Source organism: Balearica regulorum, chromosome 1 (assembly GCF_011004875.1).
Source record: "Balearica regulorum gibbericeps isolate bBalReg1 chromosome 1, bBalReg1.pri, whole genome shotgun sequence".
Classification (NCBI taxonomy): domain Eukaryota; kingdom Metazoa; phylum Chordata; class Aves; order Gruiformes; family Gruidae; genus Balearica; species Balearica regulorum.
The window spans coordinates 120,970,834-121,113,562 of NC_046184.1; the positions used below are offsets into that span (position 1 = coordinate 120,970,834).

At 43.5% G+C, this 142,729-nt stretch overlaps 4 protein-coding genes across 14 annotated transcripts; 2 read left to right on the forward strand and 2 right to left on the reverse strand.

Annotated features, from left to right (window-relative positions):
- Positions 1 to 732: 732 nt before the first annotated feature.
- On the reverse strand, positions 733 to 20,499 carry WDR4 (WDR4 tRNA N7-guanosine methyltransferase non-catalytic subunit). Its single transcript, XM_075772884.1, has 11 exons — positions 20,214 to 20,499; positions 19,132 to 19,194; positions 18,252 to 18,398; positions 16,237 to 16,393; positions 15,510 to 15,622; positions 12,299 to 12,359; positions 10,865 to 10,963; positions 7,081 to 7,145; positions 5,376 to 5,559; positions 4,391 to 4,460; positions 733 to 1,874 (listed from the first exon to the last, which is right to left on the reverse strand). Exons 1-11 carry the CDS (start codon positions 20,336 to 20,338, stop codon positions 1,696 to 1,698), a joined length of 1,263 nt encoding a protein of 420 aa, XP_075628999.1. The 5' UTR covers positions 20,339 to 20,499; the 3' UTR covers positions 733 to 1,695.
- On the forward strand, positions 20,461 to 30,936 carry NDUFV3 (NADH:ubiquinone oxidoreductase subunit V3). 3 transcript variants are annotated; one of them, XM_075772851.1, is made up of 5 exons: positions 20,691 to 20,867; positions 21,160 to 21,250; positions 23,213 to 23,335; positions 24,707 to 25,660; positions 29,878 to 30,161. In XM_075772851.1, the coding sequence occupies exons 1-5, from the start codon at positions 20,820 to 20,822 to the stop codon at positions 30,042 to 30,044; spliced, it is 1,383 nt and encodes a 460-aa protein (XP_075628966.1). In that variant the 5' UTR covers positions 20,691 to 20,819; the 3' UTR covers positions 30,045 to 30,161. The 3 variants fall into 3 exon arrangements, with proteins under 3 accessions (XP_075628987.1, XP_075628976.1, XP_075628966.1); XM_075772861.1 differs by lacking the exon at positions 23,213 to 23,335 and having other exon boundaries at positions 20,516 to 20,867; positions 29,878 to 30,936; XM_075772872.1 differs by lacking the exons at positions 23,213 to 23,335; positions 24,707 to 25,660 and having other exon boundaries at positions 20,461 to 20,867.
- A 6,157-nt stretch (positions 30,937 to 37,093) lies between these two features.
- On the forward strand, positions 37,094 to 99,485 carry PKNOX1 (PBX/knotted 1 homeobox 1). 9 transcript variants are annotated; one of them, XM_075772922.1, is made up of 13 exons: positions 47,803 to 47,937; positions 59,305 to 59,388; positions 62,359 to 62,505; positions 64,040 to 64,141; positions 66,826 to 66,953; positions 68,113 to 68,284; positions 82,315 to 82,485; positions 83,961 to 84,060; positions 85,697 to 85,794; positions 88,179 to 88,307; positions 89,306 to 89,382; positions 91,009 to 91,181; positions 92,137 to 99,485. In XM_075772922.1, the coding sequence occupies exons 4-13, from the start codon at positions 64,091 to 64,093 to the stop codon at positions 92,346 to 92,348; spliced, it is 1,311 nt and encodes a 436-aa protein (XP_075629037.1). In that variant the 5' UTR covers positions 47,803 to 47,937; positions 59,305 to 59,388; positions 62,359 to 62,505; positions 64,040 to 64,090; the 3' UTR covers positions 92,349 to 99,485. The 9 variants fall into 9 exon arrangements, with proteins under 9 accessions (XP_075629051.1, XP_075629037.1, XP_075629013.1 ...); XM_075772915.1 differs by lacking the exon at positions 62,359 to 62,505 and adding an exon at positions 56,964 to 57,036 and having other exon boundaries at positions 47,836 to 47,937; XM_075772906.1 differs by lacking the exons at positions 47,803 to 47,937; positions 62,359 to 62,505 and adding exons at positions 48,478 to 53,492; positions 56,964 to 57,036.
- A 12,198-nt stretch (positions 99,486 to 111,683) lies between these two features.
- Positions 111,684 to 136,059, reverse strand: LOC104638744 (cystathionine beta-synthase). The gene is made up of 16 exons (XM_010306617.2): positions 136,024 to 136,059; positions 134,120 to 134,274; positions 130,142 to 130,248; positions 127,580 to 127,714; positions 126,076 to 126,155; positions 124,710 to 124,841; positions 123,400 to 123,469; positions 122,031 to 122,122; positions 120,794 to 120,919; positions 119,676 to 119,760; positions 117,941 to 118,046; positions 117,282 to 117,353; positions 115,922 to 116,056; positions 115,254 to 115,362; positions 114,415 to 114,499; positions 111,684 to 111,978 (listed from the first exon to the last, which is right to left on the reverse strand). Exons 1-16 carry the CDS (start codon positions 136,033 to 136,035, stop codon positions 111,881 to 111,883), a joined length of 1,599 nt encoding a protein of 532 aa, XP_010304919.2. The 5' UTR covers positions 136,036 to 136,059; the 3' UTR covers positions 111,684 to 111,880.
- Positions 136,060 to 142,729: the final 6,670 nt, after the last annotated feature.

Sequence of the window (142,729 nt, forward strand, 5' to 3'; positions counted from 1 at the left end):
TTATTGTACTTGATGGGGTAAAACTCCTTGTCAAGCCCAAACATACCTATCACCTTCTCCTTTGTCCAAGACCCAGCTTAATCCAGGAGCACTCAGTTGATTTGGTGATACCCAAACAAGATGCTTCAGATCCCTGGTATGTGGATATGGGACAGAGGGGGCTGAATTGCTACACAAGACCATAATCTTTGTGGGCATGACACTGCATTCTTACGTCATGTAACTGTCATGTAATAGAAACTACTTCACATTTTACTCGCACCAAGAAACCTTCTGCCAGAATTGAGACTTTTAACCAGAACAGACAATACCACTCTTGACACTTCACAATTTTTGTCCAAAGAGACCTTTGCTAAGGCAGAAGGTTCTTTACTCAAAAGGAATCACCAAAAGAAATCAGACCCTGGAGGTGAAGGACTGGCTCTGTACTAATGCACTCAATGCTCTATCCTTAAGGAGGCACTTCCAAACAGAAGAGATATGATAATCCATGTGACATCCTACAGCACGAGAAAGACTCGTGGCCTCTGGGACACACAATAAGGACAAGACTGCAATTTTGAGCAGACATAAGCAGCAAGTTCTGCTTCACTGCTGAACATCTCATATTCTCAAAACAAGTTACATCTCAACAATGTCTCGCACATTAGTGTAACTAAAATTTGAGTGCAAAATTTTTAAGTGTCCAGATACTCCAGAGTGGACAGCTATACAAAGAGAACTAGAGAACTATTCGTGGGTATCACAGGGTAATTCTGAATACTTTTAATGGATTGTACAGACTTCTACACCTGGTTTTATGAAGTACATTATATTCCATATAGACATGATGCCATCTGGTAGGTGAACGCATATCTTCTGCTCCGCGATGAAGCGACAAGTGATCCTGTAAGGCTCTTACTGATAACTTTTCAAAAAGATGCAATTGCAACATGAAAGAGTTCTTGTCAAAAAAGCAGAATGCACTCTAGGTTTTCCTCACAGGCCTCTCAAATAATTTTCACGGACACACTAGGATCATACTGCAATAGAAGGATCTTCCAATAACACAAAGTTGACAGACACATTTTACTTTTACTTTCCAATGTATAAAACGTATTTTTGTACTTCTTCCTATAGAAATATGCTACAAGTAAGAAGCAATGGATTAGAAGGTAGGCAGAATCCCTACCATATAAACTGAAGGGAAAGGGTAAAAACAGAGATAGCAAAGTCTCAGTGAAAACCTTTCACATACAGCAAGAATTTTGCTACATTCCCTTTCCCATAGCCAGATACACTGACTTAGTTACATTAGCTAACAGACCCTTTAAAAAGTTAAAAAAAAAAGAAACAAACAAACAAAAAAAATCACATCAACTTTAATCAGTGCACTTCCACCTGAAGAAAGCCTGAACACAGTAGGCAAAAAGAAAATCCTGTTTCAAGGAACACACCATCTGCAATGTACATGTATCACACATCAGAGACTCCTGGGACTGAACCGCTAACACCTGTATACTGCTAGAAGCTTCAGCATATTGTAAACGCATTATCTGCTGCAAGCAGGATATTGTCATATCAGGCTACCTGAAAACCTGAATCTGAATAAAAGTTTAAACCAGTCTTCTTCCATAATTCATTTTACATTTAAAACCAGTCTGCTGCTGGATCAGTTCCTTTCAGCAAGGCAAAAGTTACAAACTAACAAGACCATCATAGCGATGACTCTTCAGTCTTGATCTTTTTTGTTTGTCCATTCGAACCATGTTGCAGATCCTGCCTTTTCTTTTTCTGCTGCTGTAACCTTTCCTCCTTCTTCTGTAGGTAGGCAGCCATGTTATCAAATGAAGCCTTGTAGAGACTGCTATAGTGGCTCTCTGCACCAACAAAACCTGCAATTGGGCAAAGGAAGAGCACAAGACAAGTGTTAATTCCCTTAGTGGTCTCATCAATTATTTTCTGTGCTGTAATTCTAGACAGTGGAATTTCAACTCATTACTGTGGTCCTATCCACTTTATTAAATATCAGCATTTACACCGTGTAAGCCTGATTTCTGTTGATAAGCATCTGTTCAGCATTCACGCAGCCAAGCATAGCCTCCATTTTTAGGCTAGAAAAATTTGTACAGAGGCAAACACCTGACATTGAAGGAAAGAGAGCATGCATCTCTCCTTACACATTGGACGCTTGCAGAGTTCAAGGCTTGTTTTTAAAATGACTGCTGTCACTACTTCTTGTTAGACATCCCATTGGAGTTGTTCACCAAGATCTAAGCATTGGGAAGGGCGTATACTACCTAACTGTGCTTAGCTGACTTGTCTTCTACAGTATTAACGTAAAAGAAGCCCAAAGATGTAGACTTTAAATAGTGATGTCCTACAGCACATACACATTTCTAGGCATTCGCTCCTATGGTTTTGTTACATCTTCTGTGAATTCAGCCTAATATTCATCACACCATCTCCAAGACGGTAAGTTTAGAATAGTATAATAGGGAACTAACTGCTATCCAAAAGAACCCAATCAGATAGTTTCTGTAGAGAATACAGAATGAGACTAGCTGGCTAGGTCCACATTTCTAAAAATTGTTAGAGTGGTACCTGACAAAGCCAGTTACCTCTAGTTCTCTTTGTATTCCTACCTTTTCCCACTTCCAAAAAATCTTGATCTTAAAGGGCAAATGCAAGGAAATCCAGTATTTGCTAGGGTTTGGTCCTGAAGCAGTGTGCTACTCCACAGTAACATATGTACAGCATCCCCTTGTTTCTTGGTAGACAAGCAAAGCAACTTTCCCTGCTGGTACTCAGCAAAGCACATCCTTTTACTTTCAAGGGTCTTGTACTCACATAGTAACCAATTTACTGGCCTTTGGTGCTGGGAGAAATTGCATGCTGTCAGCTTGAATATCCACGCAAACTCTCTACTTGATCAGTCTGCACTAAATCTTGCTCTGTCTTTTTCTGGGATCAGTTACAACAGAATGTTGAACTGTTCAACACGTACTTCAAGATTGAGCTACGTGTCTTAAATCCTACAGAATCAGCAATCAGGTGAAACAAGTTTATAAAAGGATGATATGCAGGCATTGAGACAGGGTTTAAACAATATAATGATCGCCTTTTTTAAAAGAAGTAACTACCTTTTCAAGCACTAATTATGCACTGGCGTAAGTGCTTGTCAAGTGAGCCTCCCCTTACTAATTAACAATAATAGACCCTGTCATCTAAGCAGTCCTCCTCTCCCAGCTGCAGATGCAGCCAGCTACCATGTATCACAGTAATTTGCTACAGTGGCTAATTACACTCAGAACCTCTTCCCCTGGTTGCTTTTTTTACTTCTCTGTTGCTCATTTTCACTCAGACCTCATACTTCTAATTATCTGCCTGGCTGCAACTATCACGTCTGCAACGTCTACATGTAAACACTCTCCCTTCAAGGGAATATCTGATTTCCTCTTAGATTTCAAAGACTATACCAACTTAATGACAGCTACACCCTAACCCATACAATACCAGACATTAAGGAGACCTTACATTAGACTGCACATTCCTGGAACTCTCTCACCTTTACGTAAGACGACCAAGAACAGACCAAAAGACCGGTGGGGACTGTAACACCTTTTTTAAGGAACGCTCCCTGTCTCCCAGCAAAGTACACCCTTCTCTACCCTGCAGCCACCACTGTCATAATTTCAGCTTCCAAATAAAGTTGGGTGGTTTTTAAATACAAGAAATCCTGGAAACGTAGGGTGCTTCTGAACTAGTAAACCATATATTATTTTTCTGCCAGAGACTCGGGGTGGAGCAGAAATCAAGAACACAATGAACCAACGCTGATACCAAACAATTTCATCGGTGATACCGTCCAGGGTCACACCCTCTGGCCCCAGCAAGCTCCACATAACCTGCCTTGCCAAGGCAGACCCGAATGGCCCATCTTTACAGCGAAGCTGCTCCTCCCATGGCTATTCCTTTCTTACTATCTCCACTGTACTTCTGATAAAGTGTCACGCCCAGGTAAGAGACAAGATAACAAACAACAGTATTTGATATCACAGCAGTAAGGCAGCCTCCAGCAGCTCTGCCATAGGATGTTTAGATACATCCCTGTGATAAAGTGTCTATGAAAAACAGTTACAACACTGTAATTCCAGATCTAAATACCTACATCATTCTGTGATAACAGTAACCTGAACACACTTCATGTTCTGCACTAACTTGCATACCAGATGGAGTGATGAAATTGAGAAACTTGAAAGATTAAGCAATTTCAGCAGTCAGTTGAAGGAACCTGAACTCTAATATTGCTCCCAAATCTAATGCTTTAGCTGTAAAAATTGCATTTCCTAAATCTTATGCTTTAGCTGTAAAAATTGCATTTCCTGGGTCTTTAGGCCAAATTTCTCACCTTCAAACACTGTCCAGTTGTCTTGAAGATATTTTGACATCGTCTGCAATCCTTTGTCTTCAGTTACAGCCTGGGAAAAGAAGGAACAATGCATGATATTTTGGGAATAATAAATAATCTCACGTTTCACAGCACACTGAAAAATGCAACAGCTCTCAGATGAGCACAGTGAAAGGAGAGCAAGTATAAGCCCTCCATGATCTATTTTAGGGTCTTTTTTTCCAGCACTTCTATAGAAACCTGGCCTGAGATCATGTGTTCTGCTGGGGAAACTTTGCAGCTTGAAGGAAAAGAAAATGGATTCCCCCTTACTAATCTGTGAGGAAAACGAGTATCACAAGCAACACATATGAGTCAAACAACATACTCAGAAGTTTCATTTAAAACCACTTCACAACTATACCATAATTAGCCGAGGATTTACAAGGATAACAAGCTAGTTTCCAGTTGTTTAATAGGCTATTACAAAGAACTTGATAGCACATCCCTCCAATTTGACTCCCTGTTCTCAGTGGGGGGGGGGGGGGGGATGATCCCCTCAATGCTCACAGAATGCCTTTTTCCCCAAAGGATCCCTTGGAGGCAGGCACAAGGAAAGCTGTGTGGAAAGCATTCCTGAGCAAACTACAAATGGATTTTGTTGTTTTGTGGGGGTTTTTTAAATAATCAAGTGTAGCACACAGAAAGCACAGGCAAGGCAGCTTTAAAGTAGTGAGTACAAGAGCTGACAAGCACTCTGCTTGACCCTGCTATGCCAGATGTTAGCTTTACCAGAGACGAGACTGGTATTCTTAATAAGCTCTCAGCAGCTTTGCATTACATGCAGCTGAGAAGTAGAATGAGATGTGCATCTATTACTTTTACTCTCTCTCAAAACAGAAACAGAGAAGCGTGCTATTTAGCTTTCATGTAGTCTACTCCATTTTTGTTATGGGCTCAGGACAACACAAAACATTCAGGATGTTCACATAACAAAAGTACCTACCTTCCACTGCCCATCACATTGTCTGTACAACTGAAGAGGAGCTTCACTGTCTTCCTGCAAAATCCATAGATCTCCTGTTTCCTCAAATGCAATGTCCCAACCTTTATGTTTCAAAGAGATTTGCTCTCTGTAAACTAGCTGCTGGGCAACGCCATCAAGCTGGAAGATGTAGACTGTGGGAATACTTTTGAGAGGAAAAACTTAATTACCATTATTACCAAATCCACCTACAGCCATCACTTGCACAGCAAACTAAAAACACCCACTCTAATTCCAAACAGAGCCAAAGCAAAGTCATTAGGAATTGCAAAAAATACTCTTAACACTTCAAGTGCGGTTTGCTTACATGATCTGAAGCAGAAGCTGTAAATACGTAACACATCCAATGGCTTTTCAAGTGTTATAGGAAAGAAAAAGCAGTCAATGCTGCCTTTTCTTTAAAAGAAAAGGTAGTAAAGGGAATTTCATAAGGATTACTAAGGATTTATACACAGAGTGTTGTATCATAGCACACTGGCCAACAGGGCTTCACTTGAAAAAGTATGTAGCTGAGCACCAGTCAAAATAAAACAGGAGGGAATTACATGCCACGGAGAGGAGGAGGGAATGAGCAAAACCTTGACACAGCTGAAGAACAGGACTCAGGCACGGCGCCCATCTCCACCTCTCCCATCAGCACTCACTCCTCTAACAGCCACAGCCCATATGTGCAGAGCTTCCTAACCTCCCTCCGACAGGTCCCCAGCATGCCAGGCAGGACATCTCGGCTCCCTCCTGAGCGGCAGACCAGGTCTACATGTCAGCGCTGTTCAGAAACACTGGGCTGCAGAGCTGGAAATAAAAGCCTGACGCAGAGCACGGCACGGCCCCTGGGCTAAGTGACACAGGCACAGCCCTTGGCTGACATGGCTTCCCCTTTCAAGGCTAGTTTGGATGCCCATGCAGAAGGCATGATGGGAAGCAGCTAAGGATCCTTGCTCTGGTGAAGAGCAAGTCCACCGAAGGGACAGATTGCCAATTTCAGTGTACAGGCAGCTCTGGCAATCTCTCCCTTTCCTGTTGGCAAGCTTTTGTAGGTAGAACATCTTCCTTGGCAGGCTTAAGGTGCTCTGGAAAGACGGGGAAGAGGGCTTGTCCATCCCTGCAAGACATTTCCCTGCCAGTTGGATTTATAAGGTTCCTCAGTGCTTAGGCCCTTCAGCTCCCAAGCACTCTCTCCTTATGCAAACACATACATTTGAATCCAAAAGTCAGCGTGGCCCCTCCGCAGTTTTACACTGAAGCAACACGGTGGTTTTGAACAGAATGGCCAAACCCATTTACAGGAGCAGAATACGGCAACCCAAGTACGGCCACTCCATCGCCACAACATCCTGAACAAAACGCGACCCAAATCACGCAGGTCGGACGCAGCAATTTAGGGAGACATCCTGAGAACCGAGCAGGGCTCTCGTGCACCCTAGCCTTGTGTTTCCTCCCGTGAGGGAAAAGCATCACAAAGTCTGCAAAATTTAATTACGCCGGGTAAGCCTCGCACTCACCTCTGCGCTCAAACCAAGTACAATAAGGACTCAGAGGCTCCCTGTGGGAGATCCACAGTACTGAGTCCTGCAGGCTAGGGAAAAGCTAGGACAGCCAACAGGGAAAGCTGCTCTGGCCTTTGCAGGAGCTGTGATGATTTTAACCATTGTTCATTTATTCTTACCAGTCACATAGAACGGCAATGTAACCACCTTGACAGCAGTAAGTGATTCTTGACACAGGGTATTTCTATCAGGAAAAGAAAAAGAAACATCTTTGTAAGTTAAGACCCTTTATGGGCAGAAAATTCACATGCCATTGCATGTCTTAGCCTTTAAAATTTAACAATGTCTTAATTTACAGCAAGCTAAGCAACATAATTACCTTTAAACTGCAGTCAAGTATATTTTTGTACCAGTGTTTGCTGTTTTATGAAGTTTTCCACACTTCTCCCTTCACAGCCAGCCAAACAGAGATCAAATGCAAAGGTTTTAGTGAACTACTCTTAATAGGGAAACTAAGATGAAGGAAAAGTACACCACCTTCAAACATTCTCTCCTGCAATGCTAATGGCAAAACCCATCAACATTAAGCCTCCTCAGCCAGGATATCAAACTAGCAGCTTAGAGACTATAAACACAAGCCATTAGCTGCTGCTATGTTTGTTAAAAAAAGAAGATAGTGATGCATAACCAGTATCTTTGCTGCATTGTGTCTGTTTTCAACCTGTGTCTGGGTGAAGCCATACTGCTTAACAGAAAGTGTGTTCTGAAGAACAAGGCAAGACTGCCTGAGGCCATTTCCCTCATTAAAAAACAAACAACAAAAAAAACCCCACACCCAACAACAAAAAATCCACGCCACACTCCTAATTTACAAGCTATATAGTTTTCTCTGGGAGAGAATCAGAGAAATACCTTTGCTGCACAAACCATACAACTTGAAATATATAACAACTGTTTTGAGGCTCCTTGAGTGGGAAGTAAGAACTTGGGAGGAACAAAGAAACTGCAAAAGCATGCCCTACGGTGCTTTTTCAAAAGTATCTGTTATGTAATGTGAAAGACAAAACTGCAAAGGCAAAAGGCTGGTTCTCAGGTATATTTTACAAGTAGTGATAACACCAGCACTTCTGATTAATAACATCTTCCTACTACAGTTGTGAGTTATTCCCTTTAGAGCAGGGAAAATACATCTTCTTGACACTGCTGGCAGAATTCAGATGCATCCTCAAGTCCTCTTTCTTTTCACCTCTTTCCCTAACATGACACTGGTCACTAGACAGAACCTCTGGTTCACCAGGTTAAGCTGAATTTGGGAGTAACCACAGGATTTTACCCTTTGAGCTACCAGCTGATGTATAGGCATTGTCAGGAGTGCCTGTTTTGGAATTTTGCAATCAACGTAGGAAAGCAAAACAAGCTGTACAGCTTCCAAACATTCAAGTCAGCAAGTTTAATACCAGAAGCTAACTATTTCATCAACAGTACATGATGCAACTACTGAAAGATAAACCAACTGCGGGAAACAGAGTTAATTAATGGTATAAATATAGCTGTAAACCAGGGTTACACAGTTCATGTCCAGCACATGAGAAAAAAAATAAAATCCATTGTGTGATACAATCTCATGGGGAGGAAGCAAGAACAACAGCACGCACACACTTTTCACTCACATGCTCCACTGCCTGTTTGGACAGAAGAGGAGCACTTTAACATTATCAAAAGGATGGTATGTTTCAGAGCTCTTGGGGAACAGATGGGACTAATCTCTTCCTACTCTGCAGAAATACTACGTTGTTAGTCCATGTTTAGCACTGGGACCCAGGATCCCTGTTTAACAGGGACATAAAACATGATTATGGTTTCAAATACCAGGTAGGATGAGTGGGCTGAATCAGAAAGGTTCTCTGTAGCTAATACGTCTAAATGTAGTAATTACAGTATGGAGCCATTTACACCACAGCTTTGCAGAAGAACTGACAGCTCCTATTGTAAACCACCGGTGTGGTCTTTAGACATTTAGGGGAACAAGCCAAGAGAGATATATATATATACACACACATAAAAAAAAACCCCAAACTTGTGATATTTACTTGTAATCACAAAGCTCTGTCTCTCTACCTGTCTCACGACAAACATGCTGGGCAAGTGCAGCGATGGGAAGCGCTCACCTACACAGCTGAGTGCTTTGTCAGAGAGACAAAGGGTTCTGTGAACTTGAAGTATGCAGCAGCTCTGCCCCAACCTCACTGGGGGAGAGTGGAGGAGGCTTTTTTGATTTGAACCAAGTGTTACTCACAGCTGGACAGAGACAAGAAAATACATCTTCCTTGCAAGCTCTTTCATTTCCATGTAAGTGGGTAAGTTAACAATCAGCAAAGTGAATGCAAGCCCCAGAGTCGTATCTTGTTCAAGGACAAGCCTATGAAATCAGTTAAAGAAGAGCTACAAGAGCGGACTGCAATAAACAGATGCTCACTTCATACTCTCTGAACTTATTCAGCGTTTATATGATACTGTTATCAGCCTGCCAACACCTTAAAATTAACTTTTGATGTCATCTGTGAGGAGAGGTGACCCTATGAAAAATTAATGTACTGGAGCACTGGGGTATAGTTGTGCAATTCATGTTTTGGACTTTAAACAAGCTTCTGCTGTCAAGAGGATCAGATGAGGTGAAAGCTCCAAAGCAGCAAAAAATATTTATAAAGCACTATGAAATTAGAGAATTACTGCCATTCTAGTGGGAAAATGAACTGAGGATCTGCAACCCATCAGCTGAAACCAATGCTATGCTGCTCAAAACCACTTCTACATTCCCAAATTAGACACATATTCATCATCTGCCAAGAAAAATAAGCCCATATTTATGTGCTCACATGACCCACCATTACTGATGATTCCATTATCATTGTGCTTCAAGTTGTGTTTCAAGCTTCAGTGCGTTGACAGTGATTACCAATGATAAAAACGAAATGCAACGTGAAAGAAAAGAAAAAAACACTTATATGCCCATCTGATCTTTGGCTACCAGAGTCATTTGCAGTGTGCTAGTTACAACTTACAAAGTGCTGACTCAAAAGATTGTTCTCTTAAATTCAGACTATAAATATCACACTAGGTTGTGAGGATGATCTTTGATACACCTGGATGCACAGCATGACTAAATAATAACACCAGACGTCACCTCTGGCATTTCTAGTGCTATAATGCCAGCAAAACACAAGCCTCCCTTCCCCTTTGGTCCTGCTGGCCATCGAGACAGTAATTGTTCTGAAAAAAGTACATACTGACAGCTGTGTAGCAATGCAGCAAAAAGGTGGCAAAGCACTGCAGCAAGGTTTAAATCTGTCATTTATCTGTCTGTAATGACTGGGACATCACAGTTCCAAGTATGCATGAACTCTGGAAGTCAACCGTATCTTCTGCACCCCTCAAGCACTGTGCAAATTTAGTGTCAATAGAGACAGATTTTAAAATGACCGTATGAGTGGGCAGTAAGCTGAATTTCACAGATTCAAGGAACAGGCCAGCCTGAGGCTTCAGAGAGCACCGTTAGGAGACCCATACGGCACTGGATAGACCAACTGTAAAACAATGAATTTTTAGATCTTTCCACTGTTACAAGGTATTTTCTGGCTAAGAGACCAAGGCATCTGTGTTTTTGGAAAAAAATTTCAAGTGAAGGTTTTGTCCAGTGTGCATAACTTATATTTGGGAAGAATTACAAACAGCTTCTTTTGGTCACTACTTGCCACTTTTCAGAAATGCACACAAGACACAGGAATGGATTTCATGGACTTTCTTCCTCTCCTGAAATCCCAGGCTATTGTAATAGTTTCTAGGTCTCACATAACTTCCAAATCCACCAACAAAAGGGAGGCACTCCTAACAAAATGCAACAAACACCTTTGGGAGTCACAAGGATCAGGAGGATAGCAAAAGCACTGACACACATGGGCGTACCTGATCAGTTTTGGTTGTCTCAGGCCCACAGATGCTACTTAGATGACAGCAGTACACTTCTTCCCCGCTTTTGTACTCCCAAAGTCGCAGAGTCGAGTCCTGGACAGATGGAAGCAGACACAAGGCTATTACTAACAGCACCTCAGGCAAAGAGAGGCCACTCGTGGCCTTCAGCTAAATCCTATTTCCCTGAAGAGCTTCCCACAGAAGCTGCTAAATAGTCACTTAGTTAAGACCTCAAATTGCAGATAAAGCATTTTAATTAACATATTTTTTCCCTCCATTCTAAATTATTCAATCATGCTAACTTTAATTCTCCTTTCGAAGTGGAAATTGGGTAGCTGGAGGAGTGTATCAAGTCTGTATCAAATAGCACAGTAATACTCGTGCTCAGCATTTTAACGGCAATTCTTTCAGGTTGCCCTTCTCCGCCCCTACTCTTGTTATCACCCAAATTTTCATTCGATTTAGTAACCTCCTGGAGAGAAGCTAAACACCTCTCCGGAAAAGCAAACGCTCTTTGATGATTCTGTTAAGAGTGAAATACAGCCGCACAGAGCACTAATGGTGCAGTTGCTTAAAGCATTAGAGGAACAAGACACAAGAGTCCTTGGGAAGCAAGAGCAGCAGCTGAAATCAAATGGTAAGAATTACTATGATCTTCACAGAAAACATTATTTGTTTCCTAGGCAGTTTTGGTAGTCTGGGAAACAAAGAATATTGTTTCCCTTCTTTTAGACCAACTCCATCTACTCACTCTGTACAGGTCTGGCATGACAGCAGGATGCCATCAATTTAAGAAAAGGGCTGGGGGGAGGGAAAGGAGGGAACACTCACTTCTTCAGTCCTCATCCAAACATTGTGTAGCACTGCAATGCAATAGCTACAAAACATGCACTGGACGTACTATGAGGACATATGGATAATGACATAATTCAGAACTTGTCTCACAGGGGGAAGCAAGTGGGAGGGTGTAGAAGGAACAATTTTCTCATCTTAAAAGCTCTAAAACAAAATCTGTGATTCTAAGTCCATTCATTCTCAAGACACTCATTATCATTGCAGGCTGGCATAATACCCATTTGCTTCACAGTTGTTTAATAGTCCAATGATTAAAGTTTATCTGTGCTCCAAAAGAAGAGTTGATGATGAAGAAATACTGAGGACTGTGATTTCTCCACACTTTTAATAAGAAGCGAGCCTTGCTATAAACACAGCAAACAGCTCTTGTATGATCTAGCAATAGAATGGCTGAACTCTGAACAGAAAGCTGAGAAAGGGGAGGGAAAGGAGGGAGAGAGAGAGTATGCTGTAAACCATGAGGAATTATTCCAAGTATCCCAAGTTCCTTGGGATACTCACAAACAAACAATGGTTTTAAAGTCTAAATTTTCAAGAAAAATACTTTTTTTTTGAAGAAATTGCAATACTTACCCCAGAAGCAGACAACAACAGATCAGGGTAGTTGGGTATTACAAGTATTTTGCTTACAAACCTAAAGGGAAAGTAGTCAAAAGTTGAACTCTTTTGCATGACAGTCTGGTCTTTAAACATACACAGTAAGAGAAACCACCAATTTTAACGAGAACCTTACAATAAACAAACATTCTCCACATCAAGTTAATCAGGAAGAAGAAAAAATACATCTACAGTACTTAATATAGTATATGTACTGCACAAACTACTGACGTTCTACTTAGTAGAAAAAAAAATATTTCCCTATCTGCACTGAAGGAATTTTACTGACTTCCTCCCAACTGAGAACATTGCCATTTAGATCAAAAAATGCCAGTGGAGACAGATGTACTTGGGTAGCATGTTCCCCTTTCTCAATTCATGATGCGCATTAAAAACATGAATCAACAGATGCTTTTAAAACACAACAGTGATGACAGCTTTCAGAGTACCACATCTCTCCCATCACAGTTGGAGACCAGTCAAAAGCAATCTTTACAAAATTTTTAAACAAGCATGTAGCAATTTACCACCAGTGTTTACATTCAGCCAGAAAACCTTTTTTTTTCAGAAGTATGTAATACTGGTGTGTCTACCATGACTTGTCTTTGCTGAGTAATGAGGACCTGAACTTCTGGAGATCGTTATTATCTTAGAGCTTAGCAACTTAAAACAGAGTGACCTGAGTAGAACATGACCTGAGTGGGACAGTCTTGCTTTTGAAAATGAGCATAATTAAGGCCAATAAAATAAGAAAGAGGAAAAAAAAATAAAAGGAAGAGATTTGGTCACTGTAATACAAACTTTCATGACAAAGCAGTAATGGCAGGTGCATGCAAGCATAACAGATCCAGCAAGAATCACCATGCACCCCACTGAAAGAAGAAAATCCAGGAGTGTGAAACAAGACAACAATTAGAGCTGCTTTATGTAATCCTTTGTTTATTCATTCCTAATCTGAATATTGAATTTTTTAAATATATTTGAATCAATATACACTGAGTGCTTTTCCACTCTGCAGCCAGTAATGAACTCTTCGTGCAGATACAACAGCCCCCATTTAAACATGTCTTTCTGACCATCATGTTCTATTCATTAGAAAGTACGACTGCGTACACAGTAGGTAGAAACATCAGATATGGCTGTGTAAATCTGCTATAGAAACTGACCTGATCAAAAACTACTCAGATCTCTAACAAGAGTAGTCTCTTGCTTTTATACTACGCCAATTCTACACAGGTTAGACTACCAAATGATGTTATTAAGATCAGACTGACACTCCAAATTAATGTGTCCCAAATGCTCTATTAAAACACCTTGGTGGGCAAGTTTAGATAGGTTGCTATCCATATCTCAAGTTCCCCAGTCACACCATCTTCAACTCTTGTTTCTGATATAGTGAGTTGACTGCAATATGTTGCATCAACTTACAGAAGAATATGCCTGGAAGGGTGGTGTTATCTGCAAGTAACTCAGTGGCCAGACAAGCAGAATTATGTGCCCTATGCAGGATCATGTCTTCTCTGCTACCTTGTCACCATGGACTTCAAAATGTAGCAGTGGCCACATTAAAAAAACCCCAAACCTTGCACAACGTCCCTACCCTACTCAAAAACCCTACTAACCAACAACAATAAAAAACTCCAAAAAGCCCACAAAACCATGTAGAAGTGGAAGGCAAAGTCAAGAGACTTTGAAAATACCACAACTCATAGACATTTTAAACAGCAAAACACAGGGGGAAAAGTCTTTTAAAAGTCTATTTGTCATTTCAGTCTTCTTCATGGGAAAAGGACTACTGAGAAGAAAAGGGAAAGTCTCTCCTGTAGGCTGAAAAGGAAATCCTGATAAAACTGGCTAGAAGACAACTCCTATTTCTATACCAAAAGAATTACAGGTCTCCTAGCAAGTCAGAGCACATGTAAATGACATCAGTATAGTCAGCAGGTTGTTTTGCTGCCTTCCACTCTTCAGATCACTGTAATTAGCAGGACCTTCACTTCAGGATGGAGGAGAAAGGAAAGGAAGGGAAGGGAAAGATCATCCTTCCTGTTTTTATGCAAAATGAACCCTACATTTTACCAGACTTAGTAACACAGCAGCACATCGTCTTTCTACAGGGATATTCCCTATGATCCACCTTCCACAGATCCTTCTACTTGCCTAAGTGTTCCTGCCCACAGCAATAGAACCAAATCTCAAGAAAAACACCGAGTCCCTTTTCTCAGCTACTAGAAAGCCCAGGTAACTAAGAATCATGATTCCTTGAATCTATTTTATGGGACCATTCTGCAACCTCTAGCTCACTGCAGTCTAATTTCCAGGCAGAAAAAGCGTTCTATCCTTCCTATTGATAAAGCTGTTTTCTTTTTTGTGTTACCACAGAACCTCCAATTCTGAGATCTGGATTAAGATGCCATGAGATTAGCATCTGTTCAAACCACCAATACTTCCTAAGACTAAGGTAGGCTCCATCCCGAACTACCAATCTCCAGGCTCTGGAGTCTCTTGTGGCCAGCAGGTCAAGGGAGGTGATTCTGCCCCTCTACTCCGCTCTCGTGAGACCCCACCTGGAGTACTGCGTCCAGATCTGGGGTCCCCAGCACAGGAAAGACATGGAGCTGTTGGAGTGGGTCCAGAGGAGGCCATGAAGATGGTCAGAGGGCTGGAGCACCTCTCCTGTGAAGACAGGCTGAAAGAGTTGGCATTGTTCAGCCTGGAGAAGAGAATACTCCGGGGAAATCTTATTGCAGCCCTTCAATACTTAAAAGGAGCTTATAAGAAAGATGGGCACAGGCTTTTTAATAGGGCCTGTTGTGATAGGACAAGGCATAATGGTTTTAAACTAAAAGAGGGTAGGTTCTGACTAGATATAAGGAAGAAATTTTACTATGAGGGTGGCAAAACACCGGAACAGGTTTGCCCAGAGAGGTGGTAGAAGCCCCATCCCTGGAAACATGCAAGGTCAGGTTAGATGAGGCTCTGAGCAACCTGATCTAGTTGAAGATGTCCTTGCTCATTGCAGGAGAGATGGATTAGATGATTTTTAAAGGTCCCTTCAACCCAAACCATTTTATGATTCTAACACAGATCTAGCTGTCGTTTAATATGATTTGAGGAGACAATCATTTCATCCACTGAGGCACAATGAAGAGCTGCACAGAATAACTTTTGCACACAACGAACTTACTCTTTGTGTCCCAGACAGTAGGATACAATATTATAAGGAGCCTTTGCCAAGCTGACTCTGATCTTCTCATCTCTGTCTGCAGTTAAGATGTATCGGTCATCAGGACTCAGTGCCTGTTGGTAAAGGGAGTTTTAGTGCCCAGTAGTTCAATGCTTGCTTTAACATAATTCTTCCTAACCAGGAGAAAAAAAGATAAGCAGTAAACTGTTTCTCCTGACTCTGAATGGCAGGTGCAAACATTAAGCCATGCTTTTCCACCGACAATGGAAGCATAAATCTTTATGACAGTGACTTTCTTGCTCACTGAGACAAGCAACACTGACTGCTGGGTCCAGTGAAAGCCACTGAGCTCCAACAATACAGGTGGAAGTCCCACTGCATCTTAAAAAAAAAACCCAAAGCCAAAACAAAACCACCTTATTACATCGAAGAGCTCAACTGATATGACAAACTGGGTGAATTCCCATATCAATTCCATCACCAAGTCTTCAGTGACTGTGACATTAAGACTTTTTGAACACTCACACTCCCAGAATAGATAACCTTTTGGTAAGCTTGTTTCCTTACCAAACTCTGCAGACACAAACTCAGTAGGAAGAAATCCAGACCACATACTTCGCTTATATAAAAAAGAACTCCCCAACTTGTGACAAGAGCAACAATGAAAGACCCAAACGCAAGCAGGAATGCAGGTCTGTACACTAACTACACAAAGCCACATACTTACCACATCCAGTAGCAGAGACAAGTGACCCAGCTCAAGTTTTCCACCTGCTTGGGGTTCTGTGATTGAGTAAGAATACACATCACCAGACTTGTCTGCAACCAGAATCTTATCCTCTGCAGCTGTAATTATCAGGGAAGTGCATCTTCTGTTCACAGACCTGAAAGAAAAATGGCATAGTTTGAACAGGTCTGGATGGCAGCTTCAGCAAGTCTGGACGCAGACCCAGTTAAACAGACCAAGAGACTGGACAAAAAGCTCTCAGTGCAACATTCTTGAAATAGCAGCAATGAGAATAACGTTAAGGGAGGATATGGGGCCAAAATAGCACTTTTTTAGACCTAATAAATGACTAAACTATGTAATAGCAAACACCTTGGAGGGGTGGGAAGGGAAAAAAAGGGCAGACCATTAAACCTGCATGCCTGCATTTTGCTTAGGTACTTTCTCAACTGAGCATTTTGTCTAGGCAGCCTGCCGGTACTCTAAAGAAAGTTGGTAGATTCTCTTGCACTCTCCATAATAAAGAGACAAGTTAAACACATAGAAAAGAGAAGACAAGGTAGGAATTCTCCTAGTAAAAGTCCTTTGCAGCAAGACATCTAAAAACTGTGTTGAAACTACTTCTCCAGTTGCCACTTCGTACTGTAAAAGTGGTACTTACACTTTTTTACTTTACACGTACTATTCACTTACTCTGAAACTCAGTGACTGTCTGAAGACAATAGAACAATACACTGTACTTCAGGTAAGAAGACAGAAAATCTAATACTTTTTAATGACTGTTTAAAGGAACACCATAACAATGGCAAAACGTATAGTAGGCATTCTTTTCCTAACACATTGCCAGCTAGAGCAGCACAGTTTCAAAACAGGTTACCTTGCCAACAAGAAAAAGTCTTTCTTCAAGTTCATTGTACTGCCTTTGATCTTAAACACAAAGATTCAAAAGTTCCCCTTGTCCAAAATGAGTTGACTACAAAAACTAGCATCACATGAAACCTTTCATACAGCTTGCCACAAACACAAGTTTGTGGCTCAACTTTGGCATTTTTCTTCACGTAGAGACCCTTTTGCCTGCATTCCCAGTTTCATAATAGGAGGTAGTGATGTTCTCAAAAAATCCAGCTGTGGCCCTGTTGATCTTTTAGCAGAAAACTTAAAACATCCAACAATTATCCAATGGCATACTACAGGCAAGACATACAGGGCAGGGCAGCAGGGAAGAGAGAACACAGAAAGAACAGAATTTGCCATTTCTGGTTTTGTTGGTGATTACTTACTCACTACAACATTGGTTAACCCACCAAAGGTCCATTATGTACCCTACAGACACAGCTGCCAGAGACTCCATTTTGTTTTGCAACCAGGGCCTCACATTCATCAGAGACCACCAGAAGCAGAGACATCACATGCTGAGAGGTACTTAGGAAGTCCTTCATGGTCCTCTTTTTTACAGACAATTGACACAAGCAGCAGCAACAGGAGAAAACTTGTAACTGGAGGACCTCTGGTGGACAGCTACAGATTGTTTTCTCGAGAGGATCATACTACAGAAGGGAAACAGTCGGCAGCATCTCTAAAGATATGCTTTTAAGAGAGTTCACAAACTCCCCAAAACATCTCCTCCAAATCAACAGAAACAGACAGTGCACTCATTAAACTGCTCAGTATTGCTCTTAGCGATCCAGCCTTACCGCTCACCAGGAGCGGGTAAAGTTTCAGTTCTTAAAGATGCAAATACTATCTTTTGGAATAAAAGAGATTGTCTTCTTCTTGGCCAATTATATAAACATCTGCACTCCCATCCTTGGTGTGGCGCACACAACACACCACTTGTTGACAAATATGTTTGAATTCCCAAGAACATCAAATTTGTTTGAGCGAGGGAAAAAAAAAAAAAAAGAGGAAGCTTAGTGATAACAAAGGGCAACATCCCAAGTACTACTATTTTATAACTCTAAATTAATCAGTCATAACGCCGTAACAAAGTGACACGCAACATCCTGCTTCCTTACCTGATGCTTACACATTCCCAGGAAGGCTTTGTATGGAACAGAATGAGACGTTTGCTGTCATCTGTCAAGGCAAAATAATCTCCTGAGGGGGAGAAGGCAAAAGCTAGGATATGATCACTTCCTTTATCTGTTGGTTTTCCATCCTGCCTAACAGAGAGAAGAGAAACAACAGGTCACAACCTGAGAGTTACTGAAATCCTTAAGAGACAAGGTTGTTCTCACACCACCAAAGAGGAGCACACAGAACAAAGTACAACAACGGAAGTTTTATTTGTGCTTAAAATGTTGAGCCAACTTAAACATTAATGCAAAGAAAAATGCCAAGAAAAAGGAAACTGATATAAGGTCTAAGCCTGTATCATTCATTATCTGCTAAAAATAAATAAATAAAAAAGCTAGGGTTTGTGTTAGCAGATCTTGATACAAATTTAGGGGAAAACAGAAAACTGGTGAAAAAACGTCTGGTGGTTGAATTTAAAAAGACTTTTCTGGGTTTTGAAATCTCATGACTTAGAGAACAGAACCGAGGGAGAAGTTATGTAACTCATTTATGGGTTTTTTTTTCTAACTGTCTTAGATGGTCTAATAAAAAATGCAGCATTTTTCCATAAATGTCTTGACCAAGAAGAGTCACACAGAATCACTGATTACACTACTGCTGTTTCTCTACAAAAGAAGGTATACGGTCTCCCCTCTGGGATGAAACAGAAACAAAAAAATACATACATATATATCCGTCAGGGTTAGCAAAATCAACCTAGCCGTCACCTGATCAAGGAGTCATCTCATGACCTTCTTTTATTATCTTCACTGCCACGTAACCTCAGGAGGAGAGGCACCCTCTAGGAAAACAGCAGATTGCCTAAGCAGATTTTCTCACCCTTTATTGCCCAAGGTTGTCTTCTCCGCATTGATGCAATCATACACAAAGAGACTATCATCACTGCAAATAAAAAACAAAAGACTAAAAACACTAGAACTAGAATAACCATGAGCTTAACTATGAAGAGTGTCCACTCTTTTGTAACATGCTAGTATTATGAGGTTATTTGTGCAACCGACCCCTATCTCAAGGAACCACCCCTGTGAAATGGGCTCCCAAAGCACGACAGATGTGGTAGAAGTTTAAAACCTTGGGCTGTACACACATTAAAAAAAAAATAAAATTGTCATCTGTTGGCAAAGTAACTGTGATATTTTACTTTTGTCAGGCTTAACATATTTGTCACAAGCATTTACCCTGTTGATCACATACCAGCGACATAATCACAGATTGGTGGGGGTTGGAAGGGACCTCTGGAGATCATCTAGCCCAACCCCCCTGCTAAAGCAGGATCTCCAAGAGCAGGTTGCACAGGATGGCGCCCGGGAGGGTTTTGAATCTCTCCAGAGAAGGAGACTCCACAACCTCTCTGGGCAGCCTGTCCCAGTGCTCGGTCACCCTCACAGTGAAGTAGTTTTTCCTCATATTGAGAGGGAACTTCCTGTGCTCCAGTTTGCGGCCGTTGCCCCTTGTCCTGTCACTGGGCACCACTGAAAAGAGTCCGGCTGCGACGTGCATCTCGTGGTGCACGAAATCGTGCCCGAAAACCCTTAAGCCTAACAAGCTTTACGGCGATAGCCAGTAACAGAAAACGCGCACGAGGAACGCCCCAAGGCCTGCGCGCGGCTGCGCAGGGCTCTCCCGAAAAGCAGGGGCAGGGGCAGGGGCAGGCAGAGCCTCCTGCGCGCTCCCGCCACCTCCGCCCGGCTGCCCGCTGCGCGGCCCCGGCAGGAAGGCCCCGCCGCTCGCTGCAAAAGCCGCGGGGGACAGGCGGCCAGGCCGGCGAGCCCCCGCGGGGCAGCTCCCGGCAGCAAGCAGCGGGGAAGGCCTCCGCCGCTCGGATCCGCGGTCCCGCGAGCCCCGGCCCGCCAGCGGGACGGGCCCCACCGCGCAGCCGCCCCGCCCCGCCCAGCACTGACCCGGGCTCCTTGTACCGCGCCGCCAGGAGCCTGGAGCCGCCGCTGGCGGCCATCAGCGCCCCGCGGAGAGCCAGCGCCGGCCCGGAACCGGGGCTGCGCCCCCCACCACCGCTGCCACCCTCCATGCGTCAACACCGCCACGTGCACACCACAGCGGGCGCAGAGCCTAGGCGTCACCGCACGAAGCAATGACGTACAGGCAGTATGGCGCCTGCGCCGTGCGCGAGGCCGTGGGGGCGACCCTATGAAAGAGCGTTTGTCCCGGTGCGGGTCACGGCGGGTGTCCGGAAACACCCCCGCGCCTCCGGAAGGGGCCCGGCACCCCGCCTGCCCGCCCGCCCGCCCGCCCGTGTGGAGGTGGCGGCGGCCTTCTCCGAGGCTGGGGGGGCTGTCCTAGTCAGAGCGTTCAGAAGACGGAAACTTGCCTATCTCATTTCTAACCCCAGTGACATCTAACTACTCAACACCCCGCTAACACAACCCCCACCCCTCAGTACCGGCGGCTACGACCGGGCAGGGGTGGAGCCTCATCGCTTAGGCCCCGCCCGTAGGAAGGGCCTGACACCGCCCCAAGGTCCGCGCAGCACCGTCCGGGTTCACGCCAAAATGGCGGCTCCCTCGCTGCTGGGTTGTGGCCGGGCGGCGACCCGCAAGGTAAGGGGAAGGGTGGGCGCCAGGCGTGAGGAGAGGGGCAAGGAAGAGCTCCTTGAGGCCGCCCCTACTCCTCCGCGGTTGCTCGCTTCATTTCGGTGGCACATACCCTCCCTCGGTCACCGTCTTTCTTCCCGGGCCCGTTGCGCAGGTGCCGGCCGCCTCGCCGGCGAGGCGGCCGGCACCTGCGCAACGGGCCCGGGAAGAAGAAAGGTGCGTATGCGCCGGGTTCTTTGTGCAGAGGAGATCACTATTGTCCCACTTCGTTTATTTTATTTTATACGGTGCCTTGCAGGTGTTGCGGCTGGAGGCCTCGGGGTTGCGAGGGGCGGTCCCCTCCGCGGCGCTCTGCACCAGGCCGGTGGGCTCCGGGACGCCGCCAACGAGTAAGATGTTTGTTTTGTTCTCAGCGGCGTGTAAATAAAAACTAAACGACGGTACAGCTGTTTGTAGGAGAGTCTCCTTTTGTGGTGCTAAACTAGCAAGGTAGCTAATGGCCTTCCCCTACTGTCTGCCAGCCTCCAGAGCCTTCTGCACCCTGTGACGGTGCCCAGATCGTAAATGTTTATGTGCCCCTTGCACCGGGGATTGCCTGACTGAAGTTCAGGTCCCTTTGGTTGTCATTAAGGCAAGAAGAGCTTAGAAATGCTCGTGGCCACATCTTTGAACAGCAGTAAGCCAAGAAAGTGAAAGGTCATTACCATGTAAACAGGGATTTCTGTTCAAATGTACTGCAGAGTAAGAAAACTAAAATCTGGTAGGATTGAGTCTGCTAGGGTTATGTTTATAGGCCGTGCTATGAGCTTGACACTTCTTTCCTGTTTACCTTCACCTTAATGTGGTAGCTGCTATGATGCTTCACCAGACTTAAGAAGAGCTACTGTTATGTTTGTCCCAATATAATGCAGCTTTGCAGTTTGCCTGAAATTCGATGGAAATGAGTGTAGCAAGTTAGTTTTTTTTAATGAGGTGCAAAATCTGGTTTTGAACTTAAGACGTTCCGCCTTGCCTTTTGAAATGTTTGGATTATGAGGGTTAAAAAGCATCCTATTTTGCAGAAAGAAGGACTTGCAAGATCTGAATTTCTGCTCCAGGAAGCAGAAGCTGCAGAAAACTGCCGTGACCCTGTTGTGCTAAATTTAGGTATAATGCTTCTCACCTCATAGGTTTGCAAGCCAGGTAAAACATGGCCTGGATTTGGATGCTGCTATGCATTCGACATTCAGAGGTGTTTGAACCTGTTCTATCCCTGAGCAAAGTCAAAACATGAATTGAAATTTTGAAGAGGGACACCTTGTTCAAAATGCTGTTTGTAAATAGAGACTCACTGATTCAGTGAGTAGGATTCCAATCCCAAATTAGAGATCGAGGTGCTTAAGCAGCTAAGCTCCATGGGACCATATGTAGGAGTAATCAGACTTGTTGACTGCTGCTGAAAAGATCACTGAAAGAGTAGTTGAATTGCAGACTTGTGGCTTCTAATGTTAGCTTCCTAAATGTGAAGGCAAATAAAAGCTTGGCTGTTCCATTAAGAAAGCCTTTGCTGCATAGATGGATATAAGCTTGATTAGACAACAAATCACTTGTTATTATAGGGGGTTTTTTCCATTATTTTAAGTGTGTTTGAGATGTACTTTAGCATTGGTTTCTAGATTTGTTTTCCTGCAGCTCTCATTTCAGAAGGTGTCAGGAGATCTCTTAGGCCACCTCTTTCAGTCAGTTGCTTCCCCTGCAAATGGTTAAGATTAGTTAAGATGTATAGGATGCAGCTGTCTGTTTCAGATCCTAGCTGAAACAGGGTGTGCAAGTTTGCTTTGATAAAATGGTCATGTTTACTTAAGTCAGTGATGGGGAATAGGCCTGTAATTTCTGCATGCCACCTTTTTCAGCGTGAACATGTTTTTAACACATTCCAGCAATGATAGTGATGTTACAAGCATCAGTAAAGAACGCATTTGGGAATAATATTCTTATTACAGATTTGGATGTGGTGGTCTTTTGGCAGAGTGATACAAATACAGATCAGGTGGTACGAAGTTTGAAGCACCTTAATTAAAGTGTCTATACCAGTTGTATCAGACTTTGATTAAAAGCTGAAATGTATCTTTTCCCCATGTCCAAATATTACTGTTTAAAGTATTTTTCCAGTAACACCTACTGTTAATAGTCATGTTGAATGTTACCTGCCTTCTTGGTTTCTTAGGATGTCTTAGCATTAATACTTCTTCAGCTGTTGCTCAGCTTTCACTTGTCTGTCATCCCTTTAGTCATTCTTGTGTTAGTTTGACCTTCCTGTACGCTTCTTTGAATAACTCTTCAACCTTGAGTGATGTTTCCTTGCATATTAGTTTCCACAGATGCTGTTTGGCTGTGTAGTCTGTGCAGGGAGTCAGGCTTCTTTCAAAGGTGGCTGCCCATCCTCCTACTTCCCCTTGCCCTCCCTCCCCGCACCTACCATCCAGCAGAGAGAAGTATGTGTCTGAAATTGTTCCACAGTATTACCTGTATAGTAAACTGATATTTTTTTCATTTGTACTTCTGTTAAGAACTCTGGTTTTTTTTTCTCAAGTGCTTTGCTTTTAACTTCATATGTCCATTAATTCTGCGGTGTTTTCATGTGGACACTGCTAAAGACTTGCTTCTACTCAGAACTAATTATAGTAACTTCTTGGATCATATGAAGTATTACTGTAAAATACTAGTAAGGGGGAAAACTACTTCTAGTTGATGGTCTTGTAAAGTAGATCTGGGTTTCCAAACCGTGCAGATAAATCTGCAGAATAGACTGGAAATCCGTTGACTTACACTGCTGGTCGGAAGTGGTGTAACTCATGATGGAGTTGGCTTTGCTATAGCAAATTTCAGCAGTAGTGTATTTTCTTAATGTGCTCCCAGTCCTCTTTGTCCTCCTGTTTTCTGTAATCACAGCAGTATTTGCTGTTGACCAGCCTCTTGAGGATATCATTGACACAGTCATCCAAGGGGTATTTGGTAGTCTCTGAAAGGGCCTGAAAGCTGCTGGATTCTCTTCAACTGTTGGCTCCTTGTCTGGAGAATTTAGCGTAATGAAAGCATCCATGAGGGAGAGGAAATAGAGGCAGGCTAATGTGAAGCATTAGGAGACCTTCTAAGACCTTTTTTTTACAAAGAGGTCCCAAACCAAAAATAGGAAGTGGAGATAGTAAAGACTGGAGATAAGGTCTTGGGGAAATCGTGTTAAACTGTCAGACACAATTCAGTTGGCCTACCATATGACCTATCATATGGACACATGAATAAGTAATACTTTCATGTATGGCCTCAGGTATCTCTTATTCTGCTACTTTGTCTCTTGGGAGTCATCCCTCCGTACTGCTTTAAAGATAACTATTGCAAGAGACTGATTTGCTATGTCTGTTTACTCTGTCTTCTGCTTTGCTGGCTTGTTCATAGATAAATATTATCTCTGTAGCAGCATATTTGAAGAGCTCAGCTAACAAGCTATCTTAATGTTCATCTGAGATAGGAAGGTGTCTGTAAACCATGTCCAGTGATGTAGAATTGAAGCACAGAAAAACAGCTCTTGTGAGGAGTCTGACAAGGCGAGGAGTAAAAGGCATTATTTCATGAGTTTCAGCATCGCAGCAGCAAAAACTGTTCAGTGCTAACTAGAACTCTAGCTTCTTTAACATAAAGTGTCTTAAAACTTTCTGCTTCGTAATCCTTGTATTTAGTATAATAACTTCTTTCAATTTGCGTTTTGTACCAGATTATCTTAGAAAGTTAAAATTGTATGACTGAGATCGCTAATTAACAGCAGTGTTGGATATAATGATGATAATCCTCTTTATGCCGTTTCCTAGATGTAGTGGCACCTCAGGGAAGCACCAAGCTACTAGCCATCAAGGCACCAGTTGAATTTCCTAAAATGTTGTCTTCTAGCTCTCTCTTAGCATCTGCAAACAAAGGTGAGAGCATATCTAGTACTAACCTCGAGGAAGCTTCAAAACCAGCTGAAGACATGAGGACCTTCATGTCAAGAAAAACTGTGGTTGCATTTCCTCAGCGCATAGTTGTTTCCTCCCTTGAGGAAGAAAACCTCATTACAGCTGCAACAGAAGGAGGCTTGAGGAAAGAGTTAGTTGAGGAAGAAACTTCATCTTCATCCAGCTCAGATTCTAGCTCAGATTCTGAGGAAGAAGATGATGATTCAGAAGTTGCCATTAAAACCAAAGTTGAGTTTCCTAGACGAGATTCCATCTTTTCTGAGAACATAGTGGTAAAGGCATCAATGCTAGCAAAAGAGAACTTGTCCCAGAAATCCCACAAAGAATATGTAGCTAAGAAGTCACACAAAACAGAAACCGATGTGTCTCCTATCAAGCACATCGCATTTTCTAAAACATCAGTCAACCATGAAACATCAAAATCCAAAGCAAGGGACCCCAAAGTAAAATCAACTCCAAAAGAAGCAGATCGGCAGAAGCTGGTCATAGAACCACACATGGTTGAAAGCCGAGACCTGACCGATGTTGCTCATAAATCTGATTATTTAGAGGAAAAGTCCATTGGAACCCAACTAGCAGCTATTCAGCTGAAAGCTTCATCAGTGACTCAGGAAGACAAAAAGCAAAAACTGGTATCCAGAGGAGAAGAAAAAAAGGTGAAGGAAGCACAGGAGTCAGAAGCAAAAGTAGTAACTGCTCCTAAACTAGAAGAGATTTCTGAAAGCACAGTGATGGTGATGGGCACTACAGCAAAGGAGGAGACCATTCAGGAAGCAGGAGTCCAGACTGGAGAAAGAAGCACAACAGAGGGTACACCTTTAAATTGTTTGAACTGTATTGATTCATCTGGGCTAGGGTTTAACTTTTTTTAAAGGCTTTCCAAATTGCTTGTTCATGATTCACTGATCTTTATACTGAAGCTAAGTGTGTAGCAGTGACTTTCTGGAAGATAAATTCTTGTTCGTTGCTTATTGTTGTAAGAGCTCAGTAATACTCAGTTTCCAGTTATGTTGTGAAAGGAAGCAGTCTTCATTTCACTGTATTTATAGTTTCATAAACCAGTTACTTATGAAATGAAAACAAGATTGTTTCCACTGTGAGCAAAATCATGTGTGTTATATGACAAAACTTGTTTTCCCTCTTCTCTTTTCTTGGAAGGATTTGGTAGCTGCCTTTCTCCTCAGACAGATTTGATGCCATCTGATTTTTGTTTAAATCCTGCTATCTTTCTCTCTTTTTTTATTCTAATCTTGCAGTGTTTCAGATTTCAGTAGACTTTGAGAAATCATAGTATAATTCCGAAAATGCTGATTCTGAGACTGGTAGGCTGTGAGTCATTGAAGTAGCAGAGTTGACCTTATAACCCATTTTTTGTAGTGAGTTGGGGATGAGACAGTGATATGTTTTAGGAAAGAGCATCAGGCACTATATAGTAATCTCCTTAGCTATATTTGCCTGTCTAACTTACCCTTCTTATTTACTACCAGTCCTGTTAGCTTACTGACTGATCCCATTCTGTGTATTTCAGTAGCAAATGTCCCTCTGTCATGATCTGTGTTGGCTTACCATTCTTGCCTTTCAATTTAGGCGGCATACAATTAAGACTCCCCTTCTGGTTGGTGCTTTGAATTAAAAAATTCGCCTACTTGGAAGTAAAAGCAGCATAATTGTAAAGCTGCTTGGATATCATCCTTCAAGTGATATCCTTGCAGAAAAGGCCCTGGGAGTCCAGGTGGACAGCAAGTTGAATGTGAGCCAGCAATGTGCCCTTGCAGCAAAGACCACCAATGGTAACCTGGGCTGCATTCAGAGGAGTGTTGCGAGGTGATCCTTCCTTGGTGAGATGCAGCTGGAGTGCTGTGTTCAGTTCTGGGCTCCCCAGCACAAGAGAGATGTGGAGCTACTGGAGAGAGTCCAGTGAAGGACCACTAAGACAACGAAGGGACTGGAGCATCTCTCCTGTGAAGAAAGGCTGAGGGAGCTGGGACTCTTCAGCCTGGAAAAGAGAAGGCTAAGGAGGGATCTCATCAATGTATGTAAATACATGAAGGGAGAGTGCAAAGAAGGTAGAGGTGAGACTTTTCAGTGGTCCCCAGTGACAGAACAAGAGGCAGGTAGTACAAACTGAAACACAGGGTTTTGCCTGAACATCAAGAAACACTTTTTTTGTTACTGTGATAGTGATAGAGCACTGGCACAGGTTTCCCAGAGAGGTGGTGTAGTCTCCATTATGGGAGATGTTCAAAAGCCAGGACATGGTCCTGGGCAGCCTGCTATGGCTAAGCCTGCTTGAGCGTTTGGGGTTGGACCAGATGACCTCCAGAGGTGTCTTCCAACCTCAACCTTTCTGTGACTCTGTGAAGTTACAAATACTCACTTAACACTTTGATAAGTGAAAAAGAATTGCTTTTGTACATTGATTTCCAGGATACAGTGCTGAGTAAAAGATCTGCTTTCTCTCTTAAGGGGCTAGTTGGCTTATAATTTGATCAGTTTTAGGAATTGGAAGCTAAGCTTACCTTCTTCCCTGACTGCAACTCAAATGGTAAAATGCAGCACTGTTTGCAAATGACATTTTCATTTACTTTTTCTTCCTTGTAGTCAGCTGCAGGAGCTTTAAAAAAAAATTGGGAAAGCCTATTTGTAGTTATCTATAGATGATGCTTTTCTCCCCATTTATCCATAGTGGAGTTCTGGATGTTCAAGTGTTACGTTTTTCCCCACATTGAAGCTGATATGAAGATCTGAAAAATTAGGTCAGTTAACTTCAAGTTTGAGAGGGAGGACTTGGTCTTAAAATGTGCTAATGAATCAAGGTGAAGATTATGATACATCCAAGATGTATGAAACAGCCTCCCCTATTCTGATGCTGTAAATCCAGAACAAGGTTGAGACCATGTTACAAAATTTTCCTGCAGATCTGTATCGATGGGGCACTAGTACCACTGTGCCTCTGACTCATCATCATCATGACCACACCAGCAAAACCCTTTTGGGTAGGACTGGGCTTTGCTGAAAACGGCACTTTTGCTGTTGAGCTCCTCTTGCTCTGTGCAGGTGGTAAGGCTGTGACAGCAGGAAAGTTTCTGCTGCACTCCCACTAGAGGACTCTGCTGCAGTGGCTGTCGGAGAGGTGGGGGTTAGTACAGGCAAGCTCACACCCCTTTCCTGATGAAGTGTCTTTGGGTGCCAGGGGGTAGCAAAGAGTCAAACATGGCTACGCCATATCTCCAGGCGTATCTTGTCCTCCCTTCCTTTTGAAGCCTTCTTTGAGAACAGCTACTGCTTTTCTGTGTTTAATGTTCACAGTTAATGATAATACCTTCTGTGATACTTCTGTCCTGTTCCTGTGTTCTTTTGTTCATCTGCAGACCCTGCAGCAGGCACGCTGAAGACGTAAAAGCAATTTTTCCCATTACAAACCTGGATGTTGAGGTGATGTCATCCACTTTGTAGGGCAGGCATGCTAAGCAGTTAGCAAAAACTGCTGACTTTAACTGCTAAGGAAGTAGCAAAATAGTAGCATGGGAACTCAGAAATACATCTCTGATTCATTTAGGAAGAACATCCTGTTAAATGCTTGCTCTTTAAGAGAGAAAGCATAGATGAATTCTGAAGTATGGGGAGGATGAACTCAGAGATAAATTTTTCCTTCGAGAAGCCAAGTACAGTGTATTTGGGCAGGAAAAATGAGACTCCATCTGCTTTTCATCCTGAGCATCTGTCTCAATTTGGAATGTCTCTTGCAGGTTGAATGTACACTTGCCTACACTTGCCTGTTCTTGGGGCTATTTGCAGCAAAGACTGCATCATCTGGTTTTTATATCTGTAGTGTTGTCTCCTGTGAGTTGTCACAGTAGGAACTGAGCAGTAGGCACAGGGATATTTCCTTTCATAGGTTGTGTGTGGTGTTTTGCTGAAACCATGGCTTACTACATTGCGTTTTATAAGCCAGCCTTGCTAAACATTATGGATATGTGCTCTTAAACTGATAGCATTTAATTGCAACAATTATGTCATAATTAAAGGGAAATTCTTGTGTTCAGTTGCTTGAGTTCTTGTATTTTTATTGTAGATGGTTGTATTACAAAAAAAAAAAAGCTTAATATGATCTAACCTAAACCACTACATACAAATTTACATGGCGAAGCTTTTCACTAGATTATGCTTATGTCTTTCCTATACCCTAAAATTCTGGGTATACAAGAATAAATTAATATTGGGAGTAAAGTTTTATTTTTTGCAATTTCCTTGGTTGTAAAATCAGCCCGTAACAGGAACCTTTTGATGTACATGGTACTGCCTAAATTTGCGTAGTATTCTAAAAGTATAAGAATTAATATTGGCTTTAATGTGAAGTCTGAATAACTTCATTAGGTTATTCTTTTAGGAAGAAGAGCTGATACAAAGTTTAGAAGATTATATTTAGAAGAAAGGAAACTTACATCAAAGGCTTTTGATACATTACTGTTCAGTATAACCGTATTTGAAATTAAACTGTGGAGATCTCTATAATTCCATCACTTCTCCCCATGGAGAAAAAATTCAGTCTGTAAAGTAGTTCTAATAGCTGTATCTCATGGTCTGACATGGTGATATATCATTTGTACTGCTGCTTTGCCTCTCCTGGCTTGCAAAGAATGTCACCTACTGTTCTGGCTGGAGTGAAAACCAAGGCAACTATGAAAAAGCCAGGAAATGCAGACATATGTCTTCAAAATATAAATGAACTGTTCTGCCCTATCCTCCCCCAGCATTAGGTGGTAGTTGGGATCTTAAAACCTATGCTGTGTTAGATGACTTGCACTGGGTCCTGTTCCCCTACTGTACACTAATGTGCTGCTTTAGGACCAGACAGTGTACCAGCAGAACTTTGTAAACTTACCCTTTGTTATAGTTGCTGATTTATTTTTTTTAATGATGACTGGATGAGAGATCTGACAGTGTATGAAGGCTGGCTCAGTAATTAGGAATCTTGCCTTCGGTGTGGCATCCTTATAGTGACCAGTTACTGTTTGTTTTCACAGAGCCCACAGCAGCTGCTGAGCCTGCTCCAGAAGAATTCGATAATTCTACCTACAAGAACCTTCAGCATCACGAATATAACATTTATACCTTTGTTGATTCTGTGGTGGTTCTCTCAAAATTCAGGCAGCCTCAACCATCTTCTGGAAGACCATCACCAAGGCACTGAAAGAACCGCATTTAAAACAAATGCCCAGGCAGAATGATAAATTGTTCTATTTAGCACTATTGCTTCATCAGTATTATAAATCAGGTAATAAATAATAAATAAATGCATGATAACTTATGCTTGTGCTTTTGAACAGTTCTTGGTTCTTAGAGTCCCTCTCTTCTTGACTTCTATGAATGAGCTGCAAATGAATCATCACTGAATAAAAATAGTTTTTCTGCCTTTCAGCATATATTCTTTAGTGATAGTGTAAAAATATCCTGACTTTTCAGTGTCTCCAAACTTTTAATACTGACCGTTCTTTCAGTACCATGTCAAAGAATGTAACGGCCCTTGTATCAGTGTCTGCTCAGTATGTGCCATGATTTTAGTAGGTGGTGTTATTGCTGTAATGCAGTGAGCTCTTGCACACAAACATGTTCCCAGCTCTGAAGAGGTTATGTTTACTCTGGATTTAAGTTAAAATCATTGGCTGCAAACAGCATAAGAAGTGTTTGTCTCCTGTGGCAAGATGTATGTTTTGTGTTAGTAGAGGAATGTAAGTTTATGTAATGTGATTGAAACATCTCAAAACCTCTGCTGTTGTAAAGGGAGAACATGCAACTTCGTTTAATCTTCTATTGGGGGTTTTAGCATCCAGGTTCTGCAGTAATTGAAATAATTTAAAATGCAAGAGAATCCCAGTGGGCAGTTCCTAATGAACTACAGCACATTGATGAGACTCTGAGAAATAACATATTTTAGTGGGTAGAATCACTTGAATGTTATCTTTAAATGTGATGAAATTAGCATTGTGGTAAAATCAGCTCCTGGTACTAATTTTTCAGTGGGACTGCGTTTCAGTTCCCACTTTTTTTTTCCCCATCACAATAAAGGTTAAGATTGCTGTCCAGCTTTGCTCTTGCTCTGCAGAAAATGTGTGAAATGAGGCACTTCTCAATATATGTTATCAGGGCTTACAGTTGGTCTCAGTAAATTTTGTATTTCCATCCTATTAGTAACAGTCTTCTGCCCACTGGGAAAACTGCCTTGATGACCACCAGCTGTTGTGGGTTTAGTGCCATTTTGGCTTCTTGTTCATTTTGGGTTTTTTGGTGTTAATTGGTCTTTGAGCAGTTGTCCTTGCAATAGCTCCAGCATTTTCCATCACCTGTCTGTATTCTTTCAAGCAACAGAATACACAAGATCAAAGGGAAAAGAGAGTCAGCTTTAGTAGTCTATCTCGGTATTGGATACAAATCCCTGGGTGCAATTAGTAGAACAGCTATTTTATACTCTAACTTGGCAAAAATGTGGTAAGAAGGATCAAGAGGCCTACATCAATCTGCTGTGTGGAATTTTAAGTCAGAAACTTCTGGCAAGCAGTTTTATTGTCCTGTAAAAATGAAAAAGCATATTACTGACTCTAACTATGAAATTTAAAAATCAGTGAATGTATAAATCCATGTGCTTAGGAATAAAGAGCAGAAAGTCACTTTGAGGCAACAGTGGTACCATGTACTCTGTACTTGTAAAAGGGAAAGAAATTTGCTGTTAACATTAAAAACATGAAAGAATAAGGAAAAGGGTCTTCCTTTCTTAAGGGCCCACCGGAGGGCCCCAGTAAAGCTGTGGTGTTTTGTTATTAACTGAGACTCTGTGTAGTAACATGAACCCTGCGGCTTAGACCTGTGTTGGTGCTGAGCTCTGTTCCTAACTTTTTGGTTAGTGATTACAGAAGGAGGCTGCAAATTGTTGGATAGAATCGGAACAGTAAAATGTAGTCCATTAATGCATTTAGATATTTACTGAATCTGCCTGCAATAGCTGTGACTGTTAGCTGTTTGGAGTCAGACTTGTTCACCTAGTGGCCTTTTTATTTCTAAGGAGGGTTGGTGTTATAAACACTGACTTAATCAGCTAAGGAGGAGTGGGCTGAAGCAGAAGTGTGTCTTGCTTTCAGTCAACTCTTACACTCCCCTTAGCTGCATTTCTAGCTAAGGAGATTCTGACCTGTATTTAGGCTAGGCATTTTGCTACCCTTGTGTCAAGATTACAGCAAAAATTAATGGTGAATGCCCTTCCTATCTGTGTAATCCTGTCTCACTGTCTTCTGGTGATCTTTTCTGCACCTCTAAAATCAAGCTGGAAGTTAAGTAACTTCATAACTCCTCTGGTACATACAGTGCATGTCATGTTTGTTCAGCTCAGTGAACCAGTCTGCTCCGGGAAGGGCAGATAATGTGAGGAAGGGCACCAAGACTTTTTCCCACTGGTGTGTTTTCCTGGACTTCAATGAAAAAGGCTTCATTTTTTTTGTACTTGGCTATTATCAGATGTTATTGTGTTTGAGTCATATGCTAGCATTTAAATTTGAAGCAGGATGTGATACAATATGCTCAAACTCTGTAACGTTAGTGAGTAACTTTGCCTTGCTGTGCTCGGCACTTGTCAGATACAGTCAGGGACCTTGTTTTAAAGAATGTATAATCCAGGATATTAACATAATTCCTGGAAAACCTCAAATGTGAAAGAAAGTAAGTCTCAGTTTTTGGGAAGACCAGCTCTTCAGAACCAGCATAAACTTCAGGTGTTACTGTTGGAGTACATGAGAATCTGGAAAGTGGAATTCACTAACTTTTCATTAAAAAGATGAAACAACTACTTTCCTTGTCAAAGGGGGTTTGAGTTTTCAAACTTTAGGTCCTTCGATTTATTTATTTATTTATTTTTAGTGTAGCGAACTGCTAGTAAAATTGCTTTTCAGAATTTCCTTCTACGTAGGTCCTTCAAAAGTAACTTAGGAGCCCAGAAGGTTCTGGACAGCAGTCAAAAACTAATCCAAGGTCCAGAAGCAGTAATGCAAGCAGAGTTTGTGGTGATCACTTTAGTTATTACAAGGTCAAGATTTTTTTGGTCCTCCTGGTGCCTCCTTTGGCATCTAGTTATGGTAAGCACTGCAATCTATAAGGCTATCTTCAAGATTTATTTTAAATTTGGGAAATGAGACTTTTAACTGAGTGCACTTACAGATCTTTCACAGTATGTCCCCAGCTTTCAACAATCAAAACGCATTCAGTGCATCTCACTCTGGTTTCCTGTAAACTCGTAAGCTATAAAAACCTGCCCGTAGTCTTTTTTCCCACCACAAGAGATGCCATTATCTAAGCTACTTGTACAGTTGTCCTGAGTCTGCTCTTAATGTGATGAAAAATGGTGAGAAGTGTTAAGGCTGTCTCAGGATGATGTGCAGTTCCTCCTTCAGTTGCTTATGGTAATGAGAACATTAGCTGAGAAATCACCAGACTGTGCAAGTCTGCTGAAGATCCGCAGAAGAACAGGACTTCCCAGCTTTATGCTGATCAGAATCCCACAGCTCACAGCGCTTTGGGGAGATTTTGTGATCTTGTGGCATTTGGGAAGAAGAGTAGGAGAAGCTGGGGAGAGCAGCCGCTTGTTTCTTCCAAACAGTTTTGATTCCTGGTGGGCCAAATCAGTGACTATCGTGCAGTGAGTGCGTAGAAAGCATGCTCACGGTATCCTGTAGCACCATAACGGTAGAACCATGCAAATTGAGGCTGGAAGGGAAGTCTTGAGATGATCAATCCTCTGCTCTGTAGCAGGTGCAATTAGATGAGGTTGTCCTGGACCTTGTCCAGTTGAGTTTTGAGTATCTCCAAGGATGGAGATCCTGCAGTCTCTCTGGCCTCCTTCTCCAGCATTTGAACACCCTCATGATTTAAAAAACAAATGAACAAAAACCCCAGCAAACAAAACCTTTACCTGTTATCTAATTGGAATTTTTGAGTTTCTGACAGTGATCCTTACTACATGCTTCTGACAAGCCTGGCTTTGTCATTTCTGTACCCTCCAAGGAGGTAGTTGAAGGTAGCAATAAGGTCCTCCTCATTCTTTTCTTCAGACCAGATAACCTCTGTACCTTCAGGCTCATCTCGTGTGACATACTCCAGGCCCATTTGCATTTTTGTGTGGTCACAGTGTGCCCTCGGCGCATCCCACTCTGTTCTGTAGCAACACACGTTGCCTAAGCAGTCCCTGGCTGTCTTCCTCCCTGTAGCTTATGCTCTAAGGTATAACGTGCGAAAAGGGGGTTTATGTTAATTTTCCTCATTTTTTAGTGGGGAATCTTCCATAGTAAATGGGAAGGGACCTGGGAGGCTGCTGTTCCTCAAGATGCTATGTGGCGACAGTAGTGAGGGGCAGGCTCAGGTCCCCACTGGGTCCTGCTGTAAAAACAAAGAAAAAATTTTGGAATCGTTCTTGGCCCAAGTATTTGCTATCTGCCTGTGATTTACAACCCTCCTATGCTATTCTGTATTGTATGCTGTTGTTTGTCCACAGAGTTAGACAAAAGGAGCTAACACAATAAGGGTAATACAGGCACTGTAGTAAAAGTCCTTTGAACATTTGAGTGCCTGACCTTACAACCGTGGTGTTCTTGTATTGTGGCTTTGTTTGGTTTAATTTTATCCTTTGAGAGAAACTCTTCTAAGCTCTGGGTGATTTTAATTAAACTCTTAGAACTCTAAACAAAATATCCTGTCAAAGTTCCAGATCATCCTTCTCCTCTCATGTGGTTGTATTTCATGGAATTATAAATACTTACCTATCTTTTCTATGATTCTATGGTTTTGGTTGTTACATATTATTCTTAGTGTTTATCTCAGCATGATACCACTCCCAATACAATCTGCACATATTTTTTAGCGCCTTTTTTTTTTTTTTTGCCTACACCCATTCAATTACATTTGGAAATTCATACCCACCTCTGAAAGTCTTAGGATATGTGGCAGCTTTGGGATAGAAAAGACCGTGTTAATGCATAGTTAGGAAGTTAAGTTTAAGCATGTGTTTATGATAATAAAATATCCCACAAACTTTGGGTCAGTGTTTAGAGTTGATGGGTCAGCTCTGAAAACTTATTTTGGTCTCCTCTGCACGATGAACAAACTTTTAACTGCAAAATAGATTAACAGGGACATGGTTTTGTAAATCTGTAGTATCACAGAATACAGCCTGTATGCACGTTAACTTCTAATACTCACAGAACCCAGGCCATGTGTCTTAGTTAAAATTAATGCCTAAAATTCTTAGCAGCAGTCACGTCATCTTTGTTTCTCCAGTCTGACATGCAGTTCAAATGGCAGTACCCCTTTCCAAATCTGGGTGTTTTATCAAGTCTGGATAGATAGTTCTTAAAGCAGTTAATATCCAGTAATGTAAAAAATGAGCTAATTAAGATTATTTATGTTCTCTTTTGTTGTTGTTGGTTGAGTTTTTGATTTGTTTTCAGTTTCTGTCTTACCTGTCCCCATGATAATGAGGTGCTCGTGGCATTCTGTTTGGCTGTTTGCACAGTGGAGATACACTTGGTTTCTAAAATCTGTGACAGCATCTAATGAGCCCTGGGCAGGGAAGGTGCAAGCCACCTTGCACTAGGCAAATGCTAATGTCTTGTGTCAAAGAGGGAGTTACTTTTCCCTGGAGGCTTGGAAAGGGACTTGAAAGAACCACCCCTTCACATTTTCATTTCTCATTTTTATGCACTTCTTTTCCAAACAGCATCTCCTATGCTTAATATAGTTTAAAATCATGCCAGACTAGGCCATTCTAAACTGTATTGATGTTTCCCAAACTCTCCTGGGGTATCCCTAAAAGAGCGCTATATTCTATTGTTTGAGGACTGGGAGAAATGTGAGGGGACCTGGAAAGAAATTCAGAATATAGAAAACAGAAGGATAATGTGGGAGCTGAGAGTGAGGATGGTCCTTATGAGTCAGGTATTGGACTGGCTCTGGATCATTTGTGAAACCCTCGGCTGCCTGTGTAACTGTTGGCAAGTCGCATAATTTCTTGGGTTCTCATCCTTGCTTTATAGGTGAGCAGTTAGCGGTCCCAACTTTCTCTTTATCCATCACATCTATTTACTGAGCAACACAGAATAAAAACTAGTAAAAAATTAGAAAGATGTTTTTCTTACATCTTCTCTGTCAAGCATGCACATCATTTAGAAACTCTGAGCTAGCTGAGGTTCTCCCAGGAGACGCAACGGTTATTAACAGCATGACAAAAATACATTTCAGATAGCCTGTGCAGAAATGCCAGCAATTTTGAAATAGTATTCAGGCAATGGCAAGGCCGTTTAGATACAAAAAAAGCTTTACAACTGTTCCAAATACTTACTAGTGGAAGACTGTTAACAGACGGGGGAAAAAATGGGGAGGTGTCCAAAACCAGCAATCCACCCTGGTGAGAAATCCAGCTGCTGGGAAGCGGAATGGTGCTGGAATTCATACCAGGTTGTTGTCTCTGGACACCAGTCAATGGTCTCCATCTTTTATATCACCCTCCCATTAGCCATAAGGATTCGGTGTTTTTCAACTCCTTTTCTCTTGGCGGCTGGATAAGGAGAAGGAGCTTTTTCTCTCAATTCCTCGCTGAAGAACCGTTTCAGAGCTGTTGTCTGGGGGAGGAACATCATTACTCTACCCTGCTCCTGCCTCCTGAAGGTCACCGTTGGGCAGAGAAAAATCGACTTGTCTACCCTTCCTCCAGCTGCTTAGCTCCTGCTGTATGGTTGTTTACTGCTGGGCCCTGAGCTGCTTATCTTCATAGTCTTCCTCCCCTCTGATTAACTTTAGGATTTACCTCTAGAATCAATAAGTGCTTTCTTCGGCACAGTGTTGGGAAACCAGCATGTTTGAAAATCTTGAGAAAGACGCCCCATTCCCCCCTCCCCTGCAAATTTGAGATGACTATAAAAAGAGAGAACTAAAGAAAAAAATAATTGGGAATTCTTTTCCTTGATGTTAGTAGTACTTTTATGATTGTGTTTTTTGAGATTTTCCACATAGCCTCAAGGAATGGGGAAGCTGTTTTTTTGGACGTTAAGATTTCAGGTAACAGCTACAAGATTCCAGCTGCTCGGGCCTCGGGCTTCATGATACTCACCGATTTATATGCGCTAATGTTAAGAGATTTGGCAGCACTTCAAGCAACCGAGTGAAAACAACGTGTTTATTCTAAGCTTCGCTCTTGCCCTTTGACTCGATAGCGGCTGTGCGACTGGCCTGGCTGCTCAGCTCCGCTCTGCCAGAGCATGGGAAAAGTAGGAGCAGCAGCAAAGAGACAGCTGGCTGGCTGCTGACTTAGAAAGACATCATTGCGTCATGCCACGCTTGGTAAGTTATCTTTGCAATCAGAAGGGCCAGGATTTTCCCCCTTTTATAAAGTGGGAGGTAGGTGCTGCACAAATTGACCATGGGGATTCGGCCGTGTTGATTAAAGGGTCCCGTTGGTCAGTGGCAAGGTGGTTTTTCAGCTCTGAAATGTAATGCTTTTCTGACCCTTAAAAAAAAAGGTCTCTGCTGGACACCTTTAGAATCCCCTTTAAATGAACTGTTTGTAACCTTATTAGGATTTTTTCATTTTTAATATGTGGATTGTTTGAATGGAAATATTAAAGCCAGCACAAGCAATAAAGATGGGATTGCCAGTAAAATAAACAGTTTGGCCTCTGACTGCACAGAGGAAGCAGATCAAGTCGAGAAAACATTTCCTAAAAGTCACTTCTCTTAACTGTAAGACTATTCTAATAGCTGCTGCTTATTTAAAACCTGCACTATTTTGTAGCTTACTAATCCAAGCATTTAACTCAATGTGGAAGTGCAAATTAATTGACACTGCTTCCAAAGCAATACTGATATTATGAAGGGCACTAAACTGATACATGAAATACAGAGTAAAAGTCAATGGGAAGCAAAAGAGTTGTATTTCTGAGACTCCAAAAAGAGTTTGCAAATGGTAGGTAATGAACAAATGAATGAAATAGTATTTACATGCCGATGGGTTGCTAGGAAAATTCTGGCTCTGCGTGAATCTTATGGAAAAGTTATGATAGATTTGTCCCATGCCAGACTTTTGCCTTGTCTCTTTAAAACTCTTATGGTGAAACTCATAGGGAGGTATGTCTTGCCCAGTTCGCGTTTACTGTTGTAAAAGTATACATATGTAGAAGACTCAACTGGTAGGGAATCACATATGGGACTCCATCCTTGAAGTCACTAAGCCGGTGAGTGTATTTTACACCTATTTATGTTGAGCAGGCTCAGCAACTTGCATGAGGAATGTAATGTCCTGAAGGGCTGACTTCATAATTTGTGGCTGTGTATATATTTCCTTCATGAAACCACATTTATGTTTCTTTATTATCATCATTATTTTAAAGGTTTTTAACTACTCACAACTCCCGTTTCTTTTTCCATATGCCCTGCTACCCTGTCTTCAGCATTCTGACTTTTTAGATTTCAAATCTTGGCTAATGGTGTTGAGGATCAGGTTGCCGGCTGTGGACATCTGGATGAGTTTGAGATCTGTGCATACTGTAATCAAATCTCTTAACTATACATTTTGGGGTCCATGTTTTCATTCTTCCTCTGCATTTCTCATTGTTTTGTATCCTCTCTATTTGTATGAGTGTATGCAGACTCATGCAATTGCATAAAAATGGTTTCCTTATGTATGGTATGAATTTTTATAGCTTTACATTCACTTTCTTTCTTTCTTTCTTTCCATCATCCCATTTTGTGTTTAAATAGGTAGAATAAGTTAGGTAATATGTACACAGGGACTGCTCCACCATGGACTGGAGCTCTAAGTATCTCTGTTAACACATGCTGTAGCCAAAGAAGTTTACAGCATGCAGAGGGAAAAGGTTATTGTTAGTGTAACTGAATAAGTATTAGGGTTAATATATAATGTATAGGTCTATGTAATGGATAGTTTTTATTCATCATAAAATGTTCAAATGACTTGCAGATGTATGACTGCTGCAGCTGTTGCAGACCTTGTAATGGCATTAGGCTCTGACTCAGAAAGCAGCTTGTTTGCCAAGAGATTCTGGCAGCGGCTACGGCTGTGATATTCCCATTGAAAAAAGTATTGTCAGCAGCAGAGGTGGTGATACAAAACTGAACTGGAGTATGAGAAAAGGGCAAGGCTGGGTCTAGGTACAACAGGAAAATAAGGGTTCTGAAAGCTTTCACTTGTTTGACGTTTAATTGTATCAGCAGCATCCTACCACTGCGGGGTCTGCTAGGGGAGAAGCTGGAATTTATAGTCACCACAGGTTCTGGCTACACGCAGCTTATGTTGTACTAATTGGGGAAAAACACAAAGCACCAAACCTTTGATAAGGTAAAACTTTGCTCCTGAGTTTTAAAAAGAAAGAGCAAGCTACAGTACCTACAAGTAGATAGAATTGAATCTCACTGTGCAAACACAGTTTGTCGTGCAAACTGTGCTGCAGCTTTCTGCCTTTCGAGGCTGTAGAGTCAGGGAATATGCTTCCTTAGCAGGTAAAGGAAGGCCATCATCCTATGGATGCATACAGTACTCTGAAATAGCACTGAGGAATAAAATAAAAAAATTAAAAAATCCCCTGCATGTTTTGTGATTGTTTTCCTAGCTCTGATTGAAGTAAAGAAAATAATGAAGACTGACATCCAAAATAGGCACACATTTTATACGTGGGATGTCATACTGAGATAAACATGCTGGATTTGATACAGCTTTTTGATTTCTGTGTGACTGGAAAAGCAGAAGCATGATGATTTTTAGAAGAGAATTGGAGAAGGCAGTGCAAAAGAAAAGCACAATTTTGACAGGCTTCGGTAGTGATACTCAGAAAGCAGGCCTGAGGGAAGCAAACGCAAACCCTAGACACAGCTGAACTGTAAATCTCTGAAATGGTGAGGGAGCATAACAAAAGTCACCTCTTAATGAAAAGCGGGTTTTGTCACTGCCTTTTCTGATGCTTTAAACTACTTACGGAGTGTATGGGTTAGTTATGAAATGGACTGCAACGCCGACTCTTGCTTTCTACGAACAGTTACAAAGCCATAAGCAGTATTGTTTCTGGCACTTTGAAAGGCCTCTGCTGATTCCAGTGTGTTCTTTCTGACCCTGTTCAATGCCATATTTATGAAAGTAAAGCTACCAAAATATACAGATTATTAGGAAAGAGATGCAATCTACATGACCTTCACTGATTAGATTTAAAAAACAAAAACTCCAACCCTTAATGATGTGACTTATGCCTTACGTGAGTAAAAGGGAATAGATTGCTAATAGCCCTCTTCTCTGGGGTTCAAAATTCCTTGGATAAGAAAGAAAAAGCCAGCCAGCATGACTGCATTGGCTGTTGGCTGGGGCTGTGAGCTGGGACCGAGGTCTCCCCTCTCCCTGGTAAGCGTGTTGCTCACTAGACCAGGGTTACTCCTTTAGTCTGGATGAGTCTTGGAGAACTCTACCAAGGTCCCATCAGCGGGGAGCAGTGTGCGCACTGTTGAGCACACCAAGCGATTCACCCTGCCTCAGGGGCTGCACTTCAGGTCCTTCCTAAGAGCACCAAGTGAGGCATGGGGCTTTCTGATGGATGCAGGACTCGGCTTGGACATAGAGCACGAGAGCAATCAGGGCATGGTACAGGGAAAATTTCAGTATTGCTGCTAGCATAGTGCTCGCTCTCAAGCTAATTTGCCTTGTCTCTCATCCCACAAACTAACCTGGGCACAGCATGAGGCTGGTATCACTTCTACTGCTTCCAGATCCAAAGCTGTTTCACACAGAGCCAGTATCTGGATCTCTGTACCTTATTGCTCTGCAAGCTGTTGACATATCCTTTCTTTCCTAGAATGTTTTCTCATCAATAAATGTTAGAAAAAATTGTACAGAAAGTCTCCTGTATCTCCTCTTTCTTGTAAGGAAAGACTGACTTAGGTAATCTGACTCCAGGAGAGACTCACTGGCTGGCAAAAGGACATTATAGAATTGCAGTCTGTAAATGGGTTCAAAAAAGGGAATAGAGAAATTAATGGAGGAGAAGTCTGCCAGTGGCCATTGAATACAATGGTCTGATTGCAACTTCTGATTCAGAAAGGTGCTAACCTATCAACCCCAGGAGCTCCTAAGATACACCAGAGGAAGGCTGACCCAGTTGTTCTTATGTTTCTTACACTCTTTCTTCACTAAGCACGTACTACTGGCCACTGTTGGACTAAAGGTAGTTTGACCCACACATATATGAAGAAGGAAGGAGGGAGGGAGGGAAGGGAGGAAGGAAGGAAGGAAGGAAGGACGGACTGCCCTGCAATTAAGAATTGGGTGCCAGCTAGGTCCATCCAGGCTGTCATGCATGCTTGTATTATCCTTGTACTCGGGTGACAACAGTCCTCCATGTTGAGGAAGAGCCCAAAGGTGTTAATGGGAAAGCTGCCCCAAACATCAACCATCGGCTGATCCAGAGCCTGGTCCAGGTGTGTGACTGCTCCAAAGAGGAAGGGCTTCAGCTAGATGTGGTGGTAGGAGTGTGTGTCACACCTGGAATGACTGGACAGATGTGGGACTGCAGGTTGTGGTGTGAGTACTGCAGTGTGGACCATCAGAGACAGGCTTGCCTACTTTCAGCCCAGGGCTGGGTGTGCATGATAGTTTCCACAAATCCCAACTCGGCAGAGACGAGAAGGGGAATTTTTGTGGAACACTTCTGCCCTTGGCACTTCCTATTTGCTTTTAGCTCAGCGCAGACGTTTGTGTGTAGCTCAGCTTTTCTTTTGCTTTGTGCTAGGAGCTCAGGTGCCTGGCTAGACAGTTGCATTAGGCAGCAAAGTACCTAATCCTCTCTGAAGGCCACCTAATCCTCTCAGCTTAATGGCCTTCTACTCCTTCACATACTCCCTTCTTTATTTTTTCTCTATTTGCTCAGCAATTGAATTCTTTCCTCTTCCATTCGCAAAACAGTGTCGGGAGCAGGTTGGCTGGCCGGCCATTCTCGTTCCCTGTTACCAACGCCTCTCAGTTCTTCTAGGCTCCAAAATGCAGAAACACATAAAAGCAGCTGGAAGTAAATGAGTAATGGAGAGGAAAGACAGGTCTCTATGGACTGAAGAAAGTGGTCTGTAGACCAGTGTTTGAGAACCTCTCATTAATGCTTCCTGGTTATTTTTTCTTCATTTCACTTTGCCAAATCCAAATACTGCTCAAGCCGGTGGGAATTGTTCCACTGACTTCTGTGAGAGCTGGATCTAGCCCCTGGTCTGGAAGGTAAAACTAGTCTCACTGTTTTTCTTTTATTTCAGTTGGTTTCACTTTCTGCTTCTCAACTCCTAGAAGAACATGAATGCATTCATAGTCCTCCATGGTGGGATTCATACAAAATATTCTCTTTATGTTTTTCATAACATAAAAATCAAGATGTGTATTAGCAATTCCACTTCTGTCCTTCTGACTCTGCTTTTCTGCCCCTCTGCCCTGTTTTTTGCTCCCCTTCTCCCGCACGCTCTTCAACAATGAGGTAAATGAAAAGGTCTTTTTAAGTATAGCACATTTTTGAAGAAATTTTGCAGTCAAACAAGATGCTCTCAACTTTTGGCATCATTAAAAGCAGGCAGTTTGCCCTCAGAAGGTAATCTGTTTATAGTATCACCAGTGGAAAAAAGATAGGTTGGGTTGTGAAAGATGTTTGTTCCATCACCATGGAACTCCTCGCGCAGTTCCCAGGGCAAGGCATTGCACATGGGGAGGTGACAGTGGATTTCTACATCACAGCTCAGTCTTCAGCTTCTAAGTGGAAGCTGTACTTTTGTGATAAGCTCTTCTTCCTAAAATAGCAGTTTGTTCAAATTAAGATCTCCGATAGCAGAAAGCGAGCGATGTAGAGTGTGGTACTACAGAACATACAGAAGGGAACATTATCTTATAGAGCTTTGGGGTTTTATCCTCCAGATCGCCTAAAATTCTTTCCAAGTAATGTGTTAAGATATTGGTAATGCAGTGACTCAACCATATAAACAGATGGAGTGAGTAGTATGCAGCCAGTGATTCAGCTAACATACAGCTCTGGAAATTCAAATTTGATTTAACAAGAGGAGAAATGTTGAATAAGACATTTATAATTTTTCCTTTTTTGAAGGAGGCTTTAAGTACCTTGTTTTTTCTACTGAACAGAGGGGGTGGAACAGCACAGGACAATAATTGCTCATCAAAAGGATGGCACCTCAATCTCTACACAGAAACTCCTTGCAGTAGTACTGCACAGCAGTGCCAGCTCCTGGTCTGAGCCCAAGTGCGGCTGCGGGACATCAGCTCTTAATTTCTCCAGAGAGAGTGTTCCCGGCTGACTTACACAGATCTCCATGATCTAGTTCAAGCAAAACTTGACATTTATTTAGACTGAGTTAACTCATTAATTTCAGCTTTAAAATCTTAAAAGCCATATCCATTATAAAATGTCACACATTGTTCCCAGGCTCCTCCTATACCACATAAAGTTGTGGCTGCAGATGTGAATGTGCTGCGCCTGCAAACAGGGTGCACAGAGGTTGCTTTCTGGAGCGCTCTCCAAACAGCCAGAGGACATCGAAGTCGTTGACATGTCTTATTATATACATTTTTCCCTTGGAGTGACGAAAGAAGAAACTGGTTTGCTGCAGAAGCCTCCCATTGTTCAGAGATCAGCACTTAAAAACTCACCTGATTTTTATGGAAATCTGGGGAAAACCCTGCTCTGTTTAGATTATTCAAGTCTTATCACTGCAATTATAGTTTTTATTCAACAAGTTAGAAGTACAGATTGCTGCCACCTGCGTGGAAGCCCATCCCTTCACCTCTATGTAAATGTTTCCTTTGAAAGCTTAATTATGAAAGAGTTGCAATGTACACAGTCAAGAGCCATGAGAAGTCTCCTTTTTCTGAATAGGTTAAATGCGTATGAATGTTACATTATGCGCACAGTTCTAATCTTTAGAATTTGGATATTACTAAAGGACGTCAGAGTAAGCCTAATTCGTCCAGCAACTGCATATAGGATACGGTTTTGCCCTCCAATACATTTGTGCAATCCTACTATCACTAAATTGCAACTGAAAGTGCTTTGCTGGTTTGGTGAGACGGGACCTTCACAGCTTCGTGTTTGCAAATATTTGTTCCAACTGTGAGGAATGCTCTTATACATCCAGGACTGTTCTCAGTAAGCAAGTAAGGTCCTGACCCTACAAACATATCTGTGCATGCTTTAAGTAATGACCTGTGCTTAATGAGCATGCTTAATATGTACAATGTGAAGAAAAGTAACAGAAGTTCGAGAATCTGAGTATTCTGTTATTTGCAGTTACAAGCCTAAATATTACAGAACCTCATTTTTATGTACTTGTCATTTGCGATTACAAAATATTGAAATGGCATTTCACTCACCCTGGCATGTGGCTTTTGCTTTTTTAGAAGAAAAACAACCCTCTCACCATTGCATTTAAGTGAGTACACCCATACCAATGGAAATTCATAGCATAGAACTGCATCAGGTGTGTAATAAACCTTATAAAATGGGTAGTATGGAGAATTTCCTCACGATTGCTGCCTCCCATCCTGTGTATTGGACCTTTGTCCTTTTGCAGAACTGGTGAGGGACAACACAGTTTGTTTGGACAATTAGAAAAAAAAAAAGAAAGAAAAGGGTACCTATCCTTTCCCTTTTTGTTTCTTTTTTTTCTTTGTTTGTTTGCCTTTGGATCATGTATCTCAGTTACTTCTTCATTCTTTTCCCTTGCTGCACCTCTCCTCCCAGCTCCTTCTATTTTCCAATGTTTCTCAAAAGCCTTGTAATTTTTAGTGCTTTTCTTAAATCTTCATATACTGGAGTCATTTCAGCTGAGATGATATTTTTAAAATTAAGCTTAGCTTTTGAGCCTGCAGAGGCTGTATCAGAGAGAGCTGAAGATAAAATGAAAAGCAGGGACCTCTCGACAGTGATTGGGAACAGTGCATTCAGGGAGCTTAGAGATGGGCAGATGGAAGGCACAGGTTAGATCAAGGGTGATTTTTACATTACTTTTTTATGGGAATGAAGTTTATATGGTCACGTCATGTAGGTACAGGTATATTTGGAGGCGTACCCATGTCATTTAATGACATTTGAACCCAGCAACTGACTCCAGCACTGTAGGAGATAGGATTAAAGCTGTCAGAATAATTTAGTTCCTGTAACTTTCATGAAAATAAGTTGTGGAGCAGGGAAGATGTATCATGTACTTCCTGAATGACGGAAAGTCTGGAGCAGGAGCTTTTAGGCTACAGCATCCACTGACTAAAGAGAGGCCTTGTGTACACCGCAACTTTGGAAGAGATGTCAGTCAAAGCTTGCACCTTAGACCCTAAAGTTAATAAACCACGATGCACAAATGTGTGGGGAACCAGGCTTTCTTAATTCTGGTGCTTGCGGAGTCACGTCCTTTAAGATCGAGGGAGTTAGAACATTTATTACTATCATGAAAAGCATAAGAGGCTGAGGAGAGTAAAGGATGGAGTAACCTTAATTACAAAGGAGACCAAGAGATGAGGTTACTAGGGTGAGGGGAAGACAGTAGATGAGGAATTTCTACACCTGTCGTGTGTGAGGAGGGAGTTGGGGAAGAGCAAGCGGCAGGCAGGAAGGGAAGGAAAAGCAAAGGGAATCAGGAGGAGAAAGGAAAATTCAAGGTGGGAAAGGCATCAAGAAAGGCTTTGAAGATCACTGGGAGAAGAGATTAAACAGAAACTAAATTAGTTTTAATTTAATCTGTACTTTCTCAGAAGAAATCGGTGAACTCCTATTCAAAGAAGTGCAGGCAAGGCAGAAGGAGAACAAAGGGTTTGCAAGGAGAATCACATTTGAAGAAGAGGCAGGTCTGGGCATGGGAACCAGTTAATTTTAAGCACTGTTTAGTGAATGTGTCACTAATGAATGTGTCAGGGATAATGAGAGATGAAACTTGTGGTAGAAGAAGCCAGCCTGGCCACAGGAACTCTATTAGAGGTGTCGTTACACAGCACAAGAGCTGAAACAGAGAAAGAGGCTCTTGTGAGTAAGACAAACTAAGATTTGATTGGTTTTTGGTTCTTTGGGTTTTTTTCTTCAAATCTTGTTTATATAAGTCATTGACATGAACTTTGAGACCTGATTCACACATCTGAGCACTCTGGATCAGCATAGTTTATTTTCTTTCCCACTCTCTCTGTTAGGTGTACAAGTTGTTTCTCTGTTCACAAGCCCGACATCCATCTGGTTCTGACTGTATGGGGAAAAATGGCTCGAAAATGAACTCCTGTAAAGGCTCCAGGCGGTATACCAAGAGGATGAAACAACGGTTTTGTTAGTGGACAAATGGTGGCAGTGTGCACAGAGTGACTAGATTCCTGAAGACCCAGAGCGAGTGTGTTGGCTAAGCAGGGTGCAGTTATGCTCAGAGGACTGAAGGCAGACCTGGCTTGCAGGAGCATTTAAGTTGCCATTTCTATTGCCAGTTTATTAGCCAGATCTTCTTTAAGTGGCCTGGCCCAGGAAAATGATATATAAAACAAACTAGGTGGCTTGCTACTGTTAAACCAACAGGAAGAGTAGCATGGACCTGAAAAACTGTAAGGCTTTCCCAGTTTACAGGGGTACAGGATAATCAAGTAGATTCCCAGCTGCTGTTCTGCAGAGGGACTGCAAAACCTGAAACTAAACCTGCTTTGGTTTTAAGCTAGGCTTTCTATGATGAGATTTGCTCTCTGTGTATCAGCTTCTTCCCCCCTGCCCTGATAACTTTTGCCCTCGAAGAGAGAGGGAGAGGTTACTGAGATGATTTTTCAGATGTCGTAAGAATAAGGAGCAAGATAGAGAGGAGAGATCGTCTCAGTGACCTGACTGAAACGTGCACATTCAAGCCCTTTTGCACAGCAGAGAATCTACAAGAGTGAAACTTTTAAAATATCCCAACAGCAAAAAAAGCTAAGCCATAAAGCAGGCATCTGTCAGAAACCACATTTCCCTGATTCTCCTGCTCCGTCCGTATTTAAGAACAGTTTAGGGCAAGAGGGAGTATTTAACAGTGGTAGAATGGGAGGGAAAAGCTGTGATAGTGCTCTTTCCTTCCAAGTGGAGAAAGGAAGCGGAGTTTCAAAGACAAGGCAGCTCTACCCAGCACCTTTATTTCGGGTGATGGCGGGATCCTCAGGTCCTGAGGAGATGCTGGTTGTAGTGCAGGGTCCCCCCTCGCTCAGATCCTGCAGTGGGACCAGGGTTTGGAGGAAGGTGTGAGCAGCTTTTGGGGAGGATGTGTCACAGCACTGCAAAGGATCTGCCGAGCAGTTTCACCAGTGCACCACGCACACAGGGCGGCGGCGAAGTTCCCCGCTAAGTTTCTGGGACACGGGCCTGTATGGCCTTCGGGGAGGCCTCCATTGAGATCCTTGGCTGCCTCCACCGAAGCTCCCAAACTCGGGGCTTCTCAGGGGCGGGACGTGACTCCCTGCCAGCCCCAGGCGCCCTGACGAGGCGCCTGAGCACCCCTCGACCCCTACCCCCAGGCTCTGAGGCGGCCGCAGCGAGGGCATCGGGCCTTGCCTGAGGAGAGGCGGCCGGTGGCAGCTCCCGCCTCACAGCTGCCGCCCTCGCCCCGTGTAGCGGAGCCACTTGGTATCTCCCTTCCTCCCCCTCCGCTCCCCCGAGGAGGTGGTTTCACCTCCCCCCTCCTCCGAGCCGGGGGAGAGGCGTGGCCGGGCCTGCTCGTTTTCTCCGCCCCTTCGTCCATATTCATGAGCGCGAGCCGGGAGGCGCCGGTGTAGGGAGGTGGTGCGCTGTTGCCCCGCCCCGCCGCTGTGGCGGCGGGGCGGGGCGACAGCGCGCCACCTCCCTACACCGGCGCGTGCCCCGCCCCCCACGGTGAATATTGATGAGGCGTGATGCGCGGCGTGGTGTCGTCTCGGGCGGCGCGGTCGGTGATTGGCCGGGTGCGTGTGTGCGTGGTGACGCGTGTCGCGGCGGTGCGGGTCCCGATTGCTGCAGCCGCTTGTCAGTGTGACGAAGATTGGCACCCAGGTAAGCGCTGTCACTCAAACCCGCTCCCAGCCAGCCAGCCAGCCATCCATCACGGCGCACCCGCCGCCGCTGCCGCCGGCCGGGCCTAGGCGTACCACCAGACCGGGGGGGTGGTTGGGGAAGGAGCGGGGGGGGCGAACCCGGCACACGGAACAGCGGGGAGGGGGTACCCGCACTCCGCAACTCGCCCAGAGGGGGGTTAGGGGCGGTGGCGGGCAGGCGCGGGGGGGGAGGGGGGGGGAAGAGAGAGCGAGGAAATTTCTGGAACGGCCGCCGTGTAACCGTTGTCTCTTGTGGGCGCGCGCCGGCGGGGGCGCGCAGGCGCCGCGGGCGCGCGCGCGCGGGGAGACGGGGCGAGAGGGAGCGCGAGCCGCTGCTCGGAGCCGCGCGGAGGGGACGCGGCGGCGGCGGCGGCGGCCGGAGGAGCGGGGAGGAGGGGGGGGGGAGAAGGAGGAGGGAGAGGGGGCGACGGGAGCGGGGAGGCGACGTGATACTTAAAGAGCCAGTGCCGTGTTGGCAGGCGTTCCTTGGGGGAGGGGGGGGAGGGCAAGGCAGAGCGGAGCGCCCGGCAGGGGCTCTCCGGGGTTCTCCTCGCCCCCGCCTCTCCTCGCTGCCGTGCCAGGCCCCGCCGACCCGACTCGACCCAGCCCAGCCCAGCTCGGGGAGCCCTCGTCTGTGGCGGGGATCAAGCCGCCGCGGCAGCTGACTCTCCCCGCACCTGCCCCGGCCCGGCCGGGTGCGGCCCCGCGGGGGGGAGGAAGGGGGCTGCCGGCGGCAGTTGCCCGCGCGTAGCCCCCGTACCGGCGCCGTGGGGTGCCAGCGGGGGTAGGGTGGTGACCCCCCGGCCCTGCTGCCGCTTCGTTGGCGGAGCCCGGCCCGGTCCCCGGGAGAGCTGGGGCTGGTGTGTCTTTGGCTGTGCTGCCCCCCCGCCGTCTCCCCTCTTATTCATAGAAAGCAGATTTTGTTAGCGGCTGGCACTTGGGGCTGTGTGTGCAGTTCTGGCGTGAGGTGGTTTCTTCCTTTTTTTTTTTTTAATTTATTTTTGATGTGACCTCATTGTCTCTTGGCTCGGTTACGAGTAGAGGCTTCTTGACACCTAGACCGAGTCTTCCTGAATGTTTACACAGCCGCAATTAGGAGCTGAAACTTGACATTGCCCAGAGGCCCTGCTTATGATGTGTGTAAACAATAATAAATCAAGTGCTGGTTTTATCCTGAAATATTGCTTCAATTAGCCACATGTCCCGGGTCTCTGTGGAGCAGTCGATAGCTTTTCCTCATTCCCACAACCCCAGCTGTATGGCCCAGAGTTCATCAGTTTACAATAGAAGTAGTTAACGCATCCGTGTGATGCTTCTCTGTATAGCTTATCATGATCTTTTTTTTATTAATTCTTAAATATTTTCTGTTGTCCTAAATGGGAATATAAAATGTAATTTTAGAGACACTGTCATGTGCTTTTTTTCTTGTTTTGTTTTTTTTTTTAATCTGCTGCTGGGTTTGTGACCCCTCTTATCAGTTTTATCTAAGTAAATGACTAGTATGGTTTTCAGAGGGAGAATGAAACTCTAGATCTGGTACAATACCCTTATAAGTGAATTTTTATGCCATGCAATGAATTTTTTTTTGGTCACATGCAGATAAGAGCTGTCAAGGCAAGATTAATTTTTGTCCTTGCCCCTATTCGGAATATGATGTGTGCATTCCATTCAACAGATCACAGGAATAGGGAGCATGGACAGTATGTTCTGATCTCTGGATGCTGGAAAACACTTGAGCCAGCATCCTATGCAGGAGGGTGTAGATAGTTTTCAATGTATGCTAAAAGTCTCATCTAATTGTTGAAAAATTCTTTCTTAGTCTTTACAAAAACGTGCACATATAGTTAGTTCATAATACTGTTCATAATTTTATTCTAGAGCATGCTCTGCATGAAGTTTCGCCAGTGTAGATTGTTTGATTAGGGGAACTGTAACAACTACAGCTTTAGAAATTTATGCACCTTGCTGTTCTCTGTAGTGTGAATACACTTATTCCCTTTGCTCTACGGGATATAAACCGTTTACGGTCTACCTGTGCTATGGGGTTATATCCCTTTAGTTATATATGTGTAGTTAAAGTGAGACAGCTTCTGCAGCTGAGTAAGTGCTGAATTCTTGTTTAAGAATGAGTCCTGGTTAGTCCCTGTTAGCTGCATGTACAAATTTTATGGATTATACTTAACCAGGAAGCAAATTGTTGTGATTGTATCAGAAATCTTTCTATGTATTTCCAGACCTTGTAATTGCTAGAGTATCAAGCAACAGCAAATGCATTTTGAGTGCATTTTCTAAATAGCTGTGTAAAACAAAATTGCGGAATTATCCTTTTCTGAGTGTGTGTTTGTAGCCCTATATAATCATTACATGTAAGTTTTCAAAAACCTGTGAGGGGAAAAAACCCCAAAATGTTTCACATTTATTTAGTCTCAAGAAACAGTTTCATGCTTCTTGGTATATCATTGTTTTTAAGCTGTCCAAAATAATTTTTGGATAAACTATTTTTTATTTATTTTATTTATATTTATAAATGATTTTTTAAATGTGTGTTCTATCTTCAGTTTATTTTATGAAGCGTATAGTATATTTTTGTATAGTATATTTTTATTGTTGACTGTTACCACTTTACATATTTTCTTGTCATCTTATGATTAAAGTATCCGCAGGAAAACTTCAGTGTAGGTTTCAGTATGTTTTCTTTACGTAACCTTCAGTTAAGTGGTGAAAGGCATAGCTCCATTTACTTAGTTTGCAGGGTAAAGATAGGTAGTGCAGAGGCTATTGCACTGCACTGAGACCTTGAAGACTGATACTGTTCATTCTCATTGATCTCCTGAGTGATTTGAGGGCATTTTTAATCTGTGCCTGTGTCTCCTCTAAGTAAATTGAATACTAATACCTGTCTCCTGTCTGAAGTGGGTCTTGTGTAGTTAAATTGCTTTGTTGGACTGGAATTTATCTTGTTGCTATTTCCTATGTGCTAATAGGAAAACCGAGAATTCTTCAAATTTTATGTATGTTGTTGTTACGGTTGGTTGGGGGTTTTTTTGTATTTGGAAATTTCACTTTGGCATGTAAAAAGTTAGTCTGATGTTAAGTAACTTACAGCCTTGACTTGTACTCTTTCTTAATCTAAATACAATTTTAAAGATTTGGATTAAATTTGAATATAAAAATAACATTTTAAAACTAAGCCTTTACAGTCTCCCATTGGAGCAACTGAAAGTAGTTTGCAATGCATTAAATATACATGTTTATTCTAAATACTTCAGTCTTATAAAGTGGGTATGCCTTCTAGAAGTTGTACTTTCTTTTTCAGAATTTTGCTTTCTGGCTGTATTTTTCTCATACCTTTCCCTGTACTGTAAATGCTGTGCTGTAATAAAGTCATAATAATTCTAATTGCTACCACAGCAAGTTTAGAAGTGTTTAGGAGCGGTTCAATTTCCTGGAAAAGAATAACTCTTTTGCTGTTATTAAGCCCTGTACTAACGGCCAAGGGTGAATGATCCTCAGACCCACTACTGCGATAGTGGAACTGCTTGTTCTAATGGCTCTGTTAATGTCCTGAATGAAGAGAGATATAGTCCAAATTGTATTGTAGAGTATTATGTGGTGGTCTGGGAGCCAAATGTTACCTCTGCAAAACTGGAACACATGTGGAAGCTTACAATAAAGCAGATTAATATTTTTATTTTGGTGTAAGTAAGACTGAATTATTTTTTTGTGTGAAATTTAAAATTCCACAAATGTTACTTCTCTCTTGCAGCAGCTGGTTGCTTCAGTCTCACTTGTTAAAAGAGTCTGTAGGTTTACAAATGATAAGTCTCTGGGGGGGGGGGTATTTTACTACAGCTGAACACTGTACAAAATATAAAACAACTTACTGCACTCCTAAGCAAGAGGATACCAAGAGCAAGGAAAAAAGCTGCTGATAGAGTTCTTTCCTTTGCTAACTTGCTGCCAGATGTTACCAAAGTATTTTACTGGGACCATTATAGCTCTCCCTAAGATAACTGAATGCTGAAGTAATTCGTGTTTGTTAGCAGGTTCTTCACTTTGTTCAGTAAGATTGTTTCATGTTGTAACTGTAGAACATGGATGTCATCAAATGGAACTAGGGATAGGGTGGAAAATGAAGTGGCAACATCAAGAATCTGGAAATGCCAATCTTTGTTAATGGAGGACTGGCATGCTTTTATGAAGCAGCATGGGTATACCAAGTCACATATGTTACTGAAGGACAAAAAGGAAGTTGCTGTTAGAAATGGAAACAAATCTTAGATCTGCTTGTCATCACATGCTTGCTTATCATTCTTTATATGAACACACTTGTCTTTAATATAGCAACTACTCCAGGCCATGTTGTTCTCACTGATGTGTATAAAAGAGCTATTTGCTGTTAAACAGGGTGGCTGTTTAAGTACTTGGACAGTGAAAAGGTGATTTTTGAAAATGGGAGCAAACTGGCTGTGATAATCGTGTACTGTCCCTTAGCCTGCTATACCTGTGGGTCTGTAACTGTCATCTTCTGCAGCTGACAGTAAATTTAGACAAAGAATATGGTAGCTTACTGCTGATGTACTAAAAGAAGAATCCATTTTTTAAAAACCACCAATTCCAACTGATATTTTATATGTGAGCTTTTGGAATTGCCTGTGTTTTTTCTTGAGGACAGAGGAAGCTAGGGAATGTGGCTATACTTCACTTCCTGCTTAGTGTTTTTCAAATTACATAGCAAACAAAACAAAGGGAAAAGGATACTATAATACTTATTACTGAAAAATAAAGTTCAAGTCTTTCATATTCAAAGGAAACAAAGGCAATTATGAAACAGAAATTGAAATGTGAAACATGTTTAACATACCTAGAGAATATGGGAATGAAAACGTGTGTGTGATGTTGTATGTTTTGTAGCTAAAGAACTTCCAGGTCAGTCTATGATCACTTAATTTATATGTGTTCTGTCCCATTTGTGTGTGTTGTAGGCCATGATAGCAGCGATGCCAGGAGTAAGGTTACTTCATTATTTTTTTTTTTTTTATTTTGAGATGTTTTCAGTAGCTTATTTCTTACTCATACTGAAATTTGCCATGATGAGTATGTTTGAGCAGGGTTATTCTGGAAACTTTAAGTGAACATGACTCAGCATTTTGAGAATTGCTTTAAAAGAAATTAAATATGTTAATTTAAAAGGGGGGGAAATGCTTTGGCTTATTTAAGAGCATATTAACACTTCAGTTCTGCAAGTTAGCATTGTAGAGGAGAGAGGGGAAGAGAGCGTAAACGTTGACACGGAGAGTATGGCTGTACCTTGAGAAACTTCAACAAATCGTAAGCTCTTGAAAAACTGTTTCATGCATGTTACTCAGCAAATATTTATTAACTAGGCTATCTGAAAATTCCATGTAACACCAGTATCTCCCTGTCTGTTGGTCCTTGCATGTCACCTGACTGTGCAGTCATCATCTGGACCAAGTAGTTAAGCACGATGCATCCCACAGCAGTAGGTGATGGGTAAGTTTAATCCTAAATAGTCTTTATGTGTACTTCTCCCCCACCCCCAGAATTCTTAGGTAGCAGTCATACTCATGGAGGGATGAAGACTGGTGTTTGGAGAGAGGTGGGGAACAGAGATTGAAGCTTGGTGGAAATGCAGTAGGCCCAGGAACCTGGAAAGGGTGGTACTAGCAAAATTACAGATGATCAGAAGTGGAGGGAATGAGAGAGGGCAAGAGGTGAAAAGAGGACAAGTTGTATGTTGGTGTGGAAGGGTAGTACGGGGCTGAAGAGCAGATAGAACATGGATAGGAAAGTAAGGGAGCATGAGGAGAGCAGGAACAGAAGAGGCTAAAGCACAACATGTCTCCTTTGCAAAAACTAGTTGAACTGCTTGCTTCTGGTTCACCGTTGCTAAAGAGTTGTGGACAAAGTGGAGCAGGAAAGAGACAATTTTTATTCACCACTTTGAAAAGAAAGTAACAGTTCATTTTAGGGCCTACACTTATCAGGAAAACAAAGTTGTTCATGTTTGACCAAATGTTAGAGTCAAAAGAGGGAAGATTCTGGAAAAGTTACTGACCGATTGGAACTGGATTTGACAGAGTTGCAAAATGAGGATTTTGTGTCACTTTTATTCAGCTAGTCCAAGTTAATGCTTGGTTCCTTGACAGGCTCATTATTGTTGAAATCTTAAAGGACATAAAAATAACTGGCACATCTTAATTTTGATGAACTGTTTAAATGCCAAAAATGTGTAGAGGGGATTTTCTTACACATTCAACATCTTAAGTCCCTTTTAAATGCAGTTATTAGTTAAATAAAACTCTTCTTCATCCTTTAAGTGTACTTTAGTAGCATTAAGAATTCAGTTTTTCATAGAATCATTAGAAACTTTTATGGTTTTATAATAAAAATGTTGGAAAACCTACATATGCTTACATAAACTGCTTGCTAACATTGTATTCAATAGCAATAAAGGCGTAGCGAGATTGGTGGTTATTCTGTGTCTTCTTTATGAAACTGCAAAGTATAAACACAAAACAAGATTAATTTCAGTCATAGTTTATTGGGTGCTGATACAAATCACGATTAAAATAGGATTTCCCGTTGCTTTGGCTTAGTTTGCCTGGAAGGATGTGATAAAATGAGTGGCTTCAGAAGACAGACATTCACTACACACTTGTGTGGGCGTTCCCAAGGCTTCAATGGCAAAGGAATGAGATTATGTGCTAGACACATGCAAACCTGTTGTTCATCCATGTGGGGAATGCTGGGGAAATGTGGAGGGTGGAGTTCTGTATTTTTGTTGGTGTGGGGTTTTTTGGGGTTGGTTTTTTTAAATGAAATTGTGTTTGAAAAAGTAATTAAATACCATTAAATAGGAAAGTTGTACCAGAATCATTTCCAGCTGTGAAATTGCTGATACATGCCCTCTGGTATGTGAGGGGGTTTTGGTAGTCTTTCTAATGCAGTCCTCTTACCATGGTAACAGCAAGGCAGATATTACACTAACTTCTTGATTTTTTTTTTTTATTTTTTTTAGTCTAAAATGTTATGATGACAGCACACTGGGTAAATACTGAGGGGGAAAAAGTATTTCTCTGGATTGTGACAAGGAGATATGTATGAGGAATCATGATGTGTAAGCTAGGATGCACAAACAAAAACTAGAAAAAGTCCTTCAGTTTACAGTCTTAAGAATACAGGAAAAAAAACCCTAGAGGAATCTTTGTTTACTGTGTGAATATTGGAGGTGAATGAGGGAGTGATGGGAAATACTTTTGCTCCCTCATACCCTAACCCCTTGAGAGTCTTGGAGCAAATAAAGAAGGGAGGTTTCCTTTCTGCCAAGTTTTGTTTTCCTTTTACCAAAATTTCTGTTTAGTACCCTTAATTCCTTCCTATTACTTTATAGACCTAATAAAGCAGGGTCAAATTACAGTGTGAAATGGGTAGAAGAAGCTGAGATGCTGCAGGAAGTTTCTTGAATTTGAGAATCTTTTAATAGTTAGAAGAATGAGGTTTTCATTGTGCAGAAGGTAGGAGAGCAACCTGAGGATTTCCTTCTGCAATGCCAAGAGCTACCTGGAGGCAAGATACGTAGCACAGTGAGGTGACATTCATTTTATCACTAGATTGGATAGGGTTTCTCATCTTTCTCTTCCTTGTTGTTAAGAAGCACTGTGGTAAATTGGCAGTTACATGAACCATGATTATGCATGTTTGCCAAGAAATATGCTGGTGTAAACTCAAAGCATGTATGTGGAATTAATGAAGTTCTTCAAAAGACCCAGATGCCCTTAATTCTGCTTTTGTTTGTTGTGCCTTGAGAAATTTATATTATCTTATGGATATTAAGGATGCATTTTAGCAGTTACTGCATATGTAATTTTAGCTTGTAAAGTGGCACGTCTTTATAATCCTTCTTTTTTTTTTTCATGTTTGGTACCTGCAAATAGAATTTCCAGAATTCCTTTAAAATACCAAAAGCAGCGTTTACACAGAGGGTGAATTGCTAAAGGGATACAGATCTTTTCATGAGATGGTTTGCTGTTTGTCATGCTGTGTGACAGTGCGCGGTGGTGCTTGGAAGATAGTCTGGGATATAAATACTTAGTATGGCTTATTAAGTTCTGAAATTGGATGATATGAAAAGAGAATGTTGTGAAAGATTAATGGGACAACAATGCAGTATATGTAGTGTTGGAGAGGTCTTGCTGAATAAAGTCACTCTTACATAGTATAAATGTTCAAAATCCTACAGGCAGAGAAAGGTTGATGATAGCTTGTAGCATAGCCTGTATTTCTGAAGAAGTTTAACCTTAGTGGTGAATTTTAATTTATTTTTAATCAGGTTCTTAAAGTATAATATGCATTCAGTTTTTTAATGTAATCTCATATTCCTTAAGATTAATATATAAATAACTTTATTGCATCACTAAATGATAGAGGGGGAAAAAAATGACACAAAGTAAATCTCATTTTACTGCAGCCAAAAATTGGGTTTGTGCCTTTTTCGGGCTTGTCTCCCAGGGAAATAGACAGCATAGCTGTTGTGTAATAACTGTTTAGCTGCATCTGTGTAGTGCAGCTCCCTGAGGCTGGTATTATATTCCTGAACAGGAATATAATCTTTCTAAAAGTATAATATTCTAAATAATGACTGTGCTTTGTAAGTACATAAGATAGAGGAAATGGAAGCCACCTTGCTGCGGAATGAGGAGGACGTTCTCATTGAGCACAGTTTTAATAAACTTGTATGCATCAACTTCATATTGATTTGTTTGTCTTAATTTTACTGAATGCCTCTGTGTAGGCAGGTTGATGGAGATAGGTAACCACTGCAGCAAAGGTAGAATGAATCCCTGATGGCATGTTGTCATATATACTCTACATATTGCTTCATTATTATTATTTGAATCTATAAAATAGAACTTATCTTGATCTTAATGTCTGCTAATTTTTAATATGTGAATGTATGCACAGGTCTTTGTTTCTTACTAGCTGACAAGCAGAATGGGAGAATGAACAGAGGGTCTTCTATGCTTGAATGAACAAGGTCATATTTTACTTTGTAGTAAAAACTTCAATCACGATACGCTTTTTAACTGACAAAGCAAGTTGCCCTTGGTTTTGCTTTCATAGTTAAGTATATTTTTTATTATGATAGCATGACTCCAAAGCTCTTCTGCAAGAGGAATAAAAGGAAAAAACGAATTGGCAATAGCAATTCCAAGTTTGGGCTCCGCAGTGCCTTGGTATTGTCTCTGTCCTTTAACTGGTGTATCTGCTCCCTGTTCTTGCCCCCATTGGGGTACATGAGAGGACATGTATCATGCAAGCTCAGGTCTCTCTTGTTTTCTTGTCTGATATGTTTTAGGGTAGACTCTCGTTTTAATTGCTATCAAGTGTCTCTTGGAAGAAGGCAATATGACTGCAATGTCCTCTGGCTTCTTCTCAGTCAAACCTCTTCCTCTGCAGCCTCTTTCACATGAGCCTGCATTTCTTCAGTACCTCATTCTTTTTTGCCCTTGATACCTCATACGCTTTCTAGAAACTTGCCCATTTCCAGAGTTTCACTTGAGGGCTTTGCAGGCAAGGGCTACTTCTTCATACATGAAATACTTCTGACTGACCAGATTTGGCAGCAATGGCACTATTGTTTCTTTGCTGCAGTTGTTTCTGAATGAAGGGAGCAGGGTTTTCAGCTTTGCAGTGGTGAAGTAGTTCTTCTTTATGTCTGAGCAGAGACAAGGACTAAATAATCTCAATTTATCTGGCAGCGATCTACATTCAGAAGATGCTATGAATAGTGAGAAATCCTCTATTTGAAAATAGCCCAGTAAATTGAGGTGGGTGAAAATGAGTACCAAAATTATAGAAGATAAATAGCATGCAAAGAAGGGAGTAAGAGAGTATATTGTCTTCTCAGAACAGACTTAAGAAGTTGCAAAAATGAGAGAAGCCCATTCTTTGGGGATGTTGGTCTTTGACAGTTTAAGAGAAAATGGTAAGAACTTCTAATATGTCATCTGCCCCTTGAGGCTTCAAAACCAGATGTATGGATTTGGATTGAAACTCCTTCTAGCTCAGTATTTTGTTTCTAACCGATGACTGAATCTTATACCGCCTTCTAACTCCTCAGTGTATCTTCTGTGCTCTTTTAGAGCTAAGTTTCATGAACCAGAGATGGCATCTATATTGAGTGGCCCACAGCATTTTGTTTTTCTGTGAACTTGTCTGCAAAACATTACTTCTACACTTCACACGGATAAATTTTGGTTCTCAAATCCAAATACAACTTCATTTCACTTTCAATGTTGGAGTTACTTGCATTCCAGTTCTTATGCAGTTGGCAAAACTGAGGACACAGGAACTTTGTCCATGTGAGAAACGGAGATAATCCCAATTCAAGATTTCAGCTCTATGTTTTAGCCATCATATAATTTCAGATGGCCTTTGTGCAACATTAGTGTCTGGAACTTCCCCTGAGATAGTTTTGAAGGCTTTTTTAATGCTTTTCAGCAGTTGTGTTTTCTAAATACATTTTCACAGTCTTTGCTACTTTGCTTTCACAATCATTACTACTCTTTAAAAGTAGCTTTAATAGATCAAACAGATGGTATTAAATTAAATATAATTAAAGTAATTTTCAGTGGTAATTTTTGGAAAGCTTTTTAAAATTGCAGAATAATCCTGTAGCAGAACCTGTCTTCATGGAACACGTGATTCTAATAATGGCTTGCGCCCCTCCCTATAGTCTGTTAATTTTTATCATGTAGTAGATTGCTTGATTATAGCCATCATTAGAATACATTCCATGGTAAAATCAAAGCATGACTATGAAGGAGATTTAAATTTAAAAAAAGTCTTTCACTGTTCTTGGTTTCATGCTTAATTTTTACAACACTGATGAGTTATTCCTATTTGCATTTTGTAGTTTTATTTTTGGGATGTGTCTTGTCTAGTCTAAGCAGACAGACGCTGAGCCAGAGAGTAAAATATAAAAGTTGAACACCAAGCAAGTTAGCAGTCCAAATGTAGCCTTCTGTTAGAGGTATCAGCAAAGACAAAGATAAGTATAGAGAATGAATGGAATAAGATGAGGGAAAGTTCAAGTAATAGCATGGAATAGTGGGTGTGATCACAGGTTATTAAAAATGAGGAAAAAAAAAAATTGCAAAACATGGAAAAAAAAACCCCCAACCTGTCAGTTTAAATATTTTGGTTTATTATGTAGTTCCCTCCCTAAGTTTGTTTAATCATATCGTCTCAGAACATATATTCTATGTTGTTGCCTCCTGAATATTTCTCTGTTGGCTTTTAGGTTTCTGTCCTCTACATTGTACATCAGTGGGAATTACTCCGTTGGAACAAAATAATGTCGTCTTCAACCCATTGAAGGAAAGGGGTGAGCAGCTTTCTCACGGCCAATATTTTATCTCCTTTAGAAAGTGGTGTGCCCTGGAAGCAAATACCATTATGTATTTTGATGAAAAGTGAAGCCAGCTAAGTGTTTTTCATGTGTCAGATGGGCTTGCTGTTTTGATTTTTGTTTCTTTTTAACTTTGTAAGTGAATATAAGGGTCTATGTTATAGAGCAAATGCCAGGACTAAAGTCATATAAGAATGAACAAATAGCCATGTTGAATCTGCCAATTGTCCATTTCTCCCTGAAGGACTTCAAAGGAACGTGTACAGGGGAAAATTAGAAGGAACGATTACTTGTTAACAAGTCTGTTGGGTACTTTCTTCACAACCCTAAGACAGTTAGTGGTTAGTTTATACCCTGAAGAATAACTATTTATATCTCTTACAAACATCTGTTGTAGCTTGTATATGTTAGAAATGATATTACTGAACTCCAATAGCTTACTCGCACCTTATGTTAACGTTACTGGGTGGTCCCTTTGCTCTTAATTATGAAGGAGTAAGTAGAGCAAGTGAAGAGTGATGTATGTTAAGTGCTCACTTTGTGTACATGTTTCAGCTCACCTTTAATCTCTTCTCTTAGATACTCCTTAACTTGCACAAAGGCTCCACACTTCTAATTACGATCATCCCTCTTAATTTAGCTTCCTTTCTACTCTACATTTCACCTTCATACTTATTTTATTAAAGGCTTGAATTTTTTTTCCTTTTGCTTTGTTTTGCAGAACACAATGCTTTTATGAATTCCCTTTCACCACAGATATCAATGGAGTTTCTGATTGCTGTTCATGCATCAGCTTCCAGTTTACATGACCTTAAACATTTCCTTGGGTTTTCCTCACACTTTGTTTTCAAAATAAATAGAATGAGAGTTAATTCTGTTCTGCATGAAGCAGACTGACTCTCTCAGCCTTGGGTTATTTGTTTTAATTTGTAACTCTTTGAGTATAATACAAATGCATAGTTTTCTTCTACTCTCGATTTCTTTAACAAAGAATAATGGGCATTTTAAAGCTAAGTTGTCAAAGTCATGTGTTGTTAGGCCCACTTCAGATACCTTAGGCCATAGAGTATTGGGTATAGCTGTGCTGGTTAAAGATGGTCCTGCTGTGAGTTGGTAATCGCCACACATGAGCCAGAAATTACCACACTAATAGGTCAGCCAAGAGCAGGGGTTGTATGAGTGCACAGCAATGTGCTTCAGACAAAGTCAACTGTTTTACATCATAGCCACCTTTAACAGTGGGTTGAACTAGCCTAGCTGACTTTATGTAAAAGGATCAGAAATCATTCACGTGTTCTGTGGTCTCAGTGGTAGAGCTGTGGAAGTAATTAGCTCTGGCAGGGTGGCAGTGATAAACATCTGGGAGCGATACCAGCTTCATCTAGCATCGTCGTTTGCAGAATGAACATCTGCGTAGGCTGTGTATCTGCTAACTAGAACTGGATGCTGTACCCTAAATTTGGTTATAAAAGCCAAATGTATAAACACCTTTTCAGTTACTTTTCTTAAAGTTTAATATACTTTGTCTCTTACCACTACTGGGTAATGAGAAGATGTTTCTCTTTAGTGAACCAAAGTAATTCCTCAGTTAATTGCCTCAATTTAAGTGTGCGATTAGCTCAATTTGTTCTTCTTGATTTGCAGTAGTTGTCTTCACTAAATCTCATCAGTTGCTATCTTGCCTAATAGCTTAATCTTCTACTGTAATTATAAGTCAGAGGGGAAGCTCTTACGGGAAATAAAGGATATACACATGTAGAATTCTTTCCAGCCATTCCCCTGGGAGAGAATAGGGGGGTTGGAACTAGAGAATCTTTAAGGTCCCTTCCAACCCAAACCATTCTATGATTCTGTGAAAGAAGTCCTTCGTGATGAAATAATCTATGGATCTAGCTCAAAGCTGTGCACCTCTTTCTTCCTTCGTGTGGCCTGAGGGATTTCCACATGTGAAATGTCTCTTCCTTATGGAAATCTGGAAGGAAGGGTTGGCCCAGCTTGTCTGATTCTCCAGAAATTCTTGCCATGTCCCATTATCTTCACCAGTTTACAGGTGTTATCTTTGTTGCTTCCCTCTCCATTTTGTTGTGTCACTAATGTGATCTCTCATCCTTGCTTAGCTCTAAGACATTCTTCCTCTTCTATGACTGTTTTACCTCCCCTTACTTCCTCCTTTTTGACGAAGAACTTCATCTTTCTCCCACAGCCAAACAACTTCTTTGACAGCATTTTGTGAGGAACTTCTTCAGCTTGTAAAACAATCACTGAGTAGTGTTTACTCTTTCTTTGTTGATCTGTTCAACTGTTCTACTTTTATTTTGAGGGTAGTCTGGTCTGTGCTTTGAATATCACAGTCAGATCTTAAATGTGTGCCTTTTGAGAAGGAAGAAAAACAGCGTTTTGTTCGTGCCCTTTAACTCTATAAATACAGAAAGACACTAATGCCCCAGTTGTAAGCTACCATTTTTGAAAGAAAATAAATGTTTAAATGTAAGGCAAATGCTTATAGGGCTGATGTTTTAGAATATGTCCTCTTACAGTATTTTGAAAGATACCTCACTTTGCTATTGTGGCAAATGCTGATTTATCTTTAACATTAAATGATTCATAACTATAAAAAAACTTCAAAATATGAAATACTTCTATCAGTGAGTGCATTTACGTCATGTGTGTCATCCCTTTTTTTTTTTTGGTGGAGAAATCAGTAAATTTTTTTAGTTTCAAAAAAAGAGATTCTGATGTTGTTTAAAGACAGATAGACAAACTAAAGCCAGAAAATATTTTAATTAAAGCTATTAGAAAAACTCTAAATGCAGTCTTTACTCTTTTTGTCCATAAATTGCATTCTTAAGAAAAGTGTACTTCAGCATAGGAGTTCCCAAACTGTAGCCTACTTTTTAGCCAGTATTCCACAAGCTACTTAAGATGATATGTGCATGTTGTCCACAGATAGAAACTTGTTCAGCTCTGCAAGCGCATGAGCCAAAGCCAGAACCAAGATCTGCTCTGTCTGCTCGTATTTGTGGTTCTCAAGATGTTTTTGTGTGCGTAAAATGGCATAGACTCCCAAAGAGTAACAGCTCTTTTTAAGCATGAGTGAGTGAAAGTCTCAATAACCTCATTTGTAAATGAAATCATGCTTACAGCATCCTGGTGAACTTATCTGGTTTTTAAAGCTGTTTAAAAAAAGAAAAGGGGGGGAGGGGAATGCAGTAATGCTTAGGAATTGCACTTTGGGTAGAACTTGATGTAAAGTAAGGCTTGAGGTATGTCCTTAGAAGTTAGGTTTGTCTCTGTGCCTGAAACTGTTAAGTAAACAAAGAAGGGAATCTTGAAATTTGTCCTGTGTTTCCTAAATGAAACATTTACTTGAGACTATTATAATCTGTAGGGGAAGATATCCAGGAATGTAGAAATTGCCTTTCGAAATGGTCATACGCTGTAGTAGTATACAGTGGTGAAGGAAAGATTTAAAAATAGTTGAAAAATTTGGAGTGATCGAACACATTATTGCAAAGAAAAAAGTTTTTGTTTCACATCTTAAACTGGTGAAAATTCTAATACGTAGTTCTGTGATGCTGACATAGGTGGAAGAGAGCAGAAAACCTAGAATTAATACCTGGATGTAATCTTTTTCAAGGCATGAGCTCTGTTGTCTTTTTTTAATATGAATATTTTTTTATAGTAGCTAAGCATTAAGACTCCTATGTGTCAAGGAAAATTGAGTTCTATGTAATATTTAATGGTAATAGCTTAATGAATTATGTGATTTCAGTTGTAATGGTTGCTAATCTGACAAGAAAATGAAATGTAAATTAGTAATTTGATGGATAAACTATCTGGTGGTGGTGCTATGCTAATTTTTTCTTTTTTTAATTACTGAATGTCAAACTTTTTTTTTAACTCATCTGGGCACCAAAGTACAGCTAATGCTTAGAGGGAATAACATACATAAATTTAATTGTGTTATAAATCCTACTAAAATTAATATTTCCCAAAGTATCAAATGTCCATGAAAATGAGATTCCTGAAGTTCTAGGCCTCTTTTGAAACTATATAATCGCATAGGTCTAATTGTTTAAAAGTTGTTAGGTACTGTTCCATTCTTTGTTGAGCCTTAAACGACTTGGTAGTTTCCTGATGTCAGAAGTGATTTGAGACTTCGGTTTCTAAAAGTAATGTCAGGCCCTAACTTTAGAAGATGGGATTCATACTCATAAGTAACCAGGGTATTCCTTAACGCTTCTTACGTTTGGTTTATCAGCTATAGACTTCTGTTATTTCAGTTTCAGTAATGCTCGGTGTGTTGTTAGCCTTTTCAAAACACAGAAACATAAATCTTTGTTCGTTTCTTGATCTTACGTATTACCTTAGAATAAGTTAGTAAAGTAGTGCAAAAATAAAAAGTTTACTTGAAGTTTGTGAATGTAAAAGAACCTGAGCCTCTTATTAAAAATCTTATGTTAAATTATAAAATGATACAATGAACTTTTTGCTGATGAAACCTGTTGCATTTTCCAACTTGATTTTTTTTTTTTTTAAATGCACTTAACTATCATGGTCAATTTTCATCTTTTAGAACTGGATTCTAGGTGGTCACTTTTGTAACTGACTCTTTTTCTTTTTCAAGAATATTTGTTCATACTTATGATGATTTGACATAATTAACGTTTTATTAACCATGATGGCAACACAGACATTAAGTATAGACAACTATCAAGATGGACAACAGGTAGGTGTCGTTTTCTTTCTCTATGAACTAATACCGTTAGCAAGAGAAAAAAGGTTGTGACTTTCTCCTTAGTGCCTGCTGTGGCATTGTTTTAAGTATCTGTTCTTGTTTGTAAAACAAAATTTTTAAAGTGATAAGCTGCTATTCTTTAATACTTGGATACTTATTAAAGGCTTAGCTAATCTTTGCATGACTTTGCTTACCTTCTGGAAGTATGGTTAGATAAGGGGTTTTCTTCTGAATCTGCTCTAGATTATTTGTTTGCCGTAATTTAGGAAGGTCACTGGGCATCCACAATACTTTGTGTATATGATACTTCAGTGTTCTTATGTGTCTGTGGTTACAATAGATGATTACACAGTCATAGACTTGTTGATCTTGAGCAAGTGTAGGATACATTTAGTTATCTAGAGTGATGTGCTACTTTTAACTACATTTAAGTTGATGCAATTATGCTCCAAGCTGAAAACCAGTAAAATACTTAAATTCATTATAATGAGGTTATTGATAAGAATTGCTAATTAGAAAGCTGGTCAGTGGGCTTCCAGTTTCTTACTTCTGTTAACAAACAGCTAGAATACTGAAACATACTCAGATATGTCTGGTCACAATGTTTCTTTTTTGTACAACAGGCTGTATATTGCAACAATTTGAATTGCTAAATTAAAATACTGTTAACTGGAGACAAGTCATGCTGGTGGCCTGTACTCTGAAGACCCATTTTTACGTTACTATGTGTCAGCCCTCAGCAGTAAATACAAGTACTTCTGTCAGCAGATGGCAACAGTGGTGAACAGTCAGAAGACAACCAGCAACTTTTCCCATCTCTTACAAAAAAATGTTTATCTGAATGCAATTTGGGATTATTGGTTGTTGTTGTTTGCTTCTTTTTATTGCAATTCTAATTTCTCTCTCTCCTGTCACCTACCTTACATCTTTTACTGTATTCCCACCAGCAAATACCATGACATCCTGTGACACGTCAGTGAAAGTAATACATCTTTTTGTAAAGAATGGATTGGGAGAGAGCATTTTCTTTCTATATGTTTTGTATTTTAAGCTCTCAGTGACCAAGATAGACAGGTAATGTGGGTGCCTGCTGCTTTTGTAATTTGGAAATGGCCCACAGAAAATAGGTTGCAGTTTTAAGTAAGCTATTTCCTCCTTCTAGTGACAGAGAGCCCTAACTGAACGTGCTCTCTCCCTTTGAACTCTGCAGATGTGTGGCTCAACATTTATAATCACTTGTATGAGTCGTCCTCTTTATTTTGCTCCTCCTTCTTGTCATTAGCCAAGAAATGAGTCCATTAGTTGCATCTCTTTTGCAAGCATTCTGGCTTAAAAATCATCTATGCTTGCTGAGGAAGCGTTTTGCGAGTCAGGCTGCTCTGTTGGTAGGATACGCTGGCATTTTCTCAGTTTCTGATTTTGCTAGGAGATGGCTTGGCCCCAACAGGTAATAAAGCACAAACCTTTTGGTTCTCCCAGACTTCTTTCTTGTTGGGAATAATATAAATTCCTTTTGCTTATGTTGTGTGGAAATAGGTTCAATTCAGTCAGAGTCAGGTTCTCTAATAGTTTCTGGAGGCCAGCTCTCCTCTTAGAGGGTTCCTGTGAGTGATGCGATACATACATGTCATGGGAAAAGAGGTCAGAGGATTGCATTCTGTACACTTGCTTTTTGCAGGTGTCAGTTCTGGCTACCTGGTGATGTGTAGAACAGTATCTGTCCTCTACTCAAAACTTGTTAGGGTTAAAGTAGGAAAAAAAGATTGCAGTGATTTTGTCTTTGTACAGGTGTTCCCAGTGCTCAAACAGGAGAAAACCAAGGAGTTTGCGGGGGGGAAGCTATGACTTTCAGAGATCAGGTTCTTTTAAGACCTTTAATCTGAATGATATTTAGCTGGACGTGATGGAAAAGCCACTTCTAATGCCTTCAGAGCACCTCAAAGGTGTTACCAGGCTCTAGTGCAATTTAGAGGTGCTGGGTAGAAGCTGTGGTTCTATGTTGTTTTTCCAGTGGTGGCAGATTGTGTAACGGTGTGATAAGTGGAGTTGTAGAAGCAGTTACTGCTGTTTTCTCCAGTAGTTTCATATTCCTAAAATAATTTGTTATTATAATATGTAAATTTGAGGGGTAAAGGTCGGGGAGGTTATGCTCTTCATAGTTGAAAGATTGGAGGGACACAGAATATTTCAGTTCTTTGTAAGAAAATGTGCATTTTAATGGACAAGAAAAACTTCAGGATCTCTTTTCTTTAGTATCTTGATATAATATACAGTAAGAAAGAAAACTTAAGAGTAGAAACTTTCCTTTTTGTTGTTTCCATCCTAAAATTTCCATTTTATGCAGAAATACTGATAAATTTTTTTTGAGCAAAAAAAATTCCTATTTTTTGCTAACCTACTTCAAAAATAGGCACTTGAGAGACAAAATGCTTTAATTTACTAATATCTGTCATTCCCATTTTAAAGCTGAGGTCTGAAAATTGAAGTGACCTTTACTCATCAAAAAGTGTCAAGGACTGAAAGAGGGCTTTTGTTAACTGCTATGGCTTTTTGTGTAACTGCCAAGTCATACCAACCTTCTGGCAATTAAGTAGCCCTTTGCATTGCTATTTCCTTAGAAAACAGTACACTTATAAGTAAAGCTTGACGTAAAATAGCTTTCTTTTTTCCTACAGATGCAAGTAGTAACAGAGTTAAAAACTGAACAAGATCCCAACTGCTCTGAAACTGATGCAGAAGGGGTGAGTCCTGCCCCTGTAGAATCTCAAACTCCAATGGATGCAGACAAGCAGGCCATTTACAGGTAGTAATGGACTTGTGTTCGGTCTTTTGAAGGGTAAAGGATAGAGGAACATTTTTTAATTAATAATAAATAGTTTAAAATCAGATGATCTCTTGGCTAACTGTCTCAGTTTGCAGGGAAAGAGTAAGATCAAATTAGCTTCACTGTCAGTCTTCAGCCAAGAAAAAAAAAACCACTTCCCTTGATTGTGGGATTCTTCAGTTTCAGCATAGTTTTAAAGGATATTCTAAATGTGGCTGCCTTTAAAGCACAAGTGAAATTTAGCAAGCCTACTCAGACTGTTGAACTATGGTCGCTATTTGTTATACTGTAGTTTTTATCTTTAATGTGAGATTTTATTTTTATTGTAATTAGATCCATCTTTACTCCTATTTCTTTAGGGATAACAATCTGTTGCCCAGTAATTAGCTCAAACTGGATTAAATGTTGATGTATAAACACACTAATCTGAGATTTTTCCAGTGTTAAGTGCTGTGCTAAACAGTATGCTTGGTTTTGATGAGGTTAAGTGTTCTTTTACTTTAAGTGCTTTATAAAGACATAATTACTACCAGTTTGCAGATTAAAAAAAACCCAAACAAACAAACCAAAAACCTGAAGCAGAAAGATGTATCTGCTCATTTACAGGCTTGTGCTAACAAAATCATCTGCTCTGATCATGATTTCATAGGAGGCCTCTGAGTATAGCTTGGATACTATTCTCAATTCTGTAAAGTTATTTATGATGTATAAATAAGGCTCTCATTGAAGAATAAATGTGTTTTATCAGACTTTATTTCATGATTTAAATCTGCATTCATCCTATTTGTAAATACTAATCCTCATTTTTAATGCACTGTATCAATGTATCTCTTGCCACTCAATTACAGTGAATTAAACAGTATGTCCTAGCTTTTTAGGTTGTGATTGTTCTTTGTATTTAAATATACGTATTTTACTGCTTTACTTGCCTCTAGATTATGTGGTAAATCAAAATGAAAAAAACCCAAAACTTTCATCATGTTTTGCTATAGCCAGTGGTGTTATATGTAGTCACTTCTAAGACTTGTCTGTCTTTTTCTTACGTGGGTGACTTACCTCACAAGAGCTGGATGTCTTACTTTCAGTGGTGTACATATAAGTGAAAATACTTATTCATGTATTTTAACTTCTATTCTAGGCACCCGCTATTTCCCTTGTTAGCACTATTATTTGAAAAATGTGAACAATCTACACAAGGCTCAGAAGGCACAACTTCTGCTAGTTTTGATGTAGATATTGAAAATTTTGTAAGGAAGCAGGAGAAAGAAGGAAAACCCTTTTTCTGTGAAGATCCAGAAACCGATAATTTGGTAAGTATGAGCTGTTTCTTTTACTTCTGAAACAATCATCATATTTGCCTCTTCTTCCTAATTTCTGATCTCAACTGGTGTTTATAGTTTCTCCTCATATTTTTCTTCCTACCAGAGATTCTTCTTTATGTTAATGCTGAGAAACATTTTTTAAAAAATTCTTCTGACTCCTTCTTTCCCTCTTATCTGACATTGGGCCCTTCACAGTTGTTTCTCATTCTAAACTGGCTGCGATTAGTATATTAGAGATGAACAGAAACATATGCTTGCCATATCCAGGTTGACTCTGCAAATCAATTTTCAAGTGTCAACACATATATTTATCAAAAACGTGTAATCAACGAAAGTTTTTTCCAACTGTTTGTTTTAACGAGGATTCATCTAGTTAATGTGGGAGACAAGCTGTTACAAGATGAGCTTAGAAACTGTAACATACACAAATTTTTTCTTACATGTCATTGTCTCCCTTAGGCTTTCTGGAAGTCCTTCCTATAATGAAGCTGTGATTTCCCCAGGCCCTTAGTCTCCCTCTTGAATCACATCTCTAGAGAGCACCTCTCTTGACATGCTAGTTCCTAAACTCTCTACCTGCCTTCGTCTCTTTAGAGTCATGTTGCAACTGGATTTTTATCTTATTCAAGTGTGTTAGAATTATAGGGGTCAAGTGCTTTGTTTCATTTTTGAAAACCTGTTCCTTTAAGGGGGCTATGTAATAAACCAAGTCTTCATCCTTGAGTCTACCTCATAGGAGAAAAGGCTACTTAAAATATTGAAGTTCACAAGCTAAACTAAATTGATGGGAGGCTGTAAACAACAGAAATGGTAATGTTTTAAAGTTGATATATAAGAAGATTTGTGTGGGCAAATAATATCCTGCATAGGGGCTTAAGGTAATGTACCTGGAGAAAACTCTTAAACAAAAGCAGGACTTAAACAAGAAATAAATCTGACATGCTGTTTAGAATTGGCAGGAGTGTTGCAGTGAATAGTGTGTTAGGAAGAGCATGTATTGTTGCAAAAAAGAGGTCAATCTTGGCTGCTTTTGCAAGCAGCCTAAATAGTCATTTTGCATAACTTGACTTCTTTCCAAGCACTTCATGACCAATTGTTAGTGTACTTAAGTTCTGAGAAGGTAGTACTTAAATAGTATCATGGAAAATAAAGCTACAAGAGTCTCTATGTACGATTAGACCAGTGTGAGAGTAAAGGCGGCAGAAGAGACTATGTTCTAGAGTGAGGCAAGCTTTTACAGCTCTAGCTAGAGAGACATAAAAAGTTACCTTCTCAGTTACTTGTTATATCCTTTTAACTGTAGGTTACAGTGCCCAGGATTGAAATATCTTAATACATTGCGTCAATGATCTTAGTCTATGTGAATATAAAGTCACCTTAGATTAAATCTTCTTCAAGGATGAATCAAGTTCGTTTTGCCCTAATCCACCTGCAAGAGTGCTTTCAAAAAGTTCTCTTACAGCTATGGCTGAGGAGCTGTTGTCTCACAGAAGCTTTTATTTTCAGTTTGGAAACATTCTGAGGCTCAGATAACGTTTTTGTGTTAGAAGGTGACCCAAAACAATGCCCTTCAGAATGATGGGAAACAGCTAAAGGAGGATGCATAATATGGTACATAATCATACTCTCAGTATTAATGTAAAGATTCTCAGTTTATAAATGAAGAACTGAAGAACAGGCATTGGCCACTTTAGTCAAAGTTACAACTAGAACAGAATTGGACCCCCAAAATCTCTATGTAATATCTTAATCATTTATCATTGTGGGCAAATTGTGATGCATCTCACCTGAGAAATACTTATTGATACAGACAGTGACTTAGTTTTCTAAGTAGAAAGAAGCATTGACATATCTACTAAAACAGTTCCATGAATAAACCCTGTAGTAGAATGACTGTTGTCATTGTAGGAATTAAAAATAGAATATGAAAGAAGAAAAATAAAGGCATGGGGAAATAAATGATAATTCTGCTCTTTAGTTACTGCCCTAGTGTGAGCAGTAGTGGTGTGGGGTGCTTTGGGTTTTTTTTTTATTTGAAATGTGAGTGGTGTCATATTACATTTATGAAATATTTGTGGCACAATATAATGATTGTCTTATGTTTGTAAGCCAAAATAAGTACTTCAAAATGGTTATAATGAGGTGGTATATCTGTGAAGAGTATGGCTGTTCCATCTGGCTGCAGAAAGCCTTGGAGATTGAGGGCCACTGGTACCATAATTTTAGATCTTTCTTGAACAGGAAAGCACTCAGGCAAATTTGGGGGGGAAAGAAAGAGCATTATTGAGAGAGAAGGAGATAAATGGTTTAAAGAGCCATTAGTTTCTGAGGAAGACTAAATCTAGGCTAAAAACTGCGGTTCATCACAGATGCTAATTGGGACACGCACAAAGTCCTGTGTGGCTTTTGGTTGTTAAAGAATGAATTGCACAAAGAATTCCTGAAATAACATGCCAGTTTCAGGATCTTGTGGTTTGGCCCTGGTATCTAGAAATTTGACTATTGGGAATGGTTATACTTTTGGAATCACTTCTTTATCTCTTTCACTCTATAATATGTCCGGGTTTTTGTTACTGCTATCAGTGACACCTCCAGAGTGCTGGCCCATCAGCTGTGAATTTGAAGACGCCAATAAAATTTTCCATGGCTCTTTCTTCAAAGACTTTCTTGAATATACTTGCCTCCAATACTTTACTCAAAAATGAGAGTTAGTTCTGTTCTGCATGAAGCAGGTCTTCTGACTTGCTAAGCCTCAAGTTATTTTCTTCATTTATAACTCTGAATTCAATACAAATATACTGTTTTCTCTTATCTTTCTAATCCCAATTTCTTTTCAGAAGCACATCTGAAATCTAATAGTCGGAAGGTAGTAGTTCTGGCTCAGTGGATGAGGAAAGAGCAATGGATACAGTTTATCTTGGCTTTAGTAAGGCTTTTGACACTGTCTCCAATAATGTTCTCATAGGTAAACTGATAAAATATGGACTAGAAAAATGAGCAGTGAGATGAACTGAAAACTGACTGAACTGCTGTGCTCAAAGGATTTTAGTCAGCAGCATGAAGTCACAGAATCACAGAATGGTAGGGATTGGAAGAGACCTCTGGAGATCATCTAGCCCTGCTAAAGCAGGATCACCTAGAGCAGGTTGCACAGGATCACATCCAGGTGGGTTTTGAATCTCTCCAGAGAAGAGACTCCACGACCTCTCTGGGCAGCCTGTTCCAGTGCTCGGTCACCCTCAAAGTGAAGAAGTTTTTCCTCATGTTGAGATGGAACTTCCTGTGTTCCAGTTTGTGCCCGTTGCCCCTTGTTCTGTCACTGGACACCACTGAAAAGAGCCTGGCCCCATCCTCTTGACACCTACCCTTTAGATATTTAAAAGCATTGATGAGATCCCCTCTTAGTCTTCTCTTTTCCAGGCTAAACAGACCCTGCTCTCAGCCTTTCCTCATAAGAGAGAGATGCTCCAGTCCCTTAATCATCTTTGTAGCCCTCCGCTGGACTCTCTCCAGTAGTTTCCTGTCTTTCTTGAACTGGGGAGCCAGATGTGGCCTCACCAGAGCAGAGTAGAGGGGGAGGATAACCTCCTTTGACCTGCTGGCCACACTTCTTAATGCACCCCAGGACACCATTGGCCTTCTTGGCCACAAGGGCACATTGCTGGCTCATGGATAACTAGTTGTCCACCAGGACTCCCAGGTCCTTCTCCGCAGAGCTGCTTCCCAGCAGGTCATCCCCTAACCTGTACTGGTGCATGGGCTTGTTCCTCCCTAGGTGCAGGATCCTATACTTGTCTTCGTTGAACTTCATTAGGTTCCTCTCTACCCAACTCTCCAGCTTGTCCAAGTCTTGCTGAATAGCAGCACAGCTTTCTGGTGTATCAGCCACTCCTCCTAATTTAGTATTGTCAGCAAACTTGCTGAGGGTACACTCTGTCACCTCATCCAGGTCATTGATGATAATGTTGAACAGGACTGGACCCCGTACTGACCCCGGGGCATACTGCCAGCTGCAGGCCTCCAAGCAGACTCTGTGCCACTTATCACAACCCTCTGAGCTCTGCCATTCAGCCAGCTCTCAATCCACCTCACTCTTCCACTCATTTAACCCACACTTCTTAAGCTTGCCTATGAGGATGTTATGGGAGACACTGGCAAAAGCCTTACTGAAGTCAAGGTAGACAACATCATCTGCTCTCCCCTCATCCATCCAGCCAGTTGTGCCTTCATAGAAGTCTATCAGATTGGTCAAGCGTGATTTCCCCTTGATGAATCCATGCTGACCACTCCAGATAACCTTCTTTTCTTCCACAACCTCAGAGATGACCCCCAGAATGAGCTGTTCCATCACCTTTCCAGGGATGGAGGTAGGGCTGACTGGCCTGTAGTTTTCTGGGTCCTCCTTCTTGCCCTTTTTGAAGATCAGAGTGATACTGGCTTTTCTGCAGTCCTCAGGCACCTCTCCTATTCTCCATGACCTTTCAGAGAGTGGCTTAGCAATAACATATGCCAGCCCCCTCAGCATTCTGTCAGGGCCCATGGATTTTGGGGTGTTGAGTTTGCCTAAATGATCTCTAACCTGATCCTCCTCAACCAAGGGAAAGTCTTCCTTTCTCCAGACTTTCTCTCTTACCTCTAGGGTCTGGGATTCCTGAGGGTCAGCCTTAGCAGTAAAGACAAGCAAAGAAGGCATTCAGTAACTCTGCCTTCTCTGTATCCTCTGTCACCCGGGTACCTCGTTCAGCAGCGGGCCCACATTTTCCATAGTCTTCTTTTTGCTGCTGATGTACTTGAAGAAGCCCTTCTGTTGTCCTTGACAGCCCTTGCCAGATTTAATTCCGAGTGGGCCCTAGCCTTCGTTGTTGCATCCCTGCATACTCTGACAATGTTCTTATATTCCTTCCAAGTGGCCAGTCCCTTTTCCCACATTCTGTTAACTTCTTTCTTCCCTTTGAATTGTTCCAGGAGCTCCTTGCTCATCCATGCAGATCTCCTGCCTCCTTTGCTTGATTTCTTACTCTTCGGGATGCACTGATCTTGAGCTTGGAGGAAGTGGTGCTTGAATATTAACCAGCTCTCTTGGACCACCCTACGTTCTAGAGTCCTAACCCATGGAATTCTCCCCAGCAGGTCTTTGAAGAAGCCAAAGTTAGCTCTCCTGAAGTTCAGGGTTATAATCCTACTTATTGCCCTTCTTCCACTCAGGATCTTGAACTCCACCATCTCATGGTCATTGCAGCCAAGGCTGCTCCCAGTCTCCACATCCCCAACCAGTCCTTTGTTTGTTAGTACAAAGTCCAGCAGCACCCCTCTCCTCGTGGGCTCCTCCACCACCTGTATCAAAAAGTTATCATCAATACTCTACAGGAACCTCCTGGACTGTGTTGCCTTTCCAGCAAATATCAGGGTCTTCAACCATCAGGGACTTCAACCAAGTCCCCCATGACAACCAGGGCCTGCAATTGTGAGGCTACTTCCAGCTGTCTGTGAGCCTCTTTGACTTCCTCTTCCTGATCAGGTGGCCTGTAGTAAACACCCACAACAGTGTCACCCATATTAGCCTGCCCCTTAAGTCTTACCCATAAGCTCTTGACTCATTCTTCATCCACCCCTAGGCAGAACTCAATACATTCCAGTTGCTCTCTCACATAAAGACCAGCTGAAGGTTGGTCATTAGTGGTGTACTCCAGGGATTGATACTGGAACCAATACTGTTTAACATCTTCATTAATGACCTGGATGGTGGGGCAAAGCGTACCCTTGGCATGTTTGCAGATGTTGCAAAACCAGAAGGAGTGGCTAATGACCACATGGCTGTGCCACCATTCACAGGTACTTCGTCACTTCTGGAGAAATAGGCAAATAGGAATCTCATGGAGTTTAGCAAAGGGAAATGCTAAGTCCTGTGCCTGGGGAGGAATAACGCCATGCACTGGTACACACTGGGGGCCAAACAGCTGGAAAGCAGCTTTGTGGAAAAGGACCTGACAGTCCTGGTGCACATCAGGTCAAATATGAAATAGCAATGCATCCTTGCAGCAAAGAAATTCAATATGCTTGGGCTGTTAGGAAGAACGTTGTCAGCAGGTCAAGGGATGTGATACTTTCCCTCTGCTTGGCACTGGTGAGACACGTCTGGAGGGCTGGGTGCAGTTCTGGGCTTCCCACTACTAGACATAGACAGACTAGAGTGACTCCAGCAAAGGACCATGAAGGTGATTAAGGGACTAGAGCATCTCTCATGTGAAGAGAGGCTCAGAGAGCTGGAATTATTTAGTCTGCAGCAGTGAAGGTTTGGGGGGATATTATCAGTGTATTTAAATACCTAATGGGGGAGTAAAGAAGACAGACTCTCAGTGGTGCCCAGTGAAAAGGCAGGAGGAAATGGACATAAATTGAAACACAGGAAGTTCCATTAAAACATAAGAAAAACCATCTTTACTGTAAGGGTGACTGAATACTGGCACAGGTTTCCCAGAGAGGTTGTGAAATCTCCATCCCTGGAGATAGTCAAAACCCAACTGGATGTGGCCCTGAGCAACCTGCCCTAGCTGACCTTGCTTTGAGCAGGGGGGTTGGATTAAACAATCTCGTGGGATCCCTTCCAGCCTCAACTATTCTGTGGTTTCTGTGAGCCTTCAGAGATTTGTTTCTCGAAGATCCTACATGCCTTGGCCTGCTTCACATGCTTTTTGGTTGTACCCAAACATTCTCTCAGATCTAGCTTGCGTTGGTTATAGATGGGTCTGCTGTGTTCAAGTAGTCCTTCCTGCTGATTGACCTGTTTGTGATTTTAGTGGTGACAAAGTCTCTTGGTTTGTGCAGTATTCACCTTCGTTGATGGGCTGCACAAATGTGGCTGATTTTGTCTGAGATAGATGAGGGAGTATTTGTTTATGTCTTGTATTCAGTGGCTGCTGAGGTCAGTACTATCTTAAATTGGAACCACGTTGCAAAATCAAAAATCTTTGGCATTGAACTCCTGTTCTGTAGTCATATTGTTAGCCATGACTTTCTATTACTAGATACCAGAAGAAATCTGAGTGCAACTTGTCCTCTGCCTGTCCTGAAGGCTGCGGACTCTGAACAGCTGACATTCTGACAAGCTGTTTATTTTGTCAGGGGTAATGAGCAGAAGAGCTTCTGTCAAGTTGTGAAATAGCTAGTATAATTTTCAGTCTCTTCTTCAGCTTGTAATATTGGTGCTTGCATAGAGAAGGCTGTAGTTGGGCAGTTTTTTCTGCCGTGTGTCACATAAATGTATACGTTTTTATATAGATGAAAAATCTCTTTTTAGTAGAGAGGGATTCTAATATTGCACACCTTTGTAATGTCTTCTGTTCTTGCTGTCCCTCCCTTTTTAACTTCAATATTACATCAACCACTCACTTGAAAGGAGAAGCCAGTGAAGACTGCTAATTAGAACAAGCCAGAAGGGTGGAGCAGGTAGGCCAGACAACTACTTGCTTTCCACCTATACTTTTATCTGACCCTGGCAGAGTCAAACAAATAAGGTGTAAATGTCTGCTCTGTAGCAATCCTTTAACTTGGAGCCAGAGCTAAAGTGAGATGAATTGAACATTATAGTACTACAAAGAGCCAAATTCAAGTCCTTTCCAAAAAGTCACAGGCCTGCCTACAGTAAGGAAATTGGCTGCTAATTCAGCTGTTTCAGATTTTTTCCCTTTACTTCTTTTGGAAGTGGCACGTAGAACTCAACTACACTGCACAGTTTTTGTGACGGAGCTTAAACTAATGGCTCCAAAACAGCAGAGTATCATTTCAGACTCCATACTGCCTATAGGCTAATCGACTAGATAACAGAAATTGTGAAGGGCCACAGATACTGATTGTAGGGCCTCTTACAATCCTGGCAATGCTTCACATTGCACACTCATTTGAAATACCTTGAATATTCCAAAGTAAAAGTTTGGTTTTCATCCAGAGAAAATACAGAATGTTAATCTGGACGGCATAGGCATTAGATCAGTGTGACCAGAAAGGGAGTTCATCAAGAGCAGTGTAAGGTTGTTCTAACTTGAGTAGCTCTTAGGAAGCTATAGTCTAGATTACCTTGTTACTTTGAAACATATTATGTTTCCTATTCTAAATTAATTGGTGATTTTCTGTATTAGTAGTATAAAGGATTTCAGCAGTGGGAAATACAGGTAGCATCCACCTGAAACTTAACTTTAAGGATATCCATATATTGCTAAACCTGGCCTGTAAACCAAGTTTCAATAATTTTTTATTATCTAGATGGAAGGGTTCTTTCTGGTTAACCACTCCAACAGCATCAGTTGGTGATCTTGAAGCAGCACGGCAAAGGGTCAACACAGAAATAGTGTTACTAGGCCTTTTACTTTTGCAGTGTCTTTCCCAAGCCTGACTTTGTCAGGCACATTGTCAAAATAGAGTGTTTGAGTGAAATGGATGGGAACATTTCTATAAATGTTGATGGCTTCTGGATCAAATCAGAGCTTTGGTATTAGGCTTCAGCATATTTAGAGAAGAGCAAGAATTTCTCAGAATAGATTGTAAGAATTTGGAAAGAGGTGAAAAAATTGGCACTTTCTTGTGGAAGGGTTTTTTTTTTTTTTCTTTAAATGAATGTTTAATGTACTCTGTGAAATTACCTGGATTGAGCATATTTTATTTGATTTATTGCTATGTTCCTATTCTTTTTCTATACGTGCATTCATCTAAAAGAGTCAGCAATGGTTTGTGTTCAAAACCTGCAGCACTTAAACCCACAAAACTGTGTTATGGCTTTCCTAAAGCGTGAAGTTTCAGTTGTTGTCTCTTCCTTTTTCTGAGGTGTATAAGATGCCTCTTCCTTCCAAGGAAGGGCATGTCACAGGAGTTCAGTTCTAAGATCTGTTGAAAGAAAACTGATAAGCTTCAGTGCTAGCTCCTAGACAGATTTTTATCAGCTTGCCCTGAGAATGTAGCAAGTCTTGAGATTCTTTACTTTTAACGCAGATTCATCTTCCAGTCAGAAGAGGTAGTTGTCTTTGGATTGAAGTTACAGTCCATCCCTAATAAATACACAAAGAAAGTGGCTTTTCTGTGGTAGTTACATGTTTGCTCTTCAAGAACTGTTGGCCACAAACAGAACTTTGAAACTTTTCCCTTCCAACTTCCCTGGCTCTGACCATACAGGTTAGACTATTCAGGGAGGTAAAACAGAGAGGTAAAAGTTTATGATTTTTTTGCAGTAAATGTTTAGGTCTTGTAGATATGCATGGCACAGCATATTATCAGAGCCAGAATTATCCTCTATCTTGGACTGTCTTCTACAGAGACCTTCTGATTTTCAACAATTTTGTTCTCTTTTCTGATTCTTAGTCACCCATGCTCTCCATGTCTGCACTGATCTTCTTTGAACTTGATGTTAAGTGCTGATTAGCTGCAAGACATGCTGCAGACCTCCCTTTCTTCAAATCCTAGTCCCTGTGGGAAGGAAGTGGAAGCTGAAGGTTGTGCTCATTTTACTTACTAGACGGGAAGTGTACTTTCTTTCCCAGAGCTTTAACTTCCTCCTTATCTTTTTGAATTGTTACTTTGCATCCACCTTAGTCCTTATATTAAGCATCAGTACCAGAAGAGATGTTTGCTGTTAAGAACCAGATCTTGGTGGTCTGTATTGCTAGCCAGAGGTTCCCAGGTGCACACGCTTCTTTCTGGAAGCATGCTCAGCTGTATCGCCGTAACATGGAGTACCATCTGTTGGAACCTCTTACCCCTTTGACATGTCCATCTCATTTTCACAGATAAAACAGATTTGGAATGAACCAATGAACCAGCTTCTCTTTGTTGTCTATTAGTATCCTTTTGTGCTTAGGACTTAGGATCCTCCATGTCTTAGAAGTTGTTCAGCATGAGTGTTTGCAGATAATTTTTAGAGCTTTCATAGATTACATTATGTTTTAAGACATTCAGTACTTAACACTTCTTTGTTGCTTACTGTTAACCCAGCCACTGTGGAATCATTGTTTGCCTCAGGATGGTTCCTACCTCTTGTATAGCTTCTGTTCAGAGTAAACTTTTCTCATATATGGGTGGCTTTTTTAATATCCGTGCATTCATAGGACCATAGGATGATTTAGGTTGGATTACAAGCTCAAGAGGTCTGTAGTACAACCTCCTGCACAAAGTACGGTCAGCTGTGAAGTCAGAGCAGGTTACTTACGACTTTATCAAGTCTAGAAGCAATACAAAACATGGGGTGTTAAATATACTCTCACTTTTGTATTTGAACAGGACACTGCCTTTTTTGAAGACCCCCGAGTTTTTTGTTTCATTTGTGGTAAGGATTTTTGGTTCAGTACCCTCTTCTCAAAGACTATCCTATTGAATTTTTAGTTGTGTTAGGAAAAGTTACAGTGGTGGTGAAGCCAGCTGATGTCATTTAAATATTCTCAAGTGAGCAAGCCATGCTTTTGCATTTCTGAAAATTGTTCTTAGTAGTGTGATGTGCAGAACTGTCTCATAAACCTCTAGTCATACCTTTCCTAGCTATATCTCATAGCTGGGGACTCAAAGTAGGGAAGAGAGGCTATCAAATCAAAACAAATGAAAATAAAACCCCCCTCTCCCACAGTTTGTGTTCTTCCCCTGAAGACCTAAATTGCCCCAGAAAGATTTGCTCAGGAAGGTAGGTGAGCTGTGAATGTACATATTTTAATTGTTTTCTTGCAAATGAGAAGAGTCATTTGAGTAAGAAGATTACTTGTCAGTATATGGTGATTCTTGCATATATGTTGTCTGCGTATGTATTTGCTATATGCTTATGTTATGTGCACTGAAATCCATAAAAAACCAAAGGTGAGCTGGGGATTGTGACTAAGGTGGTGCGTAGTGTGTTCAGCGCCCTTTGCACCATGTGCTTGAGGCACGGAAAAGACAGGACACAGGCACAATCTAAAGCATTTTTAGGGCTAAAGATGTCTCAGAATTTAATATATGACATATTTATATGTGAATATGCTCTGGGTAGCAGCTTTAGCAGGAACTGGAAGTTTTTCAATAATCTTTCTCTGCTTAATAGTTACTGTTACCCTTATTTACAAGTGTTTCAACAATATACATATATCTCATGGTTACTTCTGTCTGTGCATTTCTCTGAAATGATGCACCAGGTTTATTTCTACAGCTGACAAGGCTGAATCAAGTGGGTTATAAAAATTAATTATTCTGTGGCATATTCTACTCAGTAGCACTAAATAACAAAAACATGGTTGTTACAGATTTTTAACGTGTACCTTTTAAGAACATAGGAATGAAATATTACTGCTACTGTGATCTGTCTGGAAACATTTCTTTGTGTTACCTTTGTTCAACATGGGTGATTTTTATCAGGAGTTTTTAGCTTTTTTTTTTTAAGGGGTGGGGTTTTATTTGGGGTGGGGTTTTTTGTGTGGTTTTTTGTGGGGTTTTTTTGGGTTTGGTTTGGTTTGGGTTTTTTTTTTAGTTTCAAGGAAAAAGCAAACTTCTGCCAACAAATTCAAGTTTGGTCCACCCATGGTGCAAGAGACCAGGAGCCATATGGCCACAGTTAGTGTAGTTGTAAATGAGTAAATAAGTCCTGGTGACAGGCATGGCATATTTACAAAGTTTTGTTTGCCTTCCCAACCACAGTAGCGCAGCTTCCTGTAAGAGAAGTGTGACTGTGTGTGGCTCTGCAGAAACCTGGATAGTGTTACTAATTCTTGGTTTGTGGTTAATTTTGACTTGAATTCAATTTTCACTTCAGCCATCAATTTGAAACTAAAATTAAGCTGAAGAAAGGACTTTTGTTTTTCCTCCAAACAAATGCTGATAAATAAATAATATAAATAATGGGTAATGGTTTAAGAAAAAAAACCCTCCTACGTGAGGAAAGCTAATCGCTAATATGGTCAAATATTATCTGCCCAAAGGCATATTTTTGTTACTTCAGTTCTAGCCAAATGTTTAAGGCATTCACTAATATATGTGCTCTGTGTTGGTCTGCCACATGTGAAGAATTTTATAATTAAACTTTTTTGTCTCTGAAACTCTTTGGCTGTTGCAGTATTACAGAACAGTCATTAATACTGAAAGGAGCAGAATATCTTTAAACATAGATGACCTTTGTTTTTTATTAAAATCTAGTTAAATTAGCAGAGTTTAACTTGGTTCTGTTTAAAGGTACTTTAAACACAGTTTAAACAGCAACCACTGCTGAGGGCTGTTTTAGAAGATTGCTCTTTTATATACCTTAGTGCTGAGCCATTGCACTTACTATTTCAAAGGCTTTTGATGTCATAGGTCATAAGAGTTACCAGATTTTAATTTGGATCAACTGTCTCAAGTCTACAGCTCAGATTTTTCTGCAGCTGTGCTTTTAAAGATGTATGATTTGGCTTTTTTCTTTTTAGCCCTGAGAAGGGATAAGTTTTCCTTTTTTGTTATCACTTCAGTTTTTTTCTCTTGTTTAACATACAATTTTCTACACTAGGTGAGTGTCATACAACTGAAAAAACAGGGAAAAGATCTGTCACAATGAAAGCTAAAGTCATCATGGGGGAGAAGGGAGTACACACAGAGGTTTGCCTGCCTTGATCTCCTTCAGGTGCTTTGAACAAAGGCAACTTCAGCTCCCCGTTCGCTTCTTTAGTTTGAAGTAGTAAGTGGATTACTTAGCTATCATTTCTGGTCCTTGGATTCAGTGCTCTGGCCAGGTACATGACTCTTCATATAGGAAGGTTTTTTCCAAATAGTGCTAAAATCAAGCTCTGCACTTAGTTTCAAAATTATAATCTATTCAGTTTCATAAAACTGACAGCTATTTTTCTTGGAGATCTAGCATAGCAAGTAAATGTTGGGGATGGCACACTGTATGAAGAGTAAAGTAATTACTTTGCCAGTGTGTTATGTACATATTTGAATGTCCTGGATTTCCTACTGCTTCATGGAAATTTAGACCATCTGGATTTGGTTTTAGCTTTTGATCTTCTGCCATGACCCCTACAATCACCTAAGCTATTTTTATGCCGTAGGTAATACCATTAGCTATCCAAGCTCGTAAGTATCTTTCTTGCAGTAAGCATGATAAGTATTTTCATCACGTACTTATCTCCTATATTTCAGTTTTTGTTTAAACATGGCTTTCTTATTGGGTCTAGTGCTTTGTATTTAATGGTTTGTATTTCAGAAAGTCTTCTCACCTGAAAGCTTTTACAAGGTTTTACCTCAGAGTTATTAATCTTTGACATACAGTTACAGAGAAACTTCAAAGCTCTAGGAAACTGTTTGATTTCTTTAAGCTTTGTTGAACAATGTGACAAACTTTGGGACCTCTTTATTCTAATTTTATAGAAAACTAAAGGTGAGATGGCAGGCCATTTCCAGTACCTTTCACCCTCCCTAGCAATTTATGTGACAAATTTATGCTAAGTCACAGAAGGGTCTTCTCAGTGTATCTCAAATTCATCTGTACACTTTTAGTTTTCCTGGGACAGGGTGTAATGTGGAAATGAACCTGAAGTTTCTGATATGTAGCTCAAGACGCCTAGTGCTTACCAAGCCTGTTCCAACCACGCTTTCCAAATAATATGCGTGGTTGCGATTACTTTCCTTCACTTTTCGGTCTTGTGTGGTGTATGATCCAGAGTTGTATGATGAGGATAAAAGATCATGTGGACATGCAGGCTCATTCTGTGCTCCGTGTACACCTTAACACCTCTGTCTTCCTAATATGTCACATGTGACAGAGACAACGATTATATTGTTGTCATGTTTTGTTTCCCCTGTATGGTAGTTTACTTGTGCAGTGGAAGGATATAGGTATTTTATGTAAACATGTTCCTTTCACATTTCAGGAGCATAATGGTCAGAACTAGAGAACTCTAGTCAGCACTCAGCAAATAGTAACTCTGCTTTAATTGGATGATCTTTGTTACTGGAAAGTAGTGTTTGCTTAAATCTCAGATTAATTTTTAAAAAAAAATAACAGTTATTTTGTTTCTAATTTTTTTTTCCAATTCTCTCCCTAGATGGTAAAAGCAATCCAAGTTCTACGTATCCATCTGCTTGAGCTAGAAAAAGTTAATGAACTCTGCAAGGATTTCTGTAGTCGTTACATTGCTTGCCTGAAGACAAAAATGAACAGTGAAACTCTATTAAGTGGAGAGCCTGGAAGCCCTTATTCACCTGTGCAATCACAGGTATGTTTCAAGTACAGTTAACTGTATTTTTGCTTATTTCCTTAGGAAATTGTAACTACACTTCTATTGCTATTAGTTTGCAAACAGAGTTTCTGCAGTTTCTTTCACTTTCTCGAAATTGGTGATTAAGAGTAGAAAGAGCTGTATTTTTTTTTTTGTGCACACCTGTGTGCCACTGCCTGATGGACAAATTTGTTCAAATGTGCCAGAACAGAGAGTCACCTTTTTTGTCTGTCTTCCTTTTATGATTTTCTCTTAGTTCAGCAAATGGAGATACTCAGAATAGCCTAGATTTGCTATTTTGTTGGAAGGAGGCTAGGAAACAGAATAAACAAAGGAGAAGAAAAAAAAATCCTTGTTAAGAAGCTCTCTTTAGTCTTGTCTGCTTGATTAAAATACTGACATGGTGGCTACTTTTTATACACCATCTGTATTCTGGAACAAACAGACAATGTCTGATGGATTGTAGTTGCAATATTTGAGACGTATGTCACCTGGGGTAACTGTAGTTATGAATGATACCCATTTCTATACATATGAACCTCAGTTTATATATTGTTGACATTACGTAAATGCAATAACCAATTGCTTTTTTTTAGTAAGTCAACAACAGTTAATTAACAACAGTTAGTACATTATGGTTGATGCTTCTGCTGTTAGATGCTGGAAAGTGAGCCCTGCCATCCGAGTACCTGCTAGATATCTAGTCTTAGGGGATGGTCCTTCTCTGACTTATGAATGTATTTGGTGCTATGTATTCTGAAAAGTCTCAATGACTTTTAACCTTCACCATCTGGACTCCTTACTTAGGCTTTGCTGTCTGGAAATGTGGAAAGGAGAGTCTAAAATCAGACAGAAACAACTTCTAAAATATGGGGCTTCTTTGTTTGTTACAGTCTTCTGTAGAGACAGGAGGGACTGAATTTTGTATTGGGTAACAATAATTATTCATACATATTAAAGAATATGTAAGAGTTTGCATCGTCAGGGTTGAATAAGAACTATCCTGGGCACAATAAAACATATTGGGCATCTTGAATACTGAATACGTTATTTTGAAATTGAAGGAATTAAGGTAATAACTAAAATTCTAAATCTTTGATGCTTGTAATAAGAGCATGAAGGGTCCATTCCATCTATCCTTTATCTCTTGTGCCTTTGGAAACTGTTTCTCTTAGTATTTATATACCTAGAATCAGTTCAGTCCTAAAATTTCTCAAGATAGTTTTATGTTTTTTCTAACAGTTGCTTTCATGAGGGTTTTCAAAGGTAATGCTTGGTGATAATGAGAAAGTTAACGTAGGTAATGATGAAATTCTAATGAAGTTTCTTTCTCTTTGAAGTTAATCCTGTGATTAAGCTCCAAATGTATTTTATATACATCTACACAAGCATGCTTTATCTCCTTAAAAAAAAATCTAAAACTTTAAAAAACTTTAAAAAAATGCAATCAACTAATTGTTTTATTTTTCTAGCAAATTCCAAGTGCCATTGCAGGCACACTCAGTCCCCAAGGGATTATGGTGCCAGCATCAGCATTGCAGCAGGGAAATGTAACTATGGCAACAGTAGCAGGTATGACATAGTGAAGTAAAACTGGCACCTTGTTCTTCATTTTAGTTTCTCTTATAGTTGTTACAAAAATATAGAAATACTTTTAAAAATATGTTTTAACTCTACTACTTGAAAAGCTGTTACAGTATGGTTGAGTGCCTTACTGGTTTCTGAATGTTCGTTTAATTTATATGTGTACCCAAGTATCCATTTGTGAGTGGAGGTTACATACATAATATTAAGAGATCTTTCTGAGCAATGCTACTTTTGTTAAAAGACGTTTCAGAGACGTCTTTTTTTTCCCCTTCCTTCAAAAAAAGAATTCTGTTTGACAGAAAAAAATCCACCATGCAATACCTAAAATACTGCACTTGCTAGCTGTCTCATGCTCTACAGAGTTTGGAACGACACCTACAAATCTGTGAAATCCTTGATGTCCAAGTCGTTCTTCTATTGTCTGGAGATGGCATTTGAACTGAAATGTTTTATCTTGCTTCTAAGCAAGGTTTTCAAACAAACAAAGAAGAAAAACCTTGACTACAAATGCAACAAAGCAATGCAGTGTGCTACTACAGCATATACTTGCAGAGAGGTTATCCCGAGACACAATATGTGCCTTAAGGCTTTGGTGCCCAGGACCCCAATATGCATTCACCAAAATTCTGTCACCTTAGTTGACCCAAGCATCTAAGTGTTACGCATCTGACTGCCCTAACCACTTGACACACATAGGTGTGGTTTTGGAGTTGTGACCCTTGCCGGCTGAAGAGTTAGCTCAGTTAAAACAAAATTATGAACTATTTTATAGCCTGATAGTTGTGGCATTTTCCTTTGAAAATAGATTTAGAATGCCTAAAATACAGAGAAACATAATCGAATTTCATACAGATTATTGTGGATGGCAAAAATTTTAGTGTAGCAAAGAGCACATCTTACATGCTTACTAGAAGGAATAGTTGATATGTGACCAGCAGGTTGAGGGAGGTGCTTCTGCCCCTCTACTCCGCTCTTGTGAGACCCCACCTGGAGTACTGTGTCCAGCTCTGGGGGCCCCAGTACAGGAGAGACATGGATCTGTTGGAGCGAGTCCAGAGGAGGGCCACGAAGCTGATCGGAGGGCTGGAGCACCTCTCCTGTGAGGACAGGCTGAGAGAGTTGGGGCTGTTCAGCCTGGAGAAGAGAAGGCTCCGGGGAGACCTAATTGTGGCTTACCAGTACCTGAAGGGGCCTACAGGAAAGGTGGTGAGGGGCTGTTTATCAGGGAGTGTAGTGACCGGACAAGGGGTAATGGGTTTAAGCTGAAGGAGGGTCGATTTAGATTAGATGTTAGAAAGAAATTCTTTACTGTGAAGGTGGTGAGGCGCTGGAACAGGTTGCCCAGAGAGGTTGTGGCTGCCCCATCCCTGGAAGTGTTCAAGGCCAGGTTGGATGGGGCTTTGGGCAACGTGGTCTAGTGGAGGGTGTCCCTGCCCGTGGCAGGGGGGTTGGAACTAGATGGTCTTTAAGGTCCCTTCCAACCCAAACCATTCTATGATTCTATGATATATTATCAAAACTGTTGTATTGTCTGCAGTGCTGATGTGTTTGTGTGTTTAAAGAGAATAATATTTGAAGGACTTTTACTTACCTATAATTTTTGTTGCTGTTTTGTTTTAAGGGGGGACAGTGTATCAGCCAGTCACTGTGGTCACTCCACAAGGTCAAGTGGTGACCCAAGCACTGTCACCTGGGACTATTCGGATCCAGAACTCTCAGGTTTGTTTCATGGGCTTCACAGAATAGTATTCTGGGTTCAAATAAATCTGCTTGGTTTTAAGCATTTCAGTTTGTTTGACACACTGTCAGAATATGTACACAGACATAGTAACTAATGTGAAATTGGTGCGAGCACTGTTATGGGAGTTACAAATTATATAACATGGCATAAGGTCCCAGACAGATCTCCTTTGCCACAACAAGTCTTCATAGTTCCTACCTGTTAAATATCTTTTTTTACTGATGGCAGAAAAGTATAGGTACATGGATTTAAAATAAAATGAACTGAAAAAACCACCCTCCCCCCACCCCCGCAAAAAAATCCCAAAACCCACTCACCAAAACAAAAACCCCTGTGAATTCAATAGACACTTTTTCAATGATTAAACATCTTCTAATTGTTGAACTAGGTTTATGGCTGGATAAATATACTATATTGCATTATGGTGCCACACTGCTGTTGTCAGAAATTTAACTTTTTATTGTGATAGCAACCACTAGTACTGTGAAACTGTATGTATGTCAGAATTTACGTATGTTGAGAAGCATTTTGCCATAAAACCTTCAAAATACTCAGCTGAGACTATGGGAGATCCTCACATTGGGCTCATTATATCATACCCTAAAAGATAAGGGCCAGTACTCTTTTTTGGGGAGGCTTTTAAGAGTTGGATCTGGAGAGCTCAAAGAAACAACTAAGGAAAAGGAAACACGAAAACTAGACCATCTTCAGTTACGAAAAACCTTGCTAGCTTTCTCTTGGAGCAGGAAGTGGTAAATCAAATCTTCCAGGAATCCAGAGACAATTAAAAATGTGAATGAGGAGCTACAATCTCCACAGCATAAAATCTGTTGGTAATCACTGACTCACTGTCTTCTCTTCTTCCTTCTTCTGACCTTCCAACTGAAAAAGTATGCTTAGTGTATTCTTACCTTCTTTTTATTGACAGTAGCATATATGTACTTGCCCATATTCTTCCCTAGAATGCATACCGTTCTGTCCTCAGATACCTTTCAGAAAGAAATGTGCAAAATTACTCTCCTAGACTGAAGTGTTTTTGAAGAAAAATGCTTTTTATACCTCTGATGGAAAAAAATAAAATACTGAGTGGAAAATAATGCCTACAGCCTATAAACAAAAAAAAGACTTGGCCTTCTGTATATATATCTGTGACTACTCTTGATGTTAGTAGGTATCTCCAAACACACGTATACATAGGTTTGGACATGTGTTCCTTGTCAGCCATAGGAAATCCTTCTTACAATTCTTCTTTTTCAGTGTTTCAGAATGCTGTGGAGGTAGGGGAAAAATACTGGGGGAGAGCTTATAAATTATATTTTATTATTATAAATTATAAAGCCTCCATATACAAGCAGTTTATTTAGAATGTAAAACATTACTTTGGAAAAAAAAATTGCTCCAAATATATATTTGGTTTAATTTGATAGCTTATACGTAATTTAAAACTTGTTTCATACAGGACATAATGACTGGCTTAAAGAAAATGCTCCATATTGTCTGAAAAAACTGATTTAGAATTATTTCAGTTATAATTGTGTGAAATATAGTCTCATATGCAATTTACATGCTGTTTCTTCTTATCTCTGCATAAGCATTTAAGAACATATTCCCTAATGCTCAGGTAACTGATGTGCAAATGATTTGATGTATCCATAGGAAGTGAAAAAGAAATATGAACCTTTAGGAAAATAGTACGAGTGTTGTAAAGTGAATAAGAGTTCTACCATGTGTATCATCTTGTTCTTTGAGAATTTAGATGCATTTAATTAGCTGGACCATTAGCATCTTCATTCACAACTCTAGCATAATAATTAATTTCACTTTTAAGTTCTTCCTTTAAGTCTTAAATCAGTACTATTTTACAGCTTCCATAGTTGTTTCTGTTTGCACACAGCGAGTATATTCAGCATTGTGCTTTTCAGTTGCTCTTCACATGTGCAAATGACTGTACAGCATGACAGGGCAATCAGATCCCTAGGGCAGTGTAGATTAGTACAAAGGATCATTAACCTGACATGTACTACATAGGTGGATTTTATTCTAAATTACAATAAATCAGCATTTGGCTATTGTCCCAAGATCACATACACAGCTGTAATTCTTAAAACAGAAGTTACATGAAATGTGAAAACTATAGAAATCTGATACAGCATTTTCCCTGGATAAAGACATTTTGGAATGCTATTGTAAGAGAGTTGCTATTTTAAGTTTTCCCTAGCAAATAAAAGTAGCTTTTTATAATCAGCATGCCTCCAGCCTAATTTCTTTTCATTCCCTCTATAAATGAGTTATTCATACACTGATACAGAATACTGGTATTACTATGTTAACTGCCCTATTTCTTCTAAAATTATATGTGCAGCTTCAGTTGCAATTAAACCAAGATCTAGGCATCTTGCATCAAGATGATGGCTCATCGAAAAATAAAAGAGGAGTTCTTCCCAAGCACGCTACAAATGTGATGAGATCTTGGCTTTTTCAGCACATAGGGGTAAGGACTGAACATGACCAGGAGTCACAAGTTTTTATGTAACTCTTTTATGTGGTCTCTTATGATTTTGCTTTATAAAGGAGGTGAATTGATTCAGTTGTCATATGTCTAGTCTCAGTTTAGTTTTCCCTGAAGTCATTTGGAGTAGTTCCGCAGTCTAATGTCAGTTGTTTTTATTATTATTTTAATAAGTATGTTACATTTGTACCTCATTATCTCAATAAACATTGTTAAAAGGGATCTTTTTTCATTTCATTGTGTTGAGAACTTAATGATCTCGACACCCTGGTTCATGGCACAAGGAAAAATAGTTCCATCTGTGTTTTTTGGGGTTTTCTTTGTAGAGGAGAATTTCAAATTTTCTGGCTTTATCTCCTTTCCAACAATCCTTCTAACATGTACCCAATGTGTTACTATCCACTTGTGCTTTCAGTAGAATGTCTTTCCTTTGCATAAATACTTATCCTGAAAGGATAAATGGGTATCAAGTTATATCACAATGTTTTGTCTTTTACAACTATTTTACAACAGACAAATGATACAGGGAAACCGCGTGTACGCTTCTTGTGTTATGTACGTTCTCTTCATCTGTTTAGTTCAGAGTAGCTTTATTTAACTAGAAAATGCTTGTCAGTACTCTCATGTGACTTTGCCTTTAGACAGCATAACTAATCAGATCTTATCACATGCTGTGTTGCCTGGAGATCACGCTGTTTATTAATAAAGACTGTCAGCCGTGAGAAGCTTTTTCTTCTGAATTACACATCAGCAGTTTAATGGTATCATATACACTTTCAAGGATAAAATAATTTTTGTGTAGTAAAGCACTCTTTGTTAAATGATTTTTATCTATAAAAGGTTGTGAGGTTTATAAAGTTTGTTTTTTAACGAGTCAGATGGTCTTAATCTAGCAGCTTTAATCAGTTGTAATAAAGGAGTCCTTATTTTTGATGAGGAGGTGAAACAAACTTAGGCCTTTTTTGTTTTTTCCTGTTTAGCATCCATATCCAACAGAGGATGAGAAGAAACAGATTGCAGCACAAACAAATCTGACACTACTCCAGGTTAACAATTGGTAAGAACAAAAACTCTTTCTTAATGTGTGTCGTTGTCTCCACATGCTTACAACATAGAGAAATAGTTAAGAGTATAACTTGGACATCTGGAGTTGAACTTACTGTTCTACATACGTTATGAAATATGTATAAAAATACAAGAATTATACACTGATACACAAGCATATTATTTTTATAGTAAAGTATAATAATACTTGTGCCATTTAAATTATATAAGGACTCCAGAAAACTTTGCAACATTAAGGAATTACATTCTGTTCTATTGCTGAAAGAGATGGAAGTACTCTCACGTCTCTTCTGCAACTAAAGAAATTGAAATTTAAAGGTGTTGAGTGACCTGAAGCTCTGGAAAGTGTTCTCTCGTGATCATGGTTGCAAATGTTTAAGAAGGTACTGTCAACAGATATCCATTCTGCTCTTGTACCAAAGGATGCTATCCCCTGAGCAGTGATGTCCGAATGGAGAGTGTCAGTACCTCAACTACTTTAGTTCACGGTTCAACATATTTTAGCGTGTCTTATCTTCACTAGAGGTTTAAGATAATACACCTGCCCCTGCAGAAGAGAGGAGTGAGGGTGTTGACATGCATCCTATTCTGCTTGTGGTATTGGTTCCTAAAATTATTGCAGCTAAGTCCCACAGGGATCTTCCTCAGATTTCAAAGATGACGCTGGCTGCATGGCTGCACAGGGGTCCAGTGGGGAAATACTCAAGATAGTGGCAGTACACTGGTTCCAAAAGTGGAACAGTGTAACTATGCCTGCGTGACACAGTAGTAATGGAGCTCTATGGTACTGGGATCCGACTAATGTCTCTGCAAAGCATTGCATTACACCATGTGGACCTGCCAGCTGCACCCAACTTCCTTCCATTGCAGGTAAAGATGGGTCCTGGATGTGTTTTGTCAGATTTAGCAAGGGATGCTGTCCTCAGTCACAACTCCTTGCCACAGATGGCTACGTTGAAATTGATTCAGTTAACTGCTGATAGCTAAGTGAGACGTGGGTTAAGTAATTTCTTGTTCACTAGCAGAAAGGGGAAGGGCAGCAATTAGTATGCTAAAGTAAATGAGTAAAAATCACAGAACAGAAAGGAATTGAGAAAGATCGGAAAAATGTGTTTGCTATTGTCTCCTGGATCAGGAGCCAGACCTTGGAAAGCCTGGGAGCCTATAAAATAAGTAATGTGGGAGCTTAAGGAAGTAAATGAAACCAGACCAAACAAACTAGGTTAGGCAGGGGCTAGATTTTAGGTGAACCCTAATGAGAGGGAGTATCAGCTTTCCGAGCTGTGCTGTCAGCAAGTTTTCTGGTGCTCAGTTTTTAATAAGATCTTGAAATGTACATCTGTCATGCTGTCTGGAGAATTCCCCCCTCTGAGATGGGGAAAAAAATGCTGCTAGCAGCAGAATGATAGTACTTTCTTAGCTAGTTTGCCAAAATCAAAGGATGCCAGTGTTCTAGCAGCAGTTTCACACATTAAAAAGAATGTCCAGCCAAGCTGGTAGAGTGAAGATTTTATAGTCCTTCCCCCCCCCCCCCCCCCAAAGCATACTTTGTGGATCTGAGAGAGAGAATTTACAGCCAACTGGTCATAAGTACTTCTTGCCTTTTGATTGCATTTAGGTTTATCAATGCTAGAAGGCGAATTCTTCAGCCAATGCTGGATTCCAGTTGTTCTGAAACTCCAAAAACAAAGAAGAAAACAGCTCAAAACCGACCAGTTCAGAGGTTCTGGCCTGACTCCATTGCCTCAGGAGTTGCTCAGCAGCAATCTAATGAGCTCACGATGTCAGATGGTAAGGAGTACTGGCTAAAACACAGATAAAAAAATTAATTCCTTTGTAACAGGGAAATGAAGGGTTTGATACCTTTGAGGGGAACCTCTTGATATTTCGATATGAATGTGGTTTTAATCTGGAAAACATAACAGAAATGTGTCATCATTTCCCTCTTTAAAAATTTTTTGTATTTTGGGGGTGTATTTTATTAGAATTTATGTTGAGAGACTGTTGCTTTTGTTTCAGAAGTTACGAAACAACGGAACAAACGTTAGATGTGCAACTAAGCTCTCTCAGTATGTGTATGCGCATCAGTAGCGTTCTGTTTGATTAGCAGTATTGGACTGCAATTTCAGTTACCCATCCTGTTCACATTCCTTTCGCTATTGCTGGAGGGACTGAGCATCTGCAATTCTATATATGCCTCATGTTTCAAGTTGAACATTGAGAAGCAGAGAAATGTAATAGAGCCTCCAAAGACTTTGAGTGAAATAACTTCCTTAGCATCAGATCAAACAAATAGACTCAATTTAAGAAAGATCTCAGGACCATCCTTTCTGTTCTGCCACCTGCTGGTTTATTCCTTTCCGGTTTGTAGCAACTTTTCCCTCTGCCTCTGCTGGATCTGACAACAGTTTTGTCCATTTTAAGTCATCTTGAATCTCTGTGAGCACTCCCATTTTTCTGCAGTGAATTAAGCTAGGATATTTTGCAGAAAAGGTCTTGTGATGACTTGATTGGAGAATTGCTGTAATGGGTGTCCATAACACATCTAAGTTTAAGATTCCTGGCCAACTTCATTCTGGCATTTCCTGGTATTTAAGTGTTTGACAACCTATATAGCTTTTATTTTAATTTAGTTTCTTAGGTTTTCTTCCTGTTGGTTAGAAACAAGCTGTCATATATAAATATGTATTACTTCAATTTAGAAAACAAGAAAGGATGCTAAAGTGCTACGATTGTGCTTCTCCAGGTGCTGTTGTAACAATTACAGCTCCAGTCAACATGAATGTAGACAGTCTCCAGTCTTTGTCATCTGATGGTGCTACTTTGGCTGTTCAGCAAGTTATGATGGCAGGGCAAAGTGAGGATGAATCTGTAGACAGCGGTGAAGATGATGGAGGAGATCTCTCAACAACAAATATCAGTGGGCTGGTCTTGGATAACAGCGATTCTCTGCAGTAGGAAGCAAGAGGGTGTGACAAAATGTTTAGGAAAAAGAATGAACTGACTGACTGTTTTTATAGTTTGCACAGCAAACATTTTACACAAGTTTTATTTCTAATATGTTTTATATGTAGATATAGAAGGGTGCACTTTTTTGTATTTCATAGTAAGCTTAAAGAGTGTTTTTGCAGGTGCAGCAACTTCTTTCAAATGTGCTTTTCTCATTTCTTTTCCTTATTTCAGAAAATTATATCTACTAATATAAAGAACCACATAAGCACCTCTTTGTTCTATGAATTGGAAGTGCTGCAATTTCTGAAGAATTACGCAGTTTCGATTAGTGCTGTTATTTAACACAGCTCTTGATGGGCAGGTGATGTAAATTTAAAGCATGTGACACTAGTGTGTGGAACTTGATCATTAAGTTAGATGCATATATTTGAAAGATGCTTCTGCACCTTAAAAACTGCTAGTCTGAGGTGGACAGCAACACACATAAAAAGAAAAATGTTGATGTGTGATTCAGTAGCGAATGTATGGCAATTTAAATAAGTTTAGTTTCTCTCATAGTCCGTGAGCCTGTTTATCATTTGCTATAAAAACTCCTATTTTTACCTTGCCGGGGTTATTGGATAAAAAAATATTTTTATAAATTCACTAGGAATTGGGATGACGACTGTATTAAGCAGGAGGGGAAAAAAAAAAAAAAAGAATTTCCAGAGGGGAAAAATAAATGTTTAGTATTCCTATTTGGAAGGTCTGAAAACTGACCAAATTTAATAAACAAGCCTATGCTAGCATTCTATGATTCTCAGCTATCCCACAGTGATATACTATATTTGATAATGCATAAGAAGGGCCCACTGTTTGATGGGATTTTGATATTGTCAAACATTGATTTATATTATGTGTAAACTAATATTCAAATTACATTAACTCTGTATCTAGACTTGTATCTGAAGATATTTGCTAAATGAGTATTCAGGTAAGTAAATTCAAATACCCACAACTTTTCCAGTTACTAGAGAAATTTAACAGTTTATAGTTTGTACAACTGAATCTGAAAAATGAAAAGTTGCCTACTAGACAGTCATGAATTCTGCTATCACTCTGCTATTTTATTGCATTTGAAATATTTTCCCCTAATACAAAAAGAAATATAACTTATGGATTTATATAAAATTTCTTCAAATCTGAAGGTTACTACTAGAACATACAGCAGGCTTTATTAGAGTAGAAAATCCTTGTGTGTCATTTAAAAACTAAGAGCTAGTGCTGAGAATGCTTCTTTTTGTGGTAATAGTTAATTTCTTTTTTTTTCCCAAAGTTTGAAGTCTGTGTCTGTCTATCCATGAACACTTACTTTTGGAACTTTGTATTTCCCGTTGTTAAGTGCAAATAACAGACTCCGAGAGTCTCATGGTATGATCAATGTCCTCTTTTCCACCTGTCCTTTTGTCACAATGTTGGGTTAGATCAAAGCCAGAACTTCCTTCTGATTTAGACCAAATCTAGTTGCATTTCTAACGTGACAGGGAAAAAGATGTTAGCTTTTAGAATCTGTAGACATTGTATTTGAACAAAGCCCTTTGACAGATGCAGGTTTTTAACTGAAAACTTAATTTCCGCTTCACAAAACACTCAGGCATGTGCTTAAGTCCCATTGATTTCAGTAGGATTAACGCATGTATTTTTTGACATGCTTACGTGGTTGAAAGCTGGTCTTTAAAGATTGTCTTTCAAGGCAATTATAAGTTGGTGTGAAGAAAAACTTCAGAAAGAAATGTCAGCAGCATTGGCATACATACATGGAGAATACTAGTTTTCAATGGCTAGTAGCTATTTAGAAAAATTGGCGTTGGGTTTTACTCAACACAAGTGATGTTTCTGCTATGGCTTTTGCTTATTCCTGGCTGAGGATCTTGCTGCATAGTTCAAATGCTGGAATGATCTGCCTCTGCTGGAGTGGTAATTTCTAAAGAATTTGTTTTCTTCTAACTTCTCTGCTTTGCCACTAATGTGCCATGTTTGTTAATGAGTGTAGTAAATGAATAATGAAAGATTTAATTAGGAAGGCTTTGACATAGCATAACTATCTCAAAGGTGATTGTCAAATCCAGTTTGACCCCAAAACATTTAAAAAGACATATCATGTACAAATCATACTCCTTTGGAAACATTCAACCTACTGCTCCTACAAAGGATACCTGAGATGACTAGAACTGAGAGACAGATTCTGTATTTTTCTTTTCAGTTGTTCTTGATTTTCCTCCAGAAGTGCTTCATCACCCCCACAGTTTCCATTGTATAGTAGATTATATTTGTTGGTTTGTTTGTGGTTGTTGAATATTCAACTACCCTTGTTCATATTTAATAGTGCATTAATCCTCATACTTCTAGCACGTAGGCAGATGAATAGTCTGCTGCTCAGTGTGTACAGGCCCATGGACAAATACATGTTTTTCCAAATCGTCCTCTGCTGGAGGAACAGGCCATTTCTCACTGTCTCCTTTCCCTCCCTGACCAGTTGTTGCTGCCTCAGATCTACCAGCAGAGCTTTCCCCAGCCTGCTGTGAGGCAGCCTAGGAAGCAGCTCAGACAGCAGATCTGTTGGGGTAGCAAGTAGCCAGCAGCGAAGGGAAGGGTAAACCAAAATGGGCAAAACTTCTGTGGTTTGGACATAATGTGGCAATGGGCATTTGCCCACACTTCAAAACTGTGAGAACTGAGATCTTAAAAAAGAGAGAGGGAACTAAAACAATTCGTTATCTATACAGCAGGCTGGAAGAGGGTTCAGGAATATGTAGTTTGTGTGCCACTTGGAACTCTTGGAAACAACCAGGCATCAGGGTTTGCAAACTCCTGAAAGTTTATTTTTCAGAAAGAAACCATTATCTGGTTAGCCATTTTATTCCTCCGACCTTACACGCAGCAGAAGTTTTATTCTTCCGAAACATTTCTGACCTTGTATCAGCTAATTTATCAATACCTGGAAACAGAGTTGACAGAATTTACTGTGAAAGGGGGAATATGGAATAGTTTTACTGTCTAATTAGAAATGTAAACACATAGGGATATGAATCCCTAAAACTGAAAAGGCTTTACCAGTGTAATCAAAGGTATTGCTTAATATAAGGAACTCAAACCTTTTCCTTTAATTCAGTGAGAATTCCGTAGTGTGTTATCAATTGCACAGAAGTGCTTGTTCTTTTCACAACTGAAAAAAAAAAATAGTAGTGTCTTTCCTTGTTTGCTGTGTAAGAAAGATTGCTGATTTAAGCAAAGCATCACTATTCAGGAAAGGTACATGTTTACATTAGTTTAAAAGTCTTGATAGGGGACCTAACTTTAAACTCATGTATAATTCCGTGCCCAATTAAAGTCATATTCATATGTAATAGAACTAATTTGTTTTTAAAATCGACTTAATTCTTCTGCAATTATGATTATTGAAACTTTTAGATTTTTTCCAACATAATCTAGATGGTGAACCCCAAACATGGTTCAGTCCAGTTTTTGCAAGATTTCTGTAATAGGCAAGGCCATTTCCTGTTGTTCTTTAACTTTAGAAAAATTGCATTTTAGTAAATCAATTCCAGATTGATCAGGATATATTTTTAAACGACTGTTCCAAAGAAATAATCACGTTGGAAAACATTTAGAATCGACAGGCATGCTCTGGCTCTGCGGAGAGTTTCCTAGATCTGGATATTGGGTCAAAGTGGAGTCCTGCTGACCTCAGGGAAACTCCATGAAGCTGCATGTTGGGCTGCATTTACCTGCAAGAGAATTGGTTCCTTGGTCTGGTCCCCGATCACTATTGGGAACCTTTTGGAGAGCCCACCAACATCATCTTGGCTGCATACCCGAGTTTTGTTCCGGTGGAGACCAGGGGATGGACAAAAGGCTTAGAAGGGCAGAAATTCGTGTTGATCTGGTGTGTACCACGTACCATTTTGATGTTCAAAATATGGCCTGAAGGCAGACCTACGCTGAGGAATTAGAGTTCCCAGTTCCTGTACTTTAAAAGTAGCTTTGGGTTTATGGATATTCTAGTGGAGTAGGGCCACAAAGACTTAATGCATGAATAATGTATCTATTTGTTTCTCTAATCACATGGAAATAGAATTTGAAGGCAGTTCAGCTTCCTGACTTTATGAACTCAACAGCCCAAAGGATGAAACAAAGTCTTTCCAAGGGATGATAGTTTAATAAAACCATTAGACTTGTAGCACGTAAGCAAACAAAACCCCAAAACACCCTGGTATTTTGAAAAATTGGAACACATGCATTTAATTGTAATTAAAGTTGATTTAAGATTTGTTTTCTGAAGCTGAGTTGTCTTGGGAGAAAAAAATGAATAAGCATTTGTCTATGCAAGACATAAATGTCAAAAATGTGTGAATTACCCATTTTTAGGTGCTGTATTGTTATTGTCTTTCTGACTTCTGTTACTTTGATTAGTCTTTTAAACCTTTTGGCCTTATATTCAGCTTAATTTTTAGAGTTGAATAGGCGAAATGTAGTTTTGAAATCCTGTTGGAAATGTAACTAACCTTCTTTCCCTCATGAAAATATTGCATGTTAAACAATTAAGTGAAATGTTTTGGTTTCCTAATAATATATTCAAACTCTCACCACCTCCTAAAACTGGAGCATACCTATGAAAATGCAGGTTTAATTGCAGTGTGCGTATGATCAAATCATCAGCCTTGTGCTGAGTACACTTTGCTCTTTACTGTTCAGTGTAGCCGAATAGTAAAGCAGTTTGGTTTTGCCAAACTCAAACTCAGTGTGGATTCCTTCCCCTCCACCCCCAACCCTTGGCTTGCTAAGCTCCTTCAGATAAGTTTTGGGTTGTTTAAGTCCTAGAGTGACTTGATCATCCAGCATAAAGTGTAGTGAAATTGGCACTAACGCGCTTTTAAGTGTTTGCCCAAATCACGTTGTTCATTCATGCTTGTCAGCTGGAAATAGCAAATCTGGGTTTTTTCTGTGAGTTAGTTCTTTAGGACCTGCTGAGTGATCACAGCTGGTTTTGCCAGAGAAAAGCAAGGTGCAAGAAAGCAGTGAAATGCCTTACCAACCCTGTAGACTACTATAAAGATACTGACTTCATAGAGTCCAGTGTTTTCAGGTTGTGACGGAAGTCACCCATAAATCTTTCCATGAGTTAGCAACATTTGGTCTGTACAGTCGACAGTCTTCAAAATGTGAACCCTGTAACTTTTTTTCCCTTGGTGGTTAAGGGATTTTGAAGCAACTGATCTCAAGGGATAAAATTAAAAATCAGAATATGCTTCCTGGATGATTTGTTTTTACACTACTGTTCTCCGTGAACGGAAAAGCACATTTTTAAAGCAAAGCATTTGCATTACTTTAACATTAACAGTGTTGTTTGGCAGAAAGACAAATATGTTTGCAAGAAATCTTGAGCATAGTTTCAAAATAGTTAACCAGTTCTTGGCCAGGGAAGGTCCTCGGCCTTTTTATTTGTTTGGGGTTTCTTGTTTATTCAAATGAAGAAAAATGTTTACTAGTTCTTACCAATATGGGGATTTTTATTACCCTTTTGTAATGCAAGAGCATCTGTGAAAGAAAGAATTAGCAGGTAAATAGTTCATAATGGGTGTGACTTTGGGGGTTTTTTGTTGTTGTTTCAAAATTGTTAATTAAAATAGCATGGAAATCAAACTTTCAGTAATGGTTCCAAGCATATATGGTAGCGACTTACTTGAAAAGACTTCCCCTGTACAAGTCCCATACGTTAACTCATTTGGCCAGATAGACTGTGATGCCTTTGTAAAATTACCATGTTCTCCTAGATCAGAAATCCACAGGAAACGAGGAGCCTTTTTGTTACGAGATAGCCATTCCTCTCTAGCAAGAAACTCAAACTCCTTTCATCCAGTGTGTGTGAGTCTTCCTCAGCAAAGACGAAGAGAAGACGTGCTTCTGCTTGGCACTGAAGCGGGATCTAGTCGCGCTCTTGCTTCCCCAGCGCCTGGCATGGTGACAATCCAAGTGTGATCCCCGACAGCACGGCCCTGAGCCCCATGCTGAGGCTGGAGGGGTTCTGTGTGTGACCCTGCTGGCTAGAGCTGGTATGGCCAAATCTTTACAGCTTTTTACGTAACCCACAACGTGTCCCCAAGGATTTTGAACCATATTTTGTTTTTAAAGGGTTAATCTGTGATTAACTGAGTAGTATGTGTTCTAGACACAGGAGTATTTGATCATTTCTTTGTCTGACATTAAAAGAGTGTCTGAGAAAAACTCCTGATGATATCGTTGGAAATAGTTTTAACTCCACTGCTGCCAGGGAGCAATTTTTTTTTTTCCTTAATCTGAAGAGAATAAAAAACGACCAACCAACCGAAAACCTGCAAAGCAGATTATTTCACCTAAATTTTGGCCAGTATAGTGTATTCCTAGTCTGTTGGTTTCAAATTCCCTTGAAAGATGAATCCCCTTCTTCAAGAAGGTGTTACAGGAATTAGAAGCGTAGTCATCCTTCAGTGTGCAACTTCGCTGTTTCTTAACAGAAAACCAGAGCGATGTCCTCAATGCTAAAAAGAGGGAAAATAAACTCCACAGCAGTGTAAAATGAGGATTCTGCAAACAGGAACAGATAAGACTGGGACACATAGTCGGTACTGCATTGTTTATTCAAAATCCATATTGAATTTCCTGCAAGTTCAGAGTGTGCAAGGTATGTAGGGTTAAGCCTGCGGTGTACTTAAAATGAAGTCACAAACCACCATTTAGATACCCCACTAAAATCTGAAAGCAACGTGACCTTTGTAGGTCAGGTTTGGTTTGTCTTCCTCATGCAACTAAGATGTGATCTAGAGCTTATGAAGTAATCGAGGAAAATCTCCTATGGATATTTATCTTCTCCGTGGGGCTTTGGACTTCTGTGTCACTACTGGCACAAGTTGGAAGATGAGGCCCTTGGACCTGCTCCTGACCTCTTATTCCTGGCACTCTTCTTGTTCAGTTGATTATTGAATCCTAAATATGAACTGATGCATATACTACATGTGACTGCGGTAATAAAATTTAATTTAGAGACATTTTTGTTAAGATCCAAGCATTTTTAAACTTAGATTTTTAATAGTCATGTAAAATATGCAGATAATACTGAAGAAACTATTGATTGACTTATATGCCATTTCTGCTGTGCACCCCCCACTGCAGCCTTTCACTATGAGCTACACAGTGCAGAGACTCTCCTTTATGTTGTAACGTTCATCATGTTGTGTTTACTACGCGTTTCTGCATAGCTCAGTTCATAACCTTGTTTGGTCTTCAAGCTTCAGACAGCTTGCTCTCAGCAGAGGCTAGCACACCAAAAAGACAAGGGGATGTAATTATGTGTGGGATTGCATGAGCAAAATCAATTCCTGTGCAGGTACTGATTTTTCTAAGGTACTTGGGAGTATATATGGTTCCACGGGTGAGATCCAAACTAAGGCCAGGAAGGAGGGAGAGAATATTTCTTTTACTAATGTCCCACTGTATTTTTATATTGGAACAAGAGGGTGATTTTTTTTTAATCAATTTTGGTGTGGGGTTTGTTTGGTTTTTTGATACACAAAAGGACTCTTTTGCACAGCTGATTCTGATTAACTTTCTTAACTGGGTACTATAGCTGGATTGAGACCTGAAAGCTCTTGAAGATATTATGAAGCATCATCAAATGAAACTCAGAATTGCAAAACTCAGAGATTTTGAGGAACGGGGTTGGCATTTATTAGATAATACCTGCACTTTCTTTTCAGCTTTTCCGATGCTGGGGGAAGCAGTACTCCTGGCTCACTGGAAAACACGGTGACACTTCAAGCAGCCACAGAAATAATAATGTTCCTCTAAGATCCTCCATTCTGCTTTCAAGCAACTGGTTTTATTTTCCTGTTCTTTCATTTTTTTTTCTCCCTCCTTCCTTTGAAAGCTGGCAACAATTAGTCCTTGATCACATACACTAGACTTCTTCTGCGTCTCTCAAGCTTTTGAGCTGTGAATAGCGTTTAATAATGACTCTGCAAATCACTCCAAGATTCAAAGCCCGACAACTTTACAGAACTGAGTTGTGGATGCTGCTATGACTGCAGCGTTGCAATGATAACTATACAAATCGGCTCTCCTTAGCGTAGTTGCACAATCTTAAAGCTAAATCACTTCAGGCCTAAAACACTTTGTACGTTCTTTTCCCAAATGAATGTCTGTCATTTTTGTCACGTACATGCTTTTTTATAATGTTTGTGTTTCCTCCAGTAAAAGGTCATACGCATAGAAATGCATATTTTAATACTCTACCTCACAAAATATGCACATCTGAGCAAAACATGCAAAACCCCTCCCTATTAAATCACACAAATCCTTTATTTAAAGAAATGACACTTAATAAATGGTCAGAAAAATCTATTTCTCTTTTAAATTTCAGAAGCAAAATCTATGTTGTGTCAAGTGTGCATATATTGTGTTTGCCCTGAAAGTCCTGGCCAGCAAAGCCCTCTTCTTATGCAGCCCCTTGCCTGCTGTTCTGTAGTTTTGACGAAGCTAACCCAAGTGTTGGCTCCTCTGCTTTTTCCCAGAGGACAACTGCTTTAAATGCCAAATCTACATTTTTGGGTCCTCCCCTTGCCCACCCATAGGAAAGAAGGAAAGGCTCCTATGTGTAACACAGAACATCTAACCATCGGGACTTCTCTTGCTACTTCACAATATTGTGTGCAGTTTCTTTTAAAATACGTGATTTTTCACTGTGATGTTGAACCACAGGGATATGGGAAGAAGTCGCATTTAAAAAGTCTGCATCAGCTCAGTGTCCTGGTGTAGGTCAACTTCTACTCCATAATATTTTTCTTTTTATGTTGACCCAATCACATCTGTGTGAGTGCAAGTTTAGTTCTCATCCTCGTGCCATTTGCTGGTTAGTACATTGTACTGTTGGCATGCCAGCAGGCACGCCGAGGCCACTGTATATGCTTCAAATTTCCCACAAGGAACTCATTCAAAAGATTGTGTCAAATGTTACCTCTCTCCTTGCCGCCAAATTTTAAAGAAAAAGTATTTCTAGGGAGATGTAGCCAGTCCATTACCAACACTGAGTGGGTACAGTGTAGTTAAATTTCCTCCTCTAGGAAACATCTGTCACCTTGCTCTCATCCTGATCAGAAATGACGAGCACGGAACCTGCCACAGGATTGGGATTTCTGATCGTTTAAGAGCGTGACGTCTAGACCAAATGCCAGGCAGCCATCCCCCTGCACCCGGGCTTGGCAGGCGTAGGCTGGGGGAGCGGAGCAGCAGGGATGCTAAAGCTGTTTGGTGAACCACCCAGAGGGAATCCATGTCTTCTGGCAGGGTGTCAGGAAAGGTAGAAGCACTCGGGGAAGCGCTTTAATTTCTTGGTGCGGGGTGTAGTTGTGCCGAAAGGACACCTCCTAATGGGCTCCCACTCGTGAATATTTTACCCTAATATTTTACAGCCTCATGAGGCAGGAATCGAGAGGGCATGTTAAAAGGGCTGATGCCCAAAACGTGGTTCTATTTAAATCAATGCTTAAATCAGTAATACAACAAAGGAAGGCCCTGTCAGTTCCACAAATAACTAAGCAGCAGTAATGATCTTCTACAAAGTTAATGGGACACCGAAGAACACAAACAATCCCCCAGACTTGATTGCACTATATGTAAAATGAGTTGGTTTGGGAGTTGCAAATTTCAGCCTTTGACTCAAATTTTCAGGGCTAGTTTAGGGACACACAAGAGTTTGTATGCTGCCTCGCACTTAAAGAACATGCAGTTCCTTACCTGCAAACATGTGCCTAGCTGTGATGCAAAATTACAGTGGCCACGCAAATGGGTAGCCACAAAACTACACCGATGTCCGGACCATGGGGAAAATCTGAGCTGGAAAAATACAAATACCAGCAATACCATGTCCAAAGTGTAGACAAGTGCATGGGTAATTAATATCAGAGAATCCAGGACAATACCCATTCAAATAATGCATGCTAAAAACCAAGACGTTAAGTGAATAAATTCTGACAACTGAAGGGTGCATTGTCTTTGAACAGTTTTTTTTCTTTTCTCCCTATGCTGGTGCAGCTGTTCATGGAAAAAGTAACATCACACAGCTACTTATTTCAGTGTCATGTGTAGACAGAGATCCTGTGAGCCTTCCAGGCAGAGGCTAGAGATGCCAGCTATCCTCAAATCGGAGCTGGTGGCAGAGAAAGGGAAGTGTTTGCCACCTCCAGTGGGCAGCTTGCAAAGGAGCCCACAGGGACTTTTTGCGCAGATGTTTGAAGAGTAACTCCTCCTTGTTCCCATGCTGACCCTCTATAAAGAGTATTCACACAAACCCAATATTATTCAAGGATAGGTGTCTGTCAGTCATTCTCTCCTGTTCAAAGGTTATCAGTCACACGCGGTGCAACAGATGAGATGTGTGACAAAGGACAAACAACCCCAGCAGACCACCTCCCCTCCCCAGGCGACAAGGAGTCTGCCCAAATCACTCGTGACTCCCTCCAAACAATCACTACGCTTGCAAAACCCATCACTATGCTTGCAAACCCATCCTGATGTGGCAAACACGAATGAGAGGTAACCCCATGGACTAAAACACTCACACCTTGCAAGCATATGCAGGATGTGAACTCATTTGGCTATTTGGAAATACCTGGAGAGCGTGTAATTCAAACCTGCAATGGGAGGAATTTCTTGCGCTGCTGGCTTCAACAGCAGCACAGGATGTCTGGTGTCTGGTCTGTAAGGTGACAGTGAGCTTTAACCTTATTAAAAACTGAGAGAAATTTTTTCAACAAAATGGAGAAGAGCAGAGGGGGAAGGGACGCTGGGTAAAACCCCCTTCCCCATGACAGAAAAGCATCCTCTGGGAACACGGGTCCAGCTTGTGCTGCACCTGGGGAGCCCTCGCAGCCAGCTGGACCGGGAGCACGGAGCAGGCGGAGGTGCGGGCACCCTCGCTGCTCGGGGAGGTGATTTCTGCCCCCCTCCCCATGGCTCAGCTGCAGTAAAATCCGTGGTGGAAGGCTCAACCTTAGCTTAGATCCGGAGTCACTGGCTACCTTCTCTAATAACGCCTACCTCAGGAAACCAGGGGAAAGTAAGAGGTGTTGTTTCCTAACCTCGTTAGTTGTCACAAGTGATGAGTTTCTCAACTCCAAAGTGCAAAGCAAGCGCTGCAGAAATTGCTGACTGCCCAAAGATCACTCGACTTGGTGCCTCCTGTGGTTTCCCACGTCAAGCAGGAGCGCGTGGTGGCTTTTGCGAGGCCACCTCACATCTCGGTTTGCAGTGAGCGCCCTTCCTTACCCAGGCCAGCCCTCAGGTTCACGGAGGTTTTCTGCAAATCACACAAGCAGGAGGCAAAACTGCCAAGAGCTTCAGCTCTGCAGGGCAGGTGATGGCTGCAAGAGTCATCTTGCCATCAGGGATGGGACAGGGAGCTTGCCAGGCACAGGGTGGGCACCTGGGGGGTACATTTTCCCTGCTAAAGGCATCCTTTTCCTCTCCTGCTCCCCTGCTCCCCTGCTTCCCCATCCCCACAGCAGCCGGTGCAGGACCAGGGCAAGGAGGTGTCCTGATGGCCCTGGCTCCACACAAAACACGTCCCTGTATGTCCCCAGCACGTCCCCTTCATGTGGTCTCAAACTGCCTGGTGCAGGGCCCCGAGCCAGCGTGACCCTGTTAATCCCTGAGAGCACTCTAACCTCAGGCAAAGTCCGTGTCGGGGGTCCCAGCCCACCCCCGCCCTGCAGCTGCCAGCCGAGGGCCATCAGTGGGGTGGCTGTGCGGAGGGGACAGTGCAGCCACTCAGATGCCCTTCTCCCCCAGGCCCAGCTTTGAGGTGCAGCAGATTTTTCAGACCTGCTGAGCTGTCACGTCTCTGGCCGAGGCTCCCCAGAGCCCAGGGCAAGGTTAGCCTCTGACAGCCCCAGTCGACGGAGACCCTCGTTGCATCTTGCAAAGCAAATTTGCCTGTTTCCTCCAACTTTTTTCTAACCCTTCTCTTGAATCTCACCCATTCACTGTTGGTTTTTTTGCAGTCAAACAGCATCAGAGTACTGGAAGGGAATATGAAAAGAAGGCAGGGAGGACGTTTGATGTGTCCAGGTATACCTGGGGCCAAGGCGGCTGGAGAGAGGCTTGCCTGGCCCAAGCAACCACAGCTAACACATGAGAAAAGGATATGTGTGCTTCTCAGTAAAGTTTTCAAAAGTTTATTGGTAAAATTGATTTTATTCAATGCCTTGAATGAACACAATTAACACTTGTTAACGTCTCTGCCTGATAAAGCTGTGTTTTTTATTACAGTCTCCCTGTAATATACAGATATATATGTGTGCATATATTTATACGTGTCAAAGCATTCAGAAAATGCAGTTCTGCCATATGCTATGTAAGGGGAGAGCAAGAGTGAAGAGGACACAGTCCCTGATGTGCAATTTGGGGTATTCCTGGTGAACCAGGACACAGCAGGGAGTGACAATGGGATCAGCCCTGGGTAACTCCATCAAGGTGGCTGTGAAGGATTGACCCTTGACTGCCAACATCCTTTATGGCTTTGATCTGGAGGATGGAGGCACAAGAGGTGTTTGCCTTTGTGCAAATGCAGCGATGTGCTAATCCCCCTACTCCTCCCAACTTCAGAAAAAGCCTGGAGAGGGGGGACGCCAGCCAATCTTCTGATTCTGGTCCCACCACTTTGAATTTAATGGAATTACAGGAAGCGAAAACCTGGATCCTGAGAGGAAGTTTATCCCGCAAGTTGACTTAAGGCTGTGCTATCTACACACTATATAAACATAAACACATACAAAAGCACAATCGTCTTACAATTAAATAAATAACTGCATTTGTTTCAGTTACATGCTAGCAGCAATCTAAGCTCTCATAGCCCACCGCCATGGAACAAACCTTACAACAAAGAAAGCTCACCCGCTATAGACACTTTGCCCTGGTTTATAAATGACATACAATGCGGCATCTCTCTAGCACTCTGTGGCACGGCCATATTCATCGCCAAGTCCTCTAGGACAGTTTGAAGCATCTAATACTTTTCAGTGAGGATGCCCCAAGGTGCAGAAAGCTTTCTGCTGCCAGAGAGGCTCCCCTGTCCTCCTGCCCTCGGCCGGCAGAGAGGAGAGGTTCACTCCTTGCCCTCGCCGCCGCTGCACTGCAGCTGCCCTCCCTGGGGGGGGCAGGTGCAAATCTGGGCACCCCGGGCAGTGACAGTGCCGGCGGGCACCGCCATCTCCTCCTCGTCGTAGCAGACGCAGCGAGGGCAGCCGTCGGCCACGGGGCTGCCGACGGCCTGGCAGGTGGGGGGCAGGCGGGGGCACAGCGGGGCGCAGGTGATGTCCCCGCCGGGGTGGCAGGTGCACAGCTTGCGGGCAAAGTCGATGTAGAAGGAGCGGCCAACAGGGACGAGGCCGCTGGCGAAGCCTTGCATCTCGCAGTCGCTTTCCAGGTAGGGGGGGCAGGTGCAGGGTGGGGGGCAGGGGGGGCAGCAGTCCCCGGCGGCAGTGGTGGTCGGCCCTTCCACGTCCCTCTCAGGGCATGGGGTGCAGGCACTGGGGTCGCACGTGGGTTTCGGGGCAACACTGCGGAGCAGGAGGCAGGCAAGCGACAGGCGAAGGGCGCCAAGAAGAGCCATCCTTCTGGGCAGAGAAGGGGGGAGATAAGTGCAGGCGTCATGGGGGTGCGGGCGCAGCGAGCCCCTTAGGTCTAACACCCCCCCACACCCCCACTCCCCGCCCCGAGGTTTCAAGCCAGCAGGACGCAGCCACCTCTCCCCACCATAGTTTTGGTCATCAGCGGCTCTCTGGAACTGGGGTGGTTCACCTCAAAACACAAAGTCTCATGCCCAAAAGCTCATCCTGGCTCAACCAAGGCATCCTCCACCCAGCAGGTGTTCAGACCGCTGCAACGTGGGTTAGCGAAGTGCCACGTTATGGCACGCACTGAGCTCTGGCACAGCTGCCCTGGCCAGAGGATGGCACTTGCTCACCCCCATATTGACACTAATAATTTATGTTTCAGTGACTAATTGTGCCTGGGAGGCATTCAAGCTGGGACACATGAAGGTCTCAAACAAACACTCTCTGCTTTGGTAGCTTGTCCTGCAGCCGCCACTGCGGTTGGGACCCTGCTTCTCCGCGGACTGGGTCTGGGTGTCAGCTCCCGCGGCTGTGCCACCGGAGAGCAGATGCCCTGGCCGTGCCTGCTCCCTCCTCCTGCACTTGCACCTCCCAGGAGGCACAGCACCGCCTGGAGCTCATGCTGTCTCCCTTCTCTATTTTAAGGCTGAAGATTCTTTTTTTGGACTGCCAGCTTTTCAAGATGCTAAATTTCTTTAAGCGCAGCCTTTCAGATCCCTTCCCCCTGCCTGAGTGACCTTACATCCTGCTGCGTTAAATACACTTTCTTCCCTCCTGCACTGGGTCCTTCCAGACTGGTCTCTTCTCTGGTTGCCCCAATGCCACCTTCGATTACAATTATATCATTACCTTCATGCTATGCATTTGATATAGCCCCAATTTCAAGCTTTTGCAGACATGCAACTACTTGCAAGTACTTCTCAAACAAAACAATTTCCAAATTGCATAACTGCGTGGAAAAAACGTGAAAGCATGAACTCTGTCCATCTTCAGTTTTAAAAAAAGAGACCACACCAAGGAATTCTCTTTAAAGCCTTCCTGTTTTTAAAGCAAACTGTTGCTTGCTGAAGTTACTGGTAAGTCTGCTTTATCCTTGCTATAAGTTACTGTTCCGTCCCTTCATTTCATTCACACATTTTAATCTACCAGTTACTTTATCATCATTGCCAGCGGACTGATCACTGTGCCGAGCAGCACAGAGCCCAGACCCGCTCCCCATGGAAAGCCTGCCGCTCGGAAAGGATCTCTCTCCCGCAGCCCCACGCTGAGAGCTGCCTCCCGGCTGCTCCCGGCTTCAGCTGCCCGGTTCCTCGAGGCTTCACACACACACAGGCAGAGCAGGGCACCACCATCAGACACCATTAAGTCAAAGATTTTGCACACCTGGCAGTCCCATTTACCGCTGAAACCTCTGACCCCACCTAGCAATGAAACTGGGCTTCTTCAACAGAGCCAATTTCCAGAAAAAAACACATCATCAAGTTTTGTCACTGGGCAGCTGCAGCGGGAACAGCCTCCTGCTCAAGCCAGGCCACTATTCCTGGTGAAAATGTTCATCTTCCCCATCAGTTTTGGAAAACCAAGCTGCGGGCTGGCCCAGGCACTCCCCTCCTGTCCCGCACCAGATCCCAGGGGGTCCCAGCCGCCGCCGTGCCGCGGGGTGCCGCACAGCGCCGATTACCTGCAGGGTGGCCGGGCCAGGTGGGACGGGTGCTGGGGTGCGGTGGTGGGACCCCGAGGGACGTCTCCGGTCTTCACCCCGCCGCCCGCCCAGGCCCACTATTTATGTGCCACCGGTGGCGTCTCCATGATGAAACACTGGTGGGGGGAGACGGGAGAGGCGGGGAAGCCTCTGTAACACAAAAGGTGGCTGGGCAGGGCCAGCAAGATGTTTATCTTGCTAGCGGTGTTGGTTTAGTCCATCTGACCGCAGACTAATCCGGCATCTCCCAGCCGTCTGCAGGTCTGGCGTCTGTCCCCACACCCCTCTTTGCAGACTTCAGCCAGGGTTTCTGAAGAGTTCAACATCCCCCTGCGCTTTGCAGGCTGCCAGGGGCACAGACACCGGTGTCCAGAGGGAAAGCAAAATGATATAGAAACTCTAACAAGGCAGCACAGTGGCAGGTAGCCAGCTCTGGAGCTTCACTGGTACCCCTCAGGAGCTGTAGGTGGGCATGGACCTCCTTGGGGCACACATTTTGTCCCTGCCTCCACGCAGCTTCCCAGGGCAGGGCAGCCCTGACACGCAGCATTTAAAGCACCTCAAGCCCTGTGTGACTGTTTTCCCTTGGATTAAGCTGCAGAGAGCCAAGGCCATGTATCCCAGCGGAGGAGGTGTGTGGGGGTTTCACGTGCGGACACAACCCATGTGCCCTGACTGGCGTGGGCAGCTTGAGCTCCCCCGGGACCATTTCCTCCCTGGTGTGAAAACGTCTTAGCCTGATGTACGTACTAATGAGCTCGTTGGAAATGTGCCCCCCAGGCCTTGCAGAGCAATGGGATGAAGAGCAGGGAAGTCTTGCAGCAGATGGGACTTGTGGAGAGCAGCAAGGGCACACACAGCCCCCCCATGTGCACACATGCACACCCCTCGGAGCAGGAGGTGTTGGGAGAAGAGTCTGGGCTGATGCTGCAGGACCAGGGCCCATCTCCTGCACTGGAGCTGGGTGCCGTGCTGCCTGGCTCTCACCCTCCTCCCACTGCCCTCTCACAGCTCCTTAAGCCTGAAAATCCCCATTCCCCTGGTAGGTATGTGGGACTCCTGCGCCCCGTGGAGCCCAAGAGCACTGAGTAGCACTGAGCAGGACAAGCGCCGTTGGGTGGCTGCCTCTGAACCAATAAATAAAATACTGATAGGGCCTCACGGTAGCCAGGGAAGGGAAACGAACTCGAAAGACCAGTTATCTCAAAGGGGTTGTCACTACCAGAAGGCAGCCCCAGGGACGCAGGGAGAAGGGACGGTGGGCAGCAGATGCAATGCTCGTCTCTTGGTCCCGCTGCTGCCACCGACGCTGTGTATGGGCATGTCCTTACGCGTCCTGTGTGGATTTCTGCAGACAAGGCAAATGAAACCTCCTCCCCTCCTTGCTGAGGCCTTTTCCACCCCAGAGACGTGGCGGGCAGGATGACAGCAGCCGGTCCCTCTCACCACCCCGTACGCCCAACCCAGCACCCCAGGGTGCCAGCGGGGCAGCGCTCTGCCCTGGTGCATGATGAGGGGCGCGTTTGCATCCTCAGGGTCATGCTCTGTGCCAAATTACAGCAGATGCAATGCTGACATCCCTGGCCAGGGCAGTGCCACCATCGGATGTGCTGGGGGGGGGCAGTCCCCAGGGTCAGGGGCTGGGGCTCTGGGAGCACCTTGGTGACCCTGGCTCCAGCCCAAACTGCTGCTGCTGCTGCTGGGAGCGCTGGGGTTTGGGCTCAGCCGTAGGGGCTGTGTGAACGGCAGGGAGCTTCAAGGCAGGCGAAGTCTGGGCAGTCGTTAACGTGCTGTTAGCCCATCATTTGGTTGGTTTTTTTTTTTAGAGCTGCCACATTTTGCACGCCCAGGTGAGCACACAGTCCCACGCACTGCATGCTGCAGCAGCCTGCTCTGCAAGTACACGTTCAGTTCAAACACATCAAATATACTGTGTTTGTTTCTGTTCAAACTCACAGTAATGGAACACCTTGTGCATAAGCACGTGCAATTTTTGAGAGGCCCCTTAGCGTGGCCCATCCCTCACAGGCTTGGTACTGCTAGATGGAAAGAAGAGCTGTCTTAAGCTCTTGTTTGCACACACGTGCGTGCACACAGCAGCAGCGTGGAGCTCTCGCTCCTGCTGCAAAACTCTCGGGTGTCACCCAGGTACCCTAAAGCTTCTCCGACTCCCTGGGAGACAGATCTGCCCAGCACGCAGGGTCTTATTTCCATGTGCACTTAGAGGGACTTGTTCTGGGGCAGGGTGGCAGCGGTCTCCAGGCACGGAAGGTCACCCCCTGAAAGGTGCCCATTTGTCTGGTGCAGCCCAAGGATCTGTCTCACACCTGACCTTAAAACTCATGAGCTGCCTTTGGGACAAGAACCATCCCATTGGGGTACTAGCTTTGGAGGTGGGGGATCTGAGGTTTGGAGGGGAGGGTCCCAACCCCCAGTGAAGGGGAGCTGTCTGCAAAGGGAGACGTGCCCCTGACTGTTGGGTGAAGGCAAATCTCCCCTCCTCTTGCAGCCAGGTCTGCTGCACAGGAGGACATACTACAGTTAGCGTCGTCAGGAAGGGTCCCAGGCTTCAAAGTGGTCCAGATTCAGACTCAGTTCTGCGCTTCATGGAGTTACAGGGCATTTTAAGACTTACTCATGTGAGGTTGGAATACATGCATGGACTAATATCCTTCAGTTTGCAACAGCATTGCTAAAATAAATACAATTCAATGAGGTTGAGCTAATCAGTTTTTACTTTTTCTGGATAAATATGGTTATTACTCAAGCGAAAACTTGCAGAAGACCTGATATGGCTTGTGTCACTCAGAAAACAAAAGACAGCAGAGACGCTCTTCCTAAATATAAATACGTCAGCATTCTATAATAAAAGTCTTGTACAAACTAGATTAGATGATTGGAAATACGGACTAGCCAAAATCAGAATTGGTTCTTGTCCCCTTGGAGCAGCTCCCGAGACATATAGAAAGACTGCAGAGCTCTTAGCATGTTTTGGGAGCAAATCCCCCAAACCGGGTTTCAACAGCGGTTCAGTTTGGTCCCACAGCCCTCCTCGCGCATTTGCTTTCATTTATGTTTTTGCAGCCACAGTGAATCATAGAATCATAGAATGGTTTGAGTTGGAAGGGACCTCAAAAATCATCTAGTTCCAACCGGCTCTTCTGACCTCTCCTTCCCCTCTACCCCTCGATAACGAGCTCTCAGGATGCATATTCATTAGATGACCGTTACAGGACGCAGGGATGAAACCATATCCCCTGTCACAGTTACTGTATCATGAGAATGAGTCTTTACTTCTTGAACGGGGCCGGTTCACTGCCCCCTCCCGCAGGACGGTGCGCCACACACCCAGTGCCACCAGCTCCCCCAGAGGTGAGGAAGGTGCTTTCCAAGGGCCAGTTGCTGCTGCAGGAGTGATGGATCCCCACCTGCCCAGCACCCCGTTCCCCCCGCCCGTCACATCCCTCCACTGTCCCTTCCCATCCCTCCTGCCCGTGCCCGCCCGGTTCCCCACCTTTCGTGTACGAGGGTGCCACGTCCCACCTGCTCCCCTCCTCTGCCTCTCCCGCTCGCTCCCAGGGAGGGGAGGAAGACGTTGCCTCCTTGGCCCCAAAGAGAGCCAGGGGTGAGAAGGAAGGTCTCTGGGGGGTACCTGCAGCCCTCCTTGCGAGGAGTGCAGGAGGATGCAGCCACGACGTGGCTTGCCCCCAGCCCTCAAGAGGGGTGGAGCTTCTCATGGTGGAGACAGGCTCCAGCACTGGTGGGACCAGGACAACTCACGGCAGCTACAACACCGGCAGCGCAGAGGTAGCTACTGCTAGCAAACACACCAAACCCCCACCTGCTAAAATCTGGGCAATAGCAACCAACCCCTTCCCATCTCTCCCTCCACGTTACCTCTCCAGCCCTGGGAAGCTCCGCGTAACCACACATGGCTATTAAATGCAATTTCTTTAGTTATCTTCTCTTTAGTGATATTCTGGGTGGCATTTAGCGGATAAAATGGTTATTACATTACAATTTTCACCTAGTCATTTTGAGAAACTATCAGCTGGATTAGACCAGAAAGCACCCTCAGCCGGGTGGTTCAGGCTCGGGGGAGCAGCCGGCCCTGCCGGAGGAGCGGAGGTGGGTGCAGCCAAGCTGCAGCGCTACTTCTTGTCATTTCTGCTGACAAAGGTGAGGAGGTCCATCGCTGTGACCACACCAAACACCATCTGCTTCATGAAGGAACTGCCGTTTCCATTGACTGTAAGCACAGAAAATGCCAGTTTAGTGGAAAAAAAAAAAAAAAGAAGAAGGAAAAAACCCCGCCCACAGCTGTGCAGAGGCTGCTATTCATTTATTAAGCAAAAAACCTTAACGGGGACAGCAGCTGTCTCTGCTCTGCCTCAACAGAAATGACTGATGCAGCCTCGGTCAGGTTACTGGGATCACGTCAGGGAGGTTTTAGCTGCAGATAATGCACTCCTTACCAGAGCAGGAAACTTAATTTCCCAGTTGTTTTTACCCAAACTCTGTTCCAGTTCTGCTGGAAAACTTCAGGCCAAACTAATGGGACTCTTTAAAAGCAGCAGTGAGACACTTTCTGCTCTGTTCTCATAAGGTCCTACACCACCATTAATAAAACAGCATTGCAACAATTGCTTTAACTAACTGAGAAATGTTTTCTTAAATAAAAATAAAACTAGCCACCAGAGTCCAAACACGAGATTAAAATGCAAGCTCCGAAGGTGTGGGAAGAAAGTAATAAATAAGGGGGGGGTAACTGTGACGGCATTAAAACAGCAGCTCTGGAAAAGAAAACGGGTGTTGTTTGAAAACCAGAGCAAGAGGCACTGTGTACAGCTGGCTGATATTTTTTGGTGGGTATCATTTAATTTGTGGATACCATATAATTTATATCGAAATGTGATACAAAATAGATTTTCATTATTTAATGACAACATAGCTGAGAAAGGAAATTCTGCCTAGCATTATTTTTGGGGAGAAAACTGGAAATGTGCGTCAAAGGCAGATTTGAGTGAGAGGCTTTTGTTTGCAATGTTTTGTGGGAACATAGCTGGGCTTGCAAGCCAGCTTTAGAGCTGATGGGGCTTCGGGGCAGCAGACCATGGAGACGCAAGCAGAGGGGTTGGGATGTTTGAACACAGTGGGTTTTGGAGGCCCTGAGTTCAGCAGGCAGCCCTTTGCTGGCAGTCCATATGGTGCACTATTGCATGCTGCTCACAGTAGGAATGCTTTGCATGTTCAGTGTGTAATCCTATAAAATCAGTATAATTACTCCCTTCGACTCTAATTTAGAAGACCTAAACATGGGTCTTCTGACTGCTTTTTCATGTTGCTAGCATTTTAAACAAAGCAACTCTCTCGAGATAAGGCCAAATTTGTTCTTCTAGAAGTTTTACAGTATAATTGTACTGGAAAGGTGTGTTAGGTCAGATTCGCAGAACAGCACCTGGCACGATACCTGTTTTGGTCAGGGGAGATACAAGGTGCGATCCCTCCTGCCATCAATGTGTCAGCAACCCCGGTGCTGACGTAGTCCTACTGCACGTGACACGACTGAACCGGTTTGCTTCACTGGGGAGGGGGTGGCTGTACAGTGGTTTGAGAATAAACCAAAGCTGCTGGTATGGATGCTTTATTGGGCTAGTCTAATGGTGCAGAGCATCCCTATACCCAGCCACGGTCCAGGAAAGGTTCATGCACAAATGCCTCGGGCTGCATGCATCAATACGCATTGTGCCTCCTGACCCCCCCCCCCCAACTCATGTGCCCCGCCACAGAGCTTGCTCATGGTGCAACAGATTTGGTTTTAGCTTTCTCAACTTACCCTGCACCTCCAGGGTAGGTGTCTGATAGCACCCTTAGCATATGGATTTATCCAGCCCCCTTGGGGGACACAGGCATAAGGACATCTCTTGGCTGCATCTCCAGAGGTGGCAAGTGGGAACAGGGGTGTGTGGAAGTGGGATGTAGACTGTGTAGTTTGTTCCCTTGCACTTACATGCCTGAATTCCACCTAGCCTTTATCTAATGTGCCCAAAAGCCCCTTTCGACCTTGCCCTTGGGATACTAAGTCTATGGAGATCCCTAACTTCCCCTGTGTTTCCTCTGCTGCCCACAGCCAGCAAGGCAGTGATTTGAATTCAAGGTTAAGAGACTAACAAGTAGTAGAGGCCTGAGCAGCAAAGGCACTGCACCCCAAGCTGCTACCTACAGCCCATGTTGGCTGTCAGAGGGGACCAAACGAAATCCCATAATGGATACTTTCCCATCCCCAAAAGTGGGTTTCCATGGGAAACCATGAGATGAGGGCAGGGGATGGAGCTGATGGGTGCTTCAGTGTCATGCCTCCATGGGGGGACAACACAGCTCCCATGGCCAGGATCTGGGAAGTGCTCCTGCAGGACACACATCCAGCAGTGTGCTGGTCCCAGGCTCCTGTCGTTAAGGTTTCCCCATCTCCCCTCATCCCTGTGGTGTCAGGAAAGGAAATGGGTGAATAGTTGGCAGTTCCAGGGCTTTGCAGAGCCACAAGGGAGAAATCCTTCCTGCAAAGGCTCAGGGGCTGCACATGTGGAGGAGCTGTGCTGATACCTACTAAGTTCAGTCTGAGAATTTCCCTCTCCCCTCTCAAACATTTGTGCAAAGCCCGTACAGTGTTTCTGCAGGTACCTACACTGCATTTGCTCGTGCACAACGATAGCAAAATGGTCGTTCTCCAGGATGCAGGAAAGCTTCCCGAGGCTGTCCTCCAGGCCGATCTGAACAGGAAAGAAAGAGACATTTTACATTTCACTTCACATTTAGAGGACAGTGGTGTGGAGCCTGACTCCTGCCTCTGACTGTAGCTGTGAGTGGGCAGGGTGGCACCCAGTGGGACCAGGATCAGGTGCGCCTCACCCACCCACACTGTTTTGGGGAGATGGGAGGGGAAGCAGGTAACCTGCAAACCTGTCTTTGCTGTAGCTGAAATACAGCGCTGCCTCCCCCCAGCCCAAAGGGCCTGCATGGACCAGCATGAGGTGATGGCTCATCTCCCCTAAAACCGCATCCATTTACCTCACTCCACCTCAGATGACCACTGATGGCCATCTGACCCAGGTGTCCCTCCCCTGCAAACCCACAGGACCTGCCCTGTGTCCCATCAGAGCCCATGCCTGCTGCCCCAGCCCTGCTGAGCCCTGGCAATGGCTGGGCTCTGATTTCAGAGGGTGCTGGTCCCCCAGCTGGACAAAATCCTCTGACAATGTAAGATTGGGGATGGACATTCATGCACTTTGCTCCTGGCATTAAAGCTCCCATGTCTGAACCCCACAGGCTCAGCAGCATTTTTGTAGGTGCCTGTCCTTACTCTCATCTCCATGTTGTCTCCCTCACCCTCCGCATCTCTGTCTATCTTCACCTCTCTGTCTTTTGATTGACCTCTTCTCCCAGTTCCTGTCACACCTCAGGGTGGTGGTGCACCTCTCCCTGTCCCTGGACAGTGGCTGACACCAGCCACAGCCTCAGCGGTACCTTTGAGAACTGATCGTAGATGACCTTCGTTACGGGGTCCGAGAACTGTGCGTTTCCAGCCAGCACCGAGGTGAGGGTGTTGCTGAGGGTCACCATTCCCAAAATAAGTCTGTGAGGGAACAGAGAGTTTTCAAAAAGGTCAGACCTGAAGTCAGACACATGTTTTCTGTAGGGGCTGAACTGCTCCCCATGAAGTCAGTGACTAAATTGGTGCTGCCATCAGCAGGAGGCACCAGCTTTCTCCTCATCTGAGCAGGACAAGAAGATCCTTGTCCTCACCAAGCTGTTAGTTTAACAGCAGTTAAAGTCTGCTGTTGCAGTCCAGGACTTAGCAGCTGGGAGAAGGAAAACTAGTGGACTCTCCAGTTGCTTATTTGTGTGGGTTTCCCATCCAGCCCTCACCTCTCCTCTGGCCTCCCCTTGCCTGTACACTGATCCAGCCTCTGCTGAGTCTAGTGAGCACTGGATTTGGCTTTAACTAGCTCATTTACAGGGAATTTTCTTGATGAATCTTCACAAGGAGGCAGATGATATTTTTAAAATATGCATTACAGAATCCAACACGAGAGCCCCATCACTGGACCAGTAAATAGGACTTTCTCTTTAGCTTCATCATGGCTGCTTTTCCTATGTGAATGGCTGTCTCTGTAACAAGTAAAAATAGTTACCCTGATTCAGCAACAACAGGAGCTTGGTCATATCCCTTCTCCTGGAGGATCTCAATTGCCTTTTGACAGCTGACTTCTGGGAGAAGAATGAGAGGGGCTGAAAGATTCAGTTTCTGCACCTTGATGTTCCACCACCTGTTGAAAGACAAATGGCAGCACAAGCTGTTACTCTGCTGCGGGGGTGTGGGCCTTGCTAAGGGAGGCAAGGCCAGTATTGATGAGACCAACCACACAGAGATATTCTGCCTGCCTGCAAAGCTCACCCCACTCCTATTCCCAAAGCAGTAATACTGCAAGTCCACCATGGCCAGGTCTCGTTGAAGCCAAGCTTTCCCTACCCCCAGTGTTCATACAACTCCCGAGGCAGGGCTGAGGCCAGCAGTTGGCAAGGTGCTGAGCTGTCCCAAACCCAAGGAAGCCACTGAGGGCTTCACTTCAAGCTCATGAGTGGAGGCCTACCAGTTTTATTTCTTTGGTTTGTATCTTTGGTCCTCCAAATGCAGCTCCAGGATACCGCCTGGCAGAGATGCTTGTGTGACTTACAAGGGACAAGCTACACTTGTTTGCTGGGGACAACAGGCAGCTCCCAACTCATCTCAGCCCTTTGTCCTTGCAGAAAAGGCAAGGCAATGCTAGAGGCTGGAAGGGCCAAGAGCAATTCTAATCAGGCATGAGAGTCCTTGGAAATGTATTAAGTTTTTAGGAAATATTTTGCAATAACCTTTGGTTATAGTAACCCAAAGGAGCAGGTGACATCAATAATACCTGCTGTCTTTAAAGTGAGACTAGGTACTTTCTAAACAACCAGCATTTGCCCAGCCACATGTCAACTGGCATCAGCAGTCTGTGATTCCCTGTCTTGAGGGGACTCTTCCCCCATGGTGTGCAAGAGATAGCTGAGTTGGTCATCTTTTCTGGCCCACAGCTTGGGAAAATGAAAATTTACCCTTCCCTGCTTGAAAAGATCTCCAGAGCTGTTTGAAAGGGTGCTTGCTACAGGAGGGACACATGTCCCCAACAGCCTGATGTTCCTTTGAACATCAGCTGTGGAGTAGAGAGAGGAGGTTTTGAGTGGAGTTCTGCTCGGCAGGGTTTAGGTGGCTTGGACAGTGACTGCCATGTGGGAGGGGATCGGCAACTTTGAGACAGAAATGGCTCCTTTATAGACTTTAGTTGGAGAACTGGGAGATCTAACCACTCAAAAGAGAGGAGCTGACATCACAGCCTCCCCAGAGGGATCCAGACTTAACTGTGTTTTTTCTAAATACTGAAAGATAGTGCTTTCCTTTGAAGGTAATAATTTCCAGAGTCAGAAAGCTGATTCCTTTAGCACCGTTTATACCGGCAGAAGTTGTCTTACCAAGGCTTGTGCTCCTGGACGTCATTGAGGAAACCATTTTTTATCATCCACTTATCATTCAAAAATTTGGACCTAGAAATCACCAACAAAGAGCGAGTCTGTGAGCCTTCCAGAAGAAGTCGTGCTTTGTTTCATGCACTAGACCACAGCACTGCCCTGGGGCTCCCATGATTTTTGCAGCTGGCTGTTCTTAGCCCCTTTTAAGGTCAACGGGAGCTATGGGTGCTCAGTAACTCTTAGAAGCACGCCAGCTATTTGCCTTCCTAACTTTAGGCATGCAAGTTCAAAAACTGTAGCTTGACTGATTCCTGCTCCGTGCAGTAAGTCAGTGACAAGAGGAAATAAAACCCAAGTGTCCCAACACCCAGCCCCTGGTGCTTGCCACAGTAGTATGCTATTTCTCTCTGTTGTTTGTTTAATTTTTTTTCCTGTGAGCTGCTCCAGGGAGACTCCCAGCTCTGGGCTTACTCTGAGTGCCATGCTATCAATCAGACTTATTGCGCTCCAGCAGCCCACACAACCTGGGCTCAGCAGTGCTAAGGTCATGTCACCCAAGGGCCCCATGACCCCAACCCAGACCATATGCAGAGAGTGGGGAAGAAGGCTACAGGAGCTCCCACCCCCCTGCCCGAAAGCAAGCAAGGAAGCGAGAAACTCACATGTAGTTCCTGACAGAGTCGGGCAGGATGACGACGCAGCGCTGACCTTCCTTCAGGTCCTTGGCAGCCCGCACGGCGACGGACATGGCACTGCCCGAGCTGCCACCTAGATGGGTACCAAGAAGAGAAAGACAAGCCTTGGGGTTGCCCAGACTGTAGGGCCACAGTCCTGGTGAGCAGGGCACAGCGCTGCCCTGTCTAATGCTACCAGGGACACTGAGACCAAGTGGTAGCAGAGGTGGCACCTCATAGACCAGAGCAGCTCAAGACACTGAGAGTGGGAGGACAATCGGCCCCACAGCCTTGTGGGTTTTAGGGTCAGGAAGAGGTAGGGACTGAAGGGACACATTCATATGGTGGCTCTTGGCAATGGGCTTATAAGGCAACATAAGAGTCACGTTATGAACATCATGAACCACTTTTTGTGATGACTCTGAGGGCAGGAGAAGGGCTGAAAGGTTCAATATGGGGCCATTCATACCACTGCTGCCCATGCTGCACCATTCCTTTGGGTGAGGAGAAGACCATGCCAAATCTAGAGCTTCTGGCTGACATATTTGGCAGTCAAAGATTGGCTTTAAATGCATTGTAAAGACTGAAAAAACCATAAACATTACATTCATGCTTGGAATACCAGGCCAACGTGATGGGAAGACTTAAATGCTCCCTGTGTCTGTGTGCACGCATGTGGTTTGCTGCACGTAGGGAAAGCAGGTCCCTGCTTTACAGAGGCAATTCTTCCACCGGTAGTTCGAGTACTGAAAGTCAAACACATTCCACTATCTGTGTGCCAATTACACACCACATTCAAGGCAGCACGTATTTTACAGCAGGTTAATTAGCACTGGGTCACATTTTTCAAACAAATGAGGAAAGGTCCTGAAAAATGCAGTTCTGGGAACATGAAGCTATTCACAAATTATAGTTGAGTTCAGCAAGTGGTTTCTGTTGAAACACAGCGACTCTGTGCCTGCTAGGTTAAATCAACATTTAAGCATTTCATTACAAATGGGCTGATCGTTTCCAAAACTCCCTGGCTGTGAGTGCTCAGAGCTTTTATCAGCTGTAGCTACAAGCTTATATATTGTCTGGTCCTGGACACAATCCTATAGCTATCTGCTCAGTGGCAGAGAAGGCTGAAAAACTCTGATGCTCTGTAGAGGCTCGTAGGGTACAGGCAGGGTTTGTCTGAGGGCACCTGTTCATTTTGGAAAGCCGGTGGGATCACTTACAGCTTGTTGGCACAGGGAGAAATACTCAGTAAGAACATCTTACGCTTTCTTTACTTTCAAACTTTCCTGGTCCAAACCTGGCACCTCTAGCGTGGCAACCATTCAACGACAGAGAGTACAGCCTCGCAGAGTTGTTAGAGGAGTGACAGTTTCAGCCCACCTGTCCTTTCCTCAGTCCCATTAATCCTCTCCTCAGCTCCTGTAACACTACACCAGAGTTAGGCCTGAAGATCCAGTTCCCATGTGCAAAAGTGTTCCAGTAAGAGGAGAGTTATTGCTTCTATAATTATTGCGGCTGGTGAGTCAGATCCCAGACCACTGACTCACTGCCACACCTCTGAAGTCTACAGCGACCTACACACCAGCTCAGGCTTCGGCCATTCAGCCTGCTTAACCTAGCAGACACAAAATGCAGAGAGCACCTACCCCGAAGCATTTTGGTCCCAAAAGGATGAGGTTCAGAAAGTTTGTTAGGAGAAGCAACTGTTGTCATTGGTGCTTACCGCACAATAATCCCTCCTCTCTAATCAGCCTGCGAGACATGAGGAATGAGTCTCTGTCGTTGCATTTATACCACTGATCAACCACCTGAAGAGAAAGCAAGAAGGTTGGTTCCTGGCGGTGTTATTTCAGGCTGTCCTGACCCTTTGAGGCATGCCATGGTGCTGATGCCTTACAGCATCTGGCAGCCTTGAGCTGCTTTCCACACATGTTGTAAGCAAATAAGTTTTTCAGGCAATCCTTGGTCTGAAGGATGTGTCCTTGCTTGTAGGCGCCTTTGCAGCCAGCACCCTTTCCTTGGAGACTTAGGGTTGTCTGACAGGCCCAGAGTCAGGATGTGGAAGAGGGAGTGGTGTTCATGATGTCTCAGGCTAGGCTACACTAATGGTCAAGATTTTACCAGGCAAAATCAGATCCAACTACAAAAAGAGTTTTGGGTTACTGCAGGCCAAAGTTCTAAAGCCATGCATCAACAGCAGAGATGTAGTTAACTCAACACCTGAAAACAGAAAGAATCCGGGGTCTGAGACTGTGGGGAACCTTTCTAAGAACGAGGCCGGGGGGGAGCACGGGCAGCTTGAGTTGGGGCTTTAAAGCACTGTGCCTGGTGGCAACTGATACACAAAGAAGAAATTTGACAAGAAGCTGTACAAGGTTCATGATCTGTTGTCTTATATGGCTTGGATTGTCTTCCAGCCCCTAAGTGGTGCAGGGCTTCTGCTGTGCGTGTGTGGTGCCTACAACAGCGAAGGCTCGGGAAGTGCCAGCGTGTTGAAAAGCAGCCTCAGCACTGACCTCTTCTATGTGATGGTAGTACAAGAGGCACGCTCTGAACATTGGTGAGGCTGAGCTGATGACGCTGCTACTATGGCATATTCATCGTTTGCCCCTGTATTTGGCTTCTCCTTGTAGGTCAGTTATAATCAGATTTACTCAGAGAGATGCCTCAGTGCTGGTGTCCCAATCCCCATGCAACAGCTTGTTCTGCACTGGGAAGGTACACAAATGGCCTCAGGGCTGGGCCACAGCCGGGTGACAGAGCTGGCTACATCTGAAATTTGGAGTAGGTTGGATGCAAAGATAAGATCAGACTGAGGCCTCTTATCGCACGGCTACTTACTGATCTGTCGAGGACAGTAGGGATAAAGTCATGCCCAATGCCCTCCACCTCGATGGTTGTGGTGTTTGTCTGGTTCATCTCACTGGGCAGAGCAACGATGGAGCCGTCGGGATCTACGCCAATGATCTTTGAGGGCAGGAAGTTTTGTTAAACCACAAAGGGAGTTCAGAAATAGTCAAACACGCAACTCAAAGGAAAAAGTACCCACGCCCTTATCAGCAACATTTTCCTTTCCATGATATTCCTGTCCGCTGGCAGCATGGAGAACTTCCAGGATGAAAAGGTACTGTTTCTCACTGTCTTTTAAAATAGATCCTAAGTAGTGTTCAGCTGCTGCAGAAGTGGCGGGTGGCTTAAAATGTTATCACTCTCAAGGTGTTTGTCATCACCCTTTTGGCAGAGCCTGCTACTTGTCCCTTGGGAGAGTGTGAGTGCTCCTTAATCTGCTCCAGTGCAAAGCCAGCTAGTTAGCTCAAACCTGTAGAAACCCACGGCTACAGACATCCTTTCTAGATCTAGTTGTGCTGGCTGACAGTAGCACCTCCCTGGTTGCTTATAGCTTTACGTCTGGGCTGAGGTTGCACTCAGCTTAAGAAGGAATGGTAACACTACTCCACACGCAGCTTCAAGCAGTCAGCGAGGTTATCTCATGCCCAGGTCCCCCAGTGGCTGGGTCCACACCATCTCAATTTGCCACCGGTGGATCAGGGATCACTCACACACCGGCTACGCCAGGGAGGCAGTAACCATCAAACCTCCTGTCTGCCCTGAAGCACGAGCTCTGCAGAATGAGCATCTATGACTGGTGTCAACCATACAGCACGGAGGCTTTTGAAATGGCAGATGAGAAGCACTCGTGCAGTCTGTGCCCCCCGCGGAGCTGCCAGAGCAGAAACTTTCAGCAGCCGTGTTACCCAGGAGCAGCAGCAGCAGTACTGCTGTCAGCTGGGCCAGCCACTTTTGCGGGGGACATCTGACTGTGTCCTGCAAAGGGCAGGGTGGGATTGGTAATGGGGCTGCGGAGCCTTTGACTTCTAAGGCACTCGGATCTAGGCCAAGCTGAGCACAACACCAAATTGCTTCCAACAAAAGCCAAGCTCACTGTGAAAAACCAAACAGGTGGAGACAACAACTGCTAGCTCAGGTGAGACCTGGGGTTAGGCTTGATAAAAAGACAAGCAGGAACACCCAGGGGTTTGCCATGGCTCCCAATGGACAGCCCTGCCTCCCAGCTTACCTTGCACTCTGGGCACTTCTCCTTCAGCTTCCTGGCAACGCCGGTGACGGTGCCGCCTGTGCCAGACCCAATCACCACCATGTGGACCTTGCCTGCAGGTTAGGGAAGAGAGAGGCTTGCAGGGACTCAGCATGGCTTCCAGCACGGTCTCCCTTTTATGCAGGGCCCTGCGCAGATGCAGACCCCATGTCCCTCAGCTGCTGCAACCCCGTGTGCAGAAAGAATAGGGAGAGGTCATGCTAGCGGCCAAAGTGTGGTCCTGCAGAGAAGCTCAGATGAGCTTGCAGGATCTGACCACAGCTGGTCCTGCCTCAGCACAGGGGACTGAAGGTGACCTCCAGCTCTCCCAGTGGTCTCCATAATTTCTGCATCTTTTGCATCTACTGACTTAAAGGTAGGGAGTATCTCAGTGTTTCCAGCCCATGTTGAAGCAAAGCATGCATGTGAAAAACAACACATATTGATAACAGGTATAGCTTTCCAGATAGCGTAAGCATCCACAGTGGAGAGATGGCAGAGCTCTGCCTGGAACCCGTATCGGTGAGATGTAGCCTGGCATCAGTAAAATTATACTGATGTAGGACTGGTAGGACCAGAATCAGAATCAGGCCTTCAGAGCCTTATGCTGCAACTGCATTGGGAAAAAGGGATTTATAATTCACTACAGGCAGCCAGTAGGAGCAAATCTAAATGTTGTAGTGAAGGGAAGGCTGGGACTCCTTTGTTTCTGTTGCTACCCGGCTGCTTTACAATTATGATAACTGTTCTCCAGTTAATACCCTGGAGTCCTGTTTACTTTTTAGACTGCTCTCAGTGTTGGCAATAAATTTCACTTCTATCTGCACAGACATGCACTGGGATAGTCCTTTATCCTCCCCCAGCCATCACATCAAATGTCATTAGTCTGGAGTTTCAGTCTATTTTGATTTGCAAATAAGTGTGCTGGATCAGATGCAGCCTGCCATGCCCTGATGAATTTATATTCCCCAGCGAGGCCTCTTGGGCCATCTTGTGCTCTCAGCTGACCAGTCACAGAGATGTCATCGTTGTGGAGATGCTGTAGTTGCAGAGACAGGCTCTTCCTCCTTGAGCACAGCCTGAATTTGTTAAGCTTCTCGTTTCCTCCCTGAGGTTTTTGAAATGGGAGGCCATAGCAGGGAAGCCCTGCAGGCTCAGGTGGATCTGGAGTGGATTACATGAAGTTACTACACTCTGTGTACCAGTATTATCAAGGGTGCCTTCACCTACAGAGGCCCTTTTGGCCATGTCTAGACGTTTAGGTCAATAAACAATGTAAAACAAGCCTCTCGGAGAGGGCTGTAGCCCTCCGCACATCCTCAGCACATAGAAACAGCAGCGCAGACAGTACCTTCACACTGCTCCAGAATCTCCTCCGCTGTGGTGTCGTAATGAGCCAGGGGGTTGCTTGGATTTCGGTACTGTTTATTTCAACAAAGAACAGCATGAGTTACTGTGTGAAGTGTAGGTCAAATACCAAACTAGCAATAGCTCCTGATGAGCTTTACTCAAAGCATGCAACTGCCCAGCCAGGCCAGGTCACAGGTATTCATCTTGGTTGTCATTTTGGGACAGGTTTCTAAGGACACTTGGGATTTGTCCACAGTGGAAGATTAAACGTGCCCACGAACACTCACTCTCTGGCACTCAGTGCCTATTTGGTGTGGGGATGGTGCAGCTTTGTCGTATGCCGCATTGCCAGGTTTTGTGGGATTTGGTGGTTTTGTTAAAGCCCTAGCTGCTGGATATGAGAGAGATCCTCAGTATTTTAACTATTGCTTAGATGATAGAAATATTTTTAGCTTTCTCTGTTGCCTTGAAAAAGTTGAAAACACAGCCCCACAATACTTCTAAAATGCTGAGGAAACAAACCAAAAATCCTCCCTTAAATGCCACATTAGAAAACTTTTTTCAAGTATCACATATGTAATTTTGAGAGCTGCTTTGTCACTTTGGGGCATTTGTGGCTGGCAGCACGGTAAGTTAGGTGGCTGCGAAACATGGGCCGGAGTGTTCGTCCTACCTGTCCAGAGGGATTTACCGCAGGGGGTACACAGGTACAGCACTGAAATGTGTGCAGCCCCATGTTCACACCCGTAGACCAGGCTGCTTCTGAAAAGCGTATTCAGACATTGAACTTCCTTTTTGTTAGCAGGAAGGAAATTTATGGCTTCCCTGACTTCTCTGCACTCTAGGAGCTCCCTACCCACTATAGGGATCCCTTCCTGCAGTGGGGTCAGACTGGAGGGAGAAGTGCCTTCCTGTATCAGACCCTGTGCTGCAGGAATTGCTGGCGTATTTGCCCTTTACAGCATGAGGTTTATTTCTGAGGCAGAACTGAGGCTGCGAGCCAGGCATAAAAAGTGATTTTTTCTGGTCAAAGTTAAATCTGAAGCAATTTGAGGAGTGATTTGAGTGTGCAAGAAAACCCAGCCTCGCCCACATCCAGGCTTTGGCAGAAGTATTATAGGTTTGGAAGTGTCCCTTATTTTGTTTCTGCCACCTCGTGCTTTACAGAGGAGCGATTAAGTTTCAAACGCCATAAAACACTGATGAAATCTGCCTCCGTTGCCAATTCCCCAAAAGTCCCCAAATCCCGGCACACTTGGAGGACACACTATAAACCATGTTTGGAAAGAGAGTCGGAGGAACGGCGTTTACCTGGTCCAGGATGTGAGAGTTTGGGATTTCACTTTTCAGCTTCCAGGCAACACGAATGTTAGACTCTGGGGCATCAAAGCGGGTGCACGGGGTCCTCACGATTTCAACACCCAGTGCCTTCAGAATATCGACCTTTCAGAGGGAAAAGAGTAGATGTAACGCAACTGATCCCACGTAGTGATGGTAATCTGAACCTGCGGGCTCATGGCAGCATCAGATGCCAAAGGAGCTTTGCATGCAGGAGATATTTAACATTTGGAGATACAATGTCCGATTCTCGGTTATACTATCTCTGACATCCTCCTGGCACCTAGAGCCTCCTGCCTGAAGCTGGCACACGGATTCAGGCCTGGCCTCGTGCCCTGTCCTACTTGGAGGGCAGGCTGGGGACATGGCAGAGGTAGGTAACGCTGTGCTGCTTCTTGGTGCCTGGGCAAAGGGGCAGAGGGATCCAGGTTAGGCAGCAGCATCTCCTGTGTGCTGTGGTCTGAGCCCCTGCATGCAAGGAGGAGGTCTTAAAGCTGTCTTTGTCCCATGTCCCTTCTCTCACCTCACCAAGCATGGGGAAGGAGCAACTACAAGTCAGCTGTAGGGTCTTCATCCACTCTCCACGGGGGGAGAGGGAGTCAAAAGAGAAAGGTGGGTGAGTGTTGGGGTGCCTGGAGATGAAGCCTGTGGCAGCTGGAGGTGGCATCTGATCCAGATGGAGCTTAAGCAAGATTTAAGTTGAAATGAGGGTGGCACTTTGGAGAAGGGCTCAGTTTTGAGCCAAGTCAGGGTCCAGGTCTGGCTTCACTGGCATGAGTTCAGCTGAGCAGTTTGGCTCCCCAAGGCAGAGATTTCTGCCATCTCCAGGGTGTCAGTTTCACCTGATCATCAGCTCTCATGCAAGTGGCTGGATTTCCACCATCTCAAGAAAGCAGCTCAGACAACCGTGTCTCCAAGTTAAAGAATACCATACAGACAAGGAGAGACCCAGTGACACATCAGATGTGGGGAAGACAGGGGAAGACAGCAGGACCGGCAGCTGAGCCCTTGCGCCTGCCTGCCTCTCCTCCACTCCATCCAGCCCTTGCCCTCACAGATGTCAGATATTGCTCCATTTCTCTGCAGGCACGCACTGTGTTTGGCTAACACGTGACCTCAGCCACACTGCTGATGCTAGATAATCAGCCAGGCCATCACAGTGTGCTTTTTTTCATCAGGAGGAAATCTTCTGAATAACTACAAAGCTATGTCAGTGTGTGCAGTGAGGCTCACTACCCTTTAAAGGAGAGGGCACACTGTCTCTAGAAAGGGAGAGGCAGAGTGAGACAGGGAGGGAGATGTTCCCCGGCTGTGAGGTAATACTGTACAGAGCTCTGACCTTTTCCATGCTCATTTTCTCCGGCAAGACAATGATGCAGCGGTAACCTTTCACTGCAGCTACCAGTGCCAGCCCAATTCCTAGGTGGTGGGGAAGAAAGGGAATTGGTTGACAATAGCATTTGGCAAGGCGTTGCTTCCTACGTTCCTCTCTCCCGCTGGTGAACATAGCCGAGAAATGTTCAGCGATGAGCTACAGGTGACGGCATCCTCCGTGAGCCTCTCGGGATGTGCTGGGAGTGCAGGAGGATGCGCTAATGGGCGAGCCCAGCTGCAATATCCCTCTTGCTTGCAGGAGTCTACTAGTGTGACACAGAGCGAATGGCAAGGCTGGGGAGCGCTTTCCTCCCCGCTGCAAGGCTCAGGCCTCTTCCTTTGCTTCCCGAAACACAGGAGAGAGGAGGTGATTTTGCTTCAGGAGTACCTTCCCCTCCCCCCCAAATGATCTCAGCTGGGGACAAACACACATGAAGCTGCACATGTCACCCCGTGGCGAGCAGGCTAAGGGGACCTCTGCTCCAATTTCACTGGAGGTGATGGATGGAGCCAGCTGCTCCCCAGCTAGAGGGGGGGAAGGTGAGGCGGGAGCAGCACGTCCCTGTGGGAGGGCGCTGGGGATTGCTGTAGGGAGCATGGTGCCGCCCCGACTGCCCTGGGTGGGCAGGGAGCCAGCACAGCCACCTGGGAAACAGTGCTGGGGGTGAACAGACCCCCTCACCCCCATGTGTCACTCCTGGGGGGGGTGTCTGGGGACAGGGGGGTTGGCTCTGGGGTGCCTGCAGCAAACGGGCAGGTAAGGAGCAAAATTCCTAGAGATGCACCCAGTTTTGCATGGCTAGTGAGGGGGAGGCAGGGAGCACAATGAGGGACAGAGTTCAACTCTGTCCAGAGTGCCTCAACAGCCCCCACTGTGCCTTCTCTCAGGAAAGCACACTATGCACACACACACATCCCTGACATGGTGGGGACACTGGTGCTGGGAGTAGCAAAGGGCCATGGAAACTGCATAGTCCTGTGCAGGCTGCAACATAGTGGGGGGGGTCTCCTCTGTTGTGCCCCCTCGTCTTGTACCCCACCATAATCTAGTCCCTGAGCAGGGTGAAGGTGACAAGGAAAAAAAAAAGCAGATGATTTATCTTCCTGCCCGTCAGGGAAACCCTTTCTGGGAACCTTTGAATATTCAAGAGCTTCCCAGCCTGAAACCACCCGGGGTTGCCCTGGCCCCTCCAACTCCCGAGTCAGTTTGCCTTGCTGCAAGGTAACCTGGTAGGCACACCTGCGCAGGTGTGGGATCTTCTCAGGCCCTCAGGAATTTCAGCAACAAGGCACCTCAGTGCCCCACGCTGCCCGCAGCCATCGGGAGGGGAACCAAGGGGAGGACGGAGCCAGAGTCACGGGGGCCCAAGCTGACCTTGTAACTGCAGGTGCAAGAGCTCCTCAAATCCCTGCCCCTCCTGCAGCCCCTGCCCAGTACATGGCAGAGGGAGCACCCCTGCCCTTCCCACCTGTGTTTCCTGAAGTGGGTTCAATCAGCGTGTCTCCTGGTTTTATAATCCCGGCTCTCTCTGCGTCTTCCACCATCCTCAGGCTGATGCGGTCCTTCACACTGCCCCCCGCATTGAAGTACTCACATTTTGCCACTGGAAATGAAAGGTGAGGCTCCATCAGGGACAAGCTGCAGCCGGGGGCACCAGGTCCCTGCTCCCCCAGCCCTCACTGCAGTCATTTGAGGACACTCATTCCTCCTCTGTGGGACAGTCCTTTGCTCAGGGGAGTGCACCCACCATCTGCTTATGGGGTACTGCAGGTTGTCATGGGATTACCAACATAGCTGCCCATAGTCCATCTCCCCCTCCCCCTGCTTTTCATCTACCTGCAGCACCCTGAAGGCAGTGGGCAGGCCTGGTAAGTCCAGGATAGGTTTAAAATCAACTGGATATACAGTGATTGCTAGGTGGAGGGTCCCACACTGGTATGATACATCTTGCTGCCCTGCCTTGAGGACTCTTCTCTGAGCAAGGCACTGTCAAGGTTAACGGCAAGGTCTGGGGCAATAACTGGGGCAGTTATTCATAGGTATCTAGAAAGGTGCCCTTCTGTAGGGGTGATTTGTAGTCCTGGACAGGATGCCATAAAGCAAAAAAAACCCCAATAGAAATGGCACTTTCAAGTGTCAGCCAAAATTTTCATTTCTTCACTGAGCTACCAAAACCACCAAGTAACAGAGACTTTCCAAGGTATGCACAAACTGCAAGGCACACCTTGGTTCCTAATCAGGCCCTCTGCTAACACTCGGGGCAGGACTCTTCTCACCAAGGTTTTGATGAGTGTCTACATCTGAACTGATGGTACTGAGCTCTGTTTTACAGACAACAGGGAGAAATGCGTACTTTCAGGGTGTCATTCACTTCATCCTAGCAGAGATAGCTACTTCAGGCTGACAACCTGATAGTGAGCAGCCAGAGCAATGGGGAAAAAATCTTGTGCTTATTACATTTTATAATACAAAACTGCCAAAACTTCAGCTACTCAGAGGTCCCTGGAGGCGCAGAAATCACAAGGTAATCGTGTCCAACCATGACTGCTTCCTTACACAGCACTGCTGCAGGCATTCTTATATTTGCTTGGTTAGAGGCTCTGTGCTGACCTGCAGCTCAGAGAGGACCATGCAGCTGCTCTGCCTGTCCTACTCTCCTTCCCCACCTGTGCCAGGGGAGGGAGACACCATCCCAGCAAACAGGGTCTCCCCGGCTTCCCCACAGCTGTTTGCACCAAATCCTCCCGCTTCCATTAGGCGCTTTCCCCAGCAAGACATCATCCAAGGGACAGACTGCTTCAGAGGGGGACCAGGCATTGCAGACCTGTGCTCCTGCCTTTGCTACTTCTGCTCCACGGTTCCCTACCGTCCCCTGAGGCCTCATTCCAGTAAGTGAGAGGCGATGCAACATGGAGGTTGCAGGGTTGGGGGTCTGAGGATCCCAGATCCTGAGAAGGGATCTGGTTGAAGAGCACAGCACGCTCTGTGTGGCCATATGCCTGGTGGAGGCTGGCTACCGGGCGGATTCCGGGCTGCCGCACAGGACCACACGGTCCTGCTGTGCCCTTTTATTGAGTGTGAGCGCTCATCAAGTTTCCTTCCTACCCAGCTACGGGACACTCATGAATCTTACTGCCTGAATCTTAGTGTCCTTCTGCCCAGTTTGGTTGAAATTAATTAAATAGGGTTAAAAGCTATAGGAAAAGAGATTGAAAAGTCCATGTACACAGAGACAGCCTAATCATATCATCCTTATTTCTGTAGGGGAGCAAGCTAAAAACAACCGTACATGAGACAGCACCAGTGCTATGCTAACATCCCCTCAGGGGAGGACTTGGGTCCTGCTGGAAAACCTGGCTCCGCAGCCAGCGCCTCGGTTTGGCATTTAGCACCAGGGCCTAGCATGCATGTCGCCGATAAACCCAGCTGTCTGCAGCCCCCCGCGGCTCTGCCCAAGGTGGCATTTTGGGAAGGTCCCTAAGGAAAGCTTTCACTGCCCCCGGGACAGTGACGCAGCAGAGGGCAGTGCCTGGCCCGGCTCCAGCTGACCGGGCAGAGATGATGCCATGACGGAGCAGAGTCCTCCAGCAGCCGGGGGCTGCACTGGTGGCAGAGCCCCGCCATGACCTTCGCCCCATGCCAGCCACCACGTTTCGGGAAGGCTTGGCCAGTCTCTTCTCTGTGCGCACCGCTTGCCACCCAGTATGCTGCAGCATCCCTGCCCGTTGCTGTGATGTCATCCACCCATCCCCAAATTCAGCCGAGCTCTGCTCTGAGCTTATGCTGCAGTTATCTGGGAGGAGAGATGCCTCCACTACCATCAGGCCCCTGCTTATTACATCTTGAAACCATCCTGTTTGGTCTGGCAAATGACCGTAGTGCAAATTAATAAGCGGGACTACCCAACACGTGCCACATCTGGCCCTCCCCATCTGTGCTTGCTCTCCACAGAGCCTCTTCTAAAGTGCCTCCTCCATCGCCGCGCCTCACCTCATGACACAGAAAAACCTGGTGGAAAGGGGACACTCACAGAGCTCACACTTGAGTCCATAGGACTTCCCAATCTTGTTGACTCGGACCATTGGGGTGCAGCCAATTTTCTTCAGGATGTTGGGCAAGATCTTTGTTTCTTCTCGCCTGAAATAATGCAGAAAAAAAAAAAGAGCCTAATCCAAGCAACTGTTATACAACATGAACCAGGGTAAAATCTGAGGGAGGTTTCAGCAACTTTAGCTCCAAAAGACAAAGTACCCATCAACAATGGCAACAGGAGCTAGTTATGGTTTTCTATCACTCTTACAATGAGTTATTAATTCTTTTGCATAAAAAATAAGGTAATTAATTCTAAAGGCTGTTCTGAAACCTCTTGTTCTGAAAGGCCCTAAGTCAGACCTATAACTAAATGAAGTGAGAAGAGCTGACAAGCCTTGGGATTTTACATAGTGAGAAGGATGTGCATGATACAACGCTCCTCCTCTTTTCTCTGTCCTACCCACCACCAAATCTGCTTTTCCCATTTTCAGCCATCTGCGCCAACTGTTGCTTGCCTGGCAAGGACTCCCAGACTTGCAAGCATGGCTCCAAGCCATCAGAAAGACCCAAGCCACAGGGCACTCTGGAGGTTTTTTTGCAAATAATTAAACTGAGCTCTTGGATCAGTGCAATCCAGCCTCCCAGTTTTGCTAGTCTCTGTCAGATTCCAGCAGAAGCCAAGAACCACGTCACAGCAATTGCAACCAGAATGGAAAAGACTTGTTTGCCCAATGCAGAACGGAACACATCTTGCCATGCAGCCAGGGAACTTGTGTCCTTGAACTTTTTAAAAGACAGAGGGAAAAGATTGATGAGGGCTCTGTTTATTGGGGCCACAAACATATTGCCCCTGGTTGATAGCCAGCACTTCTCTCTCTGAGTGGGGTGACAAAGCCCCACTCCCTCGCCGTTCAGCTCTCCTTTGCACAGCTCTCGCCTACTATCATCCTTTGAACTTTGAACCCAAGTTATCCTTGTCTTTTATCGCAGCGAGGCAGATGGCTGTCTGCTGACAGAAAGTCCATATGGTGCAGGGATGACATGCGGATTTACTTAAAGATACACACACCTCCCTGCAGGTTTTGCAAGCGCAATATAAACACTTCTGGCTTTGCAAGAGCACAGGGGTAGTGGTTTAGTGCAGGTCTTTACTACCAAAAGGAGCCAGCATCCTTACATCTCAGGCCCTGAAATGATGGAGCATTACACGCGTGCTGTTACCTCTCCCTCCGTGGAAAGTGTTACCGTGCACATTGCAACCTCTATTGAATGCTGGTAAATGTGAGGCAATAACTCAATAGAAGACCTTCCCCCACAGCTGCAGCCACTTTCCATCTGCTCTAAAAGCCACTGAAATGCTCAGGGATTTCAGGGGTTCTGAGCGATGACACAAGGAGATTCCAGCTCCTTCAGTCAGCATTTACCTAGAGCTTGGCTTTCAAGAGAGTGACCTGTGAATTATATTACACATCTAGTTTAAAGGAAATCAGCTTGAGAGAAGAAAGCAAGCCCACTTATCTACCTTTAGCCAGTAATTGTGGCAAATGAGATGCTACCATGCCCTTTGAACCCCGGCAAGGCGTGATGTGGCACGGCAAGGTGCTGTGTGGCTCCGGGGTCTGCAGTGGTGGAGCCTGGCAAGGGGAATGGGGAAGGAGAAGGCAACCTGCGCTGCCTTGCATGCCAGGGCGAGCCTTGCCGGGAGGGCAAAGGTGGGAACCAGACACCGGACTGTTCTTTTGCATTGCCGCTAGCTACCATCCCCTAAAAAGAATAGCCTTTCTCTCCCTCTGGGGCAAATTTTCTGCAGTTCCTATCAAATTCTTTTCCTAATCACTACCATATTTTACTACAAAAATAATACAAGCATGGTCAGCTTCCTTCCCCAGCTGCGTGAACTCTCTGTGTGGGCTTGAAGTCAACAGGTCTATGGATACAAGGATCTGTGGCAAATGCCTTTGGTGCTCCTAAAGGGTGTGGTGGGGACACTCTGGTCCTGCAGCTGCTGGTTATCAGTTTAGGATCACAGTGGACAAGGACGGTTTTTCTCCAAGATTTCTGCTTTTGCTCATGGCATGTTATTCCATAAGGTGTCCAGGGGCAAAACAGTCCTGGCAAACCAAATGATTCTTGCTGAGGTTATAGCAGGTCAGAATTGGCTCAAGGGATATCAAACCCAGTCTACCTCTGTATCTTTGGGAAGATTTCAATAAATAGTATTCTTAATTAACATAACATCTTGTCTTCTCCTTCCACCCCCCCTCCCCTGCTTCTACCCCCAAAACTCAATCAGGTTTCACATGGGAATCTCAGCAAGTCCAGAGATTTTTGCTACATCAGCTGCCATCTGTGGTTCACCCAGAGCAGAGAAAACAAACTAACCCCTCCATGTACTTCTGCAAAAGAAAAGAAATGCTGTGATGTGTCCTAGTGTATTTTCTTCACTGCTGTACAGTGGGTTATGTTTCAGTCCCTGCCCCAGCGACGCTGCATGGGCCCCCTCAGCCAGACCCCATCCCCAGGGACGTGCCCAATGCCTGGGGCTGGGGCTGCCCCGGTGACCCCCATGACTGCCCGCCTCCTGGCCTGGGGGCGTGGGATGAGCCCTGGCACCGGCCTTGCCTTGCGGCCCCATGGCACCCTGATGCTAAACTGCTAAAGACCAAGAATGTTATCCTGCTCAGCACAGTAACTGAGAAAAAAAACCCAAGAAACCCAAAACATTTTGAGTGAAGAGAGCTGATCCTGTCCTTGGACGCTAGCTGCAGGGATTGCACCGGGTGAGTGCCTGGATGCACGTTTACTGGATCAGCTCTGAGGCTGTGGAGCCCACTCATCCCTCACGAGCCAGACCCAGAGGCTGTTTTGGGCTTCACACATGCCGGTGGCTGTGCTCTGGCTGTGTCTTGCCTGGCACACTGAACGAAGCTCCCCCAGCCAGCTCCTGGCTGGCAGGTGTCCACGCAGAGCAGTGCCGCACCTCCCACGGGCTTCAGTTCCTCACATGCTGGAGCTGAATTCATGTTTTACATCTTTGGCACAGCAGGGACGTGTCCACAGTTCCCCTGACATTTATAGGACAGCCTTATCTTTAATAACTTGTTTGGGTCTGGTTTGCCGGGCCATCAAAGCACCTCTCGTCAAGTCTAGTCTGGGCACTTTGGCAGGCTTACCTCACCCTGGGAGGAAACCGGCTGCCGTGGGGATAAGAACCACTCATAGCAATCACTTTTCCTTGCACTACACTCTTGGGTCACTTACGCAGAGTGAGCAACATCTGCGTGGGCCATTTTCTATTTATTTAAAAGCCCAGGCCCTGGTAATTCATTTTCATGAAGGTCTCAGCCGTCGGTGAAGACATTGCTAGCACTTAGAGATCTTCTTACACACAGCCTCAGACTGTTAGAATGAGCAAGGGCAGCCAAGCTGCAGCCCTTCGACTGATGAGTGCCTGGCTGTTACTGACTGTGCTGTACAATGGGATGGGTGCCAACAGCTTTGGGGTGTACGCATGCATTACGCTACAGCCAGGAGAGCCATTACTGCGCCTCTGTGAGTGCCCAGCAGTTGGGAGTGCCTTCACTTCTGCTGGGCAACACCAGATCTCATGGGAGTCCACTCTGCAGAAGTGTACAGGTCTCTGGTTGAAATCTACCTCTAAAATATGTTCATCTTAATTCTTCTAAAATAAAATGCCCTAAACTAGCAGATGCTTTCAAATGTGTGCTAGAAAACACAGAGCTGAGTCTCCAGCCAGGCATGTCTTTCTGCAAGATTAATGGGCGTGAGAAAGTTCTTTCTGGAGAGGAGATACTAGTTGGGTTTTGCCTTCTGGAAAATAAACCATCATTAATGCAACATATTGTCAAACTACTGACTTTTGGTCATGACCATCCTGGTGAACAGCACTTCATCTTCAGAAAAAGATACTGAGGTGTCTGCACTCTGAAATAACCAGCATGAAAGAATTACTTACAAGGGCATACAGGAGTGTGGAGACTTGTTGGCAGGTGTTGCGGCTGTCCACGTGCACTTACTGGGCAAGTTGGGAAGAATCCATGTGCTGTCGGCTTTGCTTTCCTGACTTGCCACGCAAGTGCCATTCATGAGCAGGCACATCTTGGTCAGCTCCTGTGTTGTGGAAATGGAGACCCACCGTCACCTGGGAGGAAAAGCGGGCAGGCAGGCACCTGGCCAGTAATAGTCAAAGGCAAGAAATGACATTTGGGTGTGAAGGCAGGGTGGCAAGCCTGCGTGGGACACCCCTGCTGCGGCATTTCAAACACTCAGCTCTACAGATGCATAAAATTACTCTTTTGGAGTGGTATATTAGACCATGTACATGGTAAACCATCACCTGGCCACCATCTCCGGTAAATCTTTCCCTGCTCTAACGTACATTGAAGCATCCCCCTGCTAGAAAACTTAGTGCTCTGTATTTAATCATTTGGTCAAAAGCACTATTTTTTACTCTACCAGTGAAGAAACTGTAGATAAGTCTACCCAGCAATAATTTGAGCATACTTGTATGGTGGTATCGGGCCTCAGAGGATGAGTGGACACCTCTACTCTGGCATCTGACTGTATTAAAAGTTAAAAAAGAGAATGACTAAAACCAAAACATCAGGGAAGGGCAGCAAAGGTGCTCAGGGGTGCAGAACACGTTCCTGCTTAAATAGAGCAGGATTCATCAGACAGGAAATGAGGCAGGTGGTCGGTGGTGAGAGCGGGCCGTACATCCTGAGGGACCTGGAGAAGGTGACTGAGAAACACTTGTCTGTTTCTCAGTATCAAGTAATAAAGCAAAATGAAATTATCAGGAACAACTGTAGGAGCAGAGCAGGTAAAAGTGTAACCAGAAAAAGGTTAAACGAGTTTGCAAAGGTCGAATTCATTAGTGGCTTTTAAACACACTGCCCCTAACGGTACCTCCGCTCTGTGAACATGGTAATTTGCTGTGCTGGTTTCTCTGTATTGCTGGTGCATATACAGAAAAAAAAAGGAGGAGTCTGGTTTTATAGTTTGTTCTCGGCACCTGCTACTAACCAATGACAGAAACAAGGGTTACAGGGAGCTTTGGTGTGACCCACTCTGGCGTGGCCCTCTCTGCAATCCATCAGCCACCCTTTTGTGCTAAGGAAACCAGCCACGTGGAGAAAAGACACATACTTTTGGTAATTGGAAGTTTCTTTTCTGGCTAGTTCACAGAATGAATTTGCCCTGATTCAGCCTTTGTTGAATAAAAGGGCCTTGCAGCTCAGTAGGATCATAGTTGGAGACTTGTTTGTGTCTTTCTTGGATTGATGATGAAAGTTGGCATTAACCTGCTTGTTGTAGCATAGCCTGCCCTATCTTCCTACACTACTGTGGCGGTGTGCTTTGCAATTAGAGCAAGTATTAACGCTCTTGTTAACTTTAGTAGAAATTCTCACGGACATGATGTTGGACCTTCCTCCTACATTACATTATACTTCAGATTGAGAACGCAGACTTGAAGTTTGATAGAACCAAACCAGTGACATGTAGAAGAAATGCCTCATTTCTAAAGGCAGAGGACTGCCTGCAGAAGGACCAGGCCTACTGCCACGTGGAGGGGATGCGGGAAATCCACTCTAGCTACTGCCCCGGGGAGCGATTCAGAATGCTGGAGCCAACACGCGCAGCACAGATAGCAGAGGCCAACAGGTCTGCGGAGCATCATCTTCATCCTGGGCCATAAAGCCACCGCTCTGCCCCTCCTCGACACCCGGGCTTCCTGCAGTGCCTGCGAAGCCGAGCTGACTCACAAGGGCCAGGCAAGCAGCCAGCACACTGTTATGGCTGGGTCCCGATTATCTAATTTGTGGCTTGACATGTGAGCCCAAGGACAGCCTTAATTACCGTTTCTGCCATCCTCCTTCTGCTCTCTTGCTCACTTCACCCACTTGGCGGGACGTTCTCTGAAGCAGCTTGGCAGCACTACTTGAGGCCAGCGCCGCTCTTTCCCGGTGGTTTCCCCCCAGGCCGGCAGGATGGGGTGCAGTTCGCTCCCTGCCTGTTGGGCTGCCCCTGAAACACAGAAATACACCACACTGTTACTCTAGCCATAGCAGAGGGCTGAAACAGCCCATGGCGTGCGGCCAAGCTTTCTTCCCAGCCAAAGGTGTGAGGGCATCTCAAAGATGGAGGCCAGAACCTCGTGCCACTGCCTGGCCCCGTGACTGAAGTTTGAATCAGGACAGTAAGCAGGGGACACCCACGTCACATCAGATGCTGAGCTGCCTTTTCTCCTCCAGCGACACTGACCCCAGCCCTGCAAAGCAGTGAGAGACCATGAGGATGCAGGGTGGTCATGCCAAAACAACTTGCACCCTGCAGCTGGTCCGACAAAAACTGTCCCGGCAAACATTTTGATTCTCAGTGCTCTTCCTCAGCGCTGCCAAACCTGTTGCTTCTTGGGAGGGATTAAAAGAAAAAAAAAAAAAAAATCATTTCCTTGCAAGCCAGGATTTGTGTTGGCCTTGAGTGTATCTCCCCAAGCAAATCCTTGTTTACATAATGAATTAACTGGGAAGGAGCAAAAGTCACTTGTGGGTAAAGAAGAGATAAGCCACAGTGTATCAGAGGCAGTCAGCACGCTCTCACAACTGAGGTCATCAGTTACCAACCAAAATGTTGGCAGACTAAGTTTTATGAGGTGGTTTTTTTTCTTTTTTTTTTTTTTTCGGTGATGCCAGAAAAAAACATTCTGCCATGAGGTGGAAAGAGAGGAGAGGCAGGAGTCTGAAATTATTAGGGATGCTTTTGTGGTCTTTTCCCTCTTTGCTGGCATGTGGCTCCCGGTCCCAGTGGCTGCTGGCCCCAAGGGAGGCCGGCATTGTCTGGGGGGCCCTGCGCAAGCCCCCTCTCCCCTCCAGCCCCAGCTGCCCATCTTTCCCCACGGGGCAGCTCAGCGGAGCTGCAGGAGCGACATCGAGCTGCGGGGATAACCGAAGAGGGCTCGGCGCCACTGGCCACTCTCCAGACAGGGGTTTGCACCCCCACTTTAGGGCAGCGTCTCCAGAGCCGCTTCACGTTTCAGCTGAGCATGTGGGGAGCCAACATCACGTGTCCAGCCTGCCAAGCCCTGGGTGAAGGTGGGTGACCTCCCTGGGGCTCCAGGAGCACCCCGACACCCTTGGGCACCCACCTGGGAACAGCAGCATCCAAGCACCTCCCTTGCCATGGCCAAGAAGTACCACAGACCCCAGTGTCGCCCCCGCCAGCAGCAGCCAACCCAGCCCTAAAGCCAAGGGTTGGAGGCAGCGTGCTGTGCTGAGGTGGGTGGTGCAGCAAGACTTCGTGGAAGGAAGAGCATTACTGGCTTTCCACATTCTAAAATAAGGTTGTGCTCTGCTCATTGTGTTCAGTTCCCTTAACATCTGATATAAAAAAAAGGCAAGAACGGGGTTTTCATTTGTTCGCTCACTGAAAGTGGATACAGACATATTTTCTAGACGCTCGGAGAACAAAGAAACACCACCACCTGGCCCTTGACTAGGTCAACACCTTCATTCCTCTCTGCTGGAGGATTTCTCATGTATCTCCTCAAGAGTTGGTTAATTCCTGGCATGGTGCTGCAGGACTGCACAGATGTCTGTATCCAGACATCTGGATCCATCTCTGCATCACTGTGTCCTAGGTCTGGATTCATATTTAAGTTATGTCCAAAACCACTTGTGTCTTTGAAGGTAACTTAAAAAACTGCCTGAAGTGTAGGAACCCAAATAATATCTATGCAAGACGGCTGATGACCCGAAACAGTACCAAAGAATGGGAAGAATCTGGCCTTCCCATCTCTTTTGGAGACTTTGATGTGACACCAACGAGCTGCTCCCCTGCTGACGGTCTCAGCAGTCACACCCTGTGACCATGCAGGCTGGGTGGGAAGCGTGGGCAGCAAGGGGCATGGGGCCACTGCAGAAAGTCTGACTGCAGCCAGGGATGACTGAGAGAGACAATGCCCAGTGCAAACATCTCCCCATGCTGCCTCCAGCACAGTTTCAAGTCACCTTATAACACAAAGCCAAGATATGTCCTCTCTTGATTACCGAAACTTTTGCCTATGTCCCAATACTGCTCCCAACCCCTACCTGAAGCTTCAGCTCTCATCTGATCAACTGTCAAATACATCTCAGCTATCGTAGGTGTCCTGTAGCGGCCCCGTTACTCTCTGCTAAATAGAGAAGCTTGAGACGGCACGAGGACAAAGGATAATGGAAATATCCACTGGAGCTGGGACGTGAGCCAAGAGACCGGGCACTTACTGAAAATATATGACAAAGAGCATAGGCTAATGTTTATAGAGTACCTTGCAGATAGGAGATTGCAATAATTAAGTTATCAGACTGCACTGATAACTTCAAAAGGACGAAAATCAAGACACTCATTCAGTAGACTGAGAGAAAATAAGATGAACTCAGCAGAGCAGAGAGAGTTACCTGCTAACTTGCCTCATTCAAAGCAAAATGCCATTTTCTTGCTCTATTTTAAAGAAATGCTATTGCTGTCACTGAGCGAGACAAATACAACATCAGTTTAACAGGATGACGGAGTGACCCAGGCTGGAAGAGGCCCAAAGTTGGGCCAGCACTAAGTTCAGCCCAGGTTGCTCAGGGCTCTGTCCTCTTGGGCCTTGAAAACCTCCAAGGATGGAGCCTGCACAAGCTCTCCAGACAACCCACTCCACTGCCTGACTGACCTTGTAGCATAAAGCCAGAACCTCCCTGATTTTCAGATTTATTCAGATCTTGCTGAAAGCGCAGACACTCCCTGGATGAGCGTCAACCTTTGAACAGGCTCAGGAGCAGGGGCTACCAGATTCCTCCTCTTTAAAGCCTCTCCACGACGACAAAGTTACCTGGTTAGTAGGCACGGCTCCCATGCAGTCTGCCGTTAGAAAAGCAGCGTGTTCGGTATTAGATCAGCAATACTTACCACCTTCAGTGTGTGCGCCGAGTGCCTTCGCCGTGCTCCGGCGCTGAGCTTATATGTGCCCGGTGGCAGGGGACACCAATGAGCAGCGGTAAGCGCTCTGCAGAGGGACGCTGATTGGGTCCTGCCCCACGCCTAATTATGCCCAGCACCTGATTGCTCTCCAAGCATAAAGGATTGGGGTATAAAAAAAGATAAGCGATTTATTGTACGTTTTAATTCATCCTTATCTTCAGAAGTGCTCTCAACCCATCCCCCAGCAATTTTGTGGTGGCTTTAGAATTCAGTTTCTCATCTGATTTCGTGTCTCATACTTAACCTGCTGCTTAAGCCTGGCTCATCTGTGTCAGCATATGCCTTGCTGAATCAGGCATAAGCAGTGACAGAAATGACATATTTCATTAGGTCTGATATGGACTGTGTCCTCTGGGAACCTAGGGTTAGTCTCTGCACCACCTCCAGCCCTAAACCTCTCTTTTCTCATGCTAGCTCCCACTCCTCGTACAACTGCTTTACTATTAAATCAGCCGAAAGCAGCGAACAGCTTCTGCTCCGCGGTGATTCCCTAATGCTGGCAGGGTGATTGGGAAGTTATCTGGGTGCAGATTTACTGGAAGAGGAAGAACGCATGGGAATTTCGGTCCCTCCTTTCCCCGTTCCTTCCCACAACCGGGGCAGTGCGCAGAGCCACCAGACTCAGGCGGGGGCTGTGCTCTTCCAAAACACAGTCATGAAGGAAACTTCATGGCTATTTAGATGATCAGATGAGAATAAGGCTTATTGGAATGCTTATTTTGGAATTAAACCTTTTGAAGACCTGACCGTTGTAGGTATTAGCACAGGAATGACATTACCTTTGGTCTTTTTGCAATAAATGAACTCTCTGGAAAACATTGCCAGAGGTAATCTGTTGTAGAAAAATCTTGTGGGCTATCTGATGTGACGCAGAGCATGCAGGTCTCTTGCAAAGAGGCTGCAAATAACCCTAACCCTGACAAGAATTGTGTTTTCTGGGCATTGCAGTTACAGAATAACCCAGGCTCCCCTTCTCGGCCACCTCTTTAAGCAGCGCCTGCCCCAAGTGAAGACACAGTAAAAAATAAGATTCTTTCCTTCAGTGACAAAGCCACAAGTAATTGAGATCTTTTCAGTCTAACATGAAATAGAGATATGGATGGGCATTTGGAGGGACAGAAGATAATTTTAAATAAAATAATTGGTTTAAGGATTTTTTTTTTTTTAAATTAAATATTTTCTCCAGAAAAGGTCTAAATGGTAAGTTTGGGGACTTTGAAAAAATTGCCCTTTTTGGGGGGGAAGGTAAAAGTTGTTAGCTAAATTTGATCAAAATGCTCAAGTAATTTGCCCACCATGCCCAACCCCAGAGCTGCTACGCAGTCTGACTCTGTTCGGCATCACCAGCAATAGGGGCACACACGCAGCCGGTTTTGCCCTCGGCAGGTGAGGACAGCAGGCGTTTTGACATAGGTTTTCCTGCTTTCTCTGTGCCTGGGTTAAGGGCAGAGGAGAAGCTGGTTCATGGGGGGCTGGCTGGGGTCTGCACCAGCACCCTTGTCGTGCTTCCACTCCGCACAGACACGCCAGGCACTTCACAGCCTGTGCACAAAATCAAAACATGGCGCGTGGGTACCTAAACTTACCTTGCCGTCCCGCGGTGTTTAAGTGTTACTAAGTTGACAAAAAGCACGAAAGCACATCACACAGCTGTTTATTCCACAGCAGCCTTACACCACCCTGTCCTTTATCTGAACAGCTGCCTTGCAACTTTTACCTTGCAGGATCCCACTGACTAAACGGCAGCGTCCTCGGGCCGGGAAGCAGCAACTGGAGAGAACCAGCCAGCCAGCCATAAAAAGAAAGGGAGGCACAGGGAGTGACCGAGGTGGCCAAGAGCACTGGGATGGCTTCTGGCTGTCACAAGAAGGTATGATGGGAGAGTTCATGACCCTTGCACAGGGAGAGCTTTTAACGCATCATCAAAAAGTCTTTACAGAGGTAGTTTCATAGTCAGAAGGGACGCAGCACTCATGTTTTACTTCTGAGCGCTTGGAAGGAGAGATCTTTCATGACCACAGAGCCACGTCCCCTGTAAATTTTTCTCCTAGAGGAGAAAATCTGGTTTTAAAATGTTCCTGATTTTCCTGTACCATGCAAGAAGAAATCCACGTTTTCCCCTCCCATGTAATTTAATGATCAAAATGGCTTTGTCAAAGGAATTGAAGCTCCATGGTAGGGCTTGATAAGATGTCAGGAGAAGAAGGGTTAGCAATGTTCTGGGAAGGCGCAGCAGATAATTCAGGGCAGAACAGGCTTTCCTTGGCTCTTGGCTTATCCTTGGCCATCAGAGGAAGCCATTTTGCTGTGAGGACATGGAGTCAGAACTGCTGCTCGTCAAGCTGAGTGGGGCTGTGAGTTGGAATACTGGTGACAATACCCGCTATCTGAATTATGTGGGTAAACTGGGGAAAAAGGAGGATGTTACTTGCTGTTAAACGTATTTTTCACCTGTTCAACAGGTGTAAAAGCATTATTTTAGTGCAAAACTATTCCAGCTGAAACATGACATGTGCCATCTGTCAAAAATATGGATTTTATGAAGCCCTTCTCCCCATAATTTAAGTTTTACCAAAACCAGATAAATAACTTAATAGCCTGTGGCTAGACCCCACTGACACTTCTGAGCAATGCCACGTTTCGTGACTAGCCTCACTTCGGCAGGGATCTGTATGAGGGACCGAGGTACTTGGTGTAAGCTGCTCTAGCCCAAGCCTGTCACAGTCCAAGGCAGAAATGGGTTAGAAAACATAGTTTTGTTTCTGTGTCGAAGAAGCCATTCACACTCACCTGTTTCAGGAGAGGTCAGCACTTGCTTGTACAACCCGTGCCTGTTTTCAATGCATCTGCTGTGCCTCCTTCTGCTGCTGGTGGCTGTAGGGAGACCCATGCTCCAGAGACAGGCGGGGAAGAGCAGACCTGCTAGGTTTTCTTAGGAGGACACTGGAAGGAACCCAAGGCACAAGCAGTTCCAAACACGCTCGGTTTCCCACCCTTTGCAGGTCAGACCCACTGCGCTTGCCCCATGGGGCTGATCAGCACATTCAGCGTATCCTGATGGGTCCGAAAGGCAGAGGTCTCACTGTGAATCAATACATCGCCTTCACTCCGGTTTCCCCATGGACGTGAAGTATCTGTATACTGCATACCATGCTATGCAGGGAACATAGGAGCAGTCAGTACATGCAGGCCACTTGCCTTGTCTGTTTGGACATACATATCCAGCTGGTTACCGCTAGAAGAGGCAGTGATTTTTCAAAGCCTTGAGAGTTGACAAGTGTGAAGAAAGAAGGTGCATTTGTTTGAAGAAGTTATAGCATATGTTTAGCTCCTGAAAGAGTAGTGTAACCTGCAGTGCAAACAGCACTTGGCTTTTCCCCTAAATAGGGGGAGATTTTTTCTTAAGCCTAAGGCAGGAGTGCACAGGTGGTGGCAGGTGAGTTGGCCACACCATGGGTCAGATCCTGTAGGCTCTCCCCTCGTTCTCCATTCTCCAGAACTCCAGCCGCAGGGTGACTCTTGGCATTCGGCACCGAACAAAGCAGTGGTTGGACATAGC

Coding starts and splice junctions, on each gene's coding strand:
- LOC104638744 (XM_010306617.2), bottom strand. Junction 119,761..120,793: donor CTACTGTCCTCGACAGATCA/GTAAGTAGCCGT, acceptor CTTTCTCTTCAG/GTGGTTGATCAGTGGTATAA. Junction 117,354..117,940: donor GACTCTGTCAGGAACTACAT/GTGAGTTTCTCG, acceptor GGTGATTTCTAG/GTCCAAATTTTTGAATGATA.
- PKNOX1 (XM_075772936.1), top strand. CDS start 64,091: ATGATGGCAACACAGACATTAAGTATAGACAACTATCAAGATGGACAA. Junction 64,142..66,825: donor ACTATCAAGATGGACAACAG/GTAGGTGTCGTT, acceptor TTTTTCCTACAG/ATGCAAGTAGTAACAGAGTT. Junction 82,486..83,960: donor ATTCACCTGTGCAATCACAG/GTATGTTTCAAG, acceptor TTATTTTTCTAG/CAAATTCCAAGTGCCATTGC.
- NDUFV3 (XM_075772851.1), top strand. CDS start 20,820: ATGGCGGCTCCCTCGCTGCTGGGTTGTGGCCGGGCGGCGACCCGCAAG. Junction 20,868..21,159: donor GCCGGGCGGCGACCCGCAAG/GTAAGGGGAAGG, acceptor GGTGCCTTGCAG/GTGTTGCGGCTGGAGGCCTC. Junction 25,661..29,877: donor AGAAAGAAGCACAACAGAGG/GTACACCTTTAA, acceptor TTGTTTTCACAG/AGCCCACAGCAGCTGCTGAG.
- WDR4 (XM_075772884.1), bottom strand. CDS start 20,338: ATGGAGGGTGGCAGCGGTGGTGGGGGGCGCAGCCCCGGTTCCGGGCCG. Junction 10,964..12,298: donor TGTTGTTGTCTGCTTCTGGG/GTAAGTATTGCA, acceptor CCATCTGTCCAG/GACTCGACTCTGCGACTTTG. Junction 5,560..7,080: donor ATTGCCGTTCTATGTGACTG/GTAAGAATAAAT, acceptor TCCTCTCAAAAG/TATTCCCACAGTCTACATCT.